Raw genomic sequence first — 140,906 nt, 5'->3', positions numbered from 1 at the left:
CTTTTAAGTGTAACTCCTCTGTTAAAGAATATTACTTCCTAACCTGATTTGCACATTCTTTCGATACCTTTTAATTGATTTTAATCTATTAAATGGAGTGCAAAAAGTGAATTTGTTTCACTACGAATCAGATTCATATTTATAATTAGAACAGAATGATTCATATAAATCATTACCATATTCTTAACTTTGGATGATGTTGTGGACGTGATAGTGCATTTAACTGTCTTCTGGACTTGTAATCAACCTGGCAATTCTGGCGGATATTAGCATATGGATTTTCTTGTTGGATACTGGTGAAAATAATACTTATTGTTAGTGGTAAGTGAGCCAATATACGTTCAATGGCGTTTTTATGCGTGTGTGGATGCAAATGTACGGGATAACAAAATACTCGCTCTTGGTGCGAGCGATCTCGGGTTCGATGGCCGGTGTTAAAAGCTCGGTCGAAAAGGTGTTAAAAGCTTTTTCATGGTAGTCATCCTGAGTGAGGTGTTCTTTGGGTCTTCTATAATCACACCAGGGAAATAATGATAGTGCGTGAATAATTGGCAAAGACATGTATATGGCAAATTTCATGTCAAAAGAGCAGTAAAAAAGAACAATAAAACGAAAATAAAACTTGTCCATTTAGCAAGATTTTGTTTTACTCATTCTAATTTTCGTATTTATAATTATTTTCCTGTGAAATTTCCTATGAAATTTATCACCAGTATATATTTCCCGATTATACACATAGTATCAGTATTAAAAGTACCCTGCAAAATCATCAAATTATATTCTTACAAGAAGACAGTTATAGATATGCGACAATCAAAATGAAAATAAAATGAAATGAAATCTTTAAGTTCTACGTCCAACGGTTATGCCGGTTATGCTAAAGGAGACGGTGATGATGAGAGATGAGTGAAATGGTGGAATGAAGAAAGTGAGAGGAAACGGGAGAACCCCGAGAAAACCCAAGAGCACGGGGTTTGTCCACCACAAAGTCCACACGGCGCGAGCTGGGATCGAACCAGGGACATCAAGCACCGGAGGTGAACGCTCTACCACTGAGCCACCGCGCTCCCATATGCGACAATCACTTTGGACATGAGTGTACATCAATGTTTACTTGAATCACCAGCAACGATTAAACCACAAAACTGGTTACTTACCAGAGGACGGAAAAGAAAAAAACATATATCGAACATGAATTGAAGGAACTGGACAAGAAAAACAGTTCTAGACATTTCTTCTATTGTACAACCAAATATGTTCCCAGAATATGGTTAACAGTCGAAGCATGATTTCACGTATCAGGCTATAGGATTTATTCGGAAGGTAACGAGACTGGCCATCACAGGGTACTTCAGTCTTCAGCAGCGCATCCACCGTGAGTCGGATTGATGGTAGTGGATCTTAACTAACCAGCGCTACCTGGATCAGTTGCTTCCGAGTTCTGATAAAATAACGGCCACTTGTCGTGGGAACTGTTTTCAAAAATTAGACAGTTTTGGAAGCTCAAAATGGAGCGTTTGCGTGAACAAAGATACGCCATTAAATTTTGGCCCAAGGTTGGAAAAAATAAATGAAATGAAATATTTCAGTTAATATTTAGTCTACAGGAGACGGATGGTTATGGCAAGTGAATGATGATGGATGAATGTATGGAATGAAAATATGGGAGGAAATGGGAATACCTCGAGACAATCCACATGGATGATTCTATTCACCACAAACTTACTTGGCCAGAGATTGAACCAGAAACCTCACACACCAGAGGTAAGCGCTCTACCACGCTTCAAGCTTGGAAAATCCACTTCAGAGACATTCATCATGATTAAGGAGGGCTACCAGGACCAAGTCTTGTCAAGAGCTCAGATTTTCCGTTGGTGTGGGGATCATAAAATCGGGCGGGAAAACGTGGAGGACAACGAACGCTCTGGACGTTCTTCGAAGAGACATGTGGACGAAAATTTCGTTTAAGTGAAGGGACTCTAAGACTGAAACTGTCGTTGGAGAGTGAAAATGATAGTCGAGCAACTGAATCTACCAAAAACAGTGATGCACGAAATTGTTAGTGAAAATTTGAACATGCGTAAGATTTGTGCAAAGTTAGTGCCAAACGTGCTGGATGACACAAAACGGAAGACGACTTGATATTTCCCGTCAATGTTAGAGATAGTGGATAATGAACTGGACATTTTAGACAATGTAATAACAGGCGACGAAACATGGGTGTTCCAATACGACCGTAAAGGGAAGCACCAAAGCTCAGAGTGGCACATCGAGATGTCCCCGCGCTCGAAAAAGGCAAAGATATCCAAGCCCAGGATTAAGACAATGCTCATTGTCTTCTTTGACAAGAAAGGGTGATAAACAAAGAATTTCTGCCTCAAGAGAAGACTGTCCACGCGGAGTACTACCTAAAAATCGTCAAACTCCTGTGAGACAGAGTCAATTGGTTTGAACCGGAGATTCTCGAATATCAGAAGCTACATCCCGACAGCTTGCCGACTCACACCGAGTTCGTCGTGACGTAATTACTGGCTAGAATTGATTGCTACTTTGTCACAGCTAAGCACAGTCCCGACACGGGCTCAGTGGACTGTTTCTGTTCCCCAAACTCAAAAGAAGCTTGAACGTTTGCCCTTTTGACGATGTTTTGGCCATTCAAGCAGCGACGGTGGGTGTTCTGAGAGGGTTGTAGGAAGCTGACTTCCAGGAGGGGTATACGCTGTGTAGAAACCGCGCTGGCAGCGGTGGGTCGATAGCCAAAGAGAGTAGTTGGAAAAACTTTAACAAGAAGAACCAATGGGATCAATAAATTTTATTTTCTGGACTGTCACATTACTTTTCCGACGAACCATGTATGGCAACACCCAGAACAATAGACACTTGGCTGCCGCGACTTCCAACGTTATTGTCCAAAGTCTTTCTGAAAAGATTGGTATTTTAAGTGCAGTGTCTGCTGTGAAAAATAGTGGCCCTATTTTCTTGATGAGGCATAAGCATTGAGGTTGACGGTCAAAATATGAAAAGCTTATTTTCAAAAGGAAACATTTCCATTCCTAGTGTTTTCTTCTCTTTTCGAAATTCACCCTGAAACGAGCTCTGTCGGATTGTGCGACAGAGTTTGTGCAAACGTGAAAGTTTTCGGTAGGGAGGAAAAGGAATATTTCCACCTCGTTCACCTATTTCTACTGTAAGACTACTAATTGTGAAACAAAAAATCCCAAACCGTGCGTTTTTTTTTTTAAAAAAAAGCTGGAAATTGAAATTTCCCCTTTTGAAAATAACCTCCTCAAATATTCAACGAATTTATAGAACAACGAATTCATCGACATCATGTTAACAGAAGTCACCTTTCAATAAGATCACATGTCACGCATCAATGCAACTCATAGCGTGCCTTATTTTGTGATCCCACAATTTTAAACTATCTATGGCTCTCAGAGCACCTGACGTAACGAGTTTTTTTTTTTTTTTTTACATTATGAGATATTGAAAAATATGGTGTACACAAAATTTTCAAGAATACTGAATGAACTATGCGACCATCAGAAATTGAGTTAATAGTGTTAGTGTTCATGCACTTTAATAAACATCACAAATATGGTGCGATGGGTTGAATTGTATTAGAGGAAGGTAGGAAATCCTTCTAAGGTTTGCTAAGACAATGCAATTTTCCCATGTTTACAGTATAACTCAGAACTGATTTCACGTGTTTGGTGCCATTCATTTATGAGGTTTAAAAGAATATGATAGAATTTATACGGTTTACACAGCACACAGCAGGACCTACAGATACATGTATTTTTCACCATTTATTAATCTATATTACTTTAAAACAGGAACTTTTATAAATCTGAGTACCACTTCAGCACGTTTTTTGCGTTTTTGTTCTCGTTGCAGTTAACTCGTGACACCACTATTCTGGTTTTCGACTTTGGAGGAGGAACGTTTGATGTTTCTATTCTCAACATTACAGATCATGTTTTTCATGTCACTTCAACAGCTGGAAACACGCACCTTGGTGGTGAAGACATAGACAACAGGATGGTGAAGCATTTCGTTGATTATATAAAGAAGAAATATAGTAAAGATATAAGCAAAAATCCTCGTGCATTGCGTCGCCTGCGCACTGCATGCGAAAAAGCTAAACGATTACTTTCTACCAGCACTAAAGCCTCAGTTGAAGTAGAATCATTATTTGATGGAATTGATTTCTCTTCTTCTATCACTCGTGCTCGTTTCGAAGATTTGAACTTTGATATATTTAAGAGCACTCTTGAAATAGTTGAAAGAGCTCTACAGGATGCCAAACTTGACAAATCACAGATTGATGAAGTTGTTCTTGTTGGTGGATCCACACGTATCCCGAAAGTTCAATCTATGCTCCAGGAATTCTTTGATGGAAAAAAGCTGAATAAATCTATCAATCCTGATGAAGCAGTTGCGTACGGGGCAGCTCTACGAGCAGCAATGCTTAGCGGAGATCAGTCAGAGGAAATCAAGGATCTAGTACTTCTTGATGTAACTCCGCTATCCTTAGGCACTGATGTCAATGGGGATATCATGAGTGTAATCATAGAGCGAAATACAACAATTCCTATTAGAAAATCAAAAGTATATTACACAGTACGTGATAATCAAACACGCGTACATGTAGGAGTATATGAAGGCGAACGCCCTCTAATAAAGGATAATAATTTGTTGGGCGAATTTAGTCTGACTGGCATCCCACCAGCTCCAAGACGTCAACAAAAAATTCATGTTACTTTTGACATTGATGCAAATGGAATTTTGAATGTAAGTGCTGTAGTAAAATCAACCGGCCAACAGAAGGCAATTACCATCGTTAATGAGAAGGGGCGTCTTTCCACAGAAGAAATCGAAAGGCTGGTTGATGAGGCTGAAAGATTTAGAGCTGATGATAGGAGAACAAAAGAAGCTATTGAAGCTAGAATGAATTTGGAATATTACTGTTTAGACAACAAAAGAGATATTGAAAATGATTCTGAACCAGATTTTCAGCACCTCGAGATATTACAGAGATGTAATGAAGTTCTTCGCTGGTTAACTTCTAATCAACATGCTCCTAAGGAAGTTTATGAACAGAAATTAAGAGAGTTGAAAAAATGAGCAACTCAAGCTCTGCATTTGGCACATACCTTCACAACGTTGATTAGAAATATATTTTTTTTATTTTAAGATGTAAGAACTGCAATCTTCAAATTTCAGTTATATTTGCTGTTATGTACTGTACACTGAAATGGCGAAGAGTAGAAACAAATTATGTGTGTGCACTTATATTATTTATATTCATTATGTATTAGGTCAGTTGAATATTTCTTGGATTTCTTTGGTGTGTGTTGTTTGGAATATGAGAGTACAATGACATGTTTAACAAAAAGAAATCTCTTAATATATAAGCCCAATACGCAGAATTATCTTATCTTAATAATAAAAGTCTCGGTTTGTAAGATTGGATGTCATGCTAATACATGTCGCTACCTGCGTTTTTCATTCCTAGCCTGATGCTACGCTACCTACACTGTTGCTATCTACTTAATTATTAAAATTGCAAAGTTGTGCATAGCAAAGAGCTTGAATGATTTGATAAATTAGTATGGAATTTCGGGTCCTTAGTGGGCAAAAAGAAAAAAAAAAGATTAAAAGTAATCAAAGTTTTTACGTAAACGCGATTTTAATCTATAGCGCGTACAGCGGACTGAGAAGAAATCTGTTAATGTAGCGTTACCAGGCGTTCTATTTTTTAGGACAAGTAAGTATAACAGGGTGTCTACTGGAATACCAGAAAGTAAATTCATGACTTTTTCATGACTTTTCATGACCTTTTTGTTCAAATTTTCATGACCATGGCGATAAAAATTTACCATTAGTAATAATAAACCCCTACCATCATTGGTGCATCGGTTAAGATGAAGATCACATTATGTTCTTATTTGTCTAATGTACATAATTTCGATTAGCTGACAACTAATTTTAAAATGCAAGAGCAATTTAAAAGGCAGTAAACAAATTTTTAATTGCGGTTCAAGTATGGGTTTAAGGCTTACCAGGTTCTATAGATTTAAAAAAAAAATCTTGCGAACAGTCCCGTTACATTTAGCTAGGTTTTTTATCTGCATTTTATGTACTCTGAATTCTACATTTATAATTTTCGTTTACAAGAAAAGACTGATTACGTAAATATACAATTCTTTTCCATCGTGTCATATTTGAAATTAGCGTACATAAACATACTGATAAGACCTGCTGAATTTGTTCATAATGGAACCTTCATCCTGGATGGGGTCTGATGCCTTCTTTCTTCTCTTTTTTCAAGGGTACTTTTACAAATATTTTTTTCTCACAGTCTGCCTACTAGTATCACATCAAAACTCAAAAAAAGTGAACACAAAAAGGACATCTTGATTGAATATCACAAGTTCAACTTCTTTTTCAATGAGTTAATTTGAACATCAATTCCATCAAGTTCTGAAGTTACTGAGTCACTGAGAGCTTTACGTTTCAGTTCCAAACATTTTAAGTCTTTCAACATGCTGCGTTTTGCTTTCTCTTGTTCTTTGTAGGTGCCTTTTTGCCTTTTGAGGACTTCTCCCCTTCGTGACGATGCATTTCGCACAGATAGTATCAAAGGCTTTGTGACTGCAACGGCCATCACACCACCTGCTGCTTGGATTCCACCATACACTGACCGCTGAGCAATGAGAGAGTCTTCTGCCAGATTCTCTACAAGGCTTTCCTTGTTGACAGAGAAGCACCTTTCTACTGCAGCATTACCATGAAATAAGATCAGAAGTTGCTTGAAGAATTTCAGTGTAGCTGGTTCAACAAGGCTGGTTTCGGTGATCAGCTTCATTAAGTACTAGTCAAGTTTATAATCTTTCCTGGAGAAAGCTTTTAAAGCTTCTTTTACCTTGCTTTTTTCACAGAAGCAAATGTAGTTGTTTTTTTACCAGATCAGCAACTTCAGGAGCCATGTACTTCTTATCTACAAATTCTTCCAGGGCTGAATTCACACGTGAAGAACGGAGGTCCTCATTCAACATCACTTCAGGATCCAAGCAAGTTGCGCCTCTAACAAGCTTCATCTTGAGGGGGCATTTAACATTCAACTTTGTAAACATAGTAACTAAAAACGTTCTGCAGTCATTCCTGAACTGTAGTACATCAGATTCTTTCAAATTCTTGCATGCATTTTTTTGCTCCAAATCCAATATCAATATCAAGGGCCAACTTAAAATTACTTTCTTTGGAGATGTCTAGTTTCATTAACTTTGGAGGACTTGTCATTTCTGCCATCACATTTTCCCTCACAAAACGATCAGCCACCTTTCGCAACAGGGAAAAGAGTTCCTGGTACATGAATGGTAGCAGACAGTCATTAGATTGAAACAGTGTCAGAAATGGTTCCAGCATAACGGACACAGACAGTAAAAAATTTAGCTTCGCACTAAGGAGTTTATCTTTCAGGAACTCTTGCACCTTTCCAAAGTTCTTTGATGCAGGTGGATTTCTTTCCTACGCTTTCTACATACTTTTTTAATGCACCAAGAACTTCAATGGCTCCCTGGAAAACATCAGAGTTTTGTGTCCACCTGATTACGCAGAATTTCTTCGGGAACTTTGTTGATCCAGAATAATGAATAAAATCAGCTCTTCTGCTCGGAAAGTCCTTAAAGAGATAATAAACTGAGCGACAAAATGTGTGCATTTCTCATCCAGTTTTTTCATGAGCAGTTTTGTATGAACCATGTACAGTGTGCAATGTACAAGTCCCTGTGTCAAGCATTTCAGGATTGTCTGGAGATAATTCATCCTTCAACATGTTCTTCATATCTGTCAAAAATCGGTGGTTGACATTTGGACCATCCATAGAAATTTGAATTATGTTGTTGAGAGAAGGTCCAAAATTCCCCAAAGCTATTCTAAATGCTTCACTTAAATCCACAGCCGTTGAGTGTCCAAGAAAGGCAGACGTCAAATAGCTTGTTGATACAGAATTTGCGTCACTGTTCCAATACCGAAGAACAATATCCATTTGTCCTCACTGAGCCACTTTATTTAGACTCTCATCAAATGATACGGCGTACCATAAAGAAGTTTTAACTTCACGAACAACCAAATTCTGGAAGTAGGGACCTAAACCATAGGTTACCATGTATGCTAGCTTATCTTTTTGCATATGGAATTTCTGAGCTATGGCGCTATCACTAAACATAACAGAAAACAAGTCCGATGCAGCGGCTACACTGCGATCTGATGAATGACTAGAAACTTTGAATAATGCCCACAAAATTTCAGCTTTTGTTACTTCATCACCAATCATGAATTGCTTGATGCTTGAGTTATGCATAGAAGTTGCACAACCAGCAGATGCAGTGCTCAGTTCTACATCACGTGATTCTCTTCATGGTAATGAAACAGAGCTGCTGGTTGCAGCTTCAGCAGGGTCCTTAAAAGGTAATAATCTCTGCTTGCCTGTCACCAAAGAAGAAGCAAGTTCACAGTGCTTTTTGCCCTTAGCATGCAATTTAACTGAAGCAATGCCACTACAACTAACATCAAACGTTGAACTGCAGGCAGAACAAGATGCTTTGTACTTGTATTTGTCGTCTGTCAATGGTCGTAGCCACAATTTCCATAATGGGTCAGCATTGAACCACGCCTCACTAAATTTGTACTTTCCAGGCATTATTAAACTCCAATCTGAAAGTAAAAGAAAAACTATAGGCAGGTGTTTGCTCCGATGGTTCCTGGACATGGTGAACCTATGATAGTTTGCCATTGCCTTAAATGGGATGATGATGACGTACTAAGGACGGGACCTACAGCGTATCGTGGGATCCGAACCACTTCTATCCCCAACGGGAATCGAACGCAAGACCCCTTGATTACAAGGCAACGAGCTTAACCACTCATCCACAGGCGGCACTTTCTTTCAATACTGGGATGTAATTTATTCAAGTAGGGTTTAATTTACTGTCTCGAGAAAATGCACACTATTAATTCTTAATCAATCGTTATGCCATTTGAATTTCTTAAATATTTACTCTTATCATTGTAATAGTAAAATATGGAATTAAAAAAAGAAAAAAACAGGCAGTGTTTTTGACATTGTTTATTTTGAACTTATCACATAATTAAAGATCATAGTGAGTTTAGTAAAAAACATTTCATAAAGCTTTATATGTAAAAAATTATATTAGTTTACTTAGAGTCTGGATACTTTCATATACTTTTAAGCTAGTCATATACTTTTAAGCTCTTTCCAAAGTATTCATAATTTTAGGGGTCGCTGAGATAAATAGTGACATTTTAATCCAATTCAACTTCAAGGTCATACTCCACTCTCTAGGAGTGAGGTTGGGAGGGGGGCGAGATTTTAAAAGTAATCAAAAACGACCGATATTAGTGTTAAATTCATAGTTTTCGAGGTCTCTGAGTTTAACGATATCAGTTTTCATGATGTTCAAATTCATCGTCACCCCTTGGGGTGAGGGTAGGAGAGGATGACTTTTTCAGATAAGATAGCTAATTAGTAACTACTGTAATTAGAGCAAATTAAAAACATTAACATATTTTCTCGTGCTTGCACGGAACTATGCGGGTTGCTAGTCTTAAATATCACTTATTGTGAATCTTAAAGAAAGAATCTAAAATTCTGCCGCCTTGTGCTCGAACACAGAATAGCACTTACCTAAACACGGGCCTGCTCTTACCAGTGAATCACTCTATACTGTATTTGAAGTTTTAATTCTGAGTATAATTATCCATCTAGCAGAAATTTGTCTGAAATTAAGCACTCAGAGAACTGCCCAAAGACAAAACAAATTATAAAAGAAATTCGTTTTTTAAAAAAATAGATCATCAAATTTAAAATCTGCAAACTCAAACGAATAATATTATTTGCATAAGTCTAAAGGCCCAAAAATACACAATTTACATTTCTTAGAAGTAAAGAAATAGCAGATCACAAAGTTGGATAGTAAAAAGTTGTTACTATATTACAGAGACTAGAAGATGAAATGGGGAGCAGCTAGGAAGACAGTAAAGTACCAGTTAGCCAGCACTAACTGGTGGGGGAAATTCTCACAATTACTGACCTGATACAACTGTTTCAGTACATGCAGTATGAAGTATAAAAATATACTCTGAGATTTCAGATTTTCATGACCAGTTGGGTAAATAAAGGACTTTTTCATGTGTAAGGTGCCGGTAGCCAGTGCTGAAGCAACTGTCACCTAAGCACACCAACACAAAATAAAAAAAAAAATATATAAAGGAGAGTGGCTGGGAATATTTAAATTAACTGAAATATTTGCATAGAATGCAAATAACCAAACTATGTGAAAAAGATTTCTTCCCTCTTGGAGATAAGGTACTCTCCTTTAAGGGCCGCCACTCCCCTATGAAATCGGTAGAGCAATATTATTTAATTTTGTGGAACAGCAGATCTCAGGGTCATCTGCATAACAGCCATGCTCAAAGATGCTACAATAGTGAGTCAGTTTAAATTTCAATAAGGTTAAAAAAACTTTAAAATTTTACAGGTAGCAGCCTGTAATTGAGCTCACTATCTCATGGCTGTTATATGGTTCCTTGGGCAGAATAATCTCTCTGAGCCCCCATACAGAGAGGTGGTCAAACATACAACAATCAAGGGGAAAATGCCTCCTTGAATCACACTCCTGAAACAAACATATCATTAGCACAGGTACTCACCCTACAGCAAATTGAGTAGACATTGGTTCTGGTCAGAGATGGTAGTTTTATTTTCCACATAGGAAACAGGAACATAAATATGATAGATGTGATGATATCCACACTTTGATACACTAATATTTTATCACCTTTGCGTAGTGCACTACCACACACACACTTAATTATATATTGATACACTTGATATTTTAACACAATTTCATTCCTTTAAAAAAAAATAAATAAAAGGAGAGGGAGGATAAAACATGAAGTTACAAAGGTCTGTCTGACCTTTAAAAAAAAATATAGATATATATATACAACTTCATTTTATCTCCTCATATTCATGAGTTTCTGGTCTCTAACAGTTTAGAGAGGAGAGACATATTTCAAAAAGAAAAAACATATTTCACTATCTGCGTAGATAAACAAACAAGTTGATGATAAAAAAAATAAACAAATTTAATATGCTGATTCACTGTTCAGATATTCACTCGATGTTCACAAGTTCTAAGTTGAATGACACAGTGTCCTTCTAGATTCTCATTCCACTGCGAAGTAAAATGATCTGTATGAGATATAGTACACAGGATTACTAGTGTTCTATGTGGGAACTTGTAGTATCTTCTATAAACAAGCAAAATAATTGCTTGAAGCCTTGTTCTAAATGTCCAAGGACAGGCACGGCTTTAAAGGCGTTACCGGCCTAGGTTTAATATCTCTATTTGAGATATTTTAAGTTATATATTTCTCCCATACTGAAGAGATAGGTTTTCCCAGATTAAAAATGGGATGTCGACGAGATTCAACATACGTCGTCTCTATTGAGTGTCTGTAGCACTCAGAGAATGAACGATTATTAACTGAGGATAAAAGTTAATTTTCCATAATCACTAGATTTAATTATCACCACTGATATGTATTAACTACAGATATGTGTAGGGCTTACACATTCTGTGAATTGATTATAACTTCATATAGAAAAACTGAGTTCTACACACTCGCGTATACAGTTGTTCACAGGACCATCCAGGGGAACCGGACTTTGTTCACACCTTGTCCCGGGTATCAAAACTCTCTGTAAGAGAAGTCAGGTGACTTCCTTCTAACTGAAAAACTATATCTAGTCGCCTCTCGATTCTAACTTGAACTGCCTCGTTCTCTCATGAAAACGAGTATATGTCTTTACCAAAAACAAGGAAACGAAGAAACTCGCTTCCGCATGAAACCTTTGACAAAGCTTCTCTGCCTTTAGGCGATATTCTGGGTGGTCCGATTTGCCACTGCACTTGTTCAGCTACCTTCCGTAGCCAAATTCACCCTTTCTTTGCTGACATGTGCTGCCCCTACACCAAGGACGGTCAACACAGAAGCTTTTGCTCCCAGCAGAAACTATGAGAGTTTTTAACACACTTTTGTTTTTCTACACTTGTTACGCACAAATTAATATGAGAAACATTGGTTAATATACATAAAATTAAAGAAAAATATACAAAGAATATATATATATACAATTTATGAACTGTCATCTCTCTCAGAAGCAGCAGTACACCCAATTCCTGGTGGCTGTCTTTCAAAACTGTCTGCTACTAATGCAGCCATGTTTGCTTGGAGGGAGATTTAGGAAACATCTTTGTTAATTATTTATTTTTCACAAATACAAGATCCAAGTGTCTTGTTCGATAAGGGAAACACGATGATAAAATAAATCAGAATTTTAAGCGGTATTTCCAAGAACGTGTTTAGCTTAGTATGTAAATATTAATATTAAACACAGAAAAATAAGTCAAATCAGAGTATACATTTTCAAATTGGTGTTGCATTTCGGGAACTATCTAAAGGCTCGCTAGCCAGGTTTACTGGTCTTTGGTGAGAAGGGGGGAGGAAGTGACGCTAGAGCACGCTGCCTTGGAAATCACACTTATAGAAAAAAAAAACTTCTCTCAGCGCTAGCTCTCTTCCAGCGTTCTGAACTTCATGTATGATTCCTATAGAATCTGATCATTTCCTATTTAATTAATCCTTCATCTATGCTTTTAATATCATATCTTCCATCATCCCCTGTCAGCTATACATTATGCAACGACGCAGTAATTATATGCAACCCATTTAATACGCTATATAATGCCTATAAATGAAATAAACAACAAATGAAATAAATACAATATAATACAATATTGTATTAATATTTACGTACTATGCTAGGTGTTTCACACTTCATTTACTAATAATATCAAATAAATATGCACTGAATATGCTAATGTTAAGCAATTAATTATACCACAAAATCATTATATTTACATATCCATATGCAAATGTGCCCCTCATCTGCATTTCGATATGAAGATGATGGAGAAGGACATCGGCCTTCTACACATGGCTTTCATGACCACTAAGCAAAATATATGACTTTTTCATGACTTTCATGACTTTCATGACCAGTAGACACAACAATTGTCCTAATGGCTGTACTTATTTTTTAAAATGTGTAAAATGTCTGTATTTCTTAAATGTACAAATAAAACACATATAATTTTATACTTCAACATCTTCTTTTGAACTTAGGTCTGTTTTCTGAACTGAAACTAACTATACTGACTGGTTACATCAGTAAACAATTGAGTAGTGCAATGAACAATAGAGCGTTAGTGAGAATTGAATTGTTTTTAATTTGTACACAGAATTGTAGTGTTTTTATTTATAGTAAAAAATAATAATATAGTATTCTTTTATCAATATTGCTGGGTAAATCTGGTTTTGATGTATTTTTTTTTAGTTTGTCCTCTTTTTCAAATCCATTTGTCCTGGTTTTCACTGCTAGATATGTTGTAATTCTGCGTTAAAGCAAATGGATTTGAAAAGAATCTTAAGATGTAAGTTCAATAATCTTTAGGAGATAATAGGGTAGCCCTGGACATTTTAACACATTGAAGTGCATCGTGGTAATAAAATACAAAATTGTTCCAAAATAAGCCTGAAATATTTATTTGGAATGTGAACTTCATTGAAAAACTAAAGATATCGAAATAAATGCAAAATAATGAATAACCGAATGATAACACAGATCGCTACATTTCATGTATTTCCAATATTGGCGGGTATCACCGGACACGTAAGATATTTTGAAAAACATATCCTATACTTAGAAGGAACAATAAGAATGTTTACCCAGGAAGCTGAAGCTGACAGTGACCACATGTGTAATGGCTATCTGTTGATTTGATAGGAGTGCAGTTTTTATGAGCCCAACTATCGCAGGATTCACACTGCACCCAGCCATCATTGAACGTTTCACCGCAAATGACGTATTCAATGGTGCATTCCTGTTCGTTTGGTCTTATTTCCTCTTTGTCTGCGTCGCGATTCATTAGCTTCTTGCGTCCTTCCTTTGGTAGTTTGTGTGTTGAAGTCACTTTTCTTTCGTGTTGCTTCTTATTAACGATGTTGAAGACGTTACTATCGCACTCACCTTCAGTTCTTTTGGTTCGTGACGCTAATTGTAATGGTGATAACTGTTCAATCGTGGCAAGTTGTTGTCGGAGGAGATTCTGATTCCCAGCGACATGTAGAAAACGTGGATATTTTGCAGATGACGGACAAGAAGTATCCCCTATTTCCTCAATCACTGCCAAAGTTGCAGGTTGTGGACCTTCACAGGTAGGCTTAGTGTAACAACTTGCAATGTGAGTCACATTTGCGGGCAGGTAGTCGATGTCTGTGAATATCTGAGGGTTCAGTAGATATATTCCAGTGGACGCAAGTGCATTGAGAGCAATATCCTTTCGGTATGCCTCTAAAACAAGTTGCGCTACATCATATTGGGTTTTCTTCACTCCAGCATTCTTCCGCATACACAGTCAACAAGCTTCATTGCGTGCTCCTTTAAATAATTTCATAAAATACCCGACAAGGGGCTGAGTCTTGTGAGTGGTAAGTGGAGGAGTACTGACCATGTAAGTACTGTGATTCCTCGCATATTGAATCACTTTCAACTCATGACTACCATGTCCATCAGCAATTAGCAGAACTGAGTTCTGAGGGGGAGAATGACAGAATTTTACAAAGTCTTGCAACCAAGTTAAAAAGGTATCACTCGTCCATCCCACCAGTACTTTCTACTACATCAATACTCTCGAGTGGAGCACGAACCATCAGTCTTTCATTCATTTTCTGGCGCGGAAATATGAACAGAGACGGTACAAAGTAACTAGTAGCACTCACGTAGAAATCAGTTTTATATTCCGACCTTTTTCCCTTGACGTAATCTTTCCAACAATTCGTTTCCCTTTTCTCACATAGTACTTTGGCATTAACATGAACACACGATACGCCAGCCCCATCCGCGTTGAATATTTGTGATGGAAAACAATGATTCTCATTAGTGTGCACAAGTTTGTGAGTAACTTTTCAACTTGTCCCTTGTTGACATCTGTTGTTCTCAATATGCTTGTAGACTCAGATGCCCTAAGGGACAAATCAGGATGTCGCTTCATAAACTCGTAGTAAAAAATCTTTCCTAGATACTCTGTTTTTCTTTGTTGAACCTGTGATTAATTTTTAGTTCTTCAGCTAAGTCAAACGTTAGTTTCAGGAATTCTTTCCGAAATGGCATTAAGCGATCAACTAACTGTTTCACATGACATTTCAGCTCTTCTTCGTACCTATTGGGGAAAGTATCAAGGAAATTCCGTTCCTTCATTTCGCTATGACAGTATGTCTTGCAGAAAACTTTTAGGGACACCAAATCTGTTCGTAGCTGTTTTTACACTAACTTTCTCTACAACAACATATTCAATTGCAGCTTTCATTTCATTATCTACCCATTTCATTCCATGAAAACCCGTGAAGTCCTTGCTTTGTTTTGAATTTGGACATGTTCTCAAAATAGTTAATGATATCTGCAACCAAGAAGAACAAGTTTTCTTAGAACACTCTGTCACATAGTATATATACGTACTGCAACATTTTGTTCGGTGTTACCCCTGTCCAGGGCTACTCGACACGTATCATACGAAAATAACATACCTCACACTCAAAGACAGTCCAATATATATTTGCGGTATCACACACAATTTCGTACACGATTGTTCAAACCCTCATCAGTACACTGACATCTGCTTGTGTTTGTTTTACTTACTTTAATAATAACAATGTCCTTCCGAAATGTACACTCATGTCCAAAATTATTGTTGCATGTCTATAAATATGTTGTTGTAGGCATATAATTTGATAACGAATTCGCCCTGTATTTCTTATAATGTTAGTTGTGTATAATCAGCGAAGACATGTATGTGGAAAATTTCATGTCAAAAGAGCAGTAAATAAGAACAATGAAATGCAAATAAACTTTCTTGTCCATCTAGCAACATTTTGTTTTACTCATTCTAATTTTCGTATTTATAATTCTTTTCCTATAAAATTTACCACAAATATACATTTTCCGATTATACACATAGTATTAGCATTAAAAGTAACCTGCAAAATCATTATCAAATTATATTCTTACAAGAAAACAGTTATAGATATGCGACAATCATTTTTGACATGAGTGTACCTCTGTACGAGCAACGCATACACAGGAGCAGAACGTATCACAACACGTCTGTATTTCTTCACAGAGCAATTCCTACTATATACGCGTGTACTGCAGAACAAATCCTTTCTTTTTCGGTTCATACAGCATGTTCATTCATACGGTTGTTTTGGAACTAATACTGTCCGCAGGTACCCGATGTCCGAGGCTACACAATTTTCGCCTATATAAAGCACTCTATGAGTAACAGTAATGCAAACTTCAATACATTGGAGAGTTAAGGGTTGCATAATCACTTCGGCGAAAATATTTAGGTATTCTGAATTCGCAAGACGTCTCGATCTGTAAGTCACGCTAATTCCAAATAGTTCAAAGTCAGGATAATAGTTATCGCTACCTGCGCTTCATCCTACATGACGCCAAGAGATATCACTAACGTCCAAGCAATTCTCAGATGAGCTGAAGGATTAGGGGGAATAACTAGTGATTTATAGTATAATAAATAAGGCAATCCAAAAGCATAACAACAATGTACACATGTCGTTGGTACCTTGAACATGGCTATAGTTGTCTAAGAGTCCAGAAGAAACTAATTTTAAAAGCATAATAAAGCATAAAGCAACATTTAAAGTATATAGCACAATTCTTGGAAAATTCTGTTTAACTGCAAGTTTGACATACTGTATTAATAATTTTTAAACCAATATTTACAATGCAAAATCATTGATAACATAACAATTCAAAGCTTATTTTTATTTCTGTAAACTTTTCGGTGTAATCCTTTGATGTGGAGAAAAGAAAAAAGGAAAAGAAGAAAACTCCGCCAACAATGAATAGTACGCAAGAACTCCATACTAGGCCTATATTGTTATATGTATTATACCTCTTGAACTCGAGAACTTTCTGTACTTTTTGATGGCATCTTTTACTTTCCTTTTCTGTATATATGTGCCTCTAATGCGCACACAAGTGATAAAAATACTGACTTGAATAAAGCATAACTCTTTAGAGTGCATTAAGTGGAAGGCTTATTAAATACGAAAGAAATTGGTTGCATAAAACATAAATAAATAGATTAAGATATTTAGAATATTTAATGCATAGTAAATATTATACATTATATACGATTAATGCAAAACAATGATTGAAATTAACAATAAGGCATAATTTGGAAAAAATAAAGCATAACAAAAAATAAAGCATAATGTGGGTGGCGCTAATAATAAATTAAGAATACGATCTGATTTCCTGACAATATTTAACGTGTGGCTTTGATTATCTAAAGATCTGATATACACACAAGTAAAGTATGTCATCATTTTCATTAGCATAGCATGAGTATACATTCTAAAACAACATTAATAAAGTTTGCATACAAAGTATACCTTGAGAAATATGTAGAAATTGTATGTTGAAAATTTTACTGCCTCCCTCATTTTTTTTTTCTGGAAATTCCCCAGATTTTGTCCGAGTTTTCTTGTATTCCCCCAATATTATATACCTTAGGCATGTGTTTGGTTTCACTCGAAAACCTGATTCATTCTTAACAAAATAACGCACAAACAACGAATCTAAGATAAATAAGGTGCACACAGAAGCTTCCTAAAGTGTATTTTATTCATTGTCATTTTTGACCAATTTCGCACTACATATATAGTTCAAAAATATATATTTTTTAAATCGTCATTCCTCACCCATGTTTTTTTAAGAATCGAAATACGGTTCGAGGCAATGGCATGTGTTATATTTTAAGAATCCTTCGTGGAGGTTGCTAGGGGCACCGAAACAGGTTGACGAAAGATTATTTTCTGTGAAATTCTGAGAAAATTATCCATTTCCTGGTGTCATTTGAAAGCCTGATTCATTCCAAAAATTATGATTTACGAAGGTGAACTTAAGGTAATTATGGAAGGAGCAGCAGTCAACTCAAAGTCTTGAATCCTCTTGAAATATTCTTGATTTTAAATGGCGTTAATGATTGTAATCATTTAATGTTTTAAAATAAAATGTAAGGTATATGATTTTACCACATTCATGTAGTGCTACTTGTATTATTGAAACGAAATAAAATATTACTTTTGAAAACAGTTTGAAACGTATTAATTTACTTAGTTTCAAACGTATTAATTTACTTTATTACCTAGGCCTACAACAATCACTGAGCAAATGCACATCTTCAGTTTCAATAGGTTTAGAGCAGTAGTGATTTGAGCATGCCTTGCGGCACAGTAACTAATCGTAAATTGTCAAAACTATGCTCCTAATACATGATGAATGTAACTGGTTAATTTTAAAATAAACAATCAAATAAGAACCTTAACACAAAAGAGGTTAGACACAGATATAACAATTTTGAAGGATTATTTCAGACTTTTACACCAAAAATTAAACATGGAGTTCACCAGAAGTGAATAGTATAATTCTGATGCAGACTAGGTGTATCATATGCTATTTCCTTTTGTGGAAGACATTTACGATACAAGTCGAACTGCTGCTGACAGTCTTACAGAGCAAGAAAATATTTAGAAATATGTACGTAAAGTTATTTTATGAATGATTATTCAATATGTAAGTCGCGATAGGTACACAGTATCTCTTGACTCACGCTGTCCAACGTCCTCCTCGAGAAATGAAAGTTCTTGCGAAATATATATATAGTGTTACTCTTACTTTTTGTACTATAAGACAATGGCGAAGCTAAGCATTGCTGTGACCTCTCACAGCTTTTAACACTAGCATTTATCTTCACATGACTTCTTTGGTTTGTGGCCATAGACTTTGTGCCCTCTTTTCTACTGTCGCAGAGTCTATAGTTTACATCCGTCTGCCAGTATGAGAGGTTTACTCATTGGGACATACAGTTCCAATGGCCTCAACATTATATTTGAATCTGAAAACAGACACCACAGACAACAAAATTTTTCTTCACTTTGTAACTTTGATTCGAAAAGAAAATAAATTAATAACCAGGGACAGTTCTACAATGTGACCATACACTCAAGTGCCTTTTCAATTAATACAAGAAAAATATTTACAAAAGAATAATTAACATTCATTTCTTTGTAGAATGAGCAACTAACGAGCACAACTTTAAGTCATCTTAATACGGAATCTGTACCCCTGATTGTGATGTCGATGAAAGATTTGACAACATAGCGTTAGTCACGATACTTCCTGTTCACATCTTCTGGCTGCTTGGTTTTCTTTTTTAAAATTTTTTTTTACGTGTCCACTGCTGTCACAAAACAGTCATTTAAAAGTTTGATCTTACGTACAATGTAATCACTCTCACTGTGATTGAAACCTGTTATAAATTTGTTTTTCTTGCGGGAAAACACTGAACCATATTGTTTCGAGGGCGATATAGTTCCGCAGTTGATTTTGAAGCATTATGTTTGCTTTGCGACCTCATATACTGTACTTGCTTGGTGTATTTTAGGATTTCGGAATTTAATAACACCCTATATATATATTTAACTTTATCTTTTGCAAGCATTTAGGCAGCGAATGAATATTCTTGAACTACATTCCAAATTGATTTACCTCTGAAACGTTACTCTGAAAGTACACATGCAAAGCCACAAAGAAATATGTAAGTGTTGTATAATTCAATATATTATGTAAATATTCAAATAAAACATATAATATATCGATAAAAAAAAATAAAATATCCAAAAGTAAAATTTCAAATTTTACGAAGAAATACTTCAACATGCATTTGTGAAATTTGTAATAGCCTAAAGGTCAAAATTATCGTGGATTTGAGTACGTTCTCAAGTCAAATAAGGTAGACTTAAATCGGGGAACTCTCACGGGGACTCAGTATATTCGGTCCTGTAAAAATTACGGAACTTCATGCATATTTTGATGCTTCCTTCTGGACATATGGTTAGCAAATGCTTCCTTGGTGTCAGATACCAGGGTTCTATTCTCGGTAGGAGCACGTGAGTTTCAAATTTTACGTTAAACAGTAGGTCTACGTCCTGGTAATAAAAATGAATGATTGAATTGATTATTCATTAGTTTTAGAAACGTTTGTAATCGAATGCGTACTTGAATTTCAATGCATCATGAAAATATTATCATGTCTCTATTTTACAAGTTAAAAACTATAAATATTGAAGAAAGGAAGTTAGCTAACTTTCAGTATTGCTAAGTTTTGTATCTATTTTAAATTTCACTGGTACTAAGTATGTGTTTCAATGGGTTATCGTCATCATCAGAGGTATTCTGCCGTTATTGGCAGGTCACTTGCCGCAACTGAGAAACTTCCATCCTCCACGTTCTTCCGCTAACCTCTTCGTCTTCACGTACGATTTTCCTGTTTTAATACCATCCATCAATTGTTGTCTCCTTCGCCTCCTCCCTTTCTAAACTGCCACCATATCCTCTAGCATGTCCTTCATGATATAGTTCCTTCTTAATGAATGTCCCACCCAGTTTGTCTTCCTCTTCTTAATAATATAATATTCCCTGTTCTCTTTTTCCCATAATTTCTAACACATTGTCATTCGTTTTTCGCTCGACCGTGCTAATTGTTTTCATTCTTCTCCACACCAACATTTCGAAACTTCCAGTCGTTTTTCATCATTTCAATGTAATGTAAACGAAACATTTTATGAGTTTTTCTCAAATGTTTATCCAAGCTCCCACAAAATAGTATTTTCTTTCTCCGAAAAGTTTCTTTTGCCATTGCTATCTTTGCTTTTATTTCACGTTCACATATCATCACTAATAATACTACCTAGGTATCGAAAAGTAGTCATCTGTTCTATTTTCTTTCCCTCTACTTCTTCATTTAACACCGAACTGTTCGTTCCGATCACCATGACTTTTGCCTTTCTATCATTTATTTTCATCCTATATTCTTTCACATCTCTTCCTCAAGTTTACTAACATCTTGATTTTCTCTTCATATTCTGCAACAAGCACCATATAATCTGCAAACCATATACACCTAATCATTCTACTTCCTACTGAAATGCATTCTTCATTTTGCTTTTTCACTATCTTTTCTATACAGATATTAAATAATGTACGGTAGGCGAGAGACAGCATCCCTGTCAAACTCCCCTTCCAATTACGCCCTTCTCTGTCATTTCCTTTCCTAATCCAACACTTATTTGTTGGTTCATATATAAGTGTCTTATGAGTCTTCGATCTTTCCATTCCAACTCAACTTTCTTTAGAACTTCCAACAACAATTCCCAATTCACGCGGTCAAAAGCCTTTTCTAGATCAATAAATACCACATACATCTCTTTACCTTTTTCTATAAATCTTTCACGAATCACCGTAATAATCAAATTGCATTTCTGGTGCCTTTACCTCTCCTGAATCCGAACTGATCATCCTCAACTTTTACACTTGTTCTTTTATACAACCTTCTGTTCAGAATTCGAAGCAAAATTTTTGCTCCAAGAGGTATGAGACTGATAGTTCTTTAATCCTCATATCTCTTTGGGTTCGATTTCTTAGCCACCGGCATCATCATTGTCGTCAGGAAGCTTTTTTTTTTGCCACTATTCTGTATCATATATTTCATTGCAGAGTCGGAACAATTTTTTCTTGACCCTTGTCTCCCATATTCTTCATGAATTTATTTGGTACATTATCTATCCCAGTCATCTTTCCATTCGTAATCTCGGACCGAGTTTTCTCAGTCATCCCGAGGAATAGTAAACCCTTTATCGCCTACTTCATTTTTACTTCAACATCTAGGTCACATGGTCTATTCCTACTCTCATGTAAGTCCTCAACATATTTTTCCATCTTCCTAAGCCTTCATTTGTCTCGCTGACTACCTTCCCGTTCTTTTCACTTCATTGTTCATTTTTTCATATTTCACAACTCTTTCTACGAGTAATTCTTGTATGTCCTCGCATTTTCTTTTGTAAAACTCTTCCCTCGCTCTGTCTGTTTTCCTTCGGAACTAGTTATTTAATTTCCTGTAAATCTTTCTGTCCTCTTCCGTGTCAGCCTGTTTCCTTGTCTTCCTTTCCCTAGTTTTCTGCACCTTTGTTCTGTAACCCATGGTTTCTTAGCGAGTTTGTGTTCGCGGTAACCCACTGCTTCTGGTACTCTGTATGCAATGTTTAATATGCTCCCACCGTCTATTACTACCTGTACTTATCCTTTCCTCGTTTAAGTATTTTTTTCGTCGGATTTCTCAATGAAAAAAATTCTTACGTCCTCGTTTTTCAATTTTTTAGTATTCAATAACTTGTTGCCTACTTTTCTTCTGCCTACATTTTTCAATTGAATATCTACTTCGGCCAATAAGGTTATGATCAGAGAAGTTGTCAGCCCCGGGAAGGGTCTTTGAGTTCTTCAAGCTATTCCGATACCTGTCCTGAATGATAACATAGTCTATCCGATATGTTTCGCCTTCTGTTGGGAAATCCCATGTATATTTTCATCTCTTGTGCTGATTGAACCACGTGTTCCCAATTACTAGTGAAGTATCCGAATTGTTTTTTACAAAGTAAATTGAGAAATTTAAATTGAAGAAATAGGTTGAACAGCGTTGGCAATATCAATTTTTTTTTCATTTCTTGAATATGTTGAATTAATTGTGCTAAGTAAAGTATTTAATTCTAAGTTCAATAACAGTTCTATAAAACCTATCAGGCACAAGGGTTTTCCAAAGTTATGATGAAATAAGACTTAAAGTTTGTGTGGTACGCTTAAGTATATTATTTTTTTTAACATCATGCACTATTTAAACATGAATCTTTTAAACTCTGAAAGGAACTTCAGACAGAGATCTTAAAAGATAAAATGTGTAGACTTGACGAAAATTAGACTTCATTTCCTTGTGCACTGAACGTGCTGTATACTGGATATATGATAATGTAATGACAAATTCTTTGTTATTTTGCCTGTAATATTTGTGACACTTATAAGAATTTAGGTAAAGAATGCTTCAAAGTGAAAAATCGCTACTAGTGGCCCCAAAGCCCAAGAAGAGGGATTTTGAGAAGGGGAACAAAGTTGGTTTCGCCGCCACTGGTAATTTGACTTCCCTCTTGAAGAACTGAATACTACAAAATCTTACAATAACAACTATCACTGAGATGTGTAAAACTATGGAAAAATTTCCGGAAAAGTACACTTTCGTACTATATTTTCTTAAATAGTAAAATAATTTAGCATTTCAGGAAAAAATAAACACAAGTCACATTTTTTTAAATAACTTTTGATTTGTACTATATAGTCTTTTTTCATTTTTCATTGTTTTTGCGTTATTTATAGTTAATATTAATTACAGAGAAGGAATATTTACATTAAGGAAACTATTGTAGAAGGCGCAAAGTAATTTATACAAAATTGAGTGTAAAGTAATTTATCCATGTTAATTATTATCTTGCAAAGGTGAGAGCAGAGAACAAAGTGAAGAGATTGTAATATATATCATACGATAAATCATAGTTTATTTCAAATAAAAAATTGATTTAACTAGTACTGACCACCGAGACTGGACTAAAATGGAATACGTTTCATTTAAGTTGTAAATTTTCGCATTTGTTTTAAGAGGGCTTCCTTGGAATGTACAAGTAGTCCTTGTTCAGATTATATATATATATATATATATATATATATATTGTGAAAGTTCCTATTTATTGCAATACGTTCCAAAAGTCCATTTTGCTTGCTATGTAGGATAAACCATTGCTTTTTCTGATACACTACCATTGCTTTTCTGGTACACGCCGGAAAAAAAAAGCGACAGATAACGCCGTGTAGCTAGGCCACCCAACATACACCTTGTTATCCCATAATCGTTTCTGGCAAAGAGATCCCCCTCTGTATTCTCCTTTCCTCTCTCCCACACTAAAATCAGCAAACACCATGAGCGCAATTCTAATTTCAAAATATAGAGTACAGGTATTAGTATCGATAAAATGGAATAATAAAGCGAGACGAAACAAGCTTCATAACTTGATGTAGGGAGAAACTGAAACACACGCACACACACACACACACACACAGTGAAAAATTAAAACTATTGGATGTCTGTTAGACAGAGGTACAGAAGTTAGACAGAGAGAGAAAAGGGGAGCACAGATAAGAAAAAAGAATAAGAAGAAAAGAAAAAGAAAGGGAGCACAGATAAAAATATGAAATTTAAAAGTAGTAAGAAAAGAACATTATAAAGTTCCGTTGCCAGAAATACAACAGTAATATAGAAATAACGTTTTTTTTTTTAAATATTTTTTCGGGTCTATTCGAATATATAGATGATGCTTGAAAAAATCATTAAGTCAATTTCAAAATGAATACCAAGCTTGGTGGTCCAACGAAATACTCAATTTCCAGTGGAACTGTAGTTCCAAGACTTATTTAGGGTAATACCAAAAGTTTAGAACACATACTTTGTTTTCACATGGTAGTGGTGTGTTCGTTTCGGTAGTGTTCATTGAACATACTGGTCCGAAATATATAATAATAAACCGAATAGGTAGCGTAGGTTATACTCCATTCCAGACTACTAATGAAAACTGAGCAAAAAAAAAAAAAAAGAAAAAGAAAAAAAAGAAAAAGAAAATAAATGAAAAATTGAATGGTTTATTTTACTGCTAAATCTCTATCAGAAAAAAGGATATATTAAAGGTTTAAACTGTATCCTAATGAAAAGTTACAAATGTTCAAAAGGAAAACTGAATGTTCCTTATGAATGTGGGAGACCTTGCATGTTTCACATTTCAAACGTGAATGAAATACATTGAATTATAGGATGGAAAAAGGAATGGGGTGTCAAACTAATATTAACGTATGCCAATTTATTGGATCGCAATCCGGACGTCGACTAAACAATTTATATCCATACATAACTCATGTAATAATAATCATGTTAGCATGGGGGCAATTTGGAATGCAACCTCATAACGGACATAACCATTTAATTTTACGTAGATCAATAATTTGTTAAAATGGATAGTTTTGATTGGATAAATAAAAATAGAAATCAGACTAGATAATTACCCAAAACTGGTGCTTTGGCCTTATGGCAAAAATTAATAATGGCTATCATATTTAATTAGGAGTTAATGTGAATGAAATTGGTAGATAATTACCCAAAACTGGTGCTGTGGCCTTACGACTAAAATTAATAATGACTGTCATATTTAATTAGAAGTTAATGTGAATGAAATTGGTAGATAATTACCCAAAACTGGTGCTGTGGTCTTATGGCAAAAATTAATAATGACTGTCATATTTAATTAGGAGTTAATGTGAATGAAATTGGTAGATAATTACCCAAAACTGGTGCTGTGGTCTTATGGCAAAAATTAATAATGACTGTCATATTTAATTAGGAGTTAATGTGAATGAAATTGGTAGATAATTACCCAAAACTGGTGCTGTGGTCTTATGGCAAAAATTAATAATGACTATCATATTCAATTAGGAGTTAATGTGAATGAAATTGGTAGATAATTACCCAAAACTGGTGCTGTGGCCTTACGACTAAAATTAATAATGACTATCATATTTAATTAGGAGTTAATGTGAATGAATTTGGTAGATAATTACCCAAAACTGGTGCTGTGGTCTTATGGCAAAAATTAATAATGACTGTCATATTTAATTAGGAGTTAATGTGAATGAAATTGGTAGATAATTACCCAAAACTGGTGCTGTGGTCTTATGGCAAAAATTAATAATGACTGTCATATTTAATTAGGAGTTAATGTGAATGACATTGGTAGATAATTATCCAGAACTAGTGCTGTTGTCTTATGGCAAAAATTAATAATGACTGTCATATTTAATTAGGAGTTAATGTGAATGAAATTGGTAGATAATTACCCAAAACTGGTGCTGTGGTCTTATGGCAAAAATTAATAATGACCGTCATATTTAATTAGGAGTTAATGTGAATGAAATTGGTAGATAATTACCCAAAACTGGTGCTGTGGTCTTATGGCAAAAATTAATAATGACTATCATATTTAATTAGGATTTAATGTGAATGAAATTGGTAGATAATTACCCAAAACTGGTGCTGTGGTCTTATGGCAAAAATTAATAATGACTATCATATTTAATTAGGAGTTAATGTGAATGAAATTGGTAGACAATTACCCAAAACTGGTTCTGTGGTCTTATGGCAAAAATTAATAATGACTGTCATATTTAATTAGGAGTTAATGTGAATGAAATTGGTAGATAATTACCCAAAACTGGTGCTGTGGCCTTACGACAAAAACTAATAATGACTGTCATATTTAATTAGGAGTTAGATTTTGATGTGAATGAAATGGTAATGAAGTGGAATAATAGAAGTGTGTCATCAATTCCTAACCAGCATATACTCACCAAGATTGTTGATCCGAGAAGATTTAAGAGCTCGAACCTCCTTCTGTGATGGTCACTTCAAAACTCTCTTGAGTTCACTCCTCTTTTTGTCCACTGCCTTTTCTTCCTAGTTTTTGATAGCGTCATTTCTTCCGCTTACAATTACATTTTCAAGAATTTCCTCATAACTCGAAGTAAGAAGTGTTTGTTATTGAGTTGACACATTGCTGCATAACGTAAGTTATATTTCCTATTAAAAGAATGTTTATCCAGACATAGTTTTGAGTTGTTACGAGACTTCCTTAATTGCTCTACATATGTGAACGACCTAACAGCACCAGAGTGGGAATTGACTTTTATTTCCATTTAAAATATGAAAATTTACAAAATATTAATATCATGATTAATAAAATATCATTTACCCTTTACCAATTAACTTCAGTCATATTACATTCCTTCCCGCTTGGATATTCGGCATTCCCGATGTCAATATAAATATAAGAAATGAGAGCAATACCAAAATATAAAATAAATATATATATATATACTTAACATTTCGTTAAAATAAAATAAGTTTGTAGCAAGTTGCAATGAATGAGTGATAAAACACTGCTTAGTCCAAGATAATCATATCAAAATAAAAAGTTGTTATAATTGCGTTTGCATATTACAAGGTCAAGTATTACGGTCACAAGAATATGCATACGTCCTTGCAATGTCACAGGTAAAGAAAATCTCCACACAGCAAAACAGAAATATAGGTCAGTTAAAATTTTTTGCGTTTGGTGATGGAGTGAATTATATGTGTTTTAAGATTTATACGCTGATATATTGGTATGTCTTACATCGTTATACACATAAAAATTTCGTTCGTTTTTTTTAAACACTGACTTCGTATCATGTGAATTTTCACTAACATTTTACAACCGCACTGCACTGAAAAATGGTAAATATATATAAGTAACATGAAGATAATCATAATTATATCCATCACAATAACTATTTGTGGATTCACTTTCACCTTTTGATTTTCTTTTCGCTAAAAAATTAAATATTCACTAAATCACCACAATATTAACATAATGATATATATATATATAACTAACTAACTAACAACTAACTCTATGGCCTATGGAACCCGGAGGTTCAGTGCCGCGTTCACAAAAGCTCTCCACTGACTTCTATCCTTAGCTAATTGGATCCAGTTTCTACTTTGTATTCCTATCTCTGCGAGATCCATCTTAATATTATCCTCCCATCTGCGCCTAGGTCTTCCTAATGGTCGTTTTCCTATGGGTCTACCAGTCAAGACTTTGAAAGCGTTTCTACTTTCTTCCATTCTAGCTACATGACCTGCCCACCTAAGCCTCCTAGACTTGACGACCCTAACAATGTTGGGTAAACCGTATAAACTATGTAGTTCCTCGTTATGAAGCTTCCGCCATTCCCCATTCTCGTTCCTCTTGGGTCCGAATATTCTTCTCAGGATCCTGTTCTCAAATACTTTCAGTCTATGTTCTTCCCTCAGAGTAAGCGACCATGTTTCGCAACCATACAGAACAACAGGCATGATTATCGTTTTATATATTTTAAGCTTCAAATTCCTCGACAGAATTCGCGACGACAAGAGATTTTGAACCGAATAGTAACACGAATTCCCTGCTTTTAGTCGACATTTAATTTCTTCGTGAATATGATTTTCGTCTGTTAATATTGATCCTAAATATTTGAAAGTATCCACTTTATCAAAAGTATTATTTAATATTTTAACGCCTCCACAATTTGCCGTATTACGGTCCCGACGCACTTCCATGTATTTAGTTTTCTCTGCATTTACTTCTAAACCCATGTCCCTGCAAGCGTTTAATAATATCTCTGCATTTATTTCTACTGTTCTCATATCATCCCCTATTAAATTTACATCATCAGCATATGCCATAACCTGGTGAATGCCGTTCAACTCTAGGCCCTGGTTGCTATCTTTGATTTTCCTTATGGCGTATTCCAGCACAAAGTTAAATAATAATGGCGACAACGCATCTCCTTGTTTCAGGCCATTTTCGACGTGGAAGCTCGTGGACAAAAATTTTCCTACCCGGACTTTACTTTGGGATTCACTTAAACATATCTTAATTAATCTAATTAGCTTTCTCGGTATTCCAAGCTCTGTAAGAACGTTGTATAATGTTTCTCTCCTAACCGAGTCGTAAGCCTTTCTGAAATCAATAAATAGTTGATGTACCGGGGTATTGTATTCCCACTTCTTTTCGAGTATTTGGCGAATGGTAAATATTTGGTCGATAGTTGATCGATTTCGTCTAAATCCGCACTGATAATCTCCAATAATTTCATCTGCGTATGGGGTCAATCTTGCTAACAGAATATTTGAAAGGATTTTATAGGATGTCGACAGAAGAGAAATGCCTCGATAATTATTACAGTCAGTTTTGTCGCCTTTCTTGTGAATTGGAACAATGATTGACTCTTTCCACTCTTGTGGCAATTCTTCCTTGTTCCAGATAATGAGAATGAGTTTGTGTATCTTGTTCCACAATTTTTCGCCTCCAGCTAAAATTAACTCAGCCGGAATTTCATCAACACCCGGAGATTTGTGTTTCTTTAATTTCTTTATAGCGGCTTCCACTTCTATTCGATTGGGTTCTGGAATATACGGTTCTGCGGTGTGTATCTCCTTTTCTCCACGCACATTAGTTTTTGGCTGCGTGTTCAGCAAATCGTTAAAGAAATCTTTCCATCTATTTAAGAGGCTATCCGTATCAGTGAGAACTGTTCCGTCAGATTTCTTTAATATATAAGCACGAGGTTGATAGCCTTTCTTAAATTCGCTGATCCCCTTATACATGTCCCGAATATTTTTATTTTTACTATTATCTTCAAGTTCCTTAATTTTAGCTTTCAAAAAATCCCGTTTCTTTGTTCTAAAAGTTTTGGAAGTTTCCCGCCTGATATCTGCGAAATTTTGTGTAGTTATTTCATTCGGATTTTGTAGCCACCGTAATTTTGCCTGTTTTCTCTTCTCTGCTAGTTTAATGCATTCTTGGTCGAACCATGGTTTGTTCCTACGTATTTCCGCGTGTCCCAATTTTTCTATTGCTGAACTTCTAATGCTATCTCTAATTTCAATCCAAGTATCCTCAACACTAGTGCACTCCGAGTCTTCTAAAACCGAGAATCTATTCGAAACTTCAATCTGGTATTCCTCTCTTACCTGGCTCTCTTCTAATTTCTTTAAATTAAATCTCTTCGTTTTCGGACATTGAGTATTACCTTTATTCAACGATAATCTCTCCCGTATTATCGCTGCTACCAGGTAGTGATCAGTGTCACAATCAGCCCCTCTAAACGACCGGACGTCAATTATGCTAGATTGTCTTCTTCTATCTACTAAAACGTGATCAATCTGATTATGTGTTTTTCCGTCTGGTGATGTCCAAGTGCATTTATGAACGTCGCGATGTGGGAATTTTGTACTCTTCACGATTAGGTTTTTGGATGTTGCAAAGTTCACGAGTCTAACACCGTTGTCATTACTTTCCTTATGCAAACTTTCGTTCCCTATAATCGGTTTGAAAATATCCTCTCGTCCTACCTTCGCATTGAAATCCCCTAATAGAATCTTCATATGGTATCGCGGGAGTTGGTCAAATATCCGTTCCACTTCTTCGTAAAAACTGTCTTTTATATCGTCATCCTTATCTTCAGTTGGAGCATGTACATTTAAAACAATAATATCACACCACCGTCCCTTAAGAGTAATAAAAGAAAGTCTGTCAGTAACAAATTCAACCCGTTTAATTGCTGGTAATATTCGTTTGTGAACGAAAAAACCCTGTTCCTAACTGGTGATTTTTATTTCCTTCCCCGTAAAAGAACGTAAAATTTCCGGAATTCTCAGATCCATTTCCTTCCCACCTAACTTCCTGAACTCCTACTAAGTCCATCCTGTATTTCTCTAACTCACTCGTTACAGATTTTAACGCGCCTGCCCTATAAAGACTTCTAATATTCCATGTTCCAAATCTCATGTCCATTTTCTTTTGCTGATGTCGTGCCAAGTTATCAGTCCTTGTCCGAGGCTTTTGTGAATGTTTCTGAACAAGTACCTTTTTTACAGGATGAGGGTGTTAGCCTTACCCAAACCCCCAAGCTGGAGGACCACTCCTAGTCGTCTGTCCGCGACTGCTTATTCAGTATATTCGCAGCTAACCTCTATATCTAGAGGCCTTCTCCTCGATCCGCAACCTGAGGACGCGCCATGCCGTGGTGACAGGAACCCACGTTACACGGGATATATATATATATATATATATATATATATATATATATATATATATATATATATATATATATATATATATATATAACATTTTCACTGTTAATGCGATAATATAATTTCACAAATAATCACTTATCACTGCTCACTTTCACATATAGACGTGGGGGAAAATTTACGCTAGAGGGGGGTTCAGACAAGTATTTCCTGGCTAATCGTATTTTCAGTTGATATGGCAGGAATCCTTCCGTTGGCACTTGTGGCACTTGTCGAAATTTAAATGTCGATGGAAAACATGTTGGTGAAATTAAGTCGTTAATATCGTCTTTATTGTAAAGAATGATTATTTATTAGCATATAGGGATAGTCGACATAACCATCTTGAATATATTCTTTACAGTCGATAGTTGGTGATTAATAATTACAAAACTCTTGGGATGTTTAGAGTACATATTAACTGGTTTGATTGATACGACGCAAATTCGACTTAAGGAGAAATATTCGAAGTATAGTTGGAATAAGTAACGATATAATTTAAACCATGAATGCGCAGAGAAATATTATTGAAAAAAAAAAAAACTAGGTATGTTTCGATTTTGCTCATTTTCATAGTAGATATCCTCATATACAGGATCTAGTTGAGGTAAAGAAGGAGTTTGAATAGAACTAATTTTCTGCTGTGGCTGGTGAATTACATTTTCTGAAGACTTTCTGCATTGAAAATAAATAAAAGTAGAATTAAGAAAAATTAAGGTAGAAATGACAGCCAATATAATTATATAAAATATGGCAAAGTTCATGTTAATTAGTTACCTATAAAGGAAAATAGAAGAAAATACTACAGTGAAACCTGTCTATGTTGGCCACCATCTGTTCCATTGAAAAGTCTATGGTGGCCAACTTACAGAAATTAAGTGCGATTAATGTATTTTTAGAATAGGATTTCCAGTATTACTTGATTGTAAAATTTTAATAAGCAATACCACGACAACTACTTTTAAATAACGTATATAGAGTAATTATAACAATATGCAGTACTAGAAAAATACTACAGTATATTTAATATATGTATTTTTTTTCTTCTGAAAACTAGTCTGGTACAGTGTATTATTCGGATGGAAGACACAATCACACAACCACATAATCGAAACACATGTGCGCAGTTTATTGAAATTGGTATTGTAGCACACTGAGTTATTCAGATTGAAAAGAAGAAAAGCAAAATTATAAATTTAATAATTTATATATAGTTTATATGATTTTATTCGGCAGTGACAAATATTTTCTGTAGATACCTTTCGAAAAGTAGGAAATGAGTTATTAATAACAAATTTATTCATGGTGGTTCATTCTAGATGTATGTATTTTATTCTTTTTTGCACATATGCACATTCTTATCTTGTAGTAAGTACCTCTTGTTAATGAGCTACAAGTGTTGCCCTTGGACTGAAAAATGTTTTGAGAAAATCTTAAAGGGAATTCATATCTGAAAACCTCCGCTACCTTTCGACAAGCAGTCAAGTGCCTATAAATGACAATTGAGATTGTTAGTTTTAACCTTGAGAATTTTCCGGTATTACTAAAACTCCCTACTGATGAAAGACGCCGATATTGCTAATGGTTTTACCAAAACAGACAGGGCAAGCAAATACGTACAACCACTTCCTGAATTCCTGCTTTTTTCTTATTCGCATCTTCCTTCACCACCCCTTTGTCACGGTAGTGTTCTGGTCATTGACATTCAAGAACAAATCCTGGAAATCTATGTTTCTCTGTCTCCAGTAACAAATACAGAACATCTGGCTCTCATACGGGAATACGAAAGACTTAAGAAAAATAACAAAACGTATTCGCGTGGCCAAGATACGCAGGTAAATTTATCATTATCAACATAGGATAAACATTGCTTCAATGCGTCCAATTTCCAAGATAGGCAGGTGACCAACTTACAGAGTAATAAGTAACGAATGTCTTATGGGAAAATGCAGGTTCAAGACGAACCAGGCCAAGGGCCAAGATAAACAGGTGGCCAACTTAGAGAGGTGGCCAAATTGACAGGTTTTACTGTATATAATTTTAGTATGGGAGTTTAATAAATAGATTTATAATCACAGAAGACACAACATATATTTGTTTCATATGCGCATACACGTTTCCAAAAATTCGCTTTTCGAATACCTTATTGTGTACTTTTTGTCCAGTTTGATGTCTTCGTCTCGCTTTGCAAGAATTGATAGTCAAAACTGGAAGTTTCCTTTCAAAGAAAACAATAATAGTCTGTCTTTGGATTCGCTTAGCAAATCATGTTATGACTATTATTTGATTACTTCAGTAAAATAACCTAGGTCTATATCATCATATTACAGTAATTTTTTTCATATAAAGGAACACTTCAGACATTATTTCTTTGCACGTGCTTAAAATCATTTAAAGTTTCTTCATTATGTGAATGTAATTTCATATTTATATTCGATAGCTCCCTATTAATTTTAAATAATTTTATAGATAAAAATATGATAATGAGAGGCGACAGTACAGTACTTGTAATAGATATTATTACTAGCAATGACATTGGGTCATTAGAAATTTGCAAAGATGGAGTGTATGGATTTACAGTTATATTTTCTATTTGCTGCGGTAAATTTTCCAACTTGTTCGAAAAAGCATCCATGTGAAAAGAAAATGGAAGATAAGTGATGTTAGGCATTAGAATTTTGTGAGTTAAATTTTAAAGTACGTCGTGAGTCAAGAAATTGATCGGATATTGTTATGGAATCAAAATCTTCGTACACGAAAAATGAAGCATTTTCATCATTGACATTCACACTGCTATAGACAGGTTTTCCGTGTAACCTTTTAATTAGGTGACCATTTATACTTGTGGAGAGAATTAATCCCAAAGGAGTATGTTTGAAAATAAACTTAGCATTTGTCTCTTTAGTTTGCATTTCACAAGATTCTGTAGAGTTACGAAACAATAAATTTGATAAATATTTCGCTTTAGGTAAGGTGGACATTTGATTTGTGTAACACAGAAACAAGAAAGAAATTCAACGGCATTGATCTTTTTCTATTAAGTGAAGAGAATCTTGATATAGGTATACATGTTCTGGAAGCTTGAAGGAAAAAAAGACGATTTTGTGATAAATATCCCAAATTGGTTACTTGGTATAGAGGATTTATGTTTTGTGGGAGAATTAATGGAATGTCAAATAAAACACGTAGGGTATGAATTTTGGGATTGTACTCTAAAGAAAGAGGTTTCGTAATAGCATAAAATAAGCCTTAATCTTTTTGAAACACACTATACTTGAGTAAGGGATGGTTAACAATAAGTTCTTTAGCACGAATAGAATTTAGATTTTCGAAAAGTTAATTTATTTGACAGCACATCTCTAAAAGTACGTAGGGTTTCATCTTTTGAAGCTTCCTAAGCTTGTTTAGCTAATAACCAAGCATCAGACGACAAACGATTACAATATTGTTCAAACATGTTCTTCTTTAATTCATGAAGAGCCGATTGTATCACCAGATTAGTGTCATGTTGTATAGACATTTGATTTTTTAAATCTGCCTTCAATTTTGAAATTTCAGCACTGATAATTTGATCGTGATTCTTGAGATTGCTAACTAAGTGCTTTAACTTTTATGTTTTGTAATAATTATATGATGAAAAGCCAAGACTTAAAGCTCCAGATAATGCTGAGAAAAATAAAGAACGTTTCTGCTTAGATTCACGCTAACGTGTTGTTTTGTTCTGAGAACATGAAGTGACATGGATTGAGATTCGCTAATTGGTCATAAAATGTCGTGTCATTTTGAATCCAAGATTTTGCAAATAAATGTGAATTAGAACAATGATTAATTCGTATTGTTTCACATTTCAAATCAAAATGTATTCTTAAAGAAATGAACATTTGGTCATTATGTTAAAGCGAAAGTCCAATTTTATGAATAGCAACATCGAACTTCTGTAATGTTAACTGAGAATGTTCAATTAAACCGTGCATACTTGCGTATGTGTCGACACTAGCGAAAATAATAAATGAGGCTATGATCAATTTTCTAATGATTTCGTTCATGTTGCCTGAAATCTAAAATCTAAAATGTAATATATATATATATATATATATATATATATATATATATATATATGATGTGATTAATGACGAGTAGACTTGGATGATGAGTAGATTTGGATGGCGAATGGACTAATGGTGAAATAAAAGTAATACCTGAATATTTATTTGACAGGCTCTGAAAATTAATTTAGTCTGTTTTAAAAATGGTCAAGTATTTTTAAAAGCTCCAATATTTCTGGTATATCAGGATGCCTGACATTCCTCATCTAAAAGAAAGTTAGTTTTGTCTTCGACTTTTAAGGTAAGCGAAATAACACAATTGAATTTTATATTTTTGATTGTCATTTGCTTATATAATAAATTATATAAAACCATTTCTTGCAATTAGTTTATTTGCGCTATGCTCAGATTTTGTCCAAATAAGATTTATTTTTAATCTAGTAAACGTAAGGGGAATTATGTTCCGTCAAGGGGGATTATGTTCGCTGAAGGGGGATTATGTCCGGGGGAGAGTATGACCGGGGGAAATTATGTGCAGGAGGATTATGTCTGGAGGGGGATTATGTCCAGCGGGGATTTTGTACTAGATTCGAACTACCAAAGAAATTTCAATGCACGAAAGATAAAAGAAATATGAAATGCGTCCTGCAGCAATTCTCCCTGAAATTTCCTTCCCGACGAGGAATACATAGGCCTATATATAATTAATAATCGAACTCAGATGTTTCGAGAAACACTTCATGAATCAGTGTTTGGCCTAAGAAGTTTTACACTAAGCGTTTATATTTAATACAAATAAGTTAATAGTTTTGGAAATATATGGATTATGGCTGTAGCTTGGTTAAATAATAATAATAATAGACCTAATAAAACTGAAGTACTTTGAAAAAGTATCATCCCCTGAAATTATTATTGCCTTTTTACTCAGAGTGCCTTTGTGGATGAGTGGTTACGATCGCAGCCTTGTAATCAAAGAGTCCTGGGTTTGATTCCCGGTGGGGACACAAGTTGCTCTTATCTCGCGTTAAGGTGCAACAGCTTTTTCCGCTCTGTTTCCTTTTTTGATTAAAATATTTTTCTTTGGTTGAGATAGAAAACAAGAAAGAAAAGAAGATGGAAGTAAAATTTTACTTTTTCTTAAAATCAGAAAGATTTCATTCAACTCTTTCTGGCAGTATTTTTATTCCTTTTTAGCTACCTTTCTTCGTACTTGAAATCAGTGGAAGTGACAATACTAATGAGCGCACGAATGTAGGTTGACCCTACGGTGTAATTTCTCGTCAGTTGGCAACGGTATCTTTGAGCAGACAGTTTTAGTCACGTGAAAATGCACCGGCAACGTTTTAGCTAGGGATGGCCAGATCCGGATATTTTTAGATCCGGATATCCGGATCCACTTGGGTCCGGATATCCGGATCCGAAAAAACGGATCTTAGATCCGGATCCGAAAATCCGGATCTTGGATCTTGATCCGAAATTTCCGATCTTGGATCCGGATTCGAAACTCCGTGTCAGAAAATTCGGGTGTTCCCAATCAGCAAAATTTTCGAAATTATTGACAAAGTGATTTTCATCCCTATGTTTAAAATAAGATTTTAAGACACTTTTGGTATCTGATCGTGTGACAGCCTTGCGTTCTCTTCATTCTGTTGATATTTGGTTTTCGTGCCTTAATATGTCACAATTACTCTAAATTTGATTGAGTAAAACTGTCGACTTAGGTGAGAGCAATCTCATTGTTAGATTCGATTCTAGTGGAAATACTTGACCGAAAAGTTAGTAAATCTTTTTTAAAGCGGTCGTCCTGATGGAAATTTGTCCTTTGTTTTCTGTATCACTAGTCAAATGCTGGGATGAAACCTTAGTCTCAAGCCCAAGCTTCTTCATTAGACTCAGGCTGCTTACTTTTCTAATTCTTTCTGAGTTATTGTGGTCACTGAATGAGGCCATTTCCTAGTCGTGATGGGCTAGGCCATTGCTAATAGAACAGCCCATAAAATATAAATCAAATCAAATTAAGGAGCAACTTCCTTTTCTTGCTCTTGATGAGCTTTTTTTCTTTCTTTAAAAATACGTTTCTCTGTGACCTTACCACTCCAGTTAGAATTAAGAATTGTAGTAGAGATGAAGTTCTAAATGGTAATTAATGTATCAAAATCAATGTATTAATGTTCTGTATGTGTATACAAAATACCATATGGAGCCTCGAGCAGTAACACGTATCTTTGTAATTAGTAATCCACTACTATTAACTCTGCATAGATTGTAAACGGAGCTATATCATTCATGTAAACACATAGGTGGATGCAGGGGGAGGGCGAAAAGTCGTTCTCCTCTACCCAGCGCCACCATTAACAATGTACTTTAGTAGTAATTTGTGGCAATTTCAGATCATCTAAGTAATATTTCACTGCTAGCATCCCCAACCGCCCCCTAAGAATCCATCCGCCCCCTCCAGGAGTCCGTTCTGGATTCGCCCCTGCGCAAACATAATATACAACTCATTCAAGAGTACATTTTGGTATCTTTTTAAAATTTTTATCTTAAAGGATTGTCATTTCTCGTGGCTACTTATGCAATTTTGTCCACAGGCATACATGCAATTTCCAGTCATTACGCAAATACATTTATATACTTAATAGACCTCGGCTGGTTGGGGACTTCGCCACTAGACTCCCGTTACTAGGGTCTCGCACCACAAAAGCCTCTAATCATAAACAATTTAAAAAGAAATGTTTCGGGATTTGCCCTTAGACCCTCAGATATCTTATTTGATCGGCCTATGACCTCGTACCTCGTAAACCTACAACTATACCGAATCTCAGTTCAAATATCAAATTGTATGTAATAACCAGGGCCCGGATCTTGTTGACAAGTCAACTTTTTTCTGCTACACATAGGACAAGGCAAGTTCAAAAAGAAACTTATCCATCAACTCTAGGTTCTAAAAATATAGTTTTTTAGGGTCAACTTTTGGTCACTTTTTGCCGTTTTGAAATTTCAGGTCATTTTTTAATATTTCAAGGTGACTTTTAGGTTACTTATGGTCTTTTTATTCTCTTTCTTCTTCATAAGGAAATCTTTAAATGAACACGGCTTACGGATGTGGAAAAGACGAAGTTGAATAATCTCTTTTCTTGCTTCCTGACTATTGGGATGGAAAAACTGCATTCTTAACAAGCTAATGAAAACTAAGCTGTAGCTGGTTAACGAAAGGTGGGGGTTGGTAGGTGTCCAAACAGATAGTTTTGAGTTGTTGACCACATAGGATGTGATCACGTGAATAATTAAAAGTGGATTAGAAGGCGTACACAGATTTTAAACAGGTTTTTTATCTATTCTCATGTAGTGTACACTTGGGAACTTTTATTGTTTAAGAGTGCTTCTTAGTTTCAACTCGGGAGTGAATTGACGCTTTCAATACTTAGGACCTACAATGCCGTACAATGGACTGATCAATAGAAATAAATGATCAGTGGAGTGCAACTAACTGAAACAAAATGTTTTGAATATGAGTAGAAATGTTAATTAAAAATCCAATGGATATTAAAAAATGTGAATGGTTAATGAAATAAACGTTTAAGAAAACGCAAGTTTTAAGGTCAATTTTTGTGATTTTTAGAGTCATTTTACAGGAATTTTAGTGTCATTTTAAAGGTCACTTTTTAGAAAATTTTAGGTCAACAAGATCCGGGCCCTGGTAATAACATTCCGGTATCCCGAGACATACCGAATTTCAGTGCGAGTACATGGGGGCTTTTCCCCCAGCCCACACATTTGCTCGGTCTACGGCCTCGCACATCATACGCCTGCAAACATAACGAACTTTTAACGAACTTACCGGTGGATCAGTGGTAGAGCGTTCACCTCCGGTGCTTGGGGTCCCTGGTTCGATCCCAGCTCGCACCGTGTGGACTTTGTGGTGGACAAACACCTTGCTCGCGGGTTTTCTCGGGGTTTTCCCGTTTCCTCCCACTTTCTTCATTTCATTTATTTCTCATAACACCGTCTCCTTTAGCCTAACCGGCATAAGCGTGGGACCCAAAACTCAAGGATTTCATTTCATAACGAATTTTTGTTCAAATAACAAGTTTCATTTCTCTAACATTCCAGGATTCCGAGATATAAAAGTCTTTTCTCCCCGCCCCTTTTCTTCCCCTCTAAGACATACATCAAAAAACGCTTAAGTACATACCTAATTATTTCAAATGTAAAGTCCAAATACCAAATTCTATGCTCCTAACCTTTAGAGGTTCCCAGATATCGACATGTTATTATAATAATTACAATCCCCACCCTCTTTCCTTTTCCTTTTTACTAAAACGTCGAAAAACACTGAAACACATGTCAAATTATTTTCAATGAGAAATGCAAATACCAAATTTCAATTCTCTAACCTTAAAGGATTGAACATATTAATACAATAATTGTAATCCCCACTTAATTTTCTTCTCGCCCTTTTTTTCCCTTCTGGGCCACATATCAAAAAAACGTTGAAATACGTATCTAATTATTTTAAGTGAGAAGTCCAAATACCAAATTCCATGTTTCTAACCCTTTAAGTTTCCGAGATATAGGCATATTATTATACTAATTGCAATAATTGCAATTACCACCCGTTCTTTTACTTTCTACATCTTCCCTGCCCCTTCTAACTTAAATATCAAAAAGCACTTAAACAAGTATCAAATTATTTTCAATGAGAAACCTAAATACCAAATTTGAAGTATCTAACGTCAAGAATCATCAATATTTTCCACCCCATTTCCTCCCTTCCTCGTCGAATTTCCCAAAGTCCTTCCTTAGTGGTATCCTACGTCACAAAGCCTATAAGCTGTCCAAATTTCAAGTTTGTAGCTTAAGCGATTTGGCCTGTACGGTGATCTGTCACTCACTAACTCAGTCACTCAGGACTTTGCCCTTTTTATATAGAGAGATTTAAAATTTTATGGGAAAGCCTAGGATTTGGTCCTAAGCCCGCCAGTGTCTTAGAAATGTAATAGCTTTGCTATAAACTTTAAGCAATCAACTGACTGATCTGCGTCTATATGTATTATGTAAAATGCCGCTTATGATATTTATTTTGCTCGTAATAAAAAATAGAAATAATGACGAAAATTCAAAGGCATCCATCATTTTAGCGTAATGCTGCAGGAGTTCAGATCATTGTAAAGATGTTCACCCTCGCGAGGGTGGTGTAACGGTATCATTTTACCCCCGGGACAGGTTTACCCCCGGTAAAACTGTACTAGGGGGTAAAGATATCCCGGCTATAACGCGGGACCAGATTACCCCCGGGATCGGATTACCCCCCAAATAAAACACAAGAAAATGAAGTAATACTCGAAATATTGTACCATATTTAAGTTAAACACCTTACAACACTAATTAGTTTCCCCACCACTTTAGTCCTTTCTCTAATTATACCCCTCCCACAAGAAAAGCGGCAAAATAGCACTCACAAAGGAAAAATCGACGCTATTAATGCTGGTTTCACTTAAAGCGTATCTATGGCATTAGTACATATACCTCAATACTAACAATTGTCAGAACACGAAATTCATCGATTAACATAGGAAATAATGGATGGGGGTAATCGTGTCCCGGGATCAGATTACCCCCCTTAAAAAACAAACAAATCAAGTGATATTTGAAATGTTGTTCCATATTTAAGTTAAACACCTTACAACACTAACTAGTTGCCCACCACTTTAGTCCTTTCTCTAATTATACCCCTCCCACAAGAAAAGCGGCAAAATAGCACTCACAAAGGAAAAATCAACGCTATTAATGCTGGTTTCACTTAAAGCACATCTAAGACATTAGTACATATACCTCAAATCTAACAATTGTCAGAACACGAAATTCACCAATTAACATAGGAAATAATGGAGGGGGGTAATCGTGTCCCGGGATCAGATTACCCCCCTTAAAAAACAAACAAATCAAGTGATATTCAAAATGTTGTTCCATATTTAAGTTAAACACCTTACAACACTAATTAGTTGCCCCACCACTTTAGTCCTTTCTCTAATTATACCCCTCCCACAAGAAAAGCGGCAAAATAGCACTCACAAAGGAAAAATCAACGCTATTAATGCTGGTTTCACTTAAAGCGTATCTATGGCATTAGTACATATACCTCAATACTAACAATTGTCAGAACACGAAATTCACCAATTAACATAGGAAATAATGGAGAGGGAAATCGTGTCCCGGGATCAGATTACCCCCCCCCCTAAAAAAACAAGCAAATCAAGTGATATTCGAAATGTTGTTCCATATTTAAGTTAAACACCTTACAGCACTAACTAGTTGCCCCACCACTTTAGTCCTTTTTCTAATTATACCCCTCCCACAAGAAAAGCGGCAAAATAGCACTCACAAAGGAAAAATCAACGCTATTAATGCTGGTTTCACTTAAAGCGTATCTATGGCATTAGTACATATACCTCAATACTAACAATTGTCAGAACACGAAATTCACCAATTAACATAGGAAATAATGGAGGGGGGGTAATCGTGTCCCGGGATCAGATTATCCCCCTTAAAAAACAAACAAATCAAGTGATATTCGAAATGTTGTTCCATATTTAAGTTAAACACCTTACAACACTAACTAGTTGCCCCACCACTTTAGTCCTTTCTCTAATTATACCCCTCCCACAAGAAAAGCGGCAAAATAGCACTCACAAAGGAAAAATCGACGCTATTAATGCTGGTTTCACTTAAAGCGTATCTATGGCATTAGTACATATACCTCAATACTAACAATGGTCAGAACACGAAATTCACCAATTAACATAGGAAATAATGGAGGGGGGTAATCGTGTCCCGGGATCAGATTATCCCCCTTAAAAAACAAACAAATCAAGTGATATTCGAAATGTTGTTCCATATTTAAGTTAAACACCTTACAACACTAATTAGTTGCCCCACCACTTTAGTCCTTTCTCTAATTATACCCCTCCCACAAGAAAAGCGGCAAAATAGCACTCACAAAGGAAAAATCAACGCTATTAATGCTGGTTTCACTTAAAGCGTATCTATGGCATTAGTACATATACCTCAATACTAACAATTGTCAGAACACGAAATTCACCAATTAACATAGGAAATAATGGAGAGGGAAATCGTGTCCCGGGATCAGATTACCCCCCCCCCCCTAAAAAAACAAGCAAATCAAGTGATATTCGAAATGTTGTTCCATATTTAAGTTAAACACCTTACAGCACTAACTAGTTGCCCCACCACTTTAGTCCTTTCTCTAATTATACCCCTCCCACAAGAAAAGCGGCAAAATAGCACTCACAAAGGAAAAATCAACGCTATTAATGCTGGTTTCACTTAAAGCGTATCTATGGCATTAGTACATATACCTCAATACTAACAATTGTCAGAACACGAAATTCACCAATTAACATAGGAAATAATGGAGGGGGGTAATCGTGTCCCGGGATCAGATTATCCCCCTTAAAAAACAAACAAATCAAGTGATATTCGAAATGTTGTTCTATATTTAAGTTAAACACCTTACAACACTAACTAGTTGCCCCACCACTTTAGTCCTTTCTCTAATTATACCCATCCCACAAGAAAAGTGGCAAAATAACACTCACAAAGGAAAAATCAACGCTATTAATGCTGGTTTCACTTAAAGCGTATCTAAGACAGTAATACATATACTTCAATACTAACAATTGTCAGAACACGAAATTCATCAATTAACATAGGAAATAATGGAGGGGGGTAAGCGTGTTCCGGGATCAGATTACCCCCTAAAAAAACAAACAAGTCAAGTGATATTCGAAGTGTTGTTCCATATTTAAGTTAAACACCTTACAACACTAATTAGTTGCCCCACCACTTTAGTCCTTTCTCTAATTATATCCCTCCCACAAGAAAAGCGGCAAAATAACACTCACAAAGGAAAAATCAACGCTATTAATGCTGGTTTCACTTAAAGCGTATCTAAGACAGTAATACATATACTTCAATACTAACAATTGTCAGAACACGAAATTCATCAATTAACATAGGAAATAATGGAGGGGGAAATCGTGTCCCGGGGTCAGATTACCCCCCCTAAGAAAAAACAAATCAAGTGATATTCGAAATGTTGTTCCATAAGTTAACCACCTAACAACACTAACTAGTTGCCCCACCACTTTAGTCCTTTCTCTAATTATACCCCTCCCACAAGAAAAGCGGCAAAATAGCACTCACAGAGGAAAAATCAACGCTATTAATGTCGGTTTCACTTAAAGCGTATCTACGGCATTAGTACAAATACCTCTATACTAAAAATTTTCAGAAACCGAAATTCATCGATTAACATAGGAAATAATGCAGGGGGGTAATCGTGTTCCGGGGTCAGATTACCCCCATATACACCACAACCAAATGATGTGATATTCGAAATGTTGTTCTATATTAAGCTAAACATCTTACAACACTAACTAGTTGCCCCACCACTTTAGTCCTTTCTCTAATTATACCCCTCCCACAAGAAAAGCGGCAAAATAGCACTCACAAAGGAAAAATCAACGCTATTAATGCTGGTTTCACTTAAAGCGTATCTATGGCATTAGTACATATACCTCAATACTAACAATTGTCAGAACACGAAATTCACCAATTAACATAGGAAATAACGGAGAGGGAAATCGTGTCCCGGGATCAGATTACCCCCCCCCCTAAAAAAACAAGCAAATCAAGTGATATTCGAAATGTTGTTCCATATTTAAGTTAAACACCTTACAGCACTAACTAGTTGCCCCACCACTTTAGTCCTTTCTCTAATTATACCCCTCCCACAAGAAAAGCGGCAAAATAGCACTCACAAAGGAAAAATCAACGCTATTAATGCTGGTTTCACTTAAAGCGTATCTATGGCATTAGTACATATACCTCAATACTAACAATTGTCAGAACACGAAATTCACCAATTAACATAGGAAATAATGTAGGGGGGGTAATCGTGTCCCGGGATCAGATTATCCCCCTTAAAAAACAAACAAATCAAGTGATATTCGAAATGTTGTTCCATATTTAAGTTAAACACCTTACAACACTAACTAGTTGCCCCACCACTTTAGTCCTTTCTCTAATTATACCCCTCCCACAAGAAAAGCGGCAAAATAGCACTCACAAAGGAAAAATCGACGCTATTAATGCTGGTTTCACTTAAAGCGTATCTATGGCATTAGTACATATACCTCAATACTAACAATGGTCAGAACACGAAATTCACCAATTAACATAGGAAATAATGGAGGGGGGTAATCGTGTCCCGGGATCAGATTATCCCCCTTAAAAAACAAACAAATCAAGTGATATTCGAAATGTTGTTCCATATTTAAGTTAAACACCTTACAACACTAATTAGTTGCCCCACCACTTTAGTCCTTTCTCTAATTATACCCCTCCCACAAGAAAAGCGGCAAAATAGCACTCACAAAGGAAAAATCAACGCTATTAATGCTGGTTTCACTTAAAGCGTATCTATGGCATTAGTACATATACCTCAATACTAACAATTGTCAGAACACGAAATTCACCAATTAACATAGGAAATAATGGAGAGGGAAATCGTGTCCCGGGATCAGATTACCCCCCCCCCCTAAAAAAACAAGCAAATCAAGTGATATTCGAAATGTTGTTCCATATTTAAGTTAAACACCTTACAGCACTAACTAGTTGCCCCACCACTTTAGTCCTTTCTCTAATTATACCCCTCCCACAAGAAAAGCGGCAAAATAGCACTCACAAAGGAAAAATCAACGCTATTAATGCTGGTTTCACTTAAAGCGTATCTATGGCATTAGTACATATACCTCAATACTAACAATTGTCAGAACACGAAATTCACCAATTAACATAGGAAATAATGGAGGGGGGTAATCGTGTCCCGGGATCAGATTATCCCCCTTAAAAAACAAACAAATCAAGTGATATTCGAAATGTTGTTCTATATTTAAGTTAAACACCTTACAACACTAACTAGTTGCCCCACCACTTTAGTCCTTTCTCTAATTATACCCATCCCACAAGAAAAGTGGCAAAATAACACTCACAAAGGAAAAATCAACGCTATTAATGCTGGTTTCACTTAAAGCGTATCTAAGACAGTAATACATATACTTCAATACTAACAATTGTCAGAACACGAAATTCATCAATTAACATAGGAAATAATGGAGGGGGGTAAGCGTGTTCCGGGATCAGATTACCCCCTAAAAAAACAAACAAGTCAAGTGATATTCGAAGTGTTGTTCCATATTTAAGTTAAACACCTTACAACACTAATTAGTTGCCCCACCACTTTAGTCCTTTCTCTAATTATATCCCTCCCACAAGAAAAGCGGCAAAATAACACTCACAAAGGAAAAATCAACGCTATTAATGCTGGTTTCACTTAAAGCGTATCTAAGACAGTAATACATATACTTCAATACTAACAATTGTCAGAACACGAAATTCATCAATTAACATAGGAAATAATGGAGGGGGAAATCGTGTCCCGGGGTCAGATTACCCCCCCTAAGAAAAAACAAATCAAGTGATATTCGAAATGTTGTTCCATAAGTTAACCACCTAACAACACTAACTAGTTGCCCCACCACTTTAGTCCTTTCTCTAATTATACCCCTCCCACAAGAAAAGCGGCAAAATAGCACTCACAGAGGAAAAATCAACGCTATTAATGTCGGTTTCACTTAAAGCGTATCTACGGCATTAGTACATATACCTCTATACTAAAAATTTTCAGAAACCGAAATTCATCGATTAACATAGGAAATAATGCAGGGGGGTAATCGTGTTCCGGGGTCAGATTACCCCCATATACACCACAACCAAATGATGTGATATTCGAAATGTTGTTCTATATTAAGCTAAACATCTTACAACACTAACTAGTTGCCCCACCACTTTAGTCCTTTCTCTAATTATACCCCTCCCACAAGAAAAGCGGGAAAATAGCACTTACAAAGGAAAAATCAACGCTATTAATGCTGGTTTCACTTAAAGCGTATCTTAGGCATTAGTACATATACCTCAATACTAACAATTGTCAAAAGACGAGATTCAGCAATTAACATAGGAAATAATGAAGGGGGTAATCGTGTTCCGGGATCAGATTACCTCCATATAAAGAAACAAGGTAATCAAGTGATATTCGAAATTAGTTTTATATTAAGTTAAACACGTAACAACACTAATTAGTTGCCTCACCACTTTAGTTCTTTCTCTTATTGTACCCCTCCCACAAGAAAAAGCGGCAAAACAGCACTCAGAAAGGAAAAATCAACGCTATTAATGCTGGTTTCACTTAAAGCATATCTTCGTCATTGGTACACATACCTATATATTAACCCTAGGAACACCAAGGTACTTTTGGGTTACGTGGATAAGCAACGGAAAGTGGGAGTCTCTGATTCCTACAGCATAGAAATCATTATTTGTCACGAAAAGTAATTTATTTTGACTGATGCGACTTTGAGACGTGTAAGACTTCATATATTTTTATTCTCTATTATTACGAGGTGTCTAAGTACAGTGTTGCAAACTGTATATTTGGAATTGTTTTAGTTACCAATTTTTATTTATGTCGGTAAGTATGACCTACTTACTTTACTTATTTTTGTAGCAAAAGTATCACAGATCAGTAGCAACTTAGTACAGTGTAGTGTTTGTACAAAGGCTGCTTCTAAAAGCAATTTGGTGGTTGGGCAGAAAAGTGGGGAAGAAGCGGGAAGAGTGGGGAATACTTCAGTATTCCAATGATTTCAGGATTAATCTTTTATAATTCCATCCCGATTATCCTTGGAATGGCGATTTTTTCAAATTTTGTTTCCGCGAAAAGATAGACATTGTGAGAGACGTTTATTGGACACTATAGGGAATCTCACCAGTAAAGCAGTGTTGCCAACACAATAATTGTTACAGTTTTTCTAGTAGCACAACGTCGGGGTTTTGCACCTATGGAATGAATATGTAAAACGTAAGCAAACAAGCTACGACTTCTCTGTCAGGTTTGTAAACTAACACACTACATCATGAATATTACAAGGGATACATTGCAAGAAACGTACCACTGATTCCATTTGTTCAATTTGCATTATCAAATAAAATGTTTAAATCACTGTCCTAAGCATCAAAATCAGAAAGTGTTATTTCCACCTTGCTATATTCGAGCTAGTGATGGGCGAAAAACCGGAAAAATATCTTTAGGTTTTTCCCTGAGTTTAAAGCCGGTTTTCCCCCATTTCGGGAAAATATAGGATTTTTTATATAACGACGAGAAAAAAAATATATTTTTATCTATAATTATTTTTGTTTATAAGTGTAGCTATCTCTCTTGACATAGAGAAAATTGCATGTTCTCTCGCAATATAATAATACAGTTCTCATAAGTTTTACTATTATATGAGGTGGTACATGAGTTTTTATGTCTGATGTTACCCCAACATGTTTTGCATTAGTTCTTAAGAAAATCCGTAGATATTTGTGCAGAAATGAAGAATATGTTTCCTTTTCTGGTCATCTCCGACAATCCAAACTTACAGACAACTTGAAGATGTCTGAAGAAAAGATTAACAGAAGAAAGAGATTAAAAAGAGTGGATACTACTAGATAGGCAAATAAAAACGATGCTTTAAGAACTGTGTTGTCCTGTTTTGATGTGATACAAATTCTTTACAATCCGAGTATAGACATAGATCCATATGGCGATACTAAAGCTACATGTAAAGGTTTGCTCAAACAACTTATTATGATGTTGTTGGTGCAGTGCATATCTCTACTAAGATATTTAAAGTTCTTAATCCTGTGATGGTTTGTCTTCAAGGCACAACAGTTGATTATAGAATAGTTTATTCAGTGATTGATGGAATGAAAAAAGAAGCTTAGATCACTAAGTAATAATGAATCGTGGAATAATATATGTTCAAAAATAGATACATTTGGTGATTGTATCTATCATTTGGCATTGGTACTGTATATTAACAACTGTCGGAATACTAAATTCAGTAATAAACATAAGAAGTAATGAAGGGGGTAATCGTGTCCCTAGATCAGATTACCCCCATATAAAAAAACAAGCAAATCAAGTGATATTCGAAACGTTGTTCCGTATAAAGTTAAATACCTCAGAACAGTAATTAGTTCGTCCACCGGTTTAGTCCTTTCTCTTACTATAACCCTCCCCCAAACAAGAAGGGGCATAATAGCACTCACAAGGGAAAAATCAATGTGATTAGTGAAGGGTTCTCATAGATACGCTTTAAGTGAAACCAGCATTAATAACGTTGATTTTTCCTTTGTGAGTGCTATTTTGCCGCTTTTTCTTGTGGGAGGGGTATAATTAGAGAAAGGACTAAAGTGGTGGGGCAACTAATTAGTGTTGTAAGATGTTTAACTTAATATAGAACAACATTTCGAATATCACTTGATTTGGTTGTGGTGTATATGGGGGTAATCTGATCCCGGGACACGATTACTCCCCTCCATTATTTCCTATGTTAATTGATGAATTTCGTGTTCTGACAATTGTTAGTATTGAGGTATATGTACTAATGCCGTAGATACGCTTGAAGTGAAACTAGCATTAATAGCGTCGATTTTTCCTTTGTAAGTGCTATTTTGCCACTTTTCTTGTGGGAGGGGTATAATTAGAGAAAGGACTAAAGTGGTGGGGCAACTAGTTAGTGTTGTAAGATGTTTAACTCAATATAGGACAACATTTCGAATATCACATCATTTGGTTGTGGTGTATATGGGGGTAATCTGATCCCGGAACACGATTACCCCCCTGCATTATTTCCTATGTTAATCGATGAATTTCGTGTTCTGACAATTGTTAGTATTGAGGTATATGTACTAATGTCTTAGATGTGCTTTAAGTGAAACCAGCATTAATAGCGTTGATTTTTCCTTTGTGAGTGCTATTTTGCCGCTTTTCTTGTGGGAGGGGTATAATAAGAGAAAGGACTAAAGTGGTGGGGCAACTAGTTAGTGTTGTAAGATGTTTAACTTAATATAGGACAACATTTCGAATATCACATCATTTGGTTGTGGTGTATATGAGGATAATCTGATCCCGGGACACGATTACCCCCCTGCATTATTTCCAATGTTAATCGATGAATTTCGTGTTCTGACAATTGTTAGTATTGAGGTATATGTACTAATGCCATAGATACGCTTTAAGTGAAACCAGCATTAATAGCGTTGATTTTTCCTTTGTGAGTGCTATTTTGCCGCTTTTCTTGTGGGAGGGGTATAATTAGAGAAAGGACTAAAGTGGTGGGGCAACTAGTTAGTGTTGTAAGATGTTTAACTCAATATAGGACAACATTTCGAATATCGCATCATTTGGTTGTGGTGTATATGGGGGTAATCTGATCCCGGAACACGATTACCCCCCTGCATTATTTCCAATGTTAATCGATGAATTTCGTGTTCTGACAATTTTTAGTATTGAGGTATATGTACTAATGTCTTAGATGTGCTTTAAGTGAAACCAGCATTAATAGCGTTGATTTTTCCTTTGTGAGTGCTATTTTGCCGCTTTTCTTGTGGGAGGGGTATACTTAGAGAAAGGACTAAAGTGGTGGGGCAACTAGTTAGTGTTGTAAGGTGTTTAACTTAAATATGGAACAACATTTCGAATATCACTTGATTTGTTTGTTTTTTAAGGGGGGTAATCTGATCCCGGGACACGATTACCCCCATCCATTATTTCCTATGTTAATCGATGAATTTCGTGTTCTGACAATTGTTAGTATTGAGGTATATGTACTAATGCCATAGATACGCTTTAAGTGAAACCAGCATTAATAGCGTCGATTTTTCCTTTGTGAGTGCTATTTTGCCGCTTTTCTTGTGGGAGGGGTATAATTAGAGAAAGGACTAAAGTGGTGGGGCAACTAATTAGTGTTGTAAGGTGTTTAACTTAAATGTGGTACAATATTTCGAGTTTTACTTCATTTTCTTGTGTTTTATTTGGGGGGTAATCTGATCCCGGGGGTAATCTGGTCCCGCGTTATAGCTGGGATATCTTTACCCCCTAGTACAGTTTTACCGGGGGTAAACCTGTCCCGGGGGTAAAATGATACCGTTACCTTCTCGAGGGCATCCTCACCCTCAAGTTCCCTCGCCCACAGTGACGCGAGGGCGAGGGAGTGCGAGGGCGAGGACAAGTTTTGGCCGCGAGGACGAGGGTGCGCGAGGGCGAGGACAAGCTTCGATGGCGAGGGTGAGTGTGCGCGAGGGCGAGGACAATTTTTGGCCGCGAGGGCGAGGGTGCGCGAGGACGTGGACAAGCTTCGATTGCGAGGGTGAGGGTGCGCGAGGGCGAGGAAATGCTTCGACGAAGAGGGTGAGGGTGCGCGAGGGCGAGGACAAGTTTCGGCAGCGAGGGCGATGGTGCGCGAGGGCGAGGACAAGCTTCGATGGCGAGGGTGAGGGTGCGCGAGGGCGAGGAAAAGCTTCGACGAAGAGGGTGAGGGTGCGCGAGGGCGAGGACAAGTTTCGGCAGCGAGGGCGAGTGTGCACGATGGCTAGAGACAACTTCCTTCAGGAGAACGAGGGCACGCGAGGGAGGAGGACAAGCTTCCTTAAAAGCAACTGTTTTGGAGTTTGCTGTTTGACCTCTTTTGGAGAGACGCAAAATTTAAAATATCATCTGCCATGTCCCCTAAATGAAAAATTAGTGTCATTGCAAGGTTATACATTAATCGTATTTTTCCTTTCAATTAATTGCAGTAGACAATTTCTTGTGTGTATGTACATAATTATTAAAAATAATAATGCAAATAAGAATAATATTTGATTTTTCCCATGAAAGTTTCCGGGTAGAAATAACGCTACATTAAGAAGTAAGTGTGCCTCATTGTTGCCCTCCCTGTGTTGGAGACGTTTTAGAGAAGAAGTGTCTACTACACTGTCATGTTTAAAGAGTGTTGGTAGACAGACAGACAGTCACTCACGTCATTCAGCAGTAAATGACAAGAGCGCTGATATCTGAACAAACACAATCAATGAGAGAACCATCAAAATGCAGTAGATCAGATGGAGAAAGACTTGATGGAATGACTTTGGTTCATAGATAGCCATTTTGCTCTGGACTCTCTCGGACTCGGGCTCATTTTTTTCAGGGCTCTCGCTCATTTATTCCTTTGGGAATCGTGCTCGGGCTCACTTCCCTCAGTTGGACTCGCGCTGACTTATTTCATTGGCGCTCGGGATAGCGCTTAATTATTGAACCCGAGAACGGTTGAGCGCGAATGCCGAGCTAGCGAGCGTTGGGCTCGTGAGTTTGGATGCCCATGAAATGGGCTGATTAATAGCATACATCCTCCTCCAATGTCCACCACTGATGAAGTTGTTACAATTAATCAGAATTTTTAACTTTTCATAGTTTTGTAACAGCCCAAACTATTATCTGAATCGATATTTGTTAAAATGTCAGTCACTATTGTATCGATTTTCATTGTTTCTGCTTTTATAATCTACGTGGGTAGAGGTATCATTTAGTTACAAAATAAATAATGTGTTTTTTCTTGTCCTTAAATAGAAATATCTGACACGTTAATACTGAAATTTTGTTAAAAGAGCTGCTATAACAAAATAAATTTAATAAGTTCCACAAGACATAAGTTGTTTATGCAGCCGAAATTTGCAACTGTTGACTGATTGCCGTTTAGCGTCCTCTTTCGTCGGCGAGGCTATATGAGAAGTGGACCTATAGGTTTAACGCGGAATTCGATCCACTGTCGTTCAATGTTCTCCCACTCGGAATTGTCCCCAGGACCCCATGCACCATAGGTTCGCGTGCAAGCCAGTGAGATAGGGTTTGTATGTTGTGTTGTTCAATGATTTTTATTAGGAATAAAATACGTTACAGGATGATATACTGATCGTAAATATTATAGTGCAAGGAACGATTGTGTGGTAAAAGAAGAAATATAAATTTGGACAAATTAAAACAAAGGCCTGAAAAAAAAACTGTAGGATATATGAAACATATAAAACTTAGGAAAAGCCACTTCAGCAAAACGAGCAGGATTTTGTTGGGGGTAAACAGTTTAATCATATTATTATTAATTTCGCACAAATGTGCCACACATCATAGCTTGGGCGGCGATTAGGGGGACAAAGGGGGACAGTTATCCCCCCACTATTTTGAAATGACCCATTAATGTCGCTATATAGTTTCATTTGGAAATATAAAGTTTTTGTATGTATTAAGGTTCATAGAATGAAAATGAGTGTTCTGAAGTATTTTATTTGTTTGCTGACGGAGTTTCAAAATTAAGCTCTTTAGATCTTTCCCTTTGAATTTGTTCAAATTCCTCAGTTACGCTACATACATCAGGGATGGCCAACGTGTTGACTGTCAAATTCTGACAGATAGTCCGCGACAGTCACTCTACCGCCACTCATAAAACCTTGATTTCACCCTCACCCTCATGAGAGCCGCCCATGTGTGGCTGAATACTTATGCTTGCATCGTAGTTCAAGGAACATTTTGAAGTAAAAGCCTTGGATACTGTTGATAAATGACGTAAACGTCACTATCGACCGAGATCTCCATTGTAACAGTGGTTCCATTTTAGATGTTCCACAGTAAGTTATACGATGATATGTTTAGTTTCCTTTCTTTAGGACGTATGTTAAGCAAGAGCGGATCCAGGACGGACTTCTGGTGGGGGTGGTGGGTTGTAATACTGCTACTTAGAGCTACTTTTAAGAGCTCCAAACTCTGAGATGCGTTTTATTTATATATATAAAATAAAGAAGTTTCCTCTTCTGGGGAAGAGCGATCGCCCTGATCGCCCCCCTGGATCCGCCACTGACGATAAGGAAATAATTCAACAAATAGATTGAATAATTGATGCTCTGATCCTCACGAAGGAGGCTCTCTCGAGGCCTCCTCACCCTCAATTACCCTCGCCCTCAATGATATGAGGGCGAGGGTGCGGGAGGGCGAGGAAAAGTTTTGAGCACGAAGACGAGGGCGAGCGAGGATAATGGACAACTCCTATCGCGAGGACGAGGGTGCGCGAGGGCGAGGAAAAGCTTCGATGGCGAGGGTGAGGGTGCGCGAGGGCGAGGAAAAGCTTCGACGAAAACGACGAGGGTGTGCAAGGGCGAGGAGAAGCTTCGACAGCGAGGGTGAGGGTGCGCGAGGGCGAGGACAAGCTTTGATGGCGAGGGTGAGGGTGCGCGAGGGCGAGGAAAAGCTTCGACGAAGAGGGCGAGGGTGCGCGAGGGCGGGGACAAGTTTCGGCAGCGAGGGCGAGGGTGCGCGAGAACGAGGACAAGCTTCGATGACGAGGGTGAGGGTGCGCGAGGGCGAGGACAAGCTTCGATGGCGAGGGTGAGGGTGCGCGATGGCGAGGACAAGTTTCGACAGCGAGGGTGAGGGCGTGCGAGGTCGATGGACAATTCCATTCGCGAGGGCGAGGGCGCGCGAGGGCGAGGGCCAACTGCTACTGCGAGGGCGAGGGTGAGTGAGGTCGAAGTAAAATGAACATCTATGGATCATTGAATTAATCATAAGAGCCGACTGTATAAGACAGACTACATTAAATTTCAATATGGCACAAAGAAAATATGCAGCATTACTATGCAGTTTTTCAACGTAATAACTCATTCTGAAAATATTATCATAGGTCTCACAAACAATCGAGTTTTAATCCTAACTAGAACTACTGACTTGAGATGAAAGTGGCATACTTGTAGTACGTTTAAAGATATACTAAAGACTAAATGATGGGGTGTGCGCAACAGTGGTCTAACCCCGAAAAATGTGAAAATGAGATTTTCATGTAATTTTTTGTCATTTAAATTGAATTGTCTTCCCACTGAGTTAGATAAAATTCACCTAGTAAATTTTATACATATGGATATTTTAGTTCTGGGTCTCAATCTAAGGCCTAATATATTCAAATCAGGAGTCCGAACCTGAACTTCGAAATTTCGGGTGTGGATCCAGGAACCGAATATCCGGATCCGGATCCAATATTCGAAACTTCGGATCCGGATCCAAGATCCGAAATTCCGGATCCGGATTCAAGATCCAAAACTTCGGATCCGGATCCGGATCCAAGATCCGAAATTTCGGATCCGGATCCACGAACCGGATATCCGGATCCAAGATCCGAAATTTCGAATCCGGATCTTATAGGATCCGGATATCCGAGATCCGGATCCGTCTGGCCATTCCTAGTTTTAGCAGCCGTTACGCTTATTGTGCCTTCCCCCTTCGAGTTTAAAAAAACAAAAAATCAGGGGTGTATCCAAGGAGGGCCCATCGGGGCCCGGCCCCCCAAATGGTTTCCTGGCCCCCCCAAATGACCAGCTTTTAAAACATCATAGTAAAATTATCTCGCTTCATTCATTTAAAAGTAACAAAGTTTATTGACAATTAATAATTTATGGTAAAATAGTAATGAGAATTGTTTTTTTCCATACCGATCGAAAAATGGTGTAGTATCTCTTCCTTATACCGATCGAAAAATATACTACTTTTTTTGTGACAGCAGATTACACAATTTACTGCGATTTATATTTGACAGTATGAAGACAAACGTTTTAACATGGTGCTACAAATACAGCCATAAAACAAAGGTACTAAACTGATTTGTAAGTACAGTATATTTTTATATGGTTTAACAAGTGTTTTAAAATACATAGAGGATGGAAAATTTGGTGAGAAACAATGCTTTTATTCAATTTGGATTTCATTCGCTCTCTCTTTTATTTCTACTCAGTGTAATAAAATAATTGTTTTTCTTTTTTCTTTTTTTAGTCACGAATAATAAATATTTTTGTCAGGAAACCATAAAGAAATTAAGTGAAATTTCAAAGAAAATCAGTCTTGTGTAGATAGGTTCTGTATACAAGGTCTTAAATTTAAATATAAAGATAACCAAGAAAAGTTTTGTTGCTTTTTCACCCACCACCTTCGAACATTGATATGTCACCTAACCTGGAAGATCAAAAATAGTCCCCATCAGCATCGACGACCTTCTGAAAACGTTCTGGAAGGCCATGGAATCCATCGCGGTAGAACTTGGTGGGCCGTGAAACGAAGAAAGTATCAGGTGCATTTTGGACTTTTACTAGGGATTTGAACTGGCGTCCTCTAAGGTGATTGTTCAAAGAATGGAACAGGTGATAATCGGACGGTGCAATACCCGGGGAATATAGTGGTTGCAATATTGTTTCCCATCCAAGGCGGAAAATGGTGTCCTGAGTCATCTTAGCCACGTGGGACTTAGCGTTGTCCCGTAAACGAGGACACATTTGCAATTCAGAAGTGATGGCTCCAGAGTTTTGAGTTTTTGTTGAGCACAGTTCAACTGCTGACACTACACAGTTGCATTGATACTTTGACCAGCTGGTAGCAGTTCCCGATGCACGATGCACCAAACACACAGAAGGACCTTCTTCTGGTACAGTGCTGGTTTCTGCTGTTTTGAAATCGGTTCATGGGATGCTAACCAATGATGACGGCGCCGTGGAGCTTCGTATAGGACCCACTTTTTATCACATGTCAACACCCTGTCCAGAAATGGCTCCGAAACAGTAAATAAACACAGGCGACTGCCGCGTTGCCTTCTGGCCCGGAGTCAAAATATGAGAGACCCATCGACCCAACTTGTAGTGCTTCACAAGTTGATGGATGTGCTGCCGAATCGTTTCTCCACACACTGAATTGTAGTCCCAGTTTCTCTTTGTACATGTGTTGGTCTTCTGGCACGTGGTGTTTTCGGGTGTTTCGTCATCGTCCTTAAACTTGTTAAACCATCGCTGCAATGTCCGAGGCGTCACAACACCCTCACCAAAGGCCTGGCATATCTTCTCTCCCGCTACAGCGGCGTTTGACCTCCATTTGTACTCGTTCAGCATTGCTCTTATGACGCTCGGTGGATGTCCCATGTTCCCTCTGTCTTTACGCAAGTTCACTGTGTATCTGAATTGCCACAACCAGGTAGTATGTTGGATATATCCACACCAACAACTGACGTTGGCCTTATCTCCACTCGCATCCAACTCACGGTGTGAGGTCCAATTGAACACAGACTTCCACGAAAAGGGACAGAACTTTCTTGGTTACCTTTATAGTTATGCACAAAAGTATAGCGTTTGGTCCCGGGCAGTAGTTCTTGATTAAGCATAATAAAAACTATCTTGAATATAATTTATGGATAATAATAATAATAATAATAATAATAATAATAATAATAATAATAATATTAATAATAATAATAATAATAATAATAATAATAATAATAATAATAATAATAATAATAATAATAATAATAATAATAATAATAATAATAATAATAAGCTAAAATAGTGTTTTTAGTTTTCCTTAAGAAAACCAAAATTTTCCTTTCTTTCAGGCCTCAAAAACACTAGCAGCAACATTTTTTTTTGGCTTTGTACATTGTAGCTGCCCCCCCCCTCAAAAACGACGGGCCCCCCCTACACAAACCTGCTGGCTACACCCATGCAAAAAATAGCCATTAAAAGCTAATTAAATACTTTATAAGGAAAAGAGAAGTTACGAAAATTATTTTTGTATCGTCGGTAAATATTTAACATTCTTTAAGATAAACTACAGTAGTGAAATCTGTTCTGCTTAAGGGGGTAAGTACGCAGAAGTAAAAACCCATAAGCAACCACAGTACAGACTTAACTCTTGGGACGAGCTATAGGTCTGCATTCAAAAGTTAGAATTCAAGAAGAAATGGAACTTCCTAAAGTGTCTGGGACAGCCAGCTCCACGGCTCCTTGTGTTCGGGTGCTGCGATGTATTTTGTCACGGTTTATTTCACGTTCCTCCCCCCCCCCCAAATTAAAAGCGTGAAACAAAACATCACAGCACACGTTATTCCGAACACGAATGTCCCTACCATTTCCGATATCCCACCGAAGTATTCTGTGTCCATTGCTGTCATATGTGACCTCCTTTAAGCTGATATGGAGCGCCATCCACGGTTTCTCAAATTCGAAAGAGTGCGTGTTGAAGTTTAGCTTTCTCACGATTTTGGGCAGCCCTTGTTCTGAAACTATGCACTATTCTCCACAGGTCCATATGCAGGGGTGGATGTAGAAGATAAAAACTGGGGGAGGATAGCCAGAACCCAAATTATGAGAGGTATATCATGAGTTTATTAAAAACTTCCAAAAATATATAAATAATAGCTTCAACTAGTTTTCAAAACTGGGGGGGGGGGCATAGACCCCGGCCCCAACTATACCCGTCTCTGTACCATATGAACATTTCTCTTATTTTGATGGAAGGAATTGCCTCTTACAGTTTGTCGGTATAGTTGATTAACATGCTGCTATATATATACACGCTTATTTGTTTTTTGTGAACGTCGGAACATCAGGATCACAAAGCAACATACTGCACAGGCCCGTATCCACCGGGGCTACGGGGCCGCCCCCCTAAACTTTGGCTGGCTCCCCTAAAAGTTTCACGGTAGGCTTGCAAATGAACTATAATATGGTGATGAAGTATAATATGATTGGGTCGGGCTCCCGCTAACTTCTACCGGCCCCCCTCCCTAAATTTTTGAGCTGGCTACGGGCCTGATAGGCCTACTGCATATGAAAATAATCCATGTGTAGTGTATTACTACTGCACTAAGGGGGATTAAATCGGGTCAGCCCCCCACTCACTCTAGCTACACCACTGTTGTAAAGCATCTATCAAGACAAATGAATTATCTTTCCGGAAGTCCATAGATACAGACAGCGTAAGCAGACCTACCTCAATTTTCGTTCTGTATTTCAAACCCGCAGGTAGTAAATAATAATAATAATAATAATAATAATAATAATAATAATAATAATAATAATAATAATAATAATAATATAATAATAATAATAATAATAATAATAATAATAATAATAATAATAATAATAATAATAATAATAATAATAATAATAATAATAATAATAATAAAGCTACTTTGTGCTAGGGTCAGTAGAAGCATACAATAGTGAATTATCATTCCATCGCCACAAACATGTGACAGAATGATCACAACATGCTTGTAAAATGCGGGGAATTCCCGAACGGAGCTACAAAGGAAGAAGTTGCTATCGCATCTGTAACTCAGGCCAACATATAATCAGCGTTGCCAACGTGCACGATACTTATCGGATCACACAATAATTTTGACTCCCTTTCAAAGTACAAGTAATCCTGTATAATAATGGAAAATTATATTATAATTTAAGAAATCCGGGCAAGATGCAAAATTAATATTCCTGGAGATATATCAAAATTTTAAGAAACCTTATTCATTATATCAAGAATAGATTGGAATTTCGGAAACTATGTCATAGATTTCTTGTAAATATTATAAGGGCACAAGGGTGCCCATGTTATGGTTTCCAAGGAGGGGGCAAGTATAAGCGACATTTCAAATATAGTTTCAAATTTTGCTGTAACTAATGTAAAAATTCTATTGGGTTTTCGATATTCCCAAGTATAATTTCCTTTTAGGGAGGGGCGACTGTCCCCCTTGCCCTCCTGATGGGCGCCCTTGTAAGGGCAACTTCTCTGAAAGGTAATTAATACAAGTGCAGTAAAAATTAATAAAGCAGTAACTAGATTTTTAAAAAATTATATGTTACGTTACGTTTTACGTTTGTGGTATTTTAAAATCATAAGAGCAACTTATTATAATACCGTTGTTGGTTTTAGGTGTTATCAAAATCATGTCAATATATACCGGTTATTTCTGAGTGCCTGATTGGATTTTAGCTCCCCTTTTCAACAGCGAGGCTACATGAGACGTGATCTACTACTTAGATTTAAACCTAAACTATAGTTCTGTTTCATACAACAGAACGGGAAAAACACGCGTTAGGAACTCGGTCACGAAATTATGGATACTTGAGGTAGGGAGTTTCCATATTAGTAATAAATTGAATTCTGATCTCGTCTTCTATACAGATTGCTAAGTTACGTAGATAGGTACGTACGTACGTGATAGGAATATATTTTGTGAGGGGTCTAAAGCTTCTGGGGGTTAAAAATTCAATATGAGAATAAATTAGGCCTATCGTAAAATTAGGCCTATCATTAAATTCGTAAAATCACCCCTAAAATAATTAGACTACAGGAAAGCCGGAATTTCAGGAGGTGGAAGTACTACATGGACCCACCCCTGCGTACATTTCTGTACATACGCATACACAATTTATTATTATTATTATTATTATAATTATTATTATTATTATTATTATTATTATTATTATTAGTAGTAGTAGTAGTAGTAGTAGTAGTAGTAGTAGTAGTAGTAGTAGTATAGTAGTAGTAGTAGTAGTAGTAGTAATAGTAATACAGCAATACTTGATATTGCGGCTGGAAACAAGAGGCACGGTAATTTTACGAGACGAGAGAAACGTAGAATGTACGATAATCCCTGTTGAACCGGTTGGCGACACTGCTTAGAATCATCCTTGACTTTTGCCAGCGCCACAAACCGGCGACGAGGAGAAGGGGAGTTTGGTTATGGTTACGATAGCTTGTGACGGCTGGTTGTTGAGGATGTGATATGATTGTTCTTCTCATAGTGAAAGAAATGAAGTGAAAAAGGTGTACACTAGATATATATTTTACGTGTGTGTGTTTCCTGTTGATAACATCTAAGCTGAAATAGCGACAGATAGTAATTTGGTAAGTTTTTTTATTTTGTTTGTAGTTTTCTAATCATATCAATTAGTGGTGTCCATATTCCAAGGCTGGCTCGACGTGCATTTGAACTGGGCGGCAAGGTTTGAGGGGCGGCAAAATCTGTCATGACTATATTATTTAAAATAAATATTTCTTGTTCGAAACAGACTTCATGATGATGCTAGTTAAAAATACTAAGCTGACCTTCCATTTGAAAAAAATGAAATTAAATCTTTAAGTTTTACGTCTTACGGTTATACCGGTTAGGCTAAAGCAGACAGTGAAGATGAGAAATGAATGAAAGAAGTGGGAGGAAACGGAAGAACCCACGAGCACGATGTTTGTCCACCACAAAGTCCACACGGCGCGAGCTGGAATCGAACCAGGGATCCCAAGCACCTGAGGTAAACGCAACCTTCCATTTGAATACTACATATAAGTTATGTTTAGGGCGCATTAGTGTAAGGACACATGGATTGTGCTAAAGCAAATGATCAAACAAATTTCAGCATGAATTGCTTGATTTGTGTCAAATATTAGAATTAAATTTTCGAACAGAAGCGAACATCTGTTCCATTTAGTTAGTTATCACAGTTTTGATATGACAGCTAATCTTGTCTTTGTCACAAACAAGTTCCTTATCATTGAAGGTCGAAACAAGTTTTTTTAAAAAAAAGAAAAAAAGAATTAACAGATGTAGAAAGAAAATCAAGAAACAAAGGTAAAAGAGCTAGTTGCACTGGAATTGCAAACTGATATATTGAAATTGAAACGTGATATTGAATTCTATAAAAAGGATTACCAGCCATTGTATGGAGGGATGACAAACTGCCTAGGGTCGGCCCTGTCTTAATTTTTTCGATCGTAATTTATACGGTTACGAGCAAAATTATGCTAACTTCACATTAATCGTTGCGGAACCGTTTCGAAGAATAAAAGATGATCAATCTGAAATGTGTCATGTTTCGGAATATTCTCTGGAGCATGGTGGCTTAGTGATAGGAGGACGCTCATCTGGTGAGGGTATCCCTCGTTCGGTTCCAAGCCATGCCAGTTTGTGATGGAGAACTTTGTGCTCGTGGGTTTTACCAGGATTCTCCCGTTCTCTTCGATATTCTCATTACACCAGCGTAGTTCAAACATGTTTTCGCTATACAAGATAAATCTGGCAACTCTTAAGCCGAATGCATTTTTTTAAAAAAAAATCTTGTACTACAGGTTTGTCGAGCTATGAGTAAGAAGTAGTAGTACTATTACGTGTACACCTCGTGAAGGAGTTTGGTTTGTATGGTGTGATATTTTCTCAATTATTATTTAACGCGGAAGTGGTAGTTGATTTATGTCTCTTACGGTTTTAGTATAGATATGCTTAATTGAATACAGAAAACCCCTTTTACTATCTGTTATCGTTCTCACTCTATAACAGTCAATGTTAAAACTGTAAGTGGTTGCTTTGAAAGGGAGTTTAAAGAGAGAAGGTGGTATCTCCTCTTAGAAAGCTAAATCGATCCCGTAAAAGTGCTTTCCCTATATGTTAGCATTTTTGCTCTATGTACAGCAATATTGAAATGGAAGTAGTAGATTTCTACAATTTTCGATTTTAGTAAAGACTTAAGGCTGGAAATAAAATGTGTTTTTGAGATGCTTACTCGATTACAGGAAACCGTTTCTCGTTTTCTATTAACCGTTTCTACTCCACAGCAATCAACCTTAAAACCGGAAGTGGTTTATTTTCCACCACTTTCTCTTTCAGTAGAGAATGGGGACCGCGGTGGTTCAGTGGTGGAGCGTTCACCTCAAGTGCATGGGATTCCGGGTTCAAACCCTGCTCCTGCCAAGTGAACTTTGCGGTGAACAAACACCGTGTGCGTGGGTTTCCTCGGATTTCTTCCGTTTCCCCTCACTTTCTTCATTCCATCATTTCATTCATTTCCCATCAACACCGTCTCATTTAGCCTAGCCGGCATAAAGTGGGACGTAAAACTGTAAGATTTCAGTTGAGAGATTAGAGATCGAATATATTTTTGGAATTCAATTGATTACAAAAAATGTTTTTTTCTATCAAGAACAGTTTGCTTTGAATAGGGGTTAAGAGAGAAGATGGTACCTATTCTCAAAACGGTAGCTAAATCGATTAACAAAAAATAAATAAATAAATAAATAAATAAATAAAAACGCTGTTATCGTTTTTGCTCTATATAAATAAATATTTAAACCGGAAGTGGAAGTAGATTTCTACTACTTTCAGTAAGAGTTAAAAATAGAGATATAATTCATTCCTGGGACGTTTAAACAAATCGCAGAAAACCGCATTTCTCTTGTCTATTACCATTTGGTAGAGTTCTGTAACAATCAACGTTAAAACCGGAAACGATTAATTTCCACCACCTCTGGTTTCAGTTTCGGCTTTGAAAGAGAACTCAGTTCCTAGTTTCTGAGCCTGTACATTTTCATCAAATTGATTATGATTAGTCAAGAAGTTCTTCAGATATTTTGTCTCCCGGACGGGCAGGATAAATATACAGGCCTGTGTATAAAGGAGTTTCGGTAAACCAAACCTCTTAAAAATTGTAGTAAATGCATTTGCTAAACAGCAAGTAAACCAGTTGCTTTTATATGCAAGCATGAACTCGAAACAAATATGAAAAAAAAAAAAAAGCGAAATAAATGCTCGAAACGAGAAGCAAATACTTATAAAATTCGAAAGTTCGATGTGAATAGCGTAACGTACTGGAAGAATGGTACAAGTAGTGCATTAACGTCACGTTACAAAGAGGATTTGAGACAGGGATTGACGTCTTGCACTTTATCGTAGAATAAATATTCTCTCTCATGGACAGTTTCATTACTCTTGTTTTGTTTCTACCGGTTATCTTTTTTAGTCTACATTTCATTCCCCCCCCCCTCCCACCATATTGGGTTGCAACTGCGTTCGTGAACATTTCTTGAGAGGAATTCAGCAACACTTTCACTGCGGCTTGCTTTTCTTTTTCGCATCGGGTAGCTGTGGCTTTTCTAAACATTCCCGGTATATTTTGAGTTTCTGTTACTAAGAGCATCGTCACATCATTTTGCCACCCTATTTGTTCGTTGTCACATTCCGATTCCATTTCCACAATTACGACTAGCACATGGCACACAAGTAGTGATATAGACCGCCACTCCTTAGTTCCTCGAATTCGAAATAACGCGTGGCTCGTTCCATCTCAATTCAGGCAGGTATATGCAAAATTGACTAGGTGACCATCTCCGATTTTTTTGAAAAAAAAAAAAATATATATATATATATATATATATATATATATATATATATATATATATATATATATATATATATATATATATATATATATATATATATATATATATATATATATATATGTATATATTTGGTAAGCCTGTTGGAGTTATGAAACCTACAAAGAGGATTTTCCCAGGAAAAATTTTGTCTTCGAGTTATGGGCTAATGAAATTCGGACGAAAATCACTATTTTTTAGAAGAAAGTGGATGAGCAAAATCTTGAAAGACACGTAATTCAGTAACTACTTGTGATATTTGGATGATTCTTTTTATTTATTTATTTAGAAGTGCTCAGAATACATTTGTCGTTCTGATATAAAAAAACTCGAATTACAGTCCAAGAAGAGTATTTTGTAAACACCGGAAAACTTAGTAACAAAGTAAAATGCAAGAATTTTGACATTTATTTTCCGTATGAAAGAATAACCGTATTATTGTGACACAATATAATACTCCTTCTGGGATCCCTATAGATAATTTTGTTTCCCATCTACGATGGCACATGGGAGAGAAAACGTGAGTGGAAGTATGATAAAACGTCATTTTCGCCTGAAATTAGGACGGATTTTCTCCAAAAGGCCATTCTTAAAAAATCTGCCCGAACGATCTTTCATTGTTCCCTATGTGAATCATGCAAAAGAAATAGAGATATTTGTGTATTAAATTTTTCGCAAATTTTTAAAATATTGTGTTGCACAGGGGCCGGGTATGCAACCACGCTTGGCATGGTAGTTCCTTTTTCTTTTTTAATTTTTATCTAAATGCCAAATGGGAGCTATTCCAGAGCGTTTTAAGTACTGCAAAACACTTGCATCATACCTAGGTACATGTTGCGCAATTCTATGCAATTACTCAGTATCATGGTTGCATATATTACAGGCGTCAATGCTATGCGAGGTTGCATACCCGGCCCCTGTGCAACACATTATTTTAAAAATTTACAAAAAATTTAATACACAAAATCTCCATTTCTGTTTGCATGATTCACATAGGGAGCAATGAAAGATCGTTCGGGCAGATTTTCAGATTTTTTTAAGAATGGCCTTTTGGAGAAAATTCGTTCTAATTTCAGGCGAAAATGACATTTTATCATACTTTCACTCACGTTTTCTCTCCCATGTGCCATCATAGATGGGAAACAAAATTATCTAAAGAGATCCCAGAAGGAGTATTATATTGTGTCACAATAATACGGTTATTCTTTCATACGGAAAATAAATGTCAAAATTCTTGCATTTTACTTTGTTACTAAGTTTTCCGGTGTTTACAAAATACTCTTGTTGGACTGTAATTCGTGTCTTTTATATCAGAACCTCAAATGTAATCTGAGCACTTTTAAATGAAAAAAAATCATCCAAATATCACAAGTAGTTACTGAACTACGTGTCTTTCAAAATTATGCTCATTCACTTTTGTATTACAAATAGTGATTTTCGTCCGAATTTCGTTAGCCCATAACTCGAAGACAAAATTTTTCTGGGAAAATCCTTTTTGCAGGTTTCATATCTCCAACAGAACTACCAAATATACTTTTTTCAAAAAAATCGGAGATGGTCACCTGCCCCCCCCCCCCCTGCCTGAATGGAGATGGAATGGGCTGCGTGTTGAAATACAGGTTGTTCACTCTTTTGAACGGCCCTAGCTCTGAAACTATTGAGTTTTTCCCACAGGTCAATATGAACTTTTTCTCGTACTTTAATGTGAGGAGCGTTCTCCTAAAGTTTGTCGGTATAATTCATTAACACTCTGTATAGTTGTAGTTATAATGGTGTTTTTGTATATTCATAAATTTCAAATGATAATTTTCTTTCATGAAATCTACTATAGGCCTACTTCTTGAATAGTTATTGCTCACTTTTTACTAAACTACTTTCGTCGTTAAACGTTAGGGTAAAGCCATGCCGAAGATACCTCGCGGTCGCTGCCTCGGTGATGGCACAAACATGGATTCAAATGGGTGAGCGCATGCCGAAGATATACGCTACATCGTGACCTAGAGGTCGACCGCGATGGCAAATTAGTGGTCGCGATGTTAAACAATCGAGTTTGTTTTTACATCGATGTTCAGTGAAAACATCACAGTGACTTGTGTTCTCATTGATTGCCTTAGGACTCGAAGCGCTGCATGGAATAAAAATCTTCGTTTGTTCAGAATTTAGTATGCAGAGGATTGTGTGTGTCTATGCTCGAGAGGTTTTGCTGCAGTTTTAAATTTGATTATAAAACTCATATTAATAGAACTAGGAGGATGAGATAAGAGGCAGAAACATCGTAATAGGCATGGTTTGAATAGAGAATGGAAGAAAATAGCAACTCAAATGGAAATGTGAAGTACGTTTTCATATTTATTTGAGAATTATACTGTAGCTTATTATTATATAAGGCTGTATGTAATATATAATATACGGGGAGGAGGCTTTCGGGCTGAAGCCCCCAAATTCCGGAATTTCTAAAGAAAAAAGCTAGTGTCAATCATATCTATGCTTAAAAACTTCAAGCCCCCTCCCCCCAATTCCGAGATCAATAAAAGAATATTCTGAATTCGTTACTGATTTAAGATAGATAAATAGCTGTGTAAACAGGCATGTATCAATAGGGAGGCAGTGTCAGATAATGGAATTGCAGTGACGATAATGGATTAGTGAAGTTAATACCTCCTCCATCCCGAAACCTGAAGCTATACCTGTTTTTGATTTTATTGGAAAATGATTTTCTCGCTCGGGTGCTGAAAGAGGGTACTTCTTCAACGAAAATTGAAGAAAGGTAAAAGCTTTTGATTTATTAATAGGGATGAACACAAGATGAAACAAATATTTTTGCAAAATACAAGACAAGACTTCGGCCTTTCTATTGTCTCGTCTCACATCCATACTTGTTTATAAACTGTTTTGTTGTTTCCATTTCAAAATGTGGTTTCGCAGTGATTTTTGTGATACGAAGCAGTATCATAGGTCAGTGAAGACTTTCAAAATAATAATAATAATAATAATAATAAATTCTCTCACGCATCACAGCAATCTTTCTTCTCAAACTGAGAACTTACAGCGAGGACGCGACCTCTTCGTTATGTGGTCCCTTCATCCATCGCGACTTAGACATCGAGGTAGCAACCACGAGTGAAACCTCGACCTCGAGGCATCTTCGGCATGTCTTTACGCTTAACCTAGTACCTCTATAAATAATTCTTTGTGATTAGAAAACACACAGCGTCCAGCGACTTGTACTTTTTCTTTCCTTTCGAATGACCGATTTTTTTTTATTTATTATATGTTTTTTTTTTCAGAATGCAGTAATGATTTGTGTGTGTGTGTGTCTGTGTGTTATAATGTGGAAATAAAGTTGAAACGGACTATTTCTTCCCGGAAAGAAAACTTAAAATAAATAAATAAATAAAATAAAATGTCCGAGTCTGCCTCTCCAAGGCTCTAGGAAGGGAACTGGAGAACCTCAATGCCCGGGAAAGTTTTCCTTCTTTCCTTTCTGTCGGTGATAAAGACAAGAAAAGGAAAAAAATATTCATCAGGAGCACTGGCGCAAATCTCGGGTGATGAGGGCTCATGTTCGTCCAATCTTGAAACTGGGGGGACTATCCCCAATAATTCGATTTGAGGAGAAATGTGCTGATTTGTGTCCTACTGCCATAAATGAAAGTGAGATGAAATTGATGTCCCTTGGTGTATAATATACAATAGGTTCACCTCAGGAATCAGATTCATCCCTCCTCTCCCCAGAATAAGCTTCAAATCTGCCACCTGCCAATGAAGACACCTATGCTGCCCTGATCGTGCCTACAGCATTGTTTTTCTTCATAAATATTTTGAACATTGCTTTAAAAAAAGGAGAGAGAGATTATGTGAACAGTCTTTAGTCGTACCCGTCCCCGCCAATATTGAAGACAGATTTGCGCCGATGAGCAGGAGGAGGAAAACAGTAGATTTCAAGAGAAGAAACAAATGTGCACGAAAATGGGAAAGAAGGACGGAAAGAAGTTTTGTGATAAGAAAGGAGCAAAGCATAACGAGGAAATCTTTCTTTTTCTTTCTTTCTGAGAGGCTTGCAGTATATAGTCACGTGAGACAAATTGAATCATTTATTTGCTTTGATCACATTAAGTACGAACACGAAGTTAAAGGTACAGCTTATTCATACAGATCGAAGCAAATGCTCATGCCTCGAACTTTTGTTTCAATGCACATGCTTTTACCTCATGCTCATACTTTCTAGCATTTGCATTGTTTTATTCGTACGCTCAATGTCTCTGATCCCCCAGAAATTAAACCTTTGCAATCCATCTCCTTTAGCTTAACAGAATATATGCCAGGGACGTAAAACTATAATTTTACATCCGTATTTGTATTCTTCTCGTTACTTTGGAGCGACAACAGGGAGATAAAGTATGGTGATCATCTAAAAAAAAATCAGATTTCAACGGATATGAACGTTTCATGGCCTCTACATGCCGAAAAACAGTTATTTCTGAATAGTCTGGCCCTCTTTCCAATGTGTGTACAGAGGTTGTTCAGCCTACGATTGACCGATTTCATTCCTTCCCCCTACCTGGCAGAATGGACTCACCCGACGTGGCTCGTAGCGTCCTGTAGTGTTGTGCAGTGGCTTCCTGGGAACGGAGTTGTTTTTCCGCGCGGACGACAATAACGCACAAAACAGGACCATTGTTGTGAGTGCTGTGTTAAATTTGTTTCCAGGTGTGTGGGTTTTCACTCTGTGACCAAAATGCCGCACAAACTAAGCCGGTTTTGGGAAGGCTATGTTGCAGCCCTTTATGACGCCCAGTTTAGTGTTTCTGTCATTAGAAAACAGTGCAAGAAGAATGGTTGCAACATCAGTTTAAGTGGAATAAAAGATGGTATTAAAAAGTACAAGGGCAACGAAGCTCCACCATTTGGATCACCAACGAAGTTGCCTAGGAAGCGGGAATGCACCAAGGCCACCTCCATCATGCAGAGGAAACTTCGCAAAATGACAATGCAAGAAAATCCGCAGACACAAAGGTGTATGGCTAATCGTCTTTGTGTCTTTGGGAACTGTGATCCGGACGATACACCATCAACTCAAGCTGGAAAAAGTCATGAAAGCTCGCGGCCATCTTCTCACGGATGCCCACCAAAAGGAACGGAAGTGTAACACCCGGAAGCTGTACGAACGGCATCCGGCAAAACAAAGGTGGATGTACGTAGTAACGTTCGATGAAGCATGGGTTTACCTTTCCGACTGCGACAAACCGAGAGCCATCATGTACCAAAAGAAAGACGCCAGGAACTTTAGATGGTGGGTCCGTGTCTGTAAAGAATCCTTCCCAAAAGGGTTCATGGTTGTTACTGGCTACTGTTACCGAGATAAACTGAAGATTCGTAAGGTGGCGAAGAACTGCAAAATAAATTCGCAGTATTTTCAGGAGCAGATCATGCGGCCGATCTACGAGCATGAGAATGTACGGAAATGACGCCAATCTGGTGCGCATTCACATGGACAAGCCTCACCACATACCTCACGATCGTCCCTCGCATTCTACAGGGAGATGGAGGAGGCAAGTGGTATACAGTTGGGTATCAGGTCAGATGCTCAAGTGTGTTTTGCTCAACTTTTAAAATGTGGGACATTTGCTCAAGTGTCTTATCTTGCTATTGATCATGAACTGGAAATCCATCACAGGCGCGAAAATATTGGCTAATGGCCAGAACGGGGGTTGAGATTTTCATATATGATAAAATATGTGCAGGGTTGCCACAAGTTAGATATCATATTTTCCATATTACGAAGGCAAAACATTGTATCTGAGCAATTCAAGGTACAAACTGGATTTCTTTTATTGCTTAAAAGATTTAAGAAAAAGAGAATAATTAATTACAAACGATACACAGTATGTACGAATTCTTAAATAAATAACATTAATTTCTCAGGTTATGTACAGTATAATTCAAATGAGCTGTATTGAAGGAGATTATATTAAATGTTCCATTGTTTGAAACAAAATGTTTTATGCGTAGAGTATAACAACGATTAAGAATAGTAGGCCTATTAGCCAAGAGAAGAGATTTAAGGCTGTTTCGTCTTAAAAAGGAGGCTTGAAAGTGTTGTCTTTAAAAATGAGTTTTTGGAAGAGTTCGGTGTCATCTCAAAAATTCTCTCTCGACATTATGTTGGGTAACACTAATTCCATAATCTATATAGTACTATTATATACAAGAATGGAAGTGATTCTCTTATCATCGCCTAGATCATGCTTCTTTAGGTAAAAATAAACTGAAATTTTTGACAGAATATTCCTCGGGTGTACTCCACTAGCGCACAAAGAAATGAAATAAAGTGCTTATTAGGGTGTATCGAAAAAAACTTTTTTTCGAAATCCGGTTACGGCTAGAGCGGATTTTTGGCCAAATGGCATCAATAAAACGTATAAAAAATCTCAACTCGATCAGACAACTCCTTCTGCTGCCGAGTAGAGTCCAAATATTAGAAAAATCAACAAAAGATTCAATTTTCAACTGATTTTCCAAAAAAATATTTTTTAAATATTTCCTATATTTTCGGTCTTTTAAACTATTGAAATAGCATTGGAAAGGAGAAATAAATACATAAAACAAATTTATTAGGGTTATTTCTGTACACCACAAGCATAAAAACCTAGTTAATTATTTGTAAAAATGCACTGATTTTCTGGCGTATCGTACAATTAAATTTTAATATAAAATTATTGAAGTCTCTTGAAAAACGAAGAACTAGATCACCTGCCGTCCACCTCTCAGGGAACGCCTCTTCTCTTGTACTTGCCCAGCTGAAAGGATCGGTCTTATCAGTCGCCAGTAGTCAACCAGCTGTGTCAAACGTGATTGTCGCTGCTTGAATTATTTATTAGTGCTGTAGGAAATTTTAACTAAATAATTTGTTTTCGTGTGAAGTGCAGTATGTAGAAGTGAGAACAGTGTTTCAGTTGTGTTAAGTACTTTTTATTAGGAAGAGAGTGACAGATACGCTGACGTTATGGCATCGACAAGTTTGTTACGGTCTGACGTTAGGAATAGCATTATTGGGACACCCAAGGAATTGGGTAGAACACAGCTACCAACCGTTGAAATGTATTGAGACAATACCTATGGGAGCGAGAAGAAAAAATTAGAATTTTGGGATCCCGGAAAGAGCCTTCAACAAAGGATTTATCTTCTATCGTCGCCAGGAAGATTGTAGAAAATTGAGATTACGCCTCAATCTTGTGGTTCTTTGATCTAGAAGAAAAGGCGCCTCTAGCACTGGTACTTTCCTTCCTTTTTCGCAGTTGCAGGCAAGAGGATCGGAAAACTTACAAAAGGCTATATCAAATGAAATATTTTTGGCAGACTGTTGAAAATCAGCAATTCGTTTCGCAGAAGTTTGGAAACCGGACTTTGCTGAGTTTTGCAAGTCACGGACAATATTATGGTACTTTAATATCATTGCAACAATCCTTCTTGCACTGAAAATTGCTTCGCCGCTGATTGAGGCGTAATCTCAATTTTCTACAATCTTCCTGGCGACGATAGAAGATAAATCCTTTGTTGAAGGCTCTTTCCGGGATCCCGAAATTCTCATTTTTTCTTCTCGCTCCCATAGGTATTGTCTCAATACATTTCAACGGTTGGTAGCTGTGTTCTACCCAATTCCTTGGGTGTCCCAATAATGCTATTCCTAACGACAGACCGTAACAAACTTGTCGATGCCATACGTCAGCGTATCTGTCACTCTCTTCCTAATAAAAAGTACTTAACACAACTGAAACACTGTTCTCACTTCTACATACTGCACTTCACACGTAAACAAATTATTTAGTTAAAATTTCCTACAGCACTAATAAATAACTCAAGCAGCGACAATCACGTTCGACACAGCTGGTTGACTACTGGCGACTGATAAAACCGATCCTTTCAGCTGGGCAAGTACAAGAGAAGAGGCGTTCGGGGAGAGGTGGGCGGCAGGTGATCTAGTGTGATAAGCAGATACATACGGCATTGGGAGCAAATTATTTATACTATTACTGCTCTTAGAATTTAGCACTAAAGTGTTTTCTTCGTTATTCAAGAGACTTCAATAATTTTATATTAAAATTTAATTGTACGATACGCCAGAAAATCAGTGCATTTTTACAAATAATTAACTAGGTTTTTATGCTTATGGTGTACAGAAATAACCCTAATAAATTTGTTTTATGTATTTATTTCTCCTTTCCAATGCTATTTCAATAATTTAAAAGACCGAAAAATATAGGAAATATTTAAAAAAATATTTTTTGGAAAATCAGTTGAAAAGTGAATCTTTTGTTGATTTCTCTAATATTTGGACTCTACTCGGCAGCAGAAGGAGTTGTCTGATCGAGTTGAAATTTTTTATACGTTTTATTGATGCCATTTGGCCAAAAATCCGCACTAGCCGTAACCGGATTTCGAAAAAAAGTTTTTTTCGATACACCCTAGTGCTTATGGTATTGCGAGCACACAATATTCGATATTGCGTTGTCATGGTTAGATTTGTTTTACAAATTATGGCTATATAAGAGATTGTTCCTGTTACATAGAGAGGCAAATATCAAGAAATATAATAGACGTTTATTATAACACGATTAATTGCCACATTTTGATTTGTGAAAAATACGGGAAGATGTTTTGTATGAAAAGGTAAATAGCAAGAAGTATAACATATACGTAATATTATTATATAGTAAATTTTATATCCACGATATGTCTTTAATTGACGTTTACCCATTTTTAGTTAGCACCTATAAAAAAGAGAATAGTGAACATCACCGGCTAGCACCACAGTATAAGTGCCGCTAAATGTGTAACTTTCGTGAAGGGGAAAATTTAAGTTTGTTTGTGTACCAGTTTTAGACAATTTAAAATAGGATTCTTGAATTTCATTTATGCACAATTATTCTTGCTGTTTACTTTGAAAATGATACCATATGTTAATAGAGAACAGCAGTTTACTTTTTTAAAGAATATGCTGACAATATGAAAGTATAAAGACGTGACACGTAATATGTTGACCTATCTCCAAATTCTGTTTTCTTCTCCAGCGCGAAATAAATTAACTAATCTTGTGTTCAGTGATAATGCAATATTTGTTTCGAGGGTGGAGGATGGTGATTTTGAAAAAAAAAAAAAATCACTTGCCAAAAACTGTTTTACACAATGGAGTATCTTTGCATCATATTTTGTGCACTCGAGGTTTCTTATTTGTGTCATGATCGCACAGAGGCCTTTATTTGAGCACTCCCGGCCTACGGCCTATCCCTTTTATTACGGAGGCAAGAGATAAGAAAGGATTTTTGGAGCACGTATTCCAAGGGAAATAAAGAGGTTTTTAAAGTTTTTTTTTTCTTTTTTAAAAAAAGAATTCAGTATCTCACACATTCATGAAATTAGAGAGATGAAACTCAGCATATAAACTCTTCTTTATAATAAGAGAATACGTATTTTTAGCGCTTTCAAAAATGCCGTTTCTAGCGGAGACATTTCTATAATATTCAAACTTCTCTTCCTTTCTTCAGAGACTGTCGAATGTGAAGATTCGCTTAAGTTGGAGATGTGGAATTCAGTACATAGATTTTTAGTTAAAAATAAGGGAACACATGTTTCAAGAGCAAAAAGAAGGTCATATTTATTATATTGAAAATTCCTTTTATTTATACATAAAGTGCCGAGTGTGACAATTTAAATTTCCGGTATTGTATTTATTACACTTTATCTTCCTGTAAGGAAAACAGAAACTTCTGCTACTGTATGTATAATCAGAATACGATAAAATATGTATTTAATAACTAGCCTTCGGTTGTCTGGGGACTTCGCCCAGAAACCGCCGTGTTTCCTCAGCCTACGGCCTCACATCTCATACACCTGCAAGCATACCGATTTTCAGTTCAAACATCAAGTTTCATGTTTCTAACTTTCGGGATCCCTAGATATGAATGTATTATTGTAATCCGTAAAGAGGATTACGTAATATTTTATTATTTAATATTGAATATGGAAGTTATAGTATGGTTCTTTCAATTCCGGTTTGAGTAGAAATATTAGTGTTGAAATGGAATATAGGCTATTCTTGGGACACTTAATTGATTAAAGAAAATTGCTTCTCGCTATCTATTACCATTTTTAATTTACAGTGATCAGCATTATAACCGGAAGAGAGTAACTTCTACTTCCGGTTATTCTAGAATGTTAAGGATGAAGATGAATGTTGTCCTTGAAACGTTTAATCGATTACGAAAACAGGTTTTCGCTATATATTACTGTTTTTGATATATAGTGATCAACGATAAAAGAAGATGTGTCTTATTTCTACAACTTGCGATTTCACTAGGGTGTTAAGGATGAAGATGAAAGTTGTCCTTGAAATTTGTAATTGATTTCCGAAAACCGTTTATCTCTGTCTATTTCCGTTTTTCCTCTGATAAATGTGGAAACCGGAAATGGCTCATTTCTACTACTTCCGGTAGGCAAATCACCTCCATCAACGAACTCCCTCGAGATAATCACTCTATCTATCTATGGCAAAAAACAGAATTTAAAAATTCGCATTCGTTCAAAAGTTATCGTGTGGAGTAACGGACGTATGTACTAACATTGTAATCTTATAAGTACCACTACGTGATCCTAATAATAGTAATACTTCGACTAGCTAGGTGTTTCGCCCTCAGACTCTTGCATATGTTCAGCCTACTGTCTCGCAGCTCATAAACGTACAAGCACACCGAATTTCAGTTCAAATACTAACTTTCATTTCTCTAACCATCCTGAATGCCGAAATACACTGATAATTTCAAGTACCAGGCGACTTTGCCCCCAAACCTGCGTTCGGCCGGCCCACGGGTTTATATCCCATGAACCTATAGAGTCCGAATTTCAGTTCAAATACCAAGTTTCATGCCTCTAATCTTCAGGGATCCAAAAATATGAACATCTTATTGTAATTGTGATCCTCACCTTTTTCTTTTCTTCTAGGCCAGATGTAAAAAATACGTATAGTGACATCTTATCATAATAATTGCATTCCCTACCTTTTCCCCACCATTTTTCTTCCTCTTTTTATTAAAATATCAGATGTTTCTAACCTTCAGAGATTCGAAATATCGATATATAATAATTGCAAACCCCCACTTCTTTTCCACTTTCCATTTCTTTTCTTACCCTTTTAGTAAAATATCAGAAAACGCTGAAAAAAAAAGTATCACATTATTTTAAATGAGAAATCTCAATACCAAATTTCAAATCTGTCACTTTAAGGAATTCGGAGATATGGCCATCTTATTAAGTTGATTTCCATTCCTATTTCTCCCCCTTCCCCGTCGAATTTCCAAAAATTCTTTTTTAGTAGTACCCTATGTCATAAATCTTACATATTGTCCAAATTTCAAGTTTATAGTTTGAGCAGTTTGGTCTGTGGGTTGATATATATTTGAGAAGTTTAATTAAGTGCAAACTTTTTAGTCCAGTATGTAGGAGTCTGAACTAAAAAAAAAAAAAAAAAAAAAAGTAACTTAATTAAACTTGCAGGGCAGCTTCTTTCCATCAAGTATAGGCATATCCTGGAAGTGCGCTTTAAGCTTCAGCAAATATGGCTGCCATACCTAATTTGGCCGCCTTTGTCTATAGAAGAATGATGCTTTCCTTGATTTCTTACTTTACGTTCAATTCTACGGTCTTGAAAGTTATAACAAAATATTTTCGAAGTAAAATTTCATTTCGTTTGATATATAATACATTTTTGTAGGTTAGGTAGATATGAAGTTACAAATGATAGAGTAGGCTTGTGTCTGTTTCTTTCAAGAGTAGTTTTCTGATTTTTTAAAACTCTTTCATAAAGAAGGCAGATTTCATCAACCAGTCAAAATGTATAAATACATGAAATTACAGGAGGAAGTATGGGTGATGTAATACTGTTTTCACATTAATTTTCAGGAAGTGACACGACTTTGTCTCTGTTCCAGAAAGAGAACAAGACTTGTTAGAAATTACTTGGGAAATAGTTAATTGCAATAAGTTGTGAGTATATTCAACAAATGTACTTCGAATCCGAAATAACATTTCCAATTACACTTTTGTGCATCGTATGATGAAAACGCACTGGCTTTGTATCTATATTTCTTATACAGAAGATTTATTTCACACCAGTCACCCATTTCTCAGTTTTTACCTATAAGAGCAAGTTCGAGCAGACGACACGTATTGAAGGTGTACCATCAGGAGAAAACTTCACTAGAGCAAGATATTCCAGCAATTGATTGTAGATCGGAGGAGTAAATGAAGAATATACTCAATTACGTGTTTGGACACACCAGCACCAAACTTTTTTCTTTTTCTGAAGCTTGTGTATTGCAAGTGTAATACTCTCATGTACTTAATCCAACTATTATGTTAGTAATCTTCGAGATTGTACATGTCGGCGTTTTATTCAGACATGTTGGCGTTATATTAGTGTTGAACTACCCTCGAATTATACGTTACTTTTATGAATCTTTCGAAGTTCCTTCTTTCTTTTTAATTTTTCAGAGTAATAGGTAACTTTCCTGTTCTGAAAGAAGCAGAGTTTATTACATGAAACCTAAATTACTAAAATAGAAACGCTCTGCTTAAAACTCGTCGTTTCAACATTTTCCATTTGAAGCAGCAGTGGGTCTGATCCAACTCAACTGTATCGCTTATGTCCCAGCAGTGCACCTTACCAGAGATTGGTTAATTTATGTGTCTTTTATGTACTATAGATACTTTTATAGTTTATAAAAAACTGAATTTTGCTTAAATAACGTTTTCTCTTCGGACTATTTGCTAAATAAGTTTATAGAAATTTTCGCATAATACCCTATTATTTTCAAATGTACCATATTTTTTATATATAAATTCTAATTATGGCATGTTTCTTTCATCAATGTCTCCTATAGCCTTTGAGCGTAATTGAGAGAAGTTAAATTTGACTATAGGTCTATATACTACATAGGCTTTGGCAGAAATATTCGATGGGAGAGGATATGTAATAACTGTGATAATAATAATATCTTCCTATTGTGTTTTGTAGAGCGCATGTTCACTTCTCTTCCTGATACTCCCCCTCTCCACATAAATATGAAGAGTATGTGGGACGAACGATAAAAATCATATTTTCACATTTCTGAGATACCTTTTTTTTAACTGTTTTAAATTGCAAATTGATTTTCATCGTTCTTCTCGCCTACTCTTCATACTTTTTCTCCACTCCCTGATATTCAGGTTCCAAATACCAAATCCCGATATTCTCTCTCCCCATTATTTGTTTATTTAACTAAAATAAGTAAATTTGATTTTCCTTCTTTATTTACAAATAATAAAATATTTGGAATTTTATCTTATCTCCCCCTTTCAAAAGTTCTTGAGGTACACTATGCAATACAATACCCCACTCTGGAAAACATTGGGAATGTATAAAATACAATCGGGGATCTCATCCAAATCTCCTGTCCAATGCAGTTATGGTGTGGTGCTTGAAGTAATCGTCTCTACATTTCCTTCACGGTTTGGTTAAAATATCCCTTTATTTGGATAAGTATATACTGTAGCCTGTTAAAAATTTTCTGAACATTTGGAAGCGATGTAACGTAATGCCTATAAATTAACCCTCCTCCACACATTAAGATTGTCACTTTTCCAAAATTTAAGTAATCTGAAATCCATTCTATTTAAGTAGTAATTAAAGTTTAATCCAAGTCGCCCGATCCCTCCCCCACCTTGGATCCACGCTTGCCTGAATGGCCTAACCAGGATGTACGGACTCGGGATTTGAACTCGGAATCTTACGATTAGTAAGTGCAGCACAAACTATGTACCAGATACTATTTTAATATTGTCTTTTCTTCTTAATTAAGATTGAAGGAAATTTTGATAGAACTACTAGTAAGAGTTATGCCTAGTACGTAGGATAATAACAAAACATTTGACCAAAGAACGTAACTTTAAATTAAAATTGAACATCTCTTTCGAAACAATAATAATAATAATAATAATAATAATAATAATAATAATAATAATAATAATAATAATAATAATAATAATAATAATAATAAAACTGACTTATTCAGCATATATTTGAAAACTTGGTCCTAATGGCGTCAACCCTCTGGTTCGTGGGGTTCCTGGTTCAATTCCAGCCCGAGCAAAGTAGGCTTTGTTGTGAGCACCGTGTGCGTTGGTTTTCTCGGATCCTACCGTTTTCTCCAACTTCCTTTACTCCAGCATTCTGATCCGTCTCATGCTTGTGTCCTTTAGCCTCGGTGCATAATCATAAGACGTTAGGCTAAAAAATAAAATAACGGCGTCAATAGAAATTCGATACTTAATCAACATAACTTCTTATTTTTGCTTCGCTTTCACATTGAGATAATTTAGTCAGTACTTTTAGGCTGTGATATGTTTTTAAAGAAAAGTTCAGTTAATTTATTGTAAAACAGACATTTTATATTGTAAAGTCTTAGTTTATGCTTCTTTTTCAGTTGAACTAGTTTCAACTATGCTTAGTTTACCATATTTTTAAAAGCAACACAATTTTATGTGACACACTGCAACCCTGTCTATCGGAGATATTTCATAATAGCCTGCAGCGAAACCATCCATCCCGTTTCTGGTATTTGCTAAGAATGCAGCAGGTGTCCCTTCTGTTTCGGTTGATGATCATCAGATTAAGAAAAAAAGATAACCACTTTAGGAAATGACTCTAGTTTAGAGACTTGAGGAAATAGACACTTGGGCAAATGACCCTATTTCATACAGTTGATACCTTTCAATGAGATACCTGTTAAATCTCCAGATGCAAGTCCTATGGACTGTTGTGGATTTGGATTCCTGAAGCGGGCTTTGGGCAAACGGCGTGTGACAACTGTGGAAGGACTTTGGAAAGCTGTGCAAAGGGAATGGGACAAGATTCCCTCCCAGTTCTTCAGAGAAGCCTATTGCAGTGGAAATTACGCTGTCGGGCTATTGTTAGGAACCAAGGGAAATACGTTGAGCACTTAAGGACCTGGCGCCATGTATTCTTCTAAATTGACCAAATGTAGACTGAATAACTTCTGTACTATACTCGGCAGCAGGCTATAGTGTCCAAGGTATCGGCACCAAAGTTAAAACTGAACGGTTTTGTACTTCTCCGCAGGATGAGTTGATTGAAATCAGTCTGATTTAAATCAAGATTTAAATCTGCTTTTCTAAATGAAAATCGTTGATTTAAAGCAAATTCTAAAATAAATTAATTTGAAGTGAAAATAAGTAAAATCCCGTTTCTGTTCTGTTTATTTCGATCATGAAAGATAATTATCATAACACAATGAGACGCAAATGTATGTACAACATAGTATGAAAACGAGTGTTTCATGCAGAGGATGATTCGGGAAAATCCCGTTTTGAACAGGTAACTGGGGCAATCCTGCTTTCTTCACTTCGTAACATAGGCTTTGTAAATCGTAAACTATTGCATCGGGGAAATAACCATCGACATTTAGGAGGAAATTTCTTTTCTGTGCGCGTCTCTTTGTTTATTCCCAGATAATAAGGGCATATTTAGGGAAGTGGTTCGAGCTCCTCTCCGAAACTTAAAAATTTTGTACGTTTTACATAACTTTAAGCGAAATACACACAGAACCACAGATGCGTTAGTAGACACAAAAAAAAATGCATAACTTTTGTGATTTCAGCAGAACGTTTAGATGCACAATTTTTAAGCATGCAACTAAACGCATAATGAAAACTTTGTTAATTGATGCACTTGTGTGCATAAAATTCATTATGCAGGTAAGCGTTTTGCTGAAATCACAAAATGTATGCATTTTTTTGTCTGCAAATATTCCATATTACATGAGAGCCTCTACGGCCATACTGGATTTGAGTTAATTCAGTGAAATATGGACTTTACGATACGCTACTATTTTTTAAATAAAGTGTGACTTTTTTAAAGACATTAATAAGATTGTTTTCTATATTCTGTGTTAACGAAATTTTGATCACATAGATCTAGAACATATACAAAAACTTGTCATTGTAAATTTATGATCATAATTTCGTTCAGGATGCAAACAAGTACACAGGAAACTACCATACTGTCGTTGCGAAATCACACCATATTTCAAAAATAGTATCGGATCGTAAAGTTCCCATTTCACTGAATTAATTAAAATTCAGTATGATACCTTCCAAAATGGTCGCAGAGGCTCTCATGTAAAGTGGAATATTTTCTCTCTGTTATGTATCACACCAATAAACCTCGATTTCATAGTTTGGTACTGTTCTAAATTTATTCCATCGTTTTCACAATCTTGACAACCCTGTATATCAGATGTGCAATATACAATTTAGGCCACTCAAGTTATAAGACCCATCTAAAGTACGTCGCAACAATTATGAGAAAATAGCTACAAACATAATATATCTCACAAGTCAAAAAAGGAAAAGAACTCAATTTATTATACATAACTTTTTGTTTTACAGGTTGCTCTTTCACAAGAGCAGTTTTGCTATACAAGAGCAGTTTGACATTTTCATTCATTCAACATTCAACCCCAATAGTTTCATTTAAATGGCATAATTAACATTTAATACTAAGTCCTATTTTTTTCTTGGAAGAGATAAGGTGGGTAATGGCAAGGGCAGTTGATAGATTTACTATCCCAGCATTAGCCTGCTGGGACTGAGGGTGGACATTGGCGTATTTCTGTTCAGCTCATCTTTTCTGTTTTCATTCTACTTTATTTAATTCGTTCTGCATTGGCCGCAACAGCGAGCGAAAACTTCGTTCTTCGGGATGAATCTTCTTTGGGCGAGGTGGGGAACGCGGGGGGCGTCGTCCTCCCACCTCCAAATAATATATACGGCGTACCCCCAGTTCCTAAAACATTACAATGGGCAAAGATAGGAATGGAGACGGTGTGATGTCATGCCGGTACCTACCGTTCCCCTACCTTTTCAAATTCACCTTTACTTCTGCTTATAATTTTATTTGTATTTCAGAAGAAAATCTCTTGTTAATAACTGTAGCACAACATGATTTAAAAAATTCAAGGGATAGAGTTTCGTGCGGTGGCCCGTTCCTTTTATTTTCTAATTATTCTGATGATCGGATACGACTTCTCTTGTTTACCTTAAATGAATTAATAGCAATACCTCAATTATTATCGTAGGATTAGCAACATCTAAAAATTATGGTAATGACCAGGACCGCCGGATTTGAAAATCAGGAGGGATGCTACAACCAGAGGGTCAGGGAGTTTGGGATATACCAAGAGTTCCGAACTATAGGTTGACCCATTCTGGGACATATATTTGACGATGTTACTAGTCAAATTTGAAAAGAACAGACAGAACTGTATATTACAACTTAAATAACAAAGCCAGATTACTAAACGTTTCGTAATTAGTTTTATTACAGTTGACAATTTTTATAACTCCCAGATCCATAACATCCATTTTATAGCATAATTGCATTAGACACAATAGGTGGTCTACCGTGTGTTTGCCATTCGTCATGACGTTAGGATGAATTATGTTATTTATGTATTAATGTAACTTTAACTTTTTAGCATCGTTTATCACTTTTAGCGATCAGACAGCACCTGAATCCTACCTATTACAAATGGGCAATGTGCATTGTAGTATCTAGGTATCAAGCTTTAACACCCGATTCAAATAATTTACCAGGAAAGTCAAGAGCGCCCATCAGGGGGAAGAAGGTGGGGCGCTTGGCCCCTAGAGGAAATCGCACTTCGGAATATCGAAAATCCAATTGAATTTTTACATTAGTTACAGCAAAATTTGAACCTATATTTGAAATGTCGCGTATACTTGCCTCCCCCCACCCTTGGAAACCACAATATGGGTGCCCTTGGATACAGTAAGTGAAGTGGAGAAATGACGGAAATTGTGAAGCGAAAATGTACAAAGCCAATGGGCAGCAAAATAATATAGGAGTAGAGGAGCAATGCACAAATAAGCAATGCCAAATATGTCAACAATTATAGGAGTGCACCCTATAAATATATTTTGCTCACAAACCAGTTGTCTTAACAACAAGCCACTGACTGATCCACAGTTCCAAAAGTGTCGAAGAATTCTTCAGTTCTTCTTTCATTCTCTGTACAAGCCGATCAGTATTTCAAATCACACAGTATTTAGGAAAAAATGAAATTTTGAGTTTTACGTCCCACGGTTAGGCTAAAGGAGACGGTGATAATGAATAATGAATGAAATGGTGGAATGAAGAAAGTGGGAGGGAACGGGAGAACCCCGAGAAAACCCACGCACACGGTGTTTGTCCACCACAAAGTTCACTTGGCAGAAGCAGGGTTTGAACCCGAGACCCCTAGCACCAGAGGTGAACGCTCTACCACTGAGCCACCGCGGCCCTACAGTATTTAGGAGTGTATTTAGAATGCTGAGATATTAAACACACTGGTAATATGTATTTATTGATTGGGATTATCTAGTTTTTCATTGTATTCCAAATACAGGAAATTTGGATTGATTTAAATCAGTCTGATTTAATTCACGATTTAAATCACTTGATTTTTTAAATAAAAAATCGTTGATTTAAATTAAATTCCGAAATAAAATAATTTAAAGTGAAAATAAGTAAAATTCCGCTTCTGTTCTGTTATTTTGATTATGGAAGTTAATAATCATAATACAATGAGATTCAAATGTACAGTATGTACAGCATAGTATGAAAAGAAGTGTCATGCAGAGGATGATGAGGGAAAATCCCGTTTTGAACGGGTAACGGAGCAATCCTGCTTTCTTCTCGTCGTAACATTAGGTTTGGGTTTTTAAATCATTAACTATTCCAACGGGGAAATCACCATCGACATTTAAGACGAAAATTCTTTCGTATGCGCATCTGCTTGTTTGTTCCCAGGTAATAGGGCATATTTAGAGGGGTCCTATTCCCTCTCCGATTTTTTTTTTTTTTTTTATGATTTATAACTTAAAGCGAAATTTATGTATTTCGTGCCGCAAGCTAATTCCATTTTTTTTTAAAATATGCCCCTGCCAAATATCAGTCACTTTTGTGAAAAAACGTGTCATTTTGATAAACGTTGCTGTACTTTTTCCTTAATGTTTAACCTTCTACATTATATAACCTATTTTTATTCGATTAAAAATCGAATCTTCATTATTCGATTACAAAAATACTAATAATGCTTTTTACTTCGTTTTTTTTTTTTCCAAGACTGGATGCATTGTAGAACATGTTACATGTGCTTTTACACGTTTCCGCGTCGAGACATAGTGTGTGATGACGTCATAAATTTAAAAAAGATATCTTTTTGTTATGCGTATTATTATTATTATTTGGCGGGCTTACATTTGCATTCAGAAGACTGAAATTTTGCACACTCGTTCAGTGCACCCCTTGGTATTTTTCAAATGTTTTCAGATCTCTGCCTGAAAACAGGGGAGTCCAAAGGGAAAAAATGTTAAAAAGGGATATTTTTAACAAAAAGATAGTTTTTCTTGCGATTTTCCGGCTTCATATGGAGACATGTGAAGGGTACCGTTTGAAAGACTGTTCTAGACTGAAGAGAATGATGTACGAACCATGATCCTAGGATAAATAGGAATGTTTCAGGAAACTGTTATCTGAGATCCTGTTTTATACGGAAATCTGGGGTATTTGGTGATATAATTTCTCGCGGGCGTACTTTTGCGCCTAGAAGATTGAAATTTTGCACATTTATTGAGTGCACCCCTTAGTATTTTTCAGATGTTTCAGATCTTTGCCTTAAAACAGGGGGTCCAGAGGGGTAAAAAGTAAAAGAAAAGAGGATATTTTTTGAGAAAATCGCTTTCTTCGTGATTTTTCCGTCCCAGATACACAATGGAGACAATTCAATGATACGATTGAAAATCTGTTTTATTCTGAAGAGAATAATTTAGAAATCACTTTCCTAGGATAAATAGGGATGTCTGAGGAAATTTCTATATTTCATGCGGGCCATTTGGGGCATTGTGAGGATGTTCTTAGATCATTTTTAAATGTTTTCCTCGCTCTTATTATTCAAGATAGCTTGAAATTTTGTACAGACATTTAGTACACACCTTAGTATTTCGCTGTTGATTTTGAGATCTATGCGTTAATAGAGGGGAGTCCAGAAGGGATCAAAATTTGAAAAAATATCAGAAAAATCCCAATTTCTCTCAAAATTTCTCGCTTTAGGGACATGTTACCGTTTCAAAGGCTGTTCTATTCTGAAGAGAATGAGGTATGAACCATGATCCTAGAATAAATAGGGATGATGCTGTAGCTGCTTGACTGTCTACAATTTACAATTTACCTTAAAAAAAAAAGCCATAATTCAAAAGGGTTAAAGAAACACTGTTTGGAATTTATATAGGTTAACCATTGGGGATTAATTCAAAATTTAATCCCAATACTTTCACTTAAATGGCACAATTAGCGTTTAATACTAGTTAATAAATCTTTTTCTTCAGTTCGCGACTTGTATTATAGGAGAGGAAAGATTTGATTTAAATCAAAAAAATCGATTTAAATAAAAAAATCAACAAAAATATTTTTTAAGAAAACTTCATGACTCTTTTCCACCCTGATTGGTAGTAAAAACTTAAAGTAAGAAAGTAGTTATACTGTATTTAAAGAAAGAAAGATTGTTAGACGGAAGCCGTGTAAAGAACTGGATTTTTTTTAAAAAAAACTTACTGTACAAATGATAGTGATAGTGAATTAGGGAAAATGTATGCATTCAATAATGAAAATACACAGAAATTAATATCAGAATTTCAGTGTGAACCATGGACGGTTGTTTTTGAACATTACTTGCATTTTAACATTTTTAACAATTCACGGAGACATTTCAAAACAAGTTTGCTATTATCTGAAATTTTATAATGTACTAACTTCACATGCTTCAAAAGAACGGATGAGGAGACCCCGGTGCGTTGCACCGTTCGCACCCCGCCGATTGTTACTGCGCTGTATATATATATTATAAAAAAGTGTCTACCAGATTGTTAATGAGGATCTTTTTGGAATGCGTATTCATAAGTGCAATAAAATAAATTCCATTTCCTAAGTTCTCTGTTCGTTTTGAGTGAGCGTCAAAGCTATTTATGAGATGTTAATTTGTCCTATGCATACACTCGCACCTGGAATCCAATTCGATCCTACCGTAACGAAAGTGAGAATGCTGACGATTGAGACAGAAGAAAGCTTTTGTATTCATTTATTGAAAACAAATTAATTCCATTTCACATTTTAAAACTACGGTAGACTTCCAAAAGGACATTTGTTTAAAACTGATGTATCACTTCCGGTAAAATGATGTATCATGTATCAGGAACTGATATATCACTTCCGGATGTAAAATAGATCTATCACTTCCGGTTGCAATAGATGGATAGGGTGAGAGGTAGAGCATGTTCTGGAGATGCTGATTTCGTATGGGGAAATAGATTCTACTATTATCGTTCTTACTCTGAAGTGGATTATAATTAATGCCACTTCCAGTTTTACTAAAAATGAAATTAAAATCTTTCAGTTTAACATCCCATGATTATGCCTGATTATACCTATAAGGGGAGACGAATGACGATGGAAGAATCCGTGGAAGATAAAATCTAGGAAACGGGAGTGCACGGATACGATGTCCACAACAAACTTACTTGGTAGGGGAACGAACCAGGGGCCCCACGCACCAGAGGTAAGCGCTCTACCACTGTGTCACCGTGCCCCCCACAGGTTTTACTAGAAGGATGACGTGGAACTTATACTTCGGAAACTGAAACCCTTTTAAAGAGCAGCTTTTTGCTGTTTGTTACTATTTTTGTTGTATTAATCAACGTTGAAACCGGAAATGGTTGATTTCTACCACTTCCGGCTTATTAAATACAATTTCAGAAAGGAAGCGAAACTTATTCTTGGGATACTGAATTTAAGTTGGAAGAAAAATTATAGAAAACTCTGGTTATTTTTCATTTATAAAACCTTTCAAAAGAGAGACGGACGGCCATTTTTCATACTTATGCATTGCATGGTTTGGAAGTATAAAATTTAAACACATTGTACTTCTAGTTCACACATTTTCTTCTGCAGAATTTTCGCAGTATTAAATCTTAGGAGATTACTATTGTAATTTGTACTGTTCTGCATTCAATAACGTACTTTCTAGATCAGGGTTTCTCAACCTGGGGGTCGCGTAGATAAGCGGAAGAAATAGATATAATAAAAACCTAATACAGAAAAATATTTTTAAATATTATTTTGAATTTTGTTTTGATAGGCATTTTGTTTATTTTTATACATACTGTTAAGAACAACAAAACATAGGTCTACTAAACATTTTCAACAGGTGCAGAGTTGTTTAAAAATCCATTTATATGAAATAGGTACGATGTGAAACTAATGACAACGGCATATTGAAATACAATTAAGATTGAAAACTAATGAGATACCTGAGCATGATGTGATTTTACTAGTGCGGCAATGTCCGGTTCAATCTTCGTGACACACATTATCAAGTCATTTAAAATACTCAATAACTCTTTTAACAACTGTCCAAGTTTTTTTTTTAACCAAAATTAGAAATCACTTTACTTTTTTTAATCTTATGACCCAAAGTTAATGGAGTTATGAAGTTTTAAAATTTTCAAACGGCCTTTATTTTGAAACATTATGACAAATCGGATTCGATATATGTATTATCAATGAACTTACCTAATTTAGTTCTAATTCATTCGTTTTTAAGGAAGTTACTGTATCCACTATATATAAGAAATGGATTCTACTATTATAGAAATAGATGGATATCGAGAGATCTCTGCAGTAGGTATATTAAAAATCGCACACAAGGTTATTACGAACCAGAAATTATAAGGGGTCGCTGGCGAGAGGATGATAAAATGAGGGTCGTGAAAGGAATTAGGTTGAGAACCACTAATCTAGACCATTGTTTTTTTTTTATCGTTGCTTGACCTTAATTTTTAACAGTTACTAGTTATCTTATCTAAAATAGATTAACCTAAATATATAAGCCTTATCATAGATTATTGTCGGTGAGGAACTGATAAGAGTTAAATACGCCCATGCGAAAGAAATCAAATGAAGTACTGCTATCATATATACAGAGATATGCACTTAGAAAAGTGCAGCAATTTAAAAACACTCCTTGAGGTGATCTTAACTTTCCTTGAAAAGCCTCCCTTGAGTGAATTCGATATTTATAACACTTCCTTGATGTCAAGGAACCGTTGTGAGTGAGGAACCTCGAAAGTGAGTCGTCGTCGAGGAAATCAATTTTACGCAATGGACCAAAAATAAATGAAATATCGGATTAATGTCCAGTCAAAAACATGTGTTATTCGTACGATCGTACCTAAGATTTCAAGAGGGTATGCTGACGAAAGATATTCTGTAGATATTTAATAACGCTTTGCAAGTCAGGGAAGATGTATTCACGAGGCAGCAAGCGCTGAAGCACGCTGTCGTGAGCAAGTTCAGCTCCTGTTAGTTCAGCAGTGAATATTAAAAGCAGTTGATGCAAACAACTCTTAGCTCGCCTTGTCCGTCACTAGAACCCATACGTAACCTAAAATAACGCTCTTTGAAATAGACAGTGTGTTGTAACCAACCTCAGCTGTTTTAATATTCCATAACGCCAAGCTGAGTCTTTTTAAATTAAAGAATTGGATAAAAGGCGCACCCGATGAAAAGTTTCTTGATTCTGGCTTTCGAGATTTGCAAGGTTGTTTAGTAGATGAGAAGGTGCGAATGCCTCTCTTTCTCCAATGACCGCTGTTAGTTCCTGACAGTGTACACTGTTTCGAGTTGTGTTCCTCCGTTAAGGAAGGGGGCACGGAGCATGCACACAGTTTCCGTTTCTTTAAATTCTGGGTAATGTTTTAGCGAACAGTCTCCTTATTCACCCTAAATGACGTCTGGTCTTACCCTGAGACTTGCATTTTGGTAATTCAATATGATATTCAGTTGTTCAAACAAACTACTTGAACCTGAGCGCTCAATATCTTCCACAGATTCCCTGGCAGGACTGAACCTTTATGCTACTTCAGAAACACGGCGACGATAAACGCAATTGTCTCCCTAAATATTTTTCTACATCTCAGATGTTTCCGTTGTTTGCCCTAAGCATGCACGGAATTTGATATTCACTCTTCCATTTTTGAAACGGTAATGAAGTATCACAACGCCAATGTAGCTGTTTTACGCGCTACATTGGCTGCCGGTCAAATTGGAAATCTCTGTGTTCTGAAGGTCTTATACAAGATACGTCATTAAAAAAAAAAATAATTTTAAAAAATTTCGTACTACTAACTTCGCAGCAAAAAAATGGTCTCGTTTCCTAATGCTGCACTGTGTACATAATTATTATTACTGTCTCCTTACTTTCTTTTTCATTATCGTTCTTGATTTTATATAGAGATAATATTTTCTTTGCTACCAAAAATACCATACCAAACTGATAAACTACAACGCAAATTTGATTTTATTTAGCAAATAGTTAATAAGAAATATAAACTCTATTAAACAATGTTAGATACATATAACTTAACATATTGTATTGTTTTCCTTATTAGGTACATCATGTCGAAATCAGAACCTGTAATAGGCATTGACCTAGGAACTACTTATTCCTGTGTTGCAACATATGAACACGGAAAGGTAGAAATTATAGCAAACGACCAAGGAAACAGAACTATGCCGAGCTATGTAGCATTCACAGATACTGAGCGTTTAATAGGAGAAGCTGCCAAGAACCAAGCAGCAATGAATCCAGAAAACACTGTATTTGGTAAGTATATTTTCTCTGGAACTTGATTTTTTTATGTGATTACTAACATTACAACGTAGTCCAAAAGTGTAGAAGTATCCTAATAAATGGTAGACGCTGCTAACTATAACCAAAGGAACAATGTTGATGGGAAATAGGGATGGGAAAAGTGTATGAGGACACATCACAATGATGTCTAACATCTTGCGGTTGTCTTAAAAAAGAAACCATAGCATGTGATATATCATTTTAATAACAAACTTTTGTAAAAAGAAAAAAATAAATTAAATTAATATATAAATAAAAATAAAAAATTTGTAACAGTTCGTATTCCTTTTTGTATGACTAAACTCTTTTGTTGGGGCACAAAAAGTAAGAGTCAGAAGTCCCTAATGGTTAGCGCTAGAGCATGAATGAAAGTGCCGGCCAATTTCGACAAAGTTTGCTATTAAAAGGATATATCCCATTTAAAACAATTTCGTAAAGTCCAAGATAACGGACATCAATATGATGTGTTCTCAAATATTTTCCCCATGTACACTCATGTCTAAAATTATTGTCGCATGTCTATAAATATGTTGTTCTAGGAGTATAATTTGATAACGAATTCGCCTGGTATTTTGTAAGAATGTTAGTATGTGTATAATCGGCGAAGACATGTATGTGGAAAATTTCATGTCAAAAGAGTAGTAAACAAGAACAATAAAACGAAAATAAAATTTTCTTGTCCATTTAGCAACATTTTGTTTTACTCATTCTAATTTTCATATTTACAATTCTTTTCGTATGAAATTTACCAGAAATATACAAATTTCCCGATTATACACATAATATCAGCATTGAAAGTACCCTGCAAAATCATTATCAAATTATATTCTTACAAGAAGACAGTTATAGATATGCGACAATAATTTTTGACATGAATGTACACTCATGTCAAAAATTATTGTCGCATGTCTATAAATATGTTGTTGTAGGAATATAATTTGATAACGAATTTGTCCGGTATTTCTTATAATGTTAGTATGTTTATAATCGGCAAAGGCATGTATGTGGCAAATTTCATGACAAAAAGAGCAGTAAATAAGAACAATAAAACGAAACTAAAACTGCCTTGTTCATTTAGCAACATTTTGTTTTACTCATTCTAATTTTCGTATTTATAATCTTTTTCCTATGAAATTTACCACAAACATACATTTCCCGATTATACACATAGTATCAGTATTAAAAGTACCCTGCAAAAACATTATCAAATTATATTCTTACAAGAAGACAGTTATAGATATACGACAATAATGACATGAGTGTACATTGTTACTTCGGTTATATTTTGCAACGTTTACCACTTGTTAGGATGTTTCCACATCTCTCGACTACTCTGTATATAGTTGATTACTAATATTGTAGGTGAGTAGTTACCTCGTGTGTTTACATAATACCAGGTTATCATAAAATAAATATCGCTGTTTAGAGAACCCTGGAGACGTAACCACTTGACAGAATGCAACGAAATCTGGTAGGAGTACATTTGGGAACATGCAGAAGCGATTGGTGTAGAAAACAAACTTAATTTCAATTTTCGCCACTAGAGGTAATTGTGGCGCAGTACAACACCAAGTAAGTGCAGAGTGAAAGAAAAACGACACTACGTGATGCTAAATGATAAGAAAGGCTGTAATTACCCCTTCTGTGGGTCTTGTGGCATTGATTACTAATGTTATTAATACTCCGTGGTCAGTATCGGATTTACGGGGAAGGGGCTTTTGGAACTGAAGAGTCTCTTTAAAATTCTTGAATACCTTACAAAAACGAAGTTAAATGTTAGTCTTTTCTAAAATGTGGTCTCTAAAATGCAAGCTCTCTCCAAAATTCCAGGAAAAGATTAGTGTCAAATCTCGCCTCCAGAGGCGAGTTTTTGTTCAGTGTTAAAACCGGTGAGTGTGGTATGAAAGACAAATGATGAAAGAAAGGGCGTAATTACCCCCTTGCGACGCGTGGCATTGATTTGTACTCCTATTAATAACCCCTTGGTCAGGGACGTACGCAGGGTGTGAGTCCTGGGGGTCCGGACCCTCCCCGCAATTCCTACTTTTGTGTAAATTTAGCCTAATTTTAGGGGCAATTTTAGGAATTTTAATATAAAATACCCCTATATTGAGTTTGGACCCCTTCCGAAATAAATTCCTGCGTATGCTACTGCTCGTGGTGTGGCGATGTGTTATGAGCGATGATGATGATGTGGAGGTCCTTGAGCAAGGAAAGTGCATGGTGGTAGTATCGTATGAGATGATAATGGCTTCCTAAGGACGAGACCTACAGGATAACGTGGGATCCGACGCACGTGTGTCTTCACCGGAAATCGAACCCGGGACTAGTGTTGTAAATAGAAAGAAAAACGTTCGTATTTTTTCAGAAATTTACGTGTTTTTTTTTTTGAAAAAAACATTGCCTCTCTTTTTTTTCTAAATTTCGTTTTTTTTTTTTCAAATAGTCATTTGTAATGCATCTTACGTCTATTTAAGTACGAAATATTTTTATGTAGGTGCAATCACCGTACAATGCAACATAAATTAAACGCTAGATAGTAATAGGCTACAAATATTTTACAATTTACATGAATACCATACCTATTAACAATTCGGGTTTCAGCAGTTTTCAACAATATCAACTAAGAAATAAAAGTAGAAATGAAATTTTGTTTTTTCGTGAAAGCAGGCCTTTAATATGTACGAAAATAATGTCACAAACAGTATAAAGTTCAAATAACTTGTGTAAAGGTAAAAACTAATACTAATATCCCTAATTATATTTTTCTAAATATCTTCTCGACTAGATATATATGATATGCAGAGCCGGATCTACCATACCTGTAACACGTGCATTTGCATGGAGCGGCAAGTTTGCAGGGTCCGGCAAAATCTGTTATAAGGAAAGACCGGATGTTTAGGCATTAAAAACTTGAAAAATAGGCAGGCAAATAGGCACTTAAAATTTTAAAAAAATAAGCAGTAAAATAGGCACTTAAATGTAACTCGGAATAATGAAGATAAATACTCAATACAATTTAAAAAATAGATTAGTCATAAATAGTGTTCAAAGAATATAGCAACATACCTGTTTGTTAATGTCTTCTTTCATTCTATATGTAAAGAACGAAGCTTGATATGTATATCATATTTTATATATATATATATACTAGCAGCGTTCACCCCGCTTCGCTGCGGTCACCCCGGAACGCAATAAACTTTGTTACTTAGATAATTTTTACTTTTTCGCTTTCAAGTGATATGATAAAAACCATAGAAGATTGCACTAATGTTAACATTATATCGCCTGTCATTTATGTTAACCCGCCCCGCTTCGCTGCGGTCACCCCAACCCGCCCCGCTTCGCTGCGGTCATCCCGGAACGCAATAAACTTTGTTACTTAGATAATTTTTACTTTTTCGCTTTCAAGTGATTTATAGCGCCTGTCAGTTATGTTAACCCGCCGAGTCACAGGGTCATGCGGGTTGCATATAAATACGTTTATTTTTATACCTATGATGAACTAATAACAAAGGATTTGTACGTATGGACACCTGAATGGTCAATTATCTCAAGACACTGGTAATTGAAAATTAAAGTGATATGATAAAAAACATCTAGGGTCCACATCCTAACAACCCCCCAAAAATGAAAGAAATCGGTTCAGCCGTATTAGCGTGATGAGCGGACAAAGGATTTTTTGTACGTATTGACACCTGATTGGTCAATTATCTCAAGACACTGGTAATTGAAAATTAAAGTGATATGATAAAAACCATCTAGGGTCCAAATCCTAACAACCCCCCAAAAATGAAAGAAATCGGTTCAGCCGTATTAGCGTGATGAGCGGACAAAGGATTTTGTGCGTTCTCTTTTATATATATAGATATATATATATATATATATATATATATATATATATATATATATATATATATATATATATATATATATATATACAGGGTTTGTATGATAAGTAATGAGACCAGGTCTGGAAACATTGTTTTATTGATCTGATCTGTAAAGGGACTTAAAAGCTTTCGAAGTACTCTCCTCTTGCGTCGATGCACTTCTGCAATCGATGTTTCCACGCTGCAAACGCCCCCTGGAAGTCAGCAGCCGGCATGTCCTTTAGAAATGTGGTCACGGCTGCTTGGATGGCTGTGACGTCTGCAAAACGGGTTCCTTTCAAGCGTGGCTTCAGCTTCGGGAAGAGGAAGAAGTCGGCCGGGCTCACATCTGGGCTGTAGGGTGGTTGTGGAAGGACTTCCACCCCAATCCGGGTCAAAAAGGAGGTCACTAAGAAGGCGGTGTGGGCAGGGGCATTGTCGTGATGCAACTTCCACCGGCTAGCGATCGCCGGTCTTTTCCGCTTGACGCTCCTGTGCAGTCTCTCAAGGACTTGTTTGTAGAAGGCGGCGTTGACGGCTTGTCCTTGGGGTACAAACTCCTTGTGGACCACCCCCACATTGTCAAAAAAAACAATCAACATTGTTTTCACCTTTGACTTCGACATTCTGGCCTTCTTGGGGCGCGGGGACGCAGGAGTGTGCCACTCCGCGCTTTGACGTTTCGTTTCAGGGTCGTACTGGAACACCCACGACTCGTCACCTGTTATGACGTCATCTTCAAAGTTAGGGTCACTGTTCATGAGGTTCAACAGTTCCTGACAACAATCAACACGTCGTTGCTTTTGTTCGTCAGTCAACACTCGCGGCACCAGTTTCGCACAGATTTTTCTCATTCCCAATTGTTCCGTCACAATCTTGTGCACTGTTGTGTGGTTCATATCGAGTTCATCAGCAATCAATCTCAACGATAATCGACGGTCTGAGTTCAGGAGATCCCTCACTTTTGCCACAGTTTCGTCCGTAGTCACTGTTGTCGGGCGTCCAGCCCTCTCCAGATCCTCAACGCTTTCCCGGCCGTTCCGGAACGCACTGTGCCAACGAAACACCTGGGCTTTGGATAGGGCTTCCTCTTTGTAGGCCTCCGTGATGAGAGAAAGCGTCTGAGTAGCCGTTTTCCCCAGGCGAACGCAAAATTTGATCGCATAACGCTGTTCGATGGAACCCTCCATGTTTGTTGATTTTCCGCCGTGACAAGAATGTTCACAAGGGCTTTGTCCAAGGCTTGTCCGCGCTCCACTAAGGCTCGGAGCCAACTGACGCGCGGTGCGTTGCTTTGCTCGGACCCCCCCCCTACATCCTCCATCACCGACAAACCCGCTCCAGCGACACGCGCGCCGCGGCGCGGCGAGTCTCATTACTTATCATACAGACCTTGTATATATATATATATATATATATATATATATATATATATATATATATATATAAATGTGTGTGTGTGTGTAGGGAGAGAGAGAGAGAGAGAGAGAGAGAGAGAGATTGTAGTGTACCATGTGCTTGTGTTATTTACAGTATATAAATTATATATATTTCTCAATTAAATCTTATTTCAAAGAAAATGCTTAGAATACGCAACATTAGGCACTAAAGCAATTATTTAGGCAGTGAGGGGCGAAATAGGCAAAATAAAGTAGGCTTAAATCGAAACTATAATCCCCGATATAAACTTTAAAACGTTATTTTTGATCATATCTTTAGCATTAAAAAATAGGCATTTTGCCTAACATCCGGTCTATAGTTATATTATTTAAATTAAATATTTCTTGTTGGAAACAGACTTCATGATGATGGTAGTTACATTTACTAAGCTGACCTATTTGAATACTACATTCATAAATTATGTTTAGGTTGCATTAGTTTAAGGTTACATTGACAATGCTAAAGCAAATGGTCGAATCAATCCGAGGATTACCATCTTTCTTCTGTAGGCGTGTTTGCTTTATCGTTCACTAACATAATAGATTAATATTTAAAGAAAAAAAAAACAGACACAACGGGATTGCATTTTTAGTATTTAAGCCTTTCTGAGTGCGACTATACTTACCCTCCCCTTCGTTGTTCATGCTGGAGTAGCTTACTTAAAATCATGACTTTTAAGATTTGTTCTTTCTGGAGAAAGGGGGAGGCGACAAATTATGCCATTGCACGGGGCGACAAATTGCGTAGGGCCGGCCGTATATATGATGATGAAAGTTAGTAGTTGATAATAATGGCACTTCTTGTATATGTATATACCAGACATGAATATAGGATGACTGAATTTGAAGTAATGCAGGGTGTTTCAAAATTAATATTAGGGTTTTGAAACTTTGTAGTATCTATTACAATTAACTTACAATTATAAATATTATATCAAATGAAAGAGCAACTCAAACAGTTTTGTACGCACTCATGTACATGCATTGTTTCTTCTGTCTGCCGTTAGAAAGAGCAAGTAGCAAAGATGGAAACTAGAGAGCAGAAAGCTTTTTGTGTTTTAATAAAGACTGAATCTGTACAGTGCAACCGTCTGTGTGTAGAATATTAAGGAGACGCTTGCAACTACGTCCTTATCGTTTGCAGTTGCTACAGGTCTAAAGCCTTCAGACTACGGTTTACGTGCCAATTTCGCAAGTGAAATATTGCAGCATAACAATGAAGATTTTCCGGATCGTGTCGTCTCCAGTGATAAATCGACATTTCACCTAAGAGCTAATGCGAACATTCATAATGTTTGCATCTGGCCGTCAGCAAATCCTCAGGAGATGGTACAGTTGAAACGAGACTCCCCTAAATTGAATGTGTTTTGTGCCATACGGCGGAAGGTTTATGGGCCTTTCTCGCTTATCGACTAGATGTGTACCATGTGATGAATGAATCTCACATCGGACACTTGTAGCAAAGACTGTTTGAGGTGCTCTTTTACTTGATGCATTGCTTATAATTGTACGTAAAATGTAATAAGTACTACGAAGACTTAAGACCCCAATATTCATTTTGAAACACCCTGCATTTCTCACCAACAGCGTTGGAACTAAGATGTAAAAAGGAGAGAAAATTTTCCTTATAAAGTTATTGTTTACAACAACGATATTATTATTAGTCGAGACTATAACTACAACAACACGGGTTAGTAGTCAAAAAAATGTAATCAAATGTACACTAGGTGGCCAAAGTAGCACATGGGGGTGTCACTTTTTTAATCTGCTCCTGTGTGGACACTAATTAAGATATTGGGATATTATTCTTGCTAAATATGGTTGGACCATAGTTTATTATATTAATTTCTTTTTCTTCTGGTGTCGAATTTCCTTCTCAAATTTCACCCATCAAAAATTCGAGAATTTTCGAATTTCGAATTTCCTTTACTCCTTTTTTCCCGGTAGCTTCCTTCGTTGTAGGAAGACCTCCTTAAGATTTACCAGATAGATACCTCGGATGGATACCTAACTGTTGACATCAATTGAACGGGCCTGCGCGTAGTGTTGCCAATTAGGGAAATTAAAACTTCCCTAAATTTGGGCAAAAAATTCGAGATTTTTGTTTATAAATCCGTACCTATACGTCCGAGTGCAAGTCAACTTACGCCAATCGAACATTTGTCCTTACTTAACAAACGCAAGTACAGATCCTTACAATGGAGTAATTAGGGGGCGCACGAAAAATTGGTATTTAGGTTCTAAACCTTGATTTTTCTAGTTTTTACCTTTTATGTTTACCGTAATATATTTTTGATAATTAGAAGCTTTGTTCCTTAAATATCGCCATAATACTTGTTGGATATATTAGTGGTGTACCAATGTTTAATTTAAGATAGTTTATGTCTGTCTGGTAGCAGTGTTGCCAGCTACAGAAAATTTTAATTCCAGATTTTGGGGGAAATTGTGGGAAAATTATCTGTTTTGTCTCTTATTTCCCTCTTGTTGGCTACGTCGGAACAAACGTACCAGTATCTGGAAGTCTTGTATTTTCCCTACACAACGCACTATAGAAAGTTTCAATAGGATAATTAGGGGAAGTACAGTTGAGGTTTACAGTAGACCTTGTTCTCTAGTTCGAAAGATAACTGTGATTTTTTAAGGTAGACTGAGATATTTTTTATTGATATGCTTTCTTTATTAGATATCGTCACAATACTTGTAGGATATATTAGGAGGATACCAAAACTTATTTTAAGATAGTTTGTGTGTGTGTCTGATAGCAGTGTTGCAAGCTACAGAAAATTTTAATTCCAGATTTTAGGGGCAACTTTGGAAAAATTCCCTTTTTGTTTGTATTATTTCCCTCTTGTTAGCTACACTCGAACAAACATACCAGTTTCTAAAAGCTTCGTCCTTAGCCTACACAGCGCACCATAAAAAGTTTCACTAGAATAATTAGAAGAAGTACAGTTGAGGTTTATAATAAACCATGTTCTGGAAATGGTAAGAAAATGGTGAATTTCTGAGGTAGAATGAGATATTTTTTAAATTTCGTGCTTATTTTGTTAGATATCGCGCTGATACTTGTAGGATATATTCTTCGAGTACTAAGCTTTATTTTCAGAAAATTTTCGTCTGTCTGATGGCAGTGTTTCCAGCCAAAACAATTAATTCCCGATTTTAGGTGAGAAATTCGGAAAATTTCTCTTTCCCCCTCTATTATTTCCCTCTTGCTGGCTACAATGAAATAAACGTACCGCTACCTGAAAGCTCCCTTTTTGCCCTACAGAACGCTCCATAAAAAGTTTCAATAGAATAATTAGAGAAGCTGTAGCCCCGGCATATTTGTTGATTTTTGCTTCTGAGGTGTAAAAAGTGTCAAAATTTCATGTGTATGATGACAGAGAATTTTTTCTTTCCGTCTTTGAATGGAAACCAGTGACTTCAGGATTTCACTGTACCTTGTTAACACACCAAAGAATTTGTTTAGGTGACTTGAACTCATATAACAGCAGTGGTGCTAGATGCAAAAAAAAAAAAAAAAAAAAAAAATTCGGTTAGGGAATTTTTTGTAAATTTTCACCCCTACATTTACTTCAATAATTTCCCACCCGTTGGGAACACTGCAATGCAACTTACACCAAAACATAGCCATATCCATTTTCTAGAAAACAATGCCTTAACCATGTCAATCTAATGAATGGCTTTCGAGCAATAAGTCACTAACTGAAAATGTAGGAAAACGCCAAAAATGACCTGGGTCCGAAAGGATTAATCACACAATTTTGCTCGTATAGGTACAAAGAAACAAACGATTTGCAAGTTACGAGAGCTTCGACTCAAGTTCTGTTGATTATTTCAATAATCTGCAACATAAATCAATAAATAATAGTTACCAGAAAAAAAACAGACATTTGAAAAAAAACATGAAAAAGAACAATGTTTTTATTGAAAAAAAAACTTCACAGAAAAAAAACGTTTTTTTTCACAACACTACCCGGGACCCCTTGAACAAGAGTGTATAGGAAGAAAAACGAAGCAAACATTGGATTACCATCAGTTCATTTCTGGCACATAGTGGTCCTCAAACCCTTATAACTGAAACACATGCAGGCGTGAGTAAGCGCATGGAGAGGTATTACAGTCTTTCTTATCATTTAGCATCACTAGTGTCGTTTTCATTAAACGCTGCACTTACATGGCTTTGTAGTGCCACAATTACCTCTGGTGGCGAAAATTGGAACTAATTTTGTTTTCTACACCAATCGCTTCTGCATGTTCCCAAGTATGCTACCCCAAGTTTGGTTGCATTCTATCGAGTGGTTACGTCTCCAGAGTTCTCTGAACAGCAATACTTATTTTATGTTAACCTGGTACTTAATTGATTTTATTGCCAACTTACTGTATATACACCCTCATAAGGATTGTGATTTAATTATAAGATCGGTTTAAATGATCTGAGAAGTGGACTTAGTATGTCCTTACTAAGTCCACTTTTCAGATCATGTATGTAAGTTTGTAATTGTGTAAGTTTTATATTTTTTGTATATAATGGTTTGGTTGTTATCACGTTAAGAAAATAGCTTTTATTTTTCTTGACGCCCTGCTAAACTTTTAGTTGCAAACTCTGCTTGATGATCTTCCATCACTTTATAGACAAATCGATTTTTTCGAACTCTTAATCATTGGATAGGCTCCATTTTATGATTGTCGAGTTACGTAAATAAAATTGTTAGGGTCGTTTCAGAAAATGAATTTTTCGTAGTCACTAAAATTTTTCCAACCGACATAATTACGTACGGGATGTTTAGGCACTAAAAGCGTACAAAATAGAAAGGAAAAAATGTTAGCACTCGAGAAATACGTAGACACCTAAATAGATACTGTTTAATGTAAAATAAAGAAGTTAAAAAAAATTCAGTGGCATATAAAACCTAAAATCAAACCATTCGTAGTGTTAAATATACCTAATCATATTGTGAAATATCTTCCGAAGTCTTTTCTAGACTTTACACACAACAGTCTGAAGAAAGAAATGATTCGTTATCTTCGAACAAGCAGATAAATAAATATATTTTATTTTAATTTGTACATTTTGGTAATATAGTTTTAATTTAATACATTTTGGCATTTCATCACAAGCAATAAGTAATTGCAATTCCGCATAGTAACAAGGCATTATTTCTTTTTCAAATTATATAAATGTGTCTTCCATCGTACATCATTTCAAAGAAATCTTAAGGAAACATTCTACTTTCATGGATGTAAAGTATGTAAGAACGTGTGGTTCAAATTCAATTTAGTCACTTTAACCTTTCAGTATGTGTCCAATTGTCTTTAATTTATCCAAATTCTCATTAACCACAACAACTCAAATTTCTCGCTGCGGCGTTCTTTCCATGTGTCGATTTGAACTTTAACCTTGACCTCAACATAAGTATTCAATTATTTTTTCTTGAAGCAGCAAAAAGTTTCTTGAAGCTATATATATATATATATATATATATATATATATATATATATATATATATATATATATATATATAGAGAGAGAGAGAGAGAGAGAGAGAGAGAGAGAGAGAGTATGTAACTATCCTAAGGAAGTCCTGATTTTGAACCAAATACAGGGATAGGTAATGTTTGATATGTAAGCAGTATAGGCATTACAGAGCGTAATAGGCAAAATAAATTTTGCGGGAAGAAAATATCTTACAAATAAACTTCCGCACTTCATTTTTGACATATCTTCAACATAAAGAAATAAGCATTTTGCCTAACATCCGGTTTTTAGTTATATATGGCTTGAAAATACATTGAGATTCCAGTTAAGAAATCGGAATCATTTTCTAGAGATGGGTCCAGTAGTGAGTTACGTAAACATAAACACCCAATTCATACTCCGTCTTTTAGTCTTTGTATGTATATTAAAAAAAAAAAAGTAGATGTACAGCTTCTGCGTTGTGTACATTTTAACGTACTGTCCTGAAGTTTTACTTTTATATTTATGTATACCTTAATTACAGATGCTAAGCGCCTTATCGGAAGAAAATACACAGATCCTTCAGTCCAAGAAGACATAAAGCATTGGCCGTTTAAGGTCATACCGTGCAGCGACGGAACAAATATCGAGGTAAAATACAAGAATCAAAGAAAAACATTCTACCCTGCAGAGATCAGTGCAATGATTCTTGAGAAGATGAAGGAGACAGCAGAAGCCTACCTTGGCAGGAGCGTTCACAAAGCAGTAGTTACTGTCCCTGCTTATTTCAACGATGCGCAAAGGTGTGCAACTCAACTTGCTGGGAGAATATCTGGCATTAACATTCTACAGATCATAAACGAACCAACTGCAGCAGCCATTGCTTATGGATTTGATAAACAGGTAAATTATTAGTTGATAATAAGAAACATATGCTGATGGTTCTCAAAATAATGAAAACTGTAGTTTGCAAGACATGTATGAGATGGTAATTAGCACTGAGAATGCACTTGGCAGTTATTGTTAGTTGATTGCCTGTTGTGCATTAGGTGGAGTAAAACGAGACTTGTATTGAAGCAGGAAGACAGTCTGAGTTTCAAAGATGTAAAAATTTTCGTCCGTAATTAGTTGGTGCAAGAGTATCGAAGATGGGCAATGTGTTGGGTGTGTTGTAAAGAGCAGTGTCCAAAGTTATGACCTACGGAAGTGTTAGTGCTATAATATCGGTGAAAAGCAATAGTAGACGGAAGAGAAGCCTGAATGAAAGGGATCGCCGACAATTGCGATGATTGTCACCGAGGACCTCAGAGCGAATACGGTAAAAGTGACTGCAGATCTTAACTAGCATATCGAACAGCCTATTGCGTCAATCACAATCCGATGCGACAGTCGGGTTGTACGCTATGAAAATGATATCTAAGGCTAGTTTTATCTACGCGGTTACGTATAGGTTTCTTGATTGCCGCAATACCGCAAGTACCCTTTCCACTTGCTGTTATGTGTGCGGATGCTCCGAGTGGTTCTTTAAGAAGGCAATGGGATCTCCATTCGATAATTAGTGCTTGCTAATGGTGCTTATAGGAATTTGTAAGGAAAACTCAAAGAAAAGTATTATATATCTTTTAACTATTTTAATATGTTAGTAAACTTTGTTTTTGTAACTTTTGACGACTTGTTCCAAATGCACCGTCTCCCTTCAATTTCACCTGTGAAATGTTCTGTATTGCAGTCACTCACATCTAGATTCGGCCACTTCAAACAATAATAATAACAAACAATTGAAATTGTGGCTGTGAACGTGAAGTTCGGGAACGCTGTGGGCGTTTGCAAACCAAACGCTGCGGATAAGAGGTCTCATATAACACAACGTAAATAGAAACTGACCAACTTCAGCAGATCGTAACTACCAGCAATCGGATTTTCAAGCCGCACCGGATTAGAGATCCACATGGCTGTGGATAAAATCACTCGTTTTAATGCAGTTAAAAACGCGTCGGTTGAGGAATCGGTTGGATAAAATTGGCCTTAAAGTGCACTGCCAAAAATGTCCGATAAATCCTCTTTTGCCTTCTTTGTACCAACAGATAGTGTTTCTGTATCACCGACGCCCGAAGAAGCTTATGCTTTCTTCTACCGTTAAATATGGTGGCGGCTTTGTGATACTGACTTCCTATCATTCTAGTGAGTGCACTCACAACACACATTATTTGTCAGTGACTATGTGAACACTTCAGGTAATCACGTCCATATTATGTTCCAGGAATTTTTCCTCGACTGCAACATAGTTTTCCAAGATGACAGGGCACAAATTCATACTGCTGAATTTATTGAAATGTGGACTCATGAACGTCGGGATGAACTGCAACACACGCCCTGACCCTACTCAATTCGCAGATCTAAACATGTGATCACTTCTGTTGCTCAGAGAGCGAGACAGACATCCTTCTCCATCCTCACTGACGGAGCAGTGCTGCGCTCCATAACAAAAAATAGTACAGTGTCCCTCTGGAAGTCATTTATGACTTGTATACCTGCATTATACGATGAGTCAGAGCTATTCTCCAGACAAACGGTTGCCCATGCGGTATTAATCGGTTAAGTTGCATTTTCTTAAGGTGTTTGTATTATTGTGATAACCATCTGATTATTTGTAACTGCTGTAAAGATGAATATAAATGATTCATTGGCTTTGAAAGGGTTATATTATTAACGAAACGTATCGACGAATAATACATGAAGATATACAGGAACTATCCCAAGTTTCAGACATACTGTTACAAATTTTCGAAGTGGCTTCCTTTCGTTACATGACCCACATCTATGCTGTAGTCGAGTTCGCTCCGAGCTAGCATATCCTTACTACTGTTGGTAAATGCTGCTGTAATGCGATCCTGGGGCTTACCCAAAATTGTTGATAGTGGAGGCACACCGTGTCTTTCACATTCCGTAAAAAAAGAGGAAAAAAAACTTATTTTCAGCACCGCTTAATCCAACGGCTAGGGAGTTCTTCGTTCCGGTAGATAGCACTTCCATATACTTTTACACAGACAGCCAGTGTCTTTAAACTGTCGATTACCATCTCATAATGCCTTGGTGACCTGGCGGTGCAGTTGCAAACTGTCTACGGAATGTATGCTGTACTGTAGCAACGAAAAAGCACTTCTTATATTACCAAAACAAGAATGCTTTCTACTTCATGTGCATAGACACATATATTTTGGTAACAAGGCTTGTGCTGTCATCTGTCCTGGCGTAGCACGATTACGAACATGAGAAATGAAACTTTGAAATGAGTTTTTTCGTTTCATTATTGGGACAAACGCATTGTATTGATGGTTTCCGACATGTTTCACTTTAATACCCGATGAGTCATTTATAATGAGCTGTATAGTATCTAGGTAAGTTCAATAACCCATCTACGTCATTCTTAAGTTCAGTTGATTTTGTTCTTATTTCATAAATAAATGTATCATTAATTACCTGACAATGTAGTAAAACTTGTTTGTCCTGAAGAAATCCATAAGGGGTAGGGGTGAGTTCTTTCCAGACGATTTTCTCTAGAAAACAACTTAAGCGATTGTGTTAATATTCCAGTTTCATTAATAACTGTACAATAGAGGACAAGTAATTTCTCATGAAAACTCGGGGCCGCGGTGGCTCAGTGGTAGAGCGTTCACCTCTGGTGCTTGGGGTCCCGGGTTCGATCCCAGCCCCCGCCAAATGAACTTTGTGGTGGACAAACACCGTGTGCGTGGGTTTTCTCGGGGTTCTCCCGTTTCCTCCCACTTTCTTCATTCCACCATTTCATTCATCACGCATCATCACCGTCTCCTTTAGCCTAACCGGCATAACCGTGGAACGTAAAACTCAAAGATTTTATTTCATTTTTCTCATGAAAACTTCCACAAAAGACAGTTTTCTCTTGGTGGTTAGTTTTCTCCGAACTATTTTCTCAAAAACGACTCATATGATTTTATTCATATTTCATAAATAAAAAATGTTTCATTAATAATCGTACAGTTCGGGATAACTCATATGTCTCTGCACGATTTTCTCAGAAATGTTTTCGAAATCTTCGTTCGAACAAAATTCCCCCTCAGAAATAAACTGTTCCTTGTGAAGCTTTTTCATGAGAAATGACTTAAGTACCACATTAAGGTTATTAATGAAATGTTTGTTTATGAGATATCAACAAAATTGCATGACTCGTAGCCTTAATTCCCTTAAGGAGATCAATCTCGTATCCCAATTAACCTAGTTCTGTTGATTCTACACCTGTATGTACCGTTAAAATGAATAAGGATTTCGAATAACCATATACGTGTCACTTGTCTATAAATTCGGGGAAAATTCCCATTTTGTTTTCGAAGATAAGTTTCTTTTTTTTTTTTTTTAATGGGGGTAACCCGCTTCACGTAAGCCTACCCACACGAAAGTACAGGATGGTTACAATTAAAGTACCACTATTCACGGCGGTCCAGCGCTGGCTGTAATCAACGTATTGCATTGAAATTTCGTAAATATGCTAATGAGATCATGCAGAAGTGAATTACACTAAAGAAAATATTAGTTCTTCTTTCCTCCACCAGGGGAAAATTTGGCGTTATAAGGTAATACGCACGTGGAAATGGTCCTGAATGTATGGATAAGACGATTACTTAGGTTTAAGGTCGAAGATATCAAATATGTGAAATAATTGTAATGCAAACAAGGTGAAGGGCAGATGATTGTAACAAATCGTGCAAAGAGGACAACTAAGGAACAATGTGAGAGTAAAACAGGTGAAACTTCCGTTTACTACCCGTTAAATGGTAACCAAAGGTGCAATGGGGTTAACTTTATTAACATTTGGGATTACAGTGACCAATTTACATAACATGCTCCATATGGCCAGCAGACACATCGACGACATGTTGCATCCGCAAAATGGCGTGCACAACAGTTGCTCCCAGCACTTCCGGCGGAATTTTTGCGACTTGTCGCCTTATGCAATCCTTGAGATTCGTCAGCGACTGGACATTTCCCTGGTACACCCGATCTTCCAAATATCCCTACAGTCAGAAATCGTAAGGATTTAGCCTACGGCCATGTCATCCACTTTCATTCGTGCTAAAAACTGAAGGGGAAACTCAACGCGTTGCAGCGGATCTTGCGGTTTCATTTGCTGTACTGTGTGAATCCTGTAAGGATGGATACCAGTGTAAAATTAACAGTAAAATCCAGTGTTTTACACGAACACCCATTACACTCTGCGTTCGTGACTGTATGGTGTGGGTTCAGGAACATTCATTATTGGCCGGTTTTATTCCTGGAGATTACATCCCACAGAGTTGTCACCTGTATCGTGGCATCGGCACGTTATAGACACATTTTACTGCGACATGCGATTCCTGCTTTACTGGCATGAAACTGTTTGGGGACGACTGTTTTCATGCAAACAGGGGGGAACACTGCACATCAGTCTCCATGTTAAAGATCTGGTTCGTGAAACCTTCGCTGCTGATCGCATCATCTCATGAGGTTTTCCGGATGTGGTCAGCAAGATTCCCCGATCTAAATCCGTGTGACTTCTGGCTGTAGGGTTATCTGAAAGCTTGGGTCTACGAGGAAAATGTCCAGTCGCTGGCGGATGTCAAAGAAAGCATAAGGCGACATGTCGCAAAAATTCCGACGGAAGTGCTGCGAGCAACTGTTGCGGACGCCATTTTACGGATGCAATATGCTGTCAAGGTGTTTAATGGTCATATGGAACATGCTATTTAAATTGGTCACTGTAATCCCAAGTGTTAATTAAGTTACTCACTCCCATTGCACCTTTCGTTACCATTAAATGGAAATAAAGTTTCATTTTTTTTTATTCTCACATTGTTCCTAAGTTGTCCCCTTTGCATCATATGTTACAATCATCTGCCCTTCACCTTATTTGCATTACATTTATTTCATATATTTGGTCTCTTCGACCTAAATAATCGTCTTATCCGTACATTCAGGACCATTTCCACGTGCGTATTACCTGTATAGCGCCAAATTTTCCCCTGGTGGCAGAAAGTGGAACTAATATTTTGTCCAGCGTAACTCACTTCCGCATGGTCTCATTAGCATATTTACCAAATTTCAATGTAATACGTTTGATTACAGCCAGAGCTGGATCGCCCTGAATAGCAGCATTTTAATTGTAACCACCTTGTATAAAAAAAATGTTCCCAAGTTCAAAAAATTTCGAGGGGTGAGTGGTCCGGACGTCCCTGAATTCTACTATTTTGTGGCTAGTTTTTTAATAAGATTAACAGAGGGAAATTAGGATGAGCAGATGATGTCAGTAAGCAATAGTAATGTCAAACATAAGTGTGATAGATAATTTGTTGTCAAGTGAGCAAACTACTAGTTTCTTACAAGATCGTCGAACCGGTAGTAAATTTACTACACATATTGCTTTTAACTAGTGTAAGCACTATTTTTATATAAAATGTTATATGATGCAGTGAATCGCCGCTGTAATAGCTGGAAAGTGGCTTCTGAGTTCCGATTTTTTTTTCTTCAGAAACTAGAACCAGTGGTCGAAATGAGATGGTATGCGGTGGTATGCCATACCGCCTCTGGTTTTGTAGTGATGAAGGCGTACCGCCTCTGGTTTTTCAGTGATCAAGACATACCGTCACTGGAGAGTGGATGCTTTAATAAATCAATTTTTATACACAGTAATTGACGAATATCTTTGCACGTAAAAAGATTTGATCTTATGTAGAAATAATTTCTAAGTTGACAAACCGACATTTTTGTTATTTTTTCCTACCTTTTGATTTTCGAATGAGGTGTCTTCAAAGTTGTTCATTTAGTTTATATTTTGATGTGCCATATTGAATTGTTTCTTTCATATATGTGTGCATGTCTTCTTGCCTTAATGCATATAAAGGTCGTGTTTTGAGCATGGGTGAATTTTAGGGGTTGTTTACTGTGGGGGACGGATCTTTTGAGTGTTTGGAATACCTCTCAGTCGAGTGGGGGCCCGCGAGTTTTCCCGCAGGAAAGTGTTAATATAAAAACTCAGTTTTTGAGCATTTTCATGTATAATTCTCTATAATACGCCATTGGGGGATATTTTCAATTTTTTTCCAGAAAGTTGTAGGTGGGGAATCAGTCTGTCTCCATGCTCCCTCCCCCTATAACTAAAGAGAAACTCTCCAATGGTTTTCAGTCTGTATGTAAATAGAAATGCAATATTTAGGCAACATACCCTCACTGTATTTCAACATTTAGGTAGACGGTATGTCAAGTCAAAATCGTAATAAAACATACCGCGTCTGCTTTTTTTCCACTTCGAACACTGACTAGAAGGGAAGAAAATTTCATGCGTTCCTATAAAAATGCATTAATGTTTTAAATACTAAGTTACTGTTAACTATAGCGATAACTAGAAATCTATGCAATTTAAATTTGTGGCTACTGTAATATCTGGCTGTACCACGGTTATATATAAAATTAAGATCTTGTATATTTTAGTGTGGATGTAGTATATTTTCCCTTCTATATAATTATTTTTTCAATCCAAAACTTTTTCTCTTAAAACGATAAAGATTTAACTCTGAAATCTATTGTTTGAGGTAAATGTTGGACTACTAACATATGATTCACATATGGTCTTCTGTTGATAATTTTTAAGCTACGAAAATTGTTCGTTTTGTAGATAAATTTGTGGGTGCTGTTTTTGTTTACTTACGTCAGTTCTCTTGATTTTACATGTTCTTAAAAGTTAACATAAAAATTTTTCTGCTTCCCAAGTTACTTTATATATATATATATATAGGGGTTGACAAAAAATCTAAAAACACTTCACACAGGTCACGTAAGTTTGGCCCTCCACTGTACAACGCTTGTTGCGCTTGCCGATCGTTTTTTTTTCAATGTGTCATGTGGACCTTCCTCTTCCGTCAGCAGTAACCAGTTCACCTGTGAGTGTCGTGGTGTGAAAGTGGTGCGGTAAAACGGGCGATCTAACAGAGTTCCAAAGAGGCATGATTGTTTGTGCCCGTCTGGTTGGAGCTTCAGTGGCAACAGTGGCGAACATTGTGGGGATATTGAAAGGCACTGTGTCCAATGTCACGAGGGCATACGCAATTCATGGGCAAACTACGTCTGCAAAGCATAACAGTGGTCGAAAGACAATCCTGTCAGATAGGGACCAGAGGGCATTAAAACGGCTTGTTGCAGCTAGAAAGAAGACCACTGCAATGAAAATTACGTCTGAACTCAATTCCAACCTACAGAACCCGGTTTCGTCGAAAGCAGAGCGACGGGAACTTCATAAAATGAAAATTCATGGCAGGGCCGCTATCGCCAAACCCCTGGTCACAGCAGTAAATGCGAAGAGGCGTATCCAGTAGTGCAAGGACCACAAGGCGTGGACTCATGAGCAGTGTGAACACGTAATGTGGTTCGATGAATCGACCTTCACCTTATTTCCAACAACCAGTCGTGTTTACGTATGGAGAACACCGTCGCAGGCTTATGATACAGAGTGTCTGCTCCCAACTCTAAAGCATGGGGGTAGTTCTTCTACAGTATGGGCAGTGATATCGTGGTTTTCTGTAGGTCCTATCATGGCCCTGCATGGAATGATGAATGCTAAGGCGTATGAGACCATTTTGGGGGGACCAGGTTCTACCCATTGCCCAAATATTGTTCCCTGATGGTGATGGCATCTTCCAAGATTATTTGGCACCCTGTCACGCTGCAAAAACCGTGAAATCATGGTTTGAGGACCATGATCAGGAGCTATCACACCTCTCCTGGGTCCCACAATCACCAGATCTGAACGTCATTCAACCATTGTGGTCTGAGTTAGAAAGGCGTATTCGGTCTCATTACCCTCCACCAGCATCCCTTAAGGAACTGGAGCATATTTTGGAGGAACAGTGGTACAAAATTCCACACACCACGATTCAGGAGCTGCATACGTCCATTCCACGTCAAATTCAAGCTGTTTTGGACGCAAAAGGAGGCCCCACAGCATACTAGGTATGATTTTCACAAATTTTGCAAAAGTTTTAGATTTTTTGTATAACCTATCGTATATCCTATCGTAGGTTATATATATATATATATATATATATATATATATATATATATAGAGAGAGAGAGAGAGAGAGAGAGAGATAAGTTTCTGGTTGCCAGTTCTGGGTACTTAAGTGAGTGCTTGCCTCCAGAATTACTATTGGCGCACAAACATACATATGGCAATGTGTACATGGTGTTTTGAAGTCAAGATAAGCAACTCATATAGTAGATTAAATATTCTTTCCTTTTTGAAATCTTTATAAGCTTGAAAGCAATACACTGTAGATTATTGATTTGTGAATCGTTAATTCTTCCATCTTGGAAATAAATGCTGCTTTCTCTATCAGGGATTTTCCGCGAAAACAACCTACGTACTTTGTATTATCCTACTAGAACCTTCGGTTCTACTACACTACTGGGAAATTGTCGAAAATACTTGTCCACCTTCTGGGAACCAAAATAGACTGAGATTAATGTCGAGTTATAGATCATATTAACACTTTACATTTTGACACTTAATACACTCATACCTTCAAAAATTAGTAAATACATCTTATATGTTCTTTTGACAGTAATTTACTTCTTAATAAATGTCCAGCTGTTATAGAGTTTTCAGTATTGTACAGAACATGACATTCTCTCTATGTGAAATAAAACGGTTGACTTCTGCAGAAGTAATTTGGCAACAAATAGGGGTGCATACTTTTTTTCTAGTGACTGTGAAAACAGTTAAAATTGCATCCTTTCGTAAATAAGTTAATGGAAGTACAACTATAGACTTTAAAAAGCAGCTTCGTGAAACAGATAGATGAAACCAATGTGTTACAGGCATTATTTTTTTTTTAAGTTAATAACATGTCAGATATATTTTATCATTAAAATATTTTTATGCACAGTGTTATATGGAAGATATGGTAGAAAGAAGTTTATCATGTCTGTCTATATGCTACTCTCAAAGCGCTCAATCCGTTCCATAGTCAAACGAAATTCTTTATCAAGAAGAGAAACTGCACTTGGGTGCACTGAAATTGCGCAGACTTTCACTCCCTTATCTGCTGACACAGATAAAGCCTTAATGAGCAGGCAACAAAATAGGAAATTCGGCAAAAAAATGTTGTGCAACGTTGGCATCATTAGCATAAGCATTTCGACTAATAAAAACTCAACTAAACGCAAATCTTTCAGGTAATGGATCACAATAGCATTTCCAGTTATCACTACTGTATGTGTGTACGGGCGTCGTTAGAGAGGGGGACGGGGTAACATGCTCCAGTCAATAATTTTCTGTATCATGTGTAACTGTAAGATTAAAACTGTAAGAAAATAGCCATTGGAAAACTGTAAGGAAAACAAACTTGCATAAAATAAACAAAAAATATAAATATTTGTAGAAGTTCCCTTTAAATATCGTGGACAGGAATTCAACCAATCAGAGATAATAATTTGTTTGCATTTCCCAGTTTTGGCCAATCACAAACAAGGATTTGTTGACATATTTCAGGTGTGTCTAACTCGTATCTTAGTACTGTCCTTTTCATCTTTCCATAAAAGATCCTTATATTTGGATGTTAGTTACTGTTCTTAGGTGCTGTGAGAAAAATTTGTTATTTATTGTCGTATAAACGGTTAAGAATGAGTAATCAGTGTGCTGGTTGTGGATATAATAAGACAATAATAACAAACCAATGAGGAACGAGAATCCCAAGGAGCTTATCAGGATCGTGAATTAATAGCAAATTCCAGTGAAATGGATAGAAGTCGAAAGGAGCGAGTTTGTCATGAGGAAATACGCTGTGTTAGGAATTCACAGATATACCATGAGAAGGAACGTATGCCATTTTTAAAAGTTGTAGGAATTAAATTCCAAGGATTGAAGCTGTAAACATGAAATTTTCTGTATATATATTGCTTTGTAAATATCAGGATGCAATACAATTATATCTCACAAAGGAATAGCGTTTATACATTTTATTTCCGTGCAGTTTCGAACAATTTCTTGAATCGTGTTGTTGGCAACGTCGCGGTGGAAATTTGCGCAATTTCACCACTTTCTGCTCTTCGTTGATAAATTGTAGATCACTGAGATCAACGATCTAATCCTTAGAAAAATTTGCGCAATGTCGTTGCACCACTCCAGTTAAATAGGCACACTTGTCAATTTTTATCACGGTTGTCATGATGTAAAATCATCTAATTGCTCACATACTATTTATTGTGTTAAATTTCACGTTGCGTGGTTATCCAGCAAAGGCGTCCATAACAAGATGTAATGATGCACATTTTTGTTCAAAGTAAAGAACTATCGAGAGGAATATTTGGAAATTAAACAATTAGCTGATTCCAGTAGTAAATCGTCAATATAACTTAAAAAATTCATTTATTGCCAGAAGGATATATTTAATACAAGAATATTAATCGTATTTCGTTCTCATTTGGTAAACTGTCAGGCGATTGTTTGCAGTAAATGGCCCATGAAAAGAGTTCAGCAAAGGAGAAGGGAAATTTCTCATTCTTTGGAAGCTACTTACACAGTACTATGGTTCGACGATTCTGCGGACATAGCTATCCTTGTTTCACATTTCATTGTCAGGACGTTGCATTGATTTGATTGAAAGTTCTTTAAATATATTGCCTCCACTTTCTCGTTTCTCCTTTAGCTCTTGAATATACTTTATTTTAGATCTGGATTCATTAACTTTCAACGTTTTGTAAAGCATTAGTTCGTATAATTCGACAATGTTTCCATTACATATTTTGAGAAGTGTTATCCGCAAATAGAGGTTAACATTTATCGTGTATAAGATTATGAAAAATCATACAAATGAGCATCATCACGTGATAAATCACATTAAACTTGTTATGAAGGGTGAAATCCTATGTTAAACTGTTTCCCCATGTCCATATATATATATATATATATATATATATATATATATATATATATATATATATATATATATATATATATATATATATATATATATATATATATATATATATAAAACATTGAAAATAAGCTTGATAGAAACAAGTTATCAAGCCTGAAATTTAACGAAGTGTTACTGTAGGGAACTTGTTCCTGTCTAAAGTAAATACAAGGTAAACACAATGAAGAGTATGTAATTTTCAAATGTTGTAGTGATTAGATCAAAGCAGTGAGCAATAAATTTAAAAGCACAACTAAATGAGCAACAATGAAATGGGAGGTGAAATGTATATGCTGCTAACGAATTTCGGTAGCCACGTATTTATAGATACTACAAACGATACTCAGTGATTGTCGTCTACAAACTATTGCTGCACTATGATGCCGCCTATAAGAAAAAAACTGTTGTAGTATGTTTTCTTTGTACCAGTTATAAGAATATTACTTCCTCTTGGAAGTCATTTCTTGTGTCTGTTAACGTTAGAAGGTATCTTAAAAAGAAGTATTCAAAACAATTATAAATCGTACCTTATAGTCAGCCGTGTAACGTGGGTTCCTGTCACCACGACATGACGTGTCCTCAGGTTGCGGATCGAGGAGAAGGCCTCTAGATATAGAGGTTAGCTGCGAATATACTGAATAAGCAGTCGCGGATAGCCGACTAGGAGTGGTCCTCCAGCTTCGGGGTTTAGGTAGGGCTAACAACCTCATCCTGTTAAAAAAAAAAAAAAAAAAAAAAACTTTTTCAGAAATATTCACAAAAGCCTCGGACAAGGACTGATAACTTGGCACGACTTCAGAAAAAGAAAATGGACATGAGATTTGGAGCATGGAATATTAAGAGTCTTCTAGTGCAGGCGCGTTAAAATCCGTAACGAGTGAGTTTGAGAAATACAGGATGGACGTAGTAGGAGTTCAGGAAGTTAGGTGGGAAGGAAATGGATCTGTGAATTCCGGAAATTTTACGTTCTTTTACGGGGAAGGAAATAAAAATCACCAGTTAGGAACAGGGTTTTTCGTTCATAAACGTATATTACCAGCAATTAAATGGGTTGAATTTGTTACTGACAGACTTTCTTTTATTACGCTGAAGGGACGTTGGTGTAATATTATTGTTTTAAATGTACATGCCCCAACTGAAGATAAGGATGACGATATAAAAGATAGTTTTTACAAAGAAGTGGAACGGATATTTGACTAACTCCCGCGATACCATATGAAGATTCTATTAGGGGATTTCAATGCGAAGGTAGGACGAGAGGATATTTTCAAACCGATTATAGGAAACGAAAGTATGCATAAGGAAAGTAATAACAACGGTGTTAGACTCGTGAATTTTGCAACATCCAAAAACCTAATCGTGAAGAGTACAAAATTCCCACATCGCGACATTCATAAATACACTTGGACATCACCAGACGGGAAAACACATAATCAAATTGATCACGTTTTAGTAGATAGAAGAAGGCAATCTAGCATAATTGATGTCCGGTCGTTTAGAGGGTCTGATTGTGACACAGATCACTACCTGGTAGCAGCGATAATAGGAGAGTAGTTATCGTTAAATAAAGGTAATATTCATTGTCCGAAAACGGAGAGATTCAATTTAAAGAAATTAGAAGAGAACCAGGTAAGAGAGAAATACCAGATTGAAGTTTCGAATAGATTCTCGGCTTTAGAAGATTCGGAGTGCACTAGTGTTGAGGATACCTGGATTGAAATTAGAGATAGCATTAAAATTTCAGCAAAAGAAAAATTGGGACACGCGGAAATACGTAGGAACAAACCATGGTTCGACCAGGAATGCATAAAACTAGCAGAGAAGAGAAAACAAGCAAAATTACGCTGACTACAAAATCCGAATGAAATAACTACACAAAATTTCGCAGATATCAGGCGGGAAACTTCCAAAACTTTTAGAACAAAGAAACACGATTTTCTGAAAGCTAAAATTAAGGAACTTGAAGATAATAGTAAAAATAAAAACATCCGGGACATGTATAAGGGAATCAACAAATTTAAGATAGGCTATCAACCTCAGGCTTATATATTAAAGAAAACTGACTGTACAGTTCTCACTGACACGGATAGCATCTTAAATAGATGGAAAGATTTCTTTGACGATTTGCTTAACACGCAACCAAAAACTAGTGTGCGTGGAGAAAAGGAGATACACACCGCAGAACCGTATATTCCAGAACCCAACCACATAGAAGTAGAAACCGCTATAAAGAAATTAAAGAAACACAAATCTCCGGGTGTAGATGAAATTCCGGCTGAGTTAATTTTAACTGGAGGCGAAAAATTGCGGAACAAGATACACAGACTCATTCTCCTTATCTGGAACAAGGAAGAATTGCCACAAGAGTGGAAAGAATCAATCATTGTTCCAATTCACAAGAAAGGCGACAAAACTGACTGTAATAATTATCGAGGCATTTCTCTTCTGTCAACATCCTATAAAATCCTTTCAAATATTCTATTAGCAAGATTGACCCCATACACAGATGAAATTATTGGAGATTATCAGTGCGGGTTTAGACGAAATCGATCAACTATCGACCAAATATTTACCATTCGCCAAATACTCGAAAAAAGTGGGAATACAATACCCCGGTACATCAACTATTTATTGATTTTAGAAAGGCGTACGACTCGGTTAGGAGAGAAACATTGTACAACATTCGTACAGAACTTGGAATACCGAGAAAGCTAATTAGATTAATTAAGATCTGTTTAAATGAATCCCAAAGTAAAGTCCGGGTAGGAAAATTTTTATCCATGAGCTTTCACATCGAAAATGGCCTGAAACAAGGAGATGAGTTGTCGCCATTATTATTTAACTTCGTTCTGGAATACGCTATAAGGAAAAATCAAAGATAGCAAGCAGGGCCTAGAGTTGCACGGTATTCACCAGGTTATGGCATATGCTGATGATGTAAATTTAATAGGGGATGATAGGAGAACAATAGAAAGAAATGCAGAGATCTTATTAAACGCTTGCAGGGACATGGGTTTAGAAGTAAATGCAGAGAAAACTAAATACATGGAAGTGCGTCGGGACCGGAATACAGCAAATTATGGATGCGTTAAAATATTAAATAATACTTTTGATAAAGTGGATAGTTTCAAATATGTAGGATCAATATTAACAGAGGAAAATCATATTCACGGAGAAATTAAATGTCAACTAAAAGCAGGGAATTCGTGTTACTATTCGGCTCAAAATCTCTTGTCGCGAATTCTGTCGAGGAATTTGAAGCTTAAAATATACAAAACGATAATCATGCCTGTTGTTCTGTATGGCTGCGAAACATGGTCACTTACTCTGAGGGAAGAACATAGACTGAAAGTATTTGAGAACTAGATCCTGAGACGAATATTCGAACCCAAGAGGAACGGGAATGGGAAATGGCGGAAACTTCATAACGAGGAACTACATAATTTATATGGTTTACCCAACATTGTTAGGGTCATCAAGTCTAGGAGGCTTAGGTGGGCGGGTCATGTAGCTAGAATGGAAGAAAGTAGAAACGCTTTCAAAGTCTTGACTGGAAGACCCATCGGAAAACGACCATTAGGAAGACCTAGCGCAGATGGGAGGACAATATTAAAATGGATCTCGCAGAGATTGGAATACAAAGTAGAAACTGGAGGCAATTAGCTAAGGATAGAAGTCAGTGGAGAGCTTTTGTGAACGCGGTATTGAACCTTCGGGTTCCATAGGCCATAGAGTCAGTCAGTCAGTCAGTCAGACCTTATAGTCAGTTTTACAACTATTTTATTCCGACGCATATATCCAGCAACTACTTTAAAATTTTGATATCAGATGTTGTAGGGTACGTCCTGAAGACATGGCAGCATTGACAATAAATTCCACGGCCTGCTTTCTTTCCAAAATGGTGCTCACACAAATACCTGTACATGCATAAAAATACACATGATGGTGCTTCTGTTATGTCAAACAGTCAAAGCTTTTTTTGTGTATGTAGTGGCTACGTGAATGCTCTTTGCTATGATGCGAAAATGACCATCTGACTTCGGTGGTGGAACAGTGTTTCGTAGTTTATTACAAATCTCTTTAAATTTGAAACTTGTGATATCTGTTGAAATCTATTTATCTATTTTATTTTAATCTTTGCAGTCATTTCTAAATTGTAACTGTATCGAGACTTTAATGTTAAGCCGTACATTATCTTTGTCATCCCATGCCAAAACGGACTGACTAATCTTTTTTACGAAATTGAGATAGAATGACATTTGTGTTGAGAACTGAAAATTTTACCAGTCGTCACAAGTTTCTCCATTTCTTGGTAAGAGGCTTCAGAGTTGGTTCATTCTATCATGATAGAAATTTCAGTTCATAAAATGTCACTTTATCTCAATTTCGTCAAAAATAGTTCGTTTTGGCATAGACTCACTTCCTCTCCAATGCTATACCTACGCTTAAATGCTTCTTACTTATACGAAGTACCAGTATAATGAGATTGTTTCAGTCAGTCATCTTGAACACTTCAAACACACGAATCACTTCACTTCCATCTTACCGATTTAGGTACTTTAAGCACATTTTCACGCTTGGAGCAGCAACTGAGGGAAATGAGAGAGCGAAGAAGGGAAGAAAATATATGAGATAACGTATGACCAGTGTACGAGTAATCATGTATTTGCTAAATATCGATGCTTCGATTTATCGGTCACCTCTTCCTTTATCAACATATGTCCTTCGTCTGTTCGTTTGGTTTACTGTGAATGCATGCTGGAAACTGTTACATGACAGAACATAGAGTTGGAAATAAATTCCTATTAAACGAACCCTGTAAACCACATGCTTTTGTTTACTCATAGCGCGATCAAGATGCACGAAACACCAAACTATCCTTAAGTTTTTTTCTTTACTCGAAGATACTTCTTTCATTCGACTTTAAGCATTCTTATAAGGAGCTAGCGTTTATTCAAACCACAATTCTATTTACAAAATAATGGAAAACTACAGAAAATAGAAACTTCGTCATTCTATCTATGCACAACTCTTTTCTATCTAGGAAAGAGATATTGTTATTAATAATTTTTCAGTATTATATAGTATGTAAATGTATTATATAGAGATAATTAAAATAGTGGATTCGACCGAGGTGAAGATACAAAAGAGATTCAGTGTTCATCTTACTTAGGTGATAAAAAATTACATACTTTAACCTACAAGCGTTTGCCATTGCCATCCCATCTAAGGGTAATTTAAAATTCTTTGCTGTCAATATCGAGCATAATATTTCCTTTTCCTGGGATTCTGCCGAAATTTCTTCAACCTTGAATGAAAAGAGTGACTTACATGTTGAAGATGAACGTTTGAATTGCATATCAAACATATGCTTAGAGATGGTATCGAGACGAGATGAGACTTTATACAGTCTCGGTTGATAGGTAGCGGTCTCGGTCACGATCTCGTCTCGAGTCAAAAATCTCCGTCTCGGTCTCGGTCTCGTCTCGGTCAACAGATGCTTGTCTCGATCTCGGTCTCGAAGGCCAAGCCTTGGTCTCGTCTCGAAAGTCTCGAAATAAATAGTATGAAATTAAAATTGTGAAAGTACTATTATCGTATAGTCGGTCATTTCCGGTTCTTACTTTTTGCTTTCATTCTTGACTTAGAATTATGGTATAATGTAACTCTTCGTAGCTAATTTGCTAGCGCTAATGCTTTCCATGTGTGTGTTCCAGGTTCAATCATCAGTGGGTATAACATACCCGGGATAAAATGCTAATAGTAACCCGTATTTCACTTTCAGCAATATACTTTGTCTCAAATAGCCTCAGCACTGCCCATAGAATTAAACTCTATTAAATTAACCCCAGTACTATACAGTAGTTTATTTTCTTCCTTTGACTCAGAATTGTTCAATACCTACTAACGGATAACGCAACACATAGCAGCACGAATGTATTTAATCGTACCGAAATTGAAATTTTACAATTTCTCAGTTATTATCCAAAACATTCTGCTTTGACTGTCATTTTAAAAACAGAATATAATATTCATTATCTTAACAAATAGAGTAAATTATTACTACAACATATTTTTTCAAATTGATCCAATGCTTTATTACAGTTTCACATTTCAGTGTTTAATTGACACTTTAAAACAGGAACTTCCTTAACTTTGTGGTGGGAGCTAAGGCACTCATCTTTGCTATCTGTGGTCTCGGGTTGGATTACCAAACAAGTTAGATTGAAAGTCCGATGTTTTGTATAGTTCGCGTCTCACTTTAAGTACATTCTCTTTCTTATACAATTTCATAAGGTCGTAATGTATTACATAAGCATATATCCACTGCCGTAACATAGATTTAAGCTTATTCCTGAGCTCTCAGCGGTGCATGTAATCTTTATTCGAGAAAACTAATCGTGCGTTTATGTTGAAATTTTATATTGAAAATTACTTGCGAAACATGGGACATACATATTATATAAGTATATAGGTAATTCGAGCTATATATATCTATTTTCTCTGTCCCGGCAATACGAGTGATTCTTAACTTTCTAGTTTTCTTTTCTATTAATTTTTGTAGTCTTGCTGCAATATGAAGTCAAAAATATTTTTTTCGCTGTACGAATTTCGTTAAATTTTGGATCCGTTTTTGCCCTACCTTACCCAGTAAAAGTTATATATTATATATATATATATATATATATATATATATATATATATATATATATATAGATAGATAGATAGATATAGATAGATAGATAGATAGATAGATAGATAGATAGATAGATAGATAGATAGATAAATAGATAGATAGATAGATATAGATATATATAGATATAGATATATGAACTTTAGAGGTAGACTATGCTAAGTCACTTTTTGAACGAAATTGATTTAACAATACTTTTTTAATAGGCTATGTTCTTTCTAGTGGTGTAATAAGTCTAAAAGCATTCTATTACTTTGTAACTACTTAGTATAGTTTGAAAAATAGTACTATAGGTCTTACTTAAGGAACTGGTTTTTCGCTTCTGTAAAATTACGAAATTATAACTTGGTTTAGTTTATCTCTGAGGTCCAGATATAATAAAATCATAACCATAATCATAATCAACCATTATCAACCCACTGCTAGATGAAGGTCTTTCCAAGTCTTCTCTACAACTATTTATCTTGAGCAATTCTTTCTCAGGTTACTCCCCAGTTGTTCTTGATTTCGTCAAACCTTCTTGTACAAGAACGTTTTCTAGGCTGTTTTTATCTCATGGTATACTGTCTAGAATTGTTTTTGTTCATCGATCATAATTTCTTGCAATATGTCCAGCACATTTTCCAGTCCATATTAAAAATCATTTCATTTGTACAAGTCATTAGTTGCCAAATAATTCATTTCTACTGTATATATTTCTCCTACAAATAGTTCAAATTCGTTACTTTTGGAGCACAGACACGATATTTTTTGATCTTCGAATCTGACAACACTGACTCGATGATTTAAATCAACACAATATGAGGACTCCATTTGGTCTAGTAGCTAGCACGCTTGACTTCGGTTCTCGTGGTCCCGAATTAGATTCCCGGTGGGAGTACAGTTGAACGACCGAAGTGGTATGGATTCCATTATAATCATTAGCTCCAGTCTCCTTTAGACACCCTAGCATAATCGTGGGACATTAAACTAAAACAAAACAAACCAAAAATCAACACAATGTGTAGTACTAACTGTAAGTCCTTGAATAACTGCATACAGCTATGGTATGGATCGAGTTTGAGGTGGTCGGTGGTCAAACTAAAACAAGTGAAATGTAACTAGGGTGTAATTAGAACTTTTAATTAACCATGGTTTTGTGTACATCACGATTAAGGCTTAGGGGAACAACTAGGGTTACTGAAAAGTTATCAGTTACACTTAATTTCAGTTACAATTTGCATTTACATGTATTGCTGGAACCAAAACTTTGAGATTAACATTAACATTATAAAGAATACGAAAAACATCGTCTTTTGAAAACATTCTTGCACCATAAAAAAATTACGAGTAATTTTAAAATATTTTGTAGTTTAGCTACGTTATTTGCACTATATTTAGAATAATATTTAGCAATTTATTTAAGTTGGCAACACTACTTAGAATAATGGAACTCCGACTTGTAATTAAAACCACAAAAAAAATATTGTTTTAATGTTATAGAAGCAAACTAAAGCAATAATCATTATAAAAATTTAACACAAATACGTTATTTTAAGCAGTACAACAATCACTATCCATGTGTTTGATATCTCTGAAACGGTTTGTAATAACAATTGTTCTAAATGACATTATGATCACTCAAGTCTTTTGGAAGCATCTACATGAAGAGACGTGATACGTCAGCACGTTTTCGAAGTGAAGTCTTTTGAAAAAGTTAAATTTTTCACTTCTTGTAACTTTGATCTTTCATTCATTCGAAATACATTATACCATGATCATAGTATTTGGCGCTAAGATACAAATGATGCGTATTGCACCGTCTATGCCATTTGAGCTATTAGAGATCTCCAAAATGTTGATGTTAGTGATACTGTATTGTCCCTTGTAAGACTGAATAATGTATGTGGTATTGTGGTTTTATTTAATATCTAAATTAGAAATAGGTAATACCTTACATAGTGCAATTTGAGAATATACAACTTTATTTTGCATTGGCAACACTGCTTGTTTATCTAGTAGTATTGCAGAGTATCTAGAAGAATTTTTACTTTAATATTTCACACAACATGGTACAAATTTTCAGCATTTTAAATATATATATATATATATATATATATATATATATATATATATATATATATATATATATATATATTATTAGAGAGAGAGAGAGAGAGAGAGAGAGAGAGAGAGAGCGAAGATTATATACGACAGCAGTGGATTTCGTTTCGGGAGAAGCTTGAGGAACGGGTAAGAAACATTTGTGTTGTACGTGCAATGCGAAAAAATGATAAATTTATTTCGGGAGGGGCTTGAGCCCGACATATACCCCCTAAATACGCCACTGTACATCAGTCAACCGTTCCCATGTTATTTCACACAGCAGCGAAACAAATTTTGAGTAAAGGCAAAATAGCTGTCAATATTCGAGACGAGACCGAGACTTTCGAGACTGACCAAGGTCTCGTCTCGATTTATAGAGATCTGTCTCGGTCTCGTCTCGGTATGTAAAAGTCCGTCTCGGTCTCGTCTCGGTATATAAAAGTCCCTCTCGGTCTCGTCTCGGATTATCGATACCATCACTACATATGCTAAATTTCATCACCTCTAAATATTTTTTTCTAAAAACGCTGTATCACTGAAAGCATTCTCGATTAAATTGCTCGGATATCTTCAGTCTCTTTTGTTAATACGTTATTCATGGTGAGCAACAATGTCCTCAGGCACGAACAGAATGATAAAGTCCTCTCTATGGTGGCAGTTGATAACAGTATTATTAGCAAAGCCCTAAATGGTTTCACGACTTATGAATATTGTTTAATATTGCGCCACATCATTAATATGTTTCTCCATTTGTACACTCATAGTCGATAAGAGCACTTATTGTCGATAATTAATATTGACGTCCTTTCTAAAACACCTATGATCCGTAACACTTTTGATCTTATCATTAAAGATTCACATACACTATATTTCTCTGAAAATGTTTTTCTCGAGCATTAAGATTTTTTTTTTTTTTTACTCACTGTTGTTGAAAATCCATGTAATTTACATCGCAAGATCACGACAATGAACAATAGCGAAACATGTCTATTTTCGTTATTTCCTTGGTCATTGTAGAAACCATTATAATTATGCATAATGCAATAGTAGAATTAATTTCAGTTCATATATACTTTCAATTAGATGCATGTGTTTTACCCAATCCCAGAATTTATTGCCTTTTAGTTCATATATATATTTAGTTCTACTTGCTGTAACGCAATAAATATGAATATTTTAAATACTCATCATCATCATCATAGGTATTCTGCCTTTATTGGCAGGTCACTTGCCGCAGCTGAGATGCTTCCATGCTCCACGGTCCTCCGCTAACCTTTTCGTCTTCGCGTATGATCTTTCTGTTTTAATATAATTTACTAGCAGCGTTCACCCCGCTTCGCTGCGGTCACTCCGGAACGCAATAAACTTTGTTACTTAGATAATTTTTACTTTTTCGCTTTCAAGTGATATGATAAAAACCATAGAAGATTGCAGTAAATGTTAACATTATATCGCCTGTCATTTATGTTAACCCGCCCCGCTTCGCTGCGGTCACCCCGGAAGTTTTCGCTTTCAAGTGATATGATAAAAACCATAGTAGATTGCAGTAAATGTTAACATTATATCGCCTGTCATTTATGTTAACCCGCCGAGTTACACGGTCATGCGGGTTGCATATAAATACGTTTATTTTTACCTATGATGAACTAACAAAGGATTTGTACGTTATGGACACTTGAATGGTCAATTATCTCAAGACACTGGTAATTAAAAATTAAAGTGATATGATAAAAACCATCTAGGGTCCAAATCCTAATAACCCCCCAAAAATAAAAGAAATTGGTTCAGCCGTATTAGCGTGATGAGGTAACAAAGGATTTGTGCGTTCTCTTTTATATATATAGATTAATTGTAGTCTCCTTCGCCCCCTCCCTCTCTTTCCCGCCACCATACCCTCTACGACGTCTCTCATGATACAATCTCTTCTTAGGCAATGTCCCAACCAGTTTCTCTTCCTCTTCTTCTCACCCACCAATTCTAACACTCTCTCATTCGTTTTCCGCTTGACCCAACTAATTCTTTCCATTCTCCACACCCACATTTCGAAGGCTTCCAGTCGATTTTCATCACCTTTACGTAATGTCCACGTTTCCGCCCCATACAGTACAACACTCCACACGAAGCATTTTATGAGTCTTTTTCTCAACTCTTTATTCAAGGTTCCACAAAACATACTTTTCTTCCTCCTAAAGGCTTCTTTCGCCATTCCTATCCTTACTTTTATTTCACCTTCGCACTTCATGTCATTACTAAGAATACTACCCAGGTATCGAAAACTATTCACTTGTTCTATTTTCTCCCCTCCTACTTTTATATTTGACACATACCTCTTCGTTCCAATCACCATGGCTTTTGTCTTTCTAACATTTATTTTCATCCCATATTCTTCAAAGCCCTTTCTCATTTTTTCTAACATTTTATTGATTTTCTTTTCAGATTCTGCAAGAAGCGCCATATCGTCTGCAAATCTTATGCATCTAATCATTCTACCTCCTACCGAAATGCCATCATCATCATGTAGGCTCTTTTTCACTATCTCCTCTAGATAGACATTAAATAGTGTTGGCGAGAGGCAGCATCCTTGTCGAACTCCCCTTCCAATTGCACTCTCTTCCGTCAGTTCTTCCCCTATCCTAACACTTACTTGTTGGTTCATGTATAAGTTTCTTATGAGTCTTCTATCTTTCCATTCCAACCCTATCTTTGTTAGAACTCCCAACAACAATTCCCAATTCACGCGGTCAAAAGCCTTTTCTAGATCAATAAATACAACATACGCCTCTTTCCTTTTCTATAAATCTTTCACCGATAGCCCTTAATAATCCAATAGCATCTCTTGTGCCCTTGCCTCTTCTGAACCCGAACTGCTCCTCTTCAACATCTTTATTTGTTCTTCCATATAACCTTCTGTTCAGTATTCGGAGCAGAATTTTAGCTGCATGAGATATGAGACCAATAGTTCTATAATCCTCACATCTCTTTGGGTTCGATTTCTTAGCCATCGGTATCATGATCGTTTTCAGAAAGTCTTTTGGCCATTCTCCTGTTTCATATATTTCATTGCATAATCGTAACAATTCTTTCTTTCCCTTGTCTCCTATATTTTTAATGAATTCGATTGGTATATTATCTATTCCGGTTGCCTTTCCATTCCTAATCTCGGATATAGCCTTTTCAAACTCATCCCGAAGAATACTAAATCCTTTATCATCCTCGCCTACTTCATTTTCTACTTCTACATTTAGTCTACACGGTCTATCTCTACTCTCATATGTCTTCAACGTATTCTTTCCACCTTCCTATGACCTCATTTCTCTCGCTGACTACCTTCCCATTCTTATTTTCTACTGCCATCATAATACCCCCTTGTTTCCTCCGAAATTCCATAGATTTCACCTCCTTGTACATTTCCTCATATTTCCCAACTCGTTCTAATTCTTCTATGTCCTCGCATTTTCTTTTGTAAAACTCTTCCCTCGCTCTGTCTGTTCCTCTTCGCAATTCATTATTTAACTTTCAGTACATCTTTCTGCCCTCTTCTGTATCAACCTGTTTCCACATCTTTCTCTCCCTCATTTTCTGCAACATGTGCTCTGTAACCCATGGTTTGTAACCCATGGTTTTTTAGCAGTTTTGTGTTCGCGCTAATCTACTGCTTCTTCTGCAGCTTGCCGTAAGCAACGTTTAATATGTTCCCACCGTGCGTTACTACCTCCGCCTATCCTTTCCTCGTTTGAACATTTTTCTTCGAATTTTTCAACGAAAAGATTTCTCATTTCCTCGTTTTTCAACTTTTCAGTATTCAACACTTTGTTACCTACTTTTCTTCTGCCTACTTTTTGAGTTGAATATCTACTTCGGCCAGCACAAGATTATGATCAGAGAAAATATCAGCCCCGGGAAGGGTCTTCGCTTTCTTTAAGCTATTCCGATACCTGTCCTGAATCATAACATTGTCTATCTGATATCTTCCGCCGTCTATTGGTGATTTCCATGTATATCTTCTTTTTTTGTGCTGATTGAACCAAGTGTTCCCAATTACTAGTGAATTCTGTCTACAGAAATTCACCAGTCCCTCTCCCCTTTCATTTCTTTCGCCTAAACCATATTTGCCTACGATACTACCTTCCTGTTTTTCTCCCACAACTGCATTGAAATCTGCCATTAGAATTATGCATGCACCTATAGGTGAATTCTCCCTATCTATAATTTCTTCTATTTTCTCATAATTTTCCTCTACTTCTTCATTTGCATGCGAAGTCGTCAGTACATATGTCTGTATCACCAGTAGATCCTTCGTTTTCCCTTTAAGTCTTAACATCATAACTCTATCATCAATAAATTCTACTTTCACTACCTTCTCCTTTAAGCGCTTTCCAAGAATTGTTCCTACGCCATTATGACCGCCCTTTTCATTACCTGAGTAAAACATTCTATATCCTTCGCTGTTCAATACCCCATTACCTCCCCATCTAACTTCACAAACGCCTACTAAATCTAAATTATTTTGTTTTATTTCTTCTTTAAGATTTTCTAATTTTCCTCCCTGTAACATAGTACGTACGTTCCATGTCCCTATCTTAAACCTTTTGCTCTTCCTTGTCTTTCTTTCTCTGTCTGTCTTCCCCCATTATTACTTTCTCGTCCAATAGTCCTTCCCAAGCCATCCCCCTCCCGGAGATCCGAATGGGGGCATATTTTACCTCCGGAACTACATTTTGACCTGCGAAAGACCATTGTTTATACGTTCTCTTTTTGCTGCCAGCAAAATAGGGAAAATAGAGTGGTGGTTTCCCGTTGCCTTCCACCCCGCAGTATCCCAGCCGTTAAAGTCACTCTGACTACGCCTGGGACTAATGTCCAAGTTGCCGTACCAATCACTATGATTTTCGCCAACTTGGCTACTGGAGAACTGCTGCCTTCTCCCAGAACACTCTTTGTCTGGCTACTCCATTTAGACCAATTCGGCAGGGGTGGCCCTTCTGGTAGTGAACTACCACCGACACAGCTCTAAATTTCACTGTAGCACACAATCCTCCCCACCCGACACTTAAGTGTCTTCGTAAAGGTGGTGTTTATCGGGGAGGTTTTAAATACTACTAGCAGTAAAATCGTTAAATAGTTAGCAAATTTTAAATTTTCTTATCGTATACGTACTATTTATTAAATATTTTATTTCATATTCTCGTTTGTTGCAGTTAACTTGTGAGACTACTATTCTGGTTTTCGACTTTGGAGGAGGAACGTTTGATGTTTCTATTCTCAACATTAACGATGGTGAATTTCGTGTCATATCAACGGCTGGAGATACTCATCTTGGTGGTGAAGATATGGATAACAGAATGGTGATGCATTTCGTTGATTATATAAAGAAGAAGTACAATAAAGATATAAGCCAAAATCCTCGTGCATTGCGTCGTCTCCGCACTGCATGTGAAAAAGCAAAACGATTACTTTCTACTACCACCGTAGCCTTGGTTGAAGTTGAGTCATTATTTGATGGAATTGATTTCTCTTCATCTATCACTCGTGCTCGTTTTGAAGATCTGAACTTCGATCTATTTCAGAGGACTCTTAAAATTGTTGAAAGAGCTCTACAAGATGCCAAATTAAACAAATCTCAAGTTGATGAAGTTGTTCTTGTTGGTGGATCCACGCGTATCCCGAAAGTTCAATCTATGCTCCAAGAATTATTTGATGGAAAAAGGCTCAATAAATCTATCAACCCTGACGAAGCAGTTGCATACGGGGCAGCTCTACGAGCAGCAACGCTCAGTGGAGATCAGTCAGACGAGATCAAGGATCTAGTACTTCTTGATGTGACTCCGCTATCGTTAGGTATTGAAACTAAAGGCGGCATTATGAGTACGATTGTGGAAAGAAATACAACAATTCCCGTACATAAGTCTGGAAATATATATGCGACATCATCCGATTATCAAACATCTGTGCCAATCAGAATATATGAAGGTGAACGACCACTGGTAAAGGATAATAATTTGTTGGGCAAATTTAGTCTGACTGACATCCCACCAGCTCCAAGAGGTCAACAAAAACTTGATGTTACTTTTGACATTGATGCTAATGGGATTTTGAATGTAAGTGCTGTAGTAAAATCAACTGGCCAACAGAAGGCAATTACCATCGTTAATGAAAAAGGACGTCTTTCCACAGAAGAAATCGAGAAGCTGGTTGATGAGGCTGAAAGATTTAGAATTGATGATAGGAGAACGAAAGAAACTATTGAAGCTAGAAATAATTTAGAATATTATTGTTTGGACAATAAAAGGGATATTGGAAATGAATCTGATCCTGATTCCCGAAAATTACGAGTGCTGAAAAAATGTAACGAAGTTCTTCGTTGGTTAGAGTTCAATCGCGATGCACCAAAGGAAGTTTATGAAGAAAAATTAAAAGAACTACAGCAAATCAACAGTTCGGATTCAAGAAGGGAAAGTAGAAATTCTTTCCGAAATCGTCGTACTTACAGACATGTTTATGACGTTGATTAGTGGTCTCGTTTGAAATTTTATCATGTTAAAAATGTAATTTTCAATCTTAAATGCTAATATGAATCTTATGTAAAGGAAGTAACAGTTTAATATTCAATAGATGTATATTCAAGTGAGTTGAACAGGTAGTGGAAATTGTAATTTTTGTAAATCTATTATTGTGGCTTTCAGTTACTTCTTTTATTGTATCCGGTTTTAATTAACGATTTCGTATTATGAAAGTTAAAGTAACAAACTTTAATCTTATAGTAAACACTTTCCTGTTAAGTGTTATAATTACGGTATGCGCAATCCTCTTAAAAGTGATGAAATGACTGAAAAATCTCATAACAAAAGTTGGGATATTTATTCACTGATTTATATTATATACTGAAAATACTTGGTTTTATAATTAGTATTTACTGTATTGGAGGGAACTGTAGTACACAATTTAAAATAATTTTAATATTCCCTTTATGTACCGTTGTAAAGAATAATAAAACCATTTTGCAAAGTAAAGTTGAAAATTCATGTACTTACTTGTTGCCTCTTACAAGTTCCTATTACAGTAGGTATGACTCTGAGCGATGTCTCCTATTACAGTAGGTTAAGGTCAATGTTTTGAAGGTGTGCCATATTAGTTTAGAAATCTTAAATGCCCTGGTAGTCTATCCGGCAGATACCATATCCTTAAAGAAAAAGAAAAGAAAGGTAAAGATTACTTAGTTTAGAATTCGATACTTATAAGCCACGTAAGTCTTAAGATTTGAGTAGTACAATTGAAGATTGGGGATTCTGTAAAAATACAAGACATAAAAGTTCTGTTTTTAGTATATTTTTGACTAGTTGATTAATATTAAAAACTCGAGGCACGCCTTCAGTTCCTCCTGTTTTCCACTAGAGTGGAGACAGCGTCCTCTTTGTGTAGTGGTCTCTCTCTCTTCTTCCCTTCTGGCCTTTCCTTAGTATCGGTCGGAAATTAGTAACAGAACCTTTCGATCAAAGAGACGCAAGGTATGAGGAAATAAAAAATAAGAGAACGTGAAAATCAGAAGTCTAAAATATGAAAAAATCTGTTTTCTAAAAAATTAATTACACGTATATAACGTACGATTAACAGTTAGCATTGTTAATATATTCTGCCTGTTAGCCAGTTCTAAGACTAGAGATTCCCCTCCCCTTTGATCAGGATCTGGAAATGTTTCTTTCAGGTTTCTCGACTTTCAGCTTCCTCTTGAAACTCCCAATATTTTTCTCTATTCTTTGATTCTTCAAATACCGATAAATTGTGTTTTTCATATTTCTCTCTTTCCTTTAATCTTTCCCTTAATGACGTAATGTAGAAGACAATTTTTTCACAAGATGTGTCTAATTCAGTTTGCCTTCCTACGAAGATGCTGGTTAACAGCTTCTTTCCCGTTTGTTTCAAACCTTATTTGAACCATATAATCCCATGCTTCTGTATACAGCACTTGACCAGCTCCTTCCGTAGTCTAATGTTAAATGTACTAGTCAGGACAGGAGTGATATTTTCTTGTTGAATGCTTTTGCTACGACAATTCTTTATCTGGCCTCAGTAGTGTTAATATATGTACTATATCGTAATGAATACAGTAGATGCAATACAGTAGAATAGAACAAAGAGATGGAAGCCTGGAAATGTTCCCAGTGTCATCATCTGAGGGCCTACCGCAGGGAAAGGCCTCAATGCTCAGGATGCTTCGTGCAATGCTGTAAAAAAAATCGTCTTTTACGTGAACCAATACCTCCTTCCGAGCAGATGAAAACAAATCCAAACCAATGTTTTATCTTTGTTTCATCGTGCTTTGATCGTTTGTGGAGAGTTCTACTGTCTACTGAGTACACGTTTGTTGAATGTTCTGGGGTTTTCTTTCGGTAGATAAGATAGTACGGGTAGATAAGATTTCGTTTGAAACTTTGATGCAACTTCTGTTTTTAATATTAAAACTGTGCATTTTGAATATATTCTAATGACAACGAAGTAGTATACGGACCATATCTCACGAGAATTGGAGAACAGTGCAAAATTCTCACGAGAATCGGTGTAATTTCCCCTCATTTCTTATGGAAATTGGTGCAAATTTCCTTGATTTTTTACGAGAATTAATGTATAGTGCAAAATTCTCACGAAAACTGGTACAAATTTCCTTCATTGTCACAAGAATTGGTCAACAGTGCAAATTTCTCACGAAAATGGGTGTAAATTTCCTCTGATATGTTCTATCACATATTTTGATACAATTTATGATGCTTTCATACAATTTATGCTGATTACTTACCGTTTTCCCCCAAACCTTTGAGAAACTTGTTTCTTCCTTCCTTATTCTTCCCTCAAGTGGTGAACAATAACTGAAGGAACTTCAGAAGATGTCCACAGAGGTCTTTTTTTGTTAATCTTAAACACAGTTGGTCTTGGTATTCAAAAAACTAATTCTAAGGAAGAAGACACATATAATGAGAGAATGGTAAGTCATAAGATGAGGTAACCACAGGGGAAAGGGCACAGGAGGGGGGGAAATACAGTAGGGATATAGGAAAATCAGAACAAAATTTTCCCCAGGGGTCCCGGAAATAGGGGGGTGGGAGACAAAGAACCTTAGAATTCGTTGTAGAGAAGCATTATGTAATTGTCACATAATTTTCATCATTGTGTCATTAATACAATACAAGATAATGACACTTGAAACTGATAGATAGGTTTTGGTGAATACTCTAACTGTTGGAAGTCAGAAAAGAGTATTTTGAACATGTCACATAACTTAGTTACATGTATTTAGAAACAACATAGTTGTATAGAAATGCACTATTGTTTAAAAGGACAGAGAATGATAGCTAACTGGTGGGAGGCTGAGGAAATGTAAGACGGCATGTAAAGAAAAGGAAAGACATGCAGTTGTTAGTATTTTGGGTGGTCCAGGTGGTCGGGGTGAAATGTGAACTTCTTTTAATTGGGGTTGTGACTTGTTACACCTAGAAGCAGAGAAAGAGTGACCCTTTTTACCTGAGTTTCAATGGAATAAAGCATGAATGAAATCTTTACGTAAGGCAACTTTCCCTTTTTGCTTTTGGAAGAAGACTTGAAAGAAGATTTCTTTAAGGTATTTTTTGCATAAATTAGTTTAATTTTTAAAAACTAGATTAATGAATTAATTATTTATAAATATTAATGAGGTGGTAATGAAAGGGGTAAGAAAGAATGATTTTTTCGTGTTTTTCGTATATTTTAGAGGTATATTGGGGTATATGTAATATAGAGTAGTACATATTGCATATAAATGTATCAGATATTGTGGGAGGAAACGGACACAACTCTAAGAAACGTATTTTATGTATTGATATGGTACATTTATTAGCTGATATGGGATTTTAGCATAGAATATTATCTTTTGGATACTGTATGGGTCTAATGGTGTACGAAGCTTAGATGAATGACAAATTACATGTATATATGAATATATGATTAGTTTGTAAGTGGGCACATGTATGTATGTATATTGGTTCTGATATGTGGACAGGAATATATGTATCATATTGTAGACATATTATCTTTCGTTTTCATGTAAGTGTTTTAAGCATTTGTTGTTGCGTTGCATAGCTTTAGGCGCTATGGTAGTATGGATAGCTCATACCTTTTGGTTTGTATTGTAGGGTTATATATTGTGACTTTTTATGCATGTAGCCTTATTTTAACGTAATGGAGAGCTGTATATCTTGTTTTGGTGATATGCTAGGTGAATGCAAACGCCTGAAGTGTTTGTATTGTAGACTTATATATTGTGACTCCTTATGTATATAAGTGTTTTAGATTACCTTGAATAGCATGTTAGGATATATATTGTGACTTTTACGTACGTAGGTGTTTGTTAGACATGTCCTAGTGGTATTTGAAGCACAAAGGATATCACTGTAGTATAAGCCATTTACTTATAGGTATCTTGTAACTAGAGTATTCTAATGAAAATATTGGTACCTTTACTTACTTCTAAGATGCTTGTTCACCTTGTAGAAGACATTATGGCGTGAACATAGTTTCCAACTTAGGAATAATTTATTGTAGGAACATAAAATATTATAAATAGGTATAAATAACCTTATATGAAGCATAGGTATTCTTCCTTTATCTTATATAGAATACACATACTTCGTAATATATCAATATTTGTTTGGATATAGGCATAGGAATAAACATATTATCGTAAATTGTAACGCTTTATTGTATTTATATAGTTTACAATATTCTATTTCCAATATTGGCATATATATTTCTGTATTTAAATAAGATATTTACTAAGAATATTCTTAGTAACTTATTCCCATATTTACATTATATATACGTAGAAGTACCAACTGATAGGTCTTGTGAAAAACTTATGGACATATTTGATGATATTATGACTATGTTACGACATCATGGTACCTTTAGACAGTCTACTATTTACATATTTACTTCTATATACAGAATACGAATCATTTAACACACATAATACTTTGATAACCATATGGCAATGTCCTATAGTCAGTAATACTGTTATGATTTAATCGTCGTCTTTTATTTTGAACTTTTTGATGCGTTTTAGTTTCAGACTTGGATACGATTACAAACCCTGGCTTACGAACAATTCTTCCTGGATTGTGTAACTGTTTTTTGTCAGCTTTATCCCGAACTAGTTGATAAAAATGTTCAAAGTTAATTTCTTGTCGTATACGATGATTTAAAGTTATTCCTCTAATTTTAAATACATAATCTACTTTCCCTGTTTGAACTTCTTTCATTCTATAGGCATAATTTTTTGGCCCTAAGCCTATAAATGCATCAATTTCCCAGCCATCAGTAACTTCATTAGTGTCATATAATACTCGGCACCTGGAAATGCATGTTTTTTTTTAATTGGAATTATATTTTAGTGTACATTTGCGTACACAGTAATTAGAAAGTGACAACATGGTCAAGGTTGTGTGAATAGGGAAACAAACTTTCTCATCGAAGACAACAACAGCCAGGTGACCTTCACATAAGCTTCTCGGCCCGTTACTTTTTCCAAAACAAACATCTCGTGACGTGATGGACTTTCCTAGAGAAAAATAAGAACAAAAATACTTACTGAAAACAATTTTTGGATTTTTCACCATCATACGTCACGAGATTCAATAATATAAAAAAGCACGGGCAAGAGGCAGAAGGGGAGAAAACTGATCCATCCTTCGTTCCATACAGTTTGGGTCAGAACGTCAAGAAGCAACCATGGAGCTTGGGACTTGCACCTTGTAAGTATCCTTTCTTTACTACAATATCCCTTTCCACTTTTGGAGAGGAGATTCAGCAAAAACTCGGCCATCTGGCATGTAACGAGTCATTTATCATTGTGGGAGTAAGTCTCCTGAGTGGCACGCAACCCACTATGCTATACTTGCAAATTTAAAGATTTTATTTTCTTCTATACATGCAATTTAAAGATTTTATTTTCTGCTGTAGAAATCAATAATAATAAATTGCATTTTTAAATGGGACCACTCATTTTTATTTTAAAGCCCTGATATATCTTGCTTTAGCATTTTTTTTAATATTGTATGGCTCTCCCGGCGAAGATGCAAATGATGAATGACAAATTTTATTCAGACATGTTTTGATGGCAATGAGTTTTCTTTTGCTATAGATTGGCTATATCTGATGCTGTTTTATTTTTTTACTTTTTCTGCAGTTTTTTGACTCTCAAAACCATTTTTTTGTTTTGTGAGCATTTTATTTAATTCATGATGGCTAGGGCCCCTATCTCCCCTACTAGTATTCCTGACATTTTTTCCGCGGCTCCCGGGGAAGACGCAGAATTATTTCTTTCAAAATTTGATAGACTCGCAGCCATTAATGGGTGGAATGAAGCAAAGAAAAAATCAATTTTTGAACATTGCTTAGCGGGCCCTCCTTCTCATTGGTTTCAAACTCATAGCACAGCTCTCGCGACGCTCACTTGGGATAACCTCAAAGATCAGTTTCTGAAGCAGTTTGGGCCACAATTAGCTAGACTCTCTGCCATAGAAATTTATCGAAATAGGTTGCAGCACAAGGACGAACCCATTACCCACTATTTATATGAAAAACGCACCTTGCATACAAAAACTGGCGCTGAATTCGTTTTTAGGGATTTTTGGCTGATGCAATTGCAGGACTTTTGCCCTCTTTCATAGTTGATTTTTCCCATAAAACTTTTGATACTTTTGATGACCTTATATCATTTGCAACTCTTCGTGAAAAAGCTGATTTTTTAGTATCACGACGCAATCAGGGACTCAATCCAACTCCTGCTGTAACTCCTTCATCCAATACTGACGATCTTGCAAGTATTATTAACAAATTAGAGAACCTCCAAATTCAACTCAATACGCTTTCTAATGCTCAAACACCGCCACCCCAAGTTTCGTTCGCTACATATGACCGACCCAGGTCGTATCAGCCTTCCTTTAGTGAACGCTCCGAACGTCACAGTGGTCAGCGAGACCACTCATACGATAGGTCATACCGCGATCACTCTAAAGATAGGTACACCCCTAGCAAAAAACGTGACCCCTCTCGCGAGCGTTACCCAACACCTGATCGGAGACATTCTCGAAGTATTTCCCCCCGGGACCGATCCCGTGACGACGAGCACTATCAGCATCGGTCCTCAGCGCGGGGCCGCTCTGCTGATCGTCACCATCACAGTTTCAATAGGGACAGGTCCCATTCGAGACCTCCCAATGGGAACCATTCTCCCGTTCACGCCTCTTCGGTTCGCAACCTTCCATCATCTTGCAGCCAGCACAACTGTTGCACATCTCATGGATGCACTCCGGTGACTTATAAGTGTGACCATCACTGCGCCCATCATACTTCTCCATGTGATACTACAGCCAAATCCCACTGCCGTGATTCCCGAGGCTCCACTCCTAAAAACAGATCCTATCCCACCCAGCACCCAGTTCTGGCAAATCATATGCAAATACCGCCTTTTCCTTTTCCATACCCATGGTCCTATCCCCAGGTGCTTCCTCCCACAACCCACAACCGCCGTCAAAAGAAATCTCGTTCAAAAAACGCGGCAAGCAAGCGGGCCACGCAGTGATGGCTCCGCATGCTCCTACATCAGTCCACATACCCATATGGTACAAAAGGCAACTGGCCTTTATTTATGGCGATATAGATGGGTTTAAACATCAATTTTGTCTGGACAGCGGGGCAGAATCGTCTCTGATTCCCCTTTCACATCTTCCTCTATCTGCAAAACCATTTGCGTTACGGACCATCGTTCATGGCCTCAGTAACACACCTCTTACACTTACGCAGGCTGTGTCACTTACTGTCAACTTACAAGGCATGAAATTCAAGATTCTCTTTCGGGTAATCCCCTTGCAAAATTTTCCAACCCTGATCGGTAATGAATTTCTCAGAGCACATTTTTGTCAAATTGATTATTTTCATAACGTTTTGACCTTGCATCATTTTGACGAGAACCAAACCACACCAGGGCGTCCAGGGCCGACACAAGTTTCTCTCACTTACCTGATCCTTACTAGCAGCATCGCGAGCGATAAGTACACTTTTGTCACTAAGTCTAGGGTGGCGCTGCCTCCCAAGCAAATAACATTGGTGAGTCTTACTCTACCATTGGCCTCCCCACACCCAGAATACATATTAGACATACCATTGCTACCTCGCCTTAGGGGATGTATCCCTCTGGATGTACTTACTAACAGCTCCAATCCTGCCGTCCTCTTGGTCAACCCGACCAACCGATGGCAAACATTACGTAAAAACACACCAGTTGTTTTAGGGACACCCTATCGCCAGGATGATAAGACACTTCGAATTAACACAGTCCGAAAGCTATATGAACCATCCATTAAGGGTGCTCAACAGTTTGTTAGTGAGAGGTTAACTCAAATCAAACATTTAATTGATCCTCAAAAATTTAACATTAACAGCCAGCTTCCAACTGCTCAACAGGACCGCCTTCGAGACATCCTAACCAAAAACGCCGTTTCTTTTAATTGGAGTCCTACAGACTTTTCGAAAATCCGTACTTTTGAAGCTTCTCTTAATCTCCGAGATAGGCGCCCGTTTGTTTCACCCCAGTTTTCAATTCCGTACCGTCTACGCCCTCAGGTGAAGCAAGAACTCTTGAAACTCATACAGCAAAAAGTTATCGAGCCGTCCGAATCAAGTAATAGGAACAATATTTTAGCGGTTCCCAAACCGCATTCCGAGGTCCCGAGATTGGTATATGACCTGCGTCAGCTCAATGAACACTGTGATACTATTTCAGAACCAATTCAGCCATTAACGGACGTTTTAGAAGCCTTAGCAGATTCCAAGTACTACATATCCATGGACCTCCTCTCGAGCTTCCACCAGCTCCCTTTGGTTAAGAAGGATAGAGAAGCAACGGCATTTTTCGTTAGGGATTTAGATTTACCAGCCACACAGTTTCAGCTGACATCTCTCCCCATGGGGTTCATTAATAGTTCAATTTCCTTGCAGAGGGTGCTCAGAGAAATTTTTAAAGATATACCACCGTCGCGTTTCATAACATACATCGACGATTGCTATATCCACGCCCCAACTTTCGATGAACTGCTTGATACGCTCGAGCATGTACTTCACACGGCGCAGAAACATGGCCTTTTATTTAATCTTAAGAAATCTCATTTTGGCTTAACTGCAGTTAAATGTCTCGCTTTCATTATTTCTGATGGTACAGTCACGCCAGACCCCGAAAAAACTGACGCCATAACTAAATTGCCGCGGCCGACTACTTTGCGTGAACTAAAATCATGGCTGGCCAGTGTTAATTTTTACCGCAACTTTCTCCCTAACATTTCACTCCGCTTAGCACCTTTGTATCAAGCACTGGCTGGCAAACCCAAGAAATTAGTCTGGACATCTGAAATGGAGAACGCCTTCGACGAGATGAAGCGTCTGCTCACTACTCCTCCGGTCTTAACCCTTTTCTCCACCACTAACACTGAGCACGTCTTGATGATTGATGGGTCCAATCAAGGCGTGGGAGCATGTCTCTTGCAGCGTAAACGTGGCTCTGACACTCTCCATCCTGTAATTTACTTATCCAGTAGGCTTCCGAAACGCATTACATCCATGCCCGTGAAATAGAAAAGAAAGAACAGAAAGTAGAAGGGTAAAAGAAGGAGGTAGGAAAAGAAGAAAGAAAAGAAATAGGGTATTTTAATAAGAAACAGATTACTGGATAATTCCGGAAATATAGTAAAAGGTCGGGAAAGTCGTTGAAAGATGAATCATTCTAAATGTTATTAACGACTAATCAATTTTGGAATGCTTCGAAATAGACACATGTTCCCTCATACCACCCAGACCTAGCTCCAGGCACCACGATCGTGGGGTTGCCCAGACCTAGACCTGGAAATGAGAAAAGTGAAATTTAATTCTTTGTACTGTTATTCCAACCGGTAATTGATTACCATCCAGCATCTGGACTCTGTTTTCTAGGATCGACCACACATATGAATTAGCCAAGGGAAAAAAAAAATCAGACTTATAAACTCAATATAAATTTATGTATCGTATCAACGAGAATTTTAACTTCCTGGAAGAAAGATGTCGTATTTAGGCTCATCCTGCTATTTTTGTTTCACTCCTAGAGCCGATTTAAACCATTAGTAGCGGTCCTTCATAACCTAGGTTATTTACCTTAACACATATATTAAAACATGACACATATGTTGCAGATGTTAATATGACAAATGACATCACTAAAATTACTTAAGTTAAATCTATCATGCATTCACTCGCTCACTCACTCAGGACAGTGTATATATGGTTAAAGGAAACCAACTAACTACAAAGATACAAATAATTTATTACATCCATAGTGAAAAGAAAAGACAAACAAATAATTATGAAGAAAATATTAAAAGCACAAGTTCTTGGTTATATATCAATAGAATACAAAGAGTTATATTTTAGTAAATTTTTATATATTCAATCATATTGACAAATGAAAAAGAAAGAAAAAATAATAATTACATGTATTATATCTTAGGCATGCTAAAGCAAAATTATGATTTGCGACATACGCAAAGAAGACACTTATTTCACTTAAAAAAATATGAACAAAGAGGAAAGAAAAAAAAACTTTTAGGTGTATTAGAACTTATATGAGTCTCTACCTCACATTGGGTAATAAGATATTAATGATTTTGAGCGTTCAAATCACAAATCACGCACTACTCATAGTGTCCAAAACATTTCGCTCCATTTAACTTCGTTCGTGTTTATATATATCTCTATATGTATATATATATCTATTGGTTTACAAAACCATTCGTCGTCTATACTTGGTTTATAACTTTTAACAGTTTATATCTGCAATCGCACACTGCGACGCTTTATACCCATCCAGGGATTTCGAAAAATCACTATCGCTAGAGGATGTTTCTCCTCTTAGACGGTCCATTTCCAAACTTATTAATTGAATAGTTTCAAGTTATTTATGCAACACTGGGACACGTTATGAGGCCTTTCCTTAGGATCACTTTCGTATATATTTGTATATAATTCGGATTTTTTAAAACGATCTCCCGCAGATGTACGGAGTATGAAGGTTCAAATTGAGGATAAAAAAAAACTGGTCAAGTCACAGGATACATATGCAGGTGAGAAGGATTCAAGGTACACTTTCCACAATGGTTTTTGGTTGGAAGTTCAGGGATAATATACGTTATGAGGTGAGTTATGTTTAGACCTGCCGTTACTTTTCAATACATGCCATTACATAATTACAGAGGTTATTAATTACATTTATTCAAAAGAAAAGGAAAATTACTTGAGTGGACGGCAGTATTCTTGACAAAATCTACATTCTTATATACGTCGGAAAACTTACTAGTAAGCTATAGCAACCAATACACGTTTAGGGGGACAGACACGAGCGCTCTTACATATATTCATAATACATTTAATATCATACTTTTACTTTAAAATCATATTCGTATACTAAGTACATATACATCTCGACGAATTCATTTCTCTATATATATATTTATATTCAATAAATGCGCACACATTTAAATTAATCACCCCAATAATAATATTTTTACAAGGTTGCAAACATTGTCCAAAACAAATGACTTCCGACATTACATATGAAAAAAGAAAATTGATTTTTTACTTGATACCGCGCATCTATAAATTTTCACTTTTATATAATCAGTTCGTGCTTAAATCATGAAGAAAAAAAAACTTTGGAAGGCAGGCACGTAACACAGAGCATTTCTAAAGATATAACTAGATAACCTGAAATACAATTTCTGGGCCCAGGTTAACTACAAAGTAATCGAAAACCAACACAGAAAAGGAAGTGACCAACGGATTACAAAAAAAAAACTTAAGAGGAACGACGGTGAAAGAACGTAATCGAAGTGTCGTCAAATACTAAGTCTTTGTTCATTTCAGCGATAGGTCAAAATGTGATGGAGGACCCGATCATTATCTACTTTATCCATGAATCGTGTCTTGCAACGTCTCAGCTGGTAATTTCAGATCAGAGTTGTACGTTAAATAAATCGTAAGTAACAAGTTCAAAATCTTGGGGGGGGGAAGGTTGAAAATTTGAAAAAAAAACTTGAAGAAATGAAGACAGAGAGAGAGATAGAGAAGAAGGAAGACGAAGAATAGGGGCGCCAAAGACTTAAGTGAGAAATAACTAACGCTACAAAGATAGAAGTCGAATTTCGCTCTCAACAAAATCCATAGCCAAAATATTCTTAACATGCCAAAAAGGGTTCGGCTTACCAAATAAATAGCCGATAAAACTGTCTGCGAAGATGAGACAAGTCTGTGTCCACAATGGGATTTTCGGAAAGACAAAGGCTTTAGGGAAATCCCACCACTCACCGTATCCGGTCAACACCCTTGCAGACCCCGAAATCCTCCGGAAGGTTAGAGACGGCGTTAATTTAGGATTTCAAAAGGGAGAAAAAAAAATCATCCGACCTCTTGGAAACTAGAAGATTCCAGGATAGTAATGAAATTAGAATAATAGTTAAGATATCCCTAATTAGTGATTTGCCAAAATAAAAAAAATTAAATAAACTGAATTTTGGATCGGTGATTTCTATGGCCAAACCTCACCGATAGCTACCCTGCGCAGACACGCCACAGTCTGGGATGTCGTTAATTTCCCTCATCTAATTAAACTAAGAAAAGAAATGAAAATACTTAAAGGGACTAGGGGTCGACATCCGGGTACGCTAATAAATTTCAATAATTAATTGTTTTGATTCTGTAACCCTATCAGAGCTGTCGCCTCCATGAACATTGTAAGCTAGCCCGAGTAGGTAACGTGAAGGAAAAAAAAATCTCACGGAGCAGGATATTCTATTTTAAAACCGACCAGAAGATATGATTCACTACAGCCCTGTTGTATAACTACTATTGTCTTTTCATAATTTATTATTCAATATGTCTAGTCAACGATTATATGATGCTACCCCTTCTATCAGATGGTTACTATGGTTGATTATTATTATAACACATTAAACTACAAAGTATTACCATAGTCCGACTATATATCGCCCTCCGGTCCGCGTGATATCATGGTGCAGGGGTCAGAACTTGAGATGTTTGTAGCTACACGTATTTATTTAATATCTATATATCAACACACGGCGAAGTACTCACTGGGCTACTATATATTTAACTATATGGGTGTCCTATATTCTATATTCATTTATTACAATATTCATATACTTTATATTCATATTCACATTAATATTCATTTGCCACGACGCTATATTCTACAAACACCCTGTTTCCTCTATCTACGCCCAGCCTATATACACATTTCATCATAACACTTCAAAATCTATAGTCACTACAAACATTTCCCATTCCGATCACCGCACGACAACCTCACTCGAACTCAAGACTCTTTCATCCCACACACAATACTATGTAATACTCGGTAGCTTTATTAAGAAGAAAGAAAAAAAATCCTACGTATGTTCACTGAAAATAGAATTATCTGCGATAATGTTTAATGTTTATAAAATTCTGCAGCAACAATGTACTTCTGCAGCCACGAAGAAAAATGAACATCTAATATAATTCCAAAGCGAAGAACTAGCATCATATCGCCCGACTTCTGTTAAAAAGTTACGTATTGTTTATTTACTTAAATATCTCGATTTCTAGACTATGCAGAATGTTGAAACTTTCAGAATACATTAATTTTGGGTCACTTGACCTAACTGTACATTCATATGGGCTGTGAATTATACCTTCTAGGTTTTATTTCGGAAAGAAAGGTCAATTTCATGGAAACTAAATCACTAAGCACCTCGACGGAAGAATGGCGGTTAGTACTGACTTTTGACACTAGGGCTAGCGACGATATAATCAACCCTTGAACAACGGAATGTGACCTTGTACACGGAATTATTATACTATATTACGTTCACTTAATGACGGAGTAATAAAAATTTATCGCATAGTAAATACTACACTGTCCGTATGTAATTATCTCACACACTCTTTCATCACTTAACTACCACTACCACTGATACTACATTACAAATATACACATACTACTTAAACTACAAGACACATCATGCCAATACATACCAATTATCACTATCATTAATGCATGTTGTACTGATAAATACACACAGAAAACCTTCATATTTTAACATTTTAAATCGGCTCTATGAAAGGAAAGGGGAAGAAAGGAAACAGGGCCAACTGGCCCTGTATTCACTAAATCACATTCTTGAGTGTTTAATTAATGCCCTGAGGGGACATATCGGAGTATTAGCTAACAATAGGACCCCTGCCCTGAAGGGGCAGGAACCCGGAAACAAACTAAATGTTCAACTCATCCCGCTGGAAGCCGTACTCCCAATTTGGGAGTCAAATAGGAGCCCTTACTGTAAATTTACACGTACATTGTGATCACTATTCTAACTACAACAAAATTAAATACCGCCATGTATGCTAAAAAAAAATCACTCGCTACCTACATAAACAAATCTATATATGGACAGGTCTTACGTAACTCGAAAGGAAATAACTTTAAGGATAAAAATATTTTAAGGGGAAAACACTACTCTTCCGAAACTGTCTGTGGATATTTAAGAACCACTAGCAAACTGATGCACTTCGTGGAGCCTGTCTATCACTATCTATATCTGCACCTCCTATTTCAGCTTTTTTTAAAACCAGTTTTACTATGGAATTTAAGAGTTCATGGCTCCTCGAGACTTCCAAAGGTTTTAGAGGTTAAAAAAAACTCCCAAATATTACCTTGTTTGTAGTTTCTCTCACTCCTTTCGACTTTTAAGTTAGACGAACAAAAACCAGTGTCTTCAGTAGCACTTTCCGGCGTGGAATGGAATAATTGCGCCCTAATATCATAGCGTGGGTTTATCAGCCAATCAAAACTAAGCATTTTGGCGGTGGGGCTTTGAAACGAATAAAATTTGGTAAAATCTGGATTAAACTAGATTTTAGAAGGACCTAGGTATCTAAAAGAGAGGTGAAGGGTGGTCCTGAGAATTCTGTCGAATTTTAGATTGGTTATTTGATCTGGAAAGTTCCGTCCAATAGTGGATCTATATTTTCGGATAGCACTGACACCGTAAGAATTGTAATAATCCATTTACATATACATATGCAAGACTTATAACTAATTTAAAATATAAATAAAGATATTGATTCCCAAAACTATAATTCCTAATAAATTTTTTACAGTTTTCCATGTTAATTTGAAATAGAATAATAAACAATATTACGAATTATATGAACAGCCAGAAATTTTTTGTTAAACGTCAGGTACAGTCGGTGCAAAAAATTTCGGGCACCCTCCTATTAAGAACATAATATCATTAGACTGTAATCGCATATTACAGTTCCCCGGCGTCGTTAAAAAAATTTTGTTTGAATAACAAAATTTTGTTGAATAGAATTAACATGTATTAATACTAATAAACTAACTACTCACTCATACTCTCATGCACTCAAATGAGACAGTGTAAGATTCACTTTGGGTATTGAGATAGAAGTTCCCG

General features: G+C 36.4%; 2 protein-coding genes across 2 annotated transcripts; both read left to right on the top strand.

The window, feature by feature from the left end:
* The first annotated feature begins 2,154 nt into the window (after nt 1–2,154).
* Nucleotides 2,155–5,253, top strand: LOC145689282 (heat shock 70 kDa protein cognate 4-like). Its single transcript, XM_081763422.1, has 2 exons — nt 2,155–2,295; nt 3,898–5,253. The coding sequence occupies exons 1-2, from the start codon at nt 2,155–2,157 to the stop codon at nt 5,125–5,127; spliced, it is 1,371 nt and encodes a 456-aa protein (XP_081619548.1). The 3' UTR covers nt 5,128–5,253.
* Nucleotides 5,254–59,461: 54,208 nt separating this feature from the next.
* LOC145690334 (heat shock 70 kDa protein cognate 4-like) lies at nt 59,462–126,332 on the top strand. Its single transcript, XM_081765124.1, has 4 exons — nt 59,462–59,642; nt 87,549–87,763; nt 99,107–99,465; nt 124,521–126,332. The coding sequence occupies exons 2-4, from the start codon at nt 87,556–87,558 to the stop codon at nt 125,832–125,834; spliced, it is 1,881 nt and encodes a 626-aa protein (XP_081621250.1). The 5' UTR covers nt 59,462–59,642; nt 87,549–87,555; the 3' UTR covers nt 125,835–126,332.
* Nucleotides 126,333–140,906: the final 14,574 nt, after the last annotated feature.

Source organism: Thermobia domestica, chromosome 7 (assembly GCF_964235325.1).
Source record: "Thermobia domestica chromosome 7, izTheDome1.hap1.1, whole genome shotgun sequence".
Classification (NCBI taxonomy): Eukaryota; Metazoa; Arthropoda; class Insecta; order Zygentoma; family Lepismatidae; genus Thermobia; species Thermobia domestica.
Note: the sequence above shows the minus strand (reverse complement) of the source record. Positions and strands in the feature narration are given on the sequence as shown.

Coding starts and splice junctions, on each gene's coding strand:
- LOC145689282 (XM_081763422.1), top strand. CDS start 2,155: ATGTTAGAGATAGTGGATAATGAACTGGACATTTTAGACAATGTAATA. Junction 2,296..3,897: donor TGTCCCCGCGCTCGAAAAAG/GCAAAGATATCC, acceptor TTCTCGTTGCAG/TTAACTCGTGACACCACTAT.
- LOC145690334 (XM_081765124.1), top strand. CDS start 87,556: ATGTCGAAATCAGAACCTGTAATAGGCATTGACCTAGGAACTACTTAT. Junction 87,764..99,106: donor TCCAGAAAACACTGTATTTG/GTAAGTATATTT, acceptor CCTTAATTACAG/ATGCTAAGCGCCTTATCGGA. Junction 99,466..124,520: donor CTTATGGATTTGATAAACAG/GTAAATTATTAG, acceptor CGTTTGTTGCAG/TTAACTTGTGAGACTACTAT.